Below are 133,086 nucleotides of genomic sequence, written 5' to 3' on the forward strand. Positions count from 1 at the left end.
AAGGTCTGTTGGGCCGGATTGGAGCATCTTGCAGGCCAGTTTTGGCCCATGAGCCTTATGTTTGACACCCAACAGCTAAACTGTGTTTATTGGTGAAAGCGAACATCTCACTCAGAATTACTTTAACTTTATCATCTTTTAGTGAGGTTTATTTTAATGTTTTCATTTGTTTTCTTGTTGTTTCTAATTGTATGCCTTTATCTAATAGTTCATCAGTTTCTTGTGAAGCACTTTTAACAGAGATTGTTCTAAATGCAGCTTGACTGATTAACAAGAAACTGTATGTTGAATTTAAATGTAAGTAAACTTGTCATTTAGGGTCTGGTAGTCGTGACTATTTTGAGATAAAGTGTAGTTTTTAATTAAATTAGAAAGAAGTGTATGCACACCTCCCTAAATGCGATTGTGGATGACCTTGTGACCTTAAACTGGCCAAGAGACCCGAATAAAAGCAAGGCACGTTTGCACACATCTAATCCTGCGCAGCACAGCAGAGTCCCGTGTGGAAAACCTGGAGGCTTGGCTGCAAAAGTAACGTGAGCACCAACAGTACTGATGAAAACAGTTACTTTTTCACAATATAAACTGTATTTAAAGCTTTAGTTTAAAAAAAACCCAAAACTTTACGCCTATTTTTAATGATAAAAAAAATGTCGATTTTTTTTTCACTGAGAAAATTACATGCTCTTCTTTTTAAAATCAGATTTTTCAGTATTTCGTTGAAATATTTACCTTCCGGGCGTGGAGTAAACTCTCCTCTCCTCTGTCAGCAGGTGAACTTTCTCTGGATCTTTGTTTCTGAGCATAACTGATCACTCCAAAAAAAACACCAAACAAACAAAAAGTACCAAAAAAAAATAACAAAATTAGACGCACTCTAAAGTTTCAAAAAGTCTAAAAATTAACTCAGCTCAAACCAACAAACATGCTAAAAACGTGTTCGTTCTGTTAAAAAGTGTCGCCGGCCCAGCATGAAGGCTGTCTGTCCAGAGAGGGAGTCTCCTGAGGGGGAACCGGGTCCGGGGAGCCGCTGATCATCTTCTGAGGAGGAGACCGGCTGAGGGCAGCCTCATATCCGCTGCCGCTGCCGCTGAGCACCGTGTGCAAACCGGCAAACCCGGGGCGCAGCGCGTGGAGCCATCCATCCCACGGCGCGAGAGGAGAGGGCGTGCACGGGTGGAAAACACACACACACACACACACAGTCAGAGGTCATCAGGAGTGTGTCTGCAAAAGAAAAGTAGATCAAACTGAGTTTGAGGGGGTGAAGATGTTGCGCGCACCACGTGTGTTCAGACGGCTCCCTGCGCCCCCTGCCCTCCTCCTCTTCCTCCTCCTCCTCCTCCTCCTCTTCCTCTCAGCAGCCGGCACTTTGATTACACAATCAAAGCAGGAGGGCCGTGCGCCCTCCACTCACTAATCACCATCACATGATTATTTATCCACAATCACATAAACCGGCACTGATCTTCTTCACCATTCAGGATTTTCCCCCTGATAAATCGCACATTTATAGAGCAGAATTCCCTTAGTAACGATTTCTGTCACTTTAATCAGAAAAAAAACTTGGCTTCTTAAGACGGCATTTTCATTTATATCCTTAAAAAAGTGCAAAAAAGAAAAAAGTAGACAAATAATTCAAAACAATAAACTGGAAAAGGAAATGCTTCTGTGAAAACATATAGTTTTCCTATAGCTACACAATGTTATATATGTAAAAGTATTTTATATTGGGCTTATATATCTTAATTACAGATATAAGTTAATCTTTTTTCTGTGTTCTTTTATTTTTCTTTAAATTGTTTTCTAGAGTTTAGTCCTGATTAGACTGGCAGACAAACATAAACAGACAGATCAGCAGAGACCCCTCAGATCATATAACCAGCAGGTTTGAATCCACTGATTCTAAGTTTGCGTAATTAACTTAAAGTATGAATTCAAAGTTTTTTTTCTTTTGTTCCTTAATTTTCATAAATTATTCATAAAGAACTTCAGTGGTCTTGCCTCTATTTTCTCTTTCATACAAACTGTTGCTTCTAGCAGAAAACAATTTTTTACGTGTTGTTCCTGAACGCACCACAAGATAGCGCCAAAAACCACGTGTTTCAGTGTTTGTATTCTTCCATGTGAGGTTTCCTGTGTAACAGCTGATGTATATCTGAAAAGTACTGGTTTAGCATTCTTCCTCTGCTAATTTTGAATCTTATAACGAAGATGAGAATAAAAACTTGAACAATGTCTAAAATTACGTGTTAAACACTTTAAAACTGCTCAGCTTCTTCATGTTCATGTTACATTTCATGTATCTTCTGCTGCTTACTCATCAAAATAGCATCAAAAGATATATTTCTTTATATTTGGACATTTTTCTAAAGATGTTCATTCGGTTTTATTTAAGTTTGAACAAAGCAGAAAATAAGCTATTGAAACACTAAAGGACTCATCATCTGCAGACATGAACAGAAATCCCATGTCAGTGTTGTGAAGGACAATAAATTGAACTTTTTCCCCTAAAAGAAAATTCTTACAAGAAAGAGTATATTGAATCATGAGCATCTTCAAATTATTTAAATCAGGGGTGTCAAACATAAGGCTCATGGGCCAAAACTGGCCTGCTGGAGGCTCCTTCCAGTCACCAAGGAAATGGAAAATGGACACAATTGCAAAGAAACCATCAAGTTTTTAGCAGTTTTCTTAAGAGTAGTGGACAAAAGTACAATTATAAATGTTATTATTGCACTATTTTACAAGTCTGACCCACTGAAGATGAAAATTGTTCTGCATGTGACCCCTGAACTAAAATGAAGTCTGATTTGGAGAATCGGGTGAACTGAATGGATTTTTTAGATACTGTACTCCCTTTATTGTTAGGAAGATGTAGCTTCTCTTGTAGAAATGGACGAGGAAACCTCTTTCAAAAGAAGATAAAGCCGCTTCTGAAGTTTTGCTCCAGCCTGTTTGTTGTGATCCTGAGAATCATGAAGTCTTTTCTGCTGTTTCATAATCTTTCATTGAGCAAACCGGCTTTCTCAAGAGGACAATGATCTCCCGATCGTCACTCGCCAATTTTCTGGCCTGCAGCTAAAGATTCCTACTCTCTGCTCAATGTGACGTTGCAGCTCACACCAAATCCATCAGCAGTCTCCCGTCCTTTTAGGAAGCAGCTTCACGAACCCGACAGAACCACTGTGACTTCCACAAAGCTTCTTTTTGTTCCTTTTCAGAAACGGTGACGTCTGTTTTTCAGGACGAACTCTACAATCGGAGTCGGTTTGACTCTAAAAATAGTGTGTTTGAGGCTATTTTGGTCTGGCGACGCGGGAGAGCGGCGTGTTCCCGGGCCGGGCCAGAGTCTGGGTGAATGGAGGATCCGCGGGTTGCCAGGGGATGCGGCGAGAGCGGACGGTGGCACGAGGAGGGTTAGTTACACATGGCTGTTCACACTGTTCTCCAGATCCATGATCCTGAATCGGGGCCACTCCAGCGGGTCCATGAGAGCGCCACTTACACCGCGCAGTGTGCGTGTAAGTGTGTACACACGCACGCACAAAGCTCCGCCCCCTCCCCTCTGCATCAAACGCACAAAACAACACTGGAGCCCCAGTGTTTCCAAAGATACACAACCGGCGTCGCCATGGCAACCGCCGGCCTTTCTCCTTCTTCTGGTCCTCTCAGTCGTGTGTGTGCTTGAGTGTTTGTGTGTTTGTGTGTGTGATCAACAACTCCAGACGTCACCCTGCAGTCCAGTGAGTTTAGGTCATTTGGCCGAAGAGTTGGAAGAGCTGGAGGAGGAGGAGGAGGAGGAGGAGGAGGGTGTTTGAGAAAGAGACAACAAGAAAAAGAGTGAGGACACAGCAGGGGGGGCATGAAAGAAGAGAAAGAGAGAGTGAGTTCCTCATAAGTCCCCAGAACTGCCAGAGATCAGACGAGGCTGTGCAGCAGCAGCAGCAGCAGCAGCCGAGCCGAAGACACAGCGGAAAGTGAAGAAGACGCCACGTCGACCATGATGGAGGTGGTCCTCACCAGACTGCGGGACTTCTCCTGCAAGAGCTCCACCTTCGACGACGGCAAAGCGGCCGAGCAGAGCGCGTGCAGGGACCCCCGCAGCAGGAGCGCACACCTGAGGGACGGCCGGCCGGCTGCAGGAGAGGCCCGGAAGCTGGACATCGAGGGCGCTCTGGCCTGGCTGCGCAGGGAGCTGGTAAGACTAACGGACGGCACAACACCACACAGCATCTGTCTCAGCGTGTGATGATGTGGGGAGGGGGTAGTTAAAGTCAGTTCAAGCATTAAGTTTACTTGTGCATCAATTTGTAACCAAAGAAGTTTCACTGAGTCAAAGTGAATAATGTTGAATGAAGCTTTATATTTCCATCCTCCTCCTGCTGCTGACTGGGATTCACAGGACCGATTTCTCAAAAGAACATTAGAAAACAAGCAGAAAGCACACAAATACAGCAGCTCCCAACCATCCAATCACAGAAAAAAACTCCCCAACAAGTCACAGAACCTTCTCAGAAATGCACAGTGACGCAAAAGAAAACTGAAACATGAAGCAATCTGAGAAAAGATCCCATTCTCCACACACCTAAGCTGATTTATGACTATTAAATCTGAATAAAGTTCCAGTAGTGAAAAGAATTTGAACTTAATAAACAAGGGTACAAGTTGTTTTTCATTGTAAAAGAAAACCTAAATCCAGAATTAAACTAAAGACGCTGGAGTGAACAGGACCAATGGAAAAGCTTGCTGAAGAATCGTTCATTATTCTACAAAAACTCTATTCATCAATTAACAGAAGGGAGAAAATAAATCCTGAAAATCAGCCCAAACTATTCAGCAAAGACAACTTAAAAATCATTAAAAGATGTTTTGTTTGTAGCGTGTCAGTTCTTAAACAGACAACCAGCAAATCTCCGCTGGTAAAATGAAAAGAGACAAAACATCCTGAGAGAACATAACAGCCTCCGTACATCTGTTCTCTCTTTCCATGTTCTAAACACGACGGCAGTGTCTGAGCTCTGATCTCTTCTGTGTGGCCCTCAGACAATAGCGGTGTTTTTACAGTGAGTGTCAACACGTTTCACTGCCAGTTGTGCTAAAGGTCAAGTCAGCGCCTCACCGGCAGCACGACCCCGAGCCTCTTTCACGCAGGACGGCCCAGTGAGGCATGTTGTTACACTGTCAGCCCGCTTTTAAAACCCCATTCAGTGTGTGTGTGTGTGTGTGTGTGTGTGTGGAGGGCTCATTGTCGCAGCCTCATATATCACTTGGCATTTGGAGCATTCATCCAGACGGCTCGTCATGGTAACGAGCGTCCTGAGTGCACAGGAGAAGGAAGCGGGCGTCCGCTGAGCTGCAGAGCAGCGAATAAAGACAGGAACCCCGATTCACTGGCAACAGCAGCAACAACAGCGTCTGCTGGCGTTCAGGTTGAGGATCACTTCTGTCTTGACCCTTCAGTTCGAATCCAGAGAGAACAAAGCAGCAGCAGAGCATGATGATTCCTCCACCGTACAGGTCTGAGTGAGTGAAGCTCGACCTGAGTGAGCAGACCTCCACGAACTTAACTCATAACGGGTGAAAAAAGCAGCGCTGGGCGAGTTAGTGCACTGCTCTTCATCACTAAAGTGATTTTATTCGTCTGTGCTTTGTTTCAAACATGATGAGTCATATGAAACTAAGCACAAAACGTCCTCGGGAAAAGCTGGACACGCGTACGTTTATCAGTTTATTTTAGAGAGCGTGGTAACGTACGTATGTCCACACGCATGAACCACACACACTGAAAATCCATTTTGAAATGTGTCTGCCTTTAAAATGAAGGGGAAACAGGAGAACGATTATCCACAAAGACCAGTCTGAGGTCTGCAGCCTGAACAATATCCAGATGGGCTGTGCTTTTGGATTTTTTTTTTTTTTTTTTCTTAGCTTACTGAGGATTTTGAATTGAGACTTTGGAATCAACTTGGTTGTGAAAAAGACATTAGATTTATCTGTTTGACATTTTTGATTCATTTTTGTTTCAACTAAAAAGAAATATGTAAATAAAAGTAGAAATCTGATTTAAATTATGCTGATTTTTTTTTGTTTTTGTTTTATAAGTTCATACAATACTCAGATTACAAAAACCTTAGGTCAAATTTCTCAATTGTAAAAATGACTCCAATAATGATTTAATTAAATTTTGTTTTTGTTTTTTTTGGGGGGGGGGTTTTGTGGGGTGCTGGAGCAGGGCAAAGTGACTCAGAGAGACGCACACGTTAACACTTGAGGGCAATTTAGAATCACTGACTGATTTCAAATGGATGATTTCTACGCAAAAAAAGCCCCAAACTGGACTCAAACTAGGGACATCTCACTGTCAGCATGCAAAATTAAACTGACGGCGAGCTAAAAACCTCTTCATTTACCCTCAGACGAGTAATCTGCTTGAGTCTCGTATACTCTAATCTACAAGCACGTCTCCATAGTACACTCTTCCTTTCTCTTCTAAAACCTTCAATACAGAAAGTCCAACTGGTGTTTTTTATCCACATAAATCCTCTTAATGCAGATTGCTTTGTGCGTCTCACTGGTGCAGACAGAGGCAGATATTGACAGACCTTTGCATGAGTTCCGCAGTGAAAAGAGCTGGACTTTGGCAGTAATGAGGTGGAGTCCAGCATGTCTCCATCTGTAAAGGAAAAAAAAAAAAAACAGTTCACGTGTCCTCACTCGGTCCCGCAAGTGTCGACAAAAGCAATAAACCGGCACCTTTCAAGGCCGAGCCCAGTCTCAGTCTGCTGCTGTAATTAACGCAGAAAAGAAATGCAGATCGGCCCACAAGGTCTTTTTGTCGGGGACATTCCTCAGTCTCGAGGACAAACTTGGACCCTGAAGCTGCTGGAATTCTGAATATCTTATTTTACAATGAATGCAATTAGAAAGACTCTTGTAAGGAAAATAAAAGAGGGAAGAAGAAGAAGAAGGAGAACTGCAGAAAGAAGCATTTGCATTTGAAAGAGAGTGGCGCTGTAAGAAAAGGGCTTCGGTTTCACACCGAGCTCAACCTGCTCAGTTTAGGCTCAGTTTACAGAAAAGCGCTAAACTTTGGTTTTCACTTGAAGCGTCGTCGTGTAAACAGGGTTTTCATCATCAAAGGTTTTTCAGGAAACATGAGAGAACCTGAGTAAACTTCACTTCCTGTCCCTGCACAGATGGAGATGCGCTCCCAGGACCAGGCCCTGATCCGACAGCTGATGGAGCTGCACTCGGGCATCCAGGAGCTGAAACAGGAGCTGTCTGAGGAGGAGCAGGAGGAGACGGACGAGGAGGAGGGGAGCTGCTGGGACTCTGAAAGCGAGCAGGAGAGCAGCAGTGTGTACTCCAGCTCAGGAGAGGTGGGCTGCTCCCCCTCCTCCTCCTCCTCCTACCTGAGGATGCCTCGGCGTCCTTACGCCAAGAGGAGGGCGTTCTGCAGGAGGAGCTCGGTGCCCTGAACGTCCAACACAAACTCCAGAGGGTCCTCGGTCATCTGCAGTGATCCACTGAGGATATTTCAAGAGCTTATTATACTTCTACTTTTGGGGTGTTTTTAAGTATAGCAAAAAGAAATAGCATTAAATGCCATTTATGTGTAAATAAATACATTTTTAGAGCAACTTAGATTGATAAGACTGTATAGACTGTAAGTCTTTCAGAAATAGATTTGTTCCTGAGTGTCTGTGGAAGACAGAGGCATCATGTTGTAACACCCTATAACGTTTTACAGGAGAAAAAAGTAGGTGTTATTTTCCCAAGTTGAGACTCGGGTTATTTTGTTTCAAGATGAGTCCCATCTGATTTTTGTAATATTATTAGTGTGATCACGCACATGAATCACTACAGAAAAATGGGTCTCATTCAAGAACAATCATGTATATAAACAGCACACACAAACAAATCTTTGCTTCAGATATGCAGATCTTATTAAAGAAAAGAGAAAGTTATCATGAACACTCACACTGAAATATTCATTTCAAGCAGAGCTGTTTAGTTTAAACTTTTCCCCAAGATGACTCTAATTTAATGACCAAGACCTTGACTATGCTTTAAAAATATGACACTTGTGGCCATTCACATCTAATCTGAGAGATTATTTAAACGTGGTGTGAAACAAACATATTGATGAACGATCAGGTTTCTAGCAGCAGCGACAGACTAGAAAGAAGTCAGATACCAGTTAACAGGGGCACCAGTTAATCCATAACACCATGCAACATTTTATTGTCCCTTGTAAATCGAACATAACGTGTAACCTGCAGTATAGAAGCCCGATCACTGGCTTAAGCCAAATTAACTGATTTCACGCTTAAATCGATTTGCTTTTCCGAAGAAAAAAAAAAAAGTCCGAAAAAACGTTTCTGGGGAAAACTTTAGTGTTAAAACAGCTAGCTGATGCTAATGGATATCATAATTTGCGAGACATGTTTAACGTATATAAATACATATTAAACTCCTCTAAATGTAGTCATTGAATATGTATTAATTAATGTGTGACTATGCAGTGATATTATAGCTTACCTTGATTGTTTATGTGTGAGATGGTGCAACAGGTAAAGTGTCCGAAAGTTCCCCCCAGTGAAAAGGTTTTGGGGGGGGGGGGCTGTCTGGCTATATCAACATGATAACAGATTAAAAGAAACAATACAAAAAACACACACACACACACACAAAAAAAACGGTTGGATAAATAAAATATTAAAAGAAATTACATTGCAACTGCTGAAATGTGCCCATTTCCTCTAAAATAATTTATATAATCACCAAAAAAGTATTAAACATTGCAAATTATACATTAATTCTAAGCCATGTGTTGAAGACTAATTAAGTTATGAAGACTGAGTTTTTTTTTAACTCCTGGCTTAGATATAGTACACAAGTAAATATATCACCTGGTGTCATCTGTGTTTTTTGTATATTTCTAAGGCAGTAAATATGAAGTAAAATGTCTGAAATTATTATTTTCGTAACTTCAGCAGAATATTTTCTACTTACTATGTTGCAATGTTTTGAAATGTTTTTTGCTTCTATGAGGAATCTACACAGAATTAATATACTGATGACTATTTTTTGATTAACTTTCAGCAGTGTAGTTTGAACACATTTTTTTTACCAACAAAACACTGTGAAGGTTTGGTTGGGTGATAATTGACCTTCTAATTTCTATTTACAGATAAATTCATCAAAGCCTTTCTATATTGAATGAATTCTAAATCATTGAATGCTAAACAGTAAAATAAAAACTCTGGAGATCTCTTGTAGAGTTGTTTACAATAAGTAGTGAGCAAGCATTGCAGAGTATTAATGATTATATGGATTAAATGTATTTTACTCGTTATGTAGACTCTAAACCTCACAAGTGAAACAATCCTGCTGTTCTGTGTGTGTGTGTGTGTGTGTGTGTGTGTGTGTGCGTGCACAAGAGTCATGTTTTTGAGAAATATTTCAAGCTAATCTAATTTACAGCTTTCATAGCTACAAAATATCGTTCCATCACAGTCTTGATAAGAAACTAGGGTTTTTAGAAACACTGAACTTCCTTTCAGCTGATCTCTGTGTTGAAAGTTTAAATTAGTCCTTGTGTTGAATTTATTCTTGTTCTCATTCTGGCTCTGAATTTTCAAGGCTTCGACGTGTTTTCGTGGTTGATTGATGAATTTAATGCATCATGATGAAAAGGGAAGGAAAAACGAGGAAATGCTTTCTTGACTGAGAGACTGCCTATGCCAGAGGTGTCAGACATAAGGCCCATGGGCCAAAACCGGCCTCCAAGAGGCTCTAATCCGGCCCATACCACCAAACAAATCAAAAAAATTTAAAAGAAAACATTAACTTTTTTTCTTCGCAAATCTGTGAAACTGGGCTGCATGTGGCCTCTGAACTGAAACGTGTTTGACACCCCTGACTTATGCGTCCTCATAACCCTAACCTGTCAATAATCTCTGATCTGTGATCAATTCTTAAAACTGAGTGACTGGAATGGATCAATTTGTTGTATCTTCAGTAGCACGATTCAAAGTGTGACTTTTTACTTGTTACGAAACGCCTTTGGCCTTAAAATGTTCCTGATCATGTGTAGTGAGAGAATAAGTTCGTACCTGTAAATAGTGATGATCTGGTGTGTGTAGAGAGAGAGAACTGTGAGATGACTAACTGTCTCTGAACCTGTAGCTGTATTTACAACAGGTGCTGTGCGGCAGTGGTTGGTACAGCATGCCAGCTCAATAAAGACACAAACAGAATCACAGAGTCTGACCTTTATTTTTCTCTTCACTTCATCTTTACATTCATATTGATTTCGATGCGACAGTTTTCTTGAGCACAACTCGGCATAAGTGCAAATAACCAAACCGATCAAACCAATGTCTTCACTCTTTTCTCTCCATCTATCCATGAACTTTACATGCAACTGGAGTCTATTTTACTTTTTCCTCTAACTATAATGACTTATCAGGAAGCAGTGAGCCATTTTCACAATTTATACAATTCATCCTTCTCCATGTGCGCAAGAACCTCCACCTCTCACTTCTGAGTCCTCCACAGCGGGGTGGGGGTGGGTGGAGGGGTTGCTACTGCTGGTCTTCCCCTTCCACCTCCACATATCCAAAGCTCTCCCTCCGCAGTCTTTGGATCTCTGTGTTGAGCCCCAGCAGCGTCTGAGCCAGCTGGAGGTCCTGCGAGCGCATTTCCAGCTGCGTGGCGACAATGAAAGGGCGGAATTAGCATGATCAAGCTGTACTGAGCACACTTCACTGGACAGACACACAAGCAAGCACCGATCCCCTCCAACTTTTCTTCCAATCTGAGAGTTGGCAAAAACAAAACAAAACAAAACAAAACCAATGGCGGTATTGAAATCACAGCTTCTTGGAGACAGAAGAAGAACAGCAGAACCATGTGACCTCTGTCAGGAGCGGCTCGTCTTACCAGCTCAGACCTCAGCCAGGTTATTGCCCCGTCGATCTGCGCTCGCCGCAGCTCCTCGTTTGCCTGGAAGCTCCTCCCGATGCTGAGCGGCCGCACAGCGGAGCCGGCGTCCTGCGGGTCTTCCCTGGACTCGCCCGCTGCCCTGAAGGCGTGGATCAGCTTGTTCTTGATGTTCTCCAGGACCATGGTGGACAGGGTGTCCTCGGTGTGGCTGTCTCGGTCCATGCTGGGGGGAGGCAGGTGAAGCGTGGCCCTCCCAGCAGCTCCTCTGGAGATCCTCCCTGATGTCCTCTTTCTGTTCCTCTTATCTCTCTGCTGGGTCTCGAACCAGAGTCCTTCCCTCTGGAGCTTCGAGCTCCTGCTGCACAGGTTTCTGCTCTTCTCTGAGCTCCAGTCTCCACTTTGCCCGGCTGGTGTTGAACTGGCCTGTTTTGTCATTGTTACTATGGAGAAACACCTCCTCCTCCTCCTCCTCCTCCTCCATGCCCACCTCCCTCCTCCTCCTCTTTTCGGTAACCCTAATAAGAATGGTGGAAGATCTCGGACAAAGACTATTGTTGCCTCCAAAGAGAATTGAAAAGACCCTCCAACAAGCGCTGCCACCGCTCCCTCCTCCCCCTCTGCGTTTCCCAGTAAATCCTGCCCCCATGCAACTCGCAGGGTGAGAAATGTGCCTCCCGTTTGTGGAACCTCCGCATGTTCGGCACAACACACTCGATCCCACAGAGTCCCGAGTGGACTTTTCCGCAGTGCCTCTCCGTAAATAAGACCTGCTTGTCAGCTTAGCCGACGGACAGGTTGGGCGAGGAGCAGACACAGCCTCAGTGTTGGCCGATTCACAGGCACAAAAGGCCATCCGACGGTGAAATATAACCAGCCCCTTTGTGCCCACGTTAAGTCTCTTCCCCCGTGGGGGACTGTGGGATGGGTTCTTGGCAGCAGCGGGCAGTTTTTTCTCTCTCCTGACTTCTGTATAAAGATGAGACAGGGGTCCAGTGTGTTCGCCTGGCTGACTTATGGGGCGGCGGTGAGAATTGAGAGGCCGCAGTGTGGAGGCGAAGTGAGATCCAGGCGAGGCTTTCAAGAGTGCAGCTCCGTCCCGAGGTCATTCTTCTCTTCCAGGAAGAAGGATGATCTTTTTCACTGCGATGTTATAGAAGGAAAGAGAAGCAGTGGTTTGTATATGGATGCTTTGCTGAAGATTTGGGGAATCTAAGTATAGTGTGTGTGTGTGTGTGTGTGTGTGTGTGTGTGTGTGTGTGTGTGTGTGTGTGTGTGTGTGTGTGTGTGTGTGTGTGTGTGTGTGTGTGTCACCTGACCTGAATTCAAGATAATTAAATGACACTTGATGCCTCTCCTGTGTGGAAAAGTAAAATACAACAGAAAATGTCTTTCCTGTCAACTCTTTCTGGACAGAAAACAAAAGTGGCTGCAGCTGAGCTCAAAGTGTGTCCACATGAAGAGAATGTGAATGTATGATTCCCATCTTCCAACTCTCCATACCCAGATATGTCCCCATTACATGATCCTGGCTGCGTTTTCATGAAGTTTCAAATATAATCACATCACGTTTTGCGTTAAAAATGTGAAAAAAATTTGAAACTGATGTGAATTTACACGGAAACAGAAGAGATGCTAAAAAAACGATGCAGTTAGCAGCCAGGCCATTAGTGGGTGCTGTTGCTTCATTTCTGTAATGAAACAAACAAAAAAAAAAAAAACGCTGCAGATAACAATCCTTTATAAACACTAATGATGGGAGAACAGGACATTCCTCTGGATAGACGAGCAAGTTGGACTGTTATTACAGTGACTGTCAACTCTAAAACTACCAAGTCTACCAAGAATCGGAACTGGGACCAGGACCAGGACCAGGATAAACATTGCTCTGATTCTCCATCTACTGAGCATGTGCAGAACAGGTATTTATTTTGGCTGTGAAGCACGCAGCAGCATTTTTCCCTCCGTTTCCACTGGGTGGCGTTTTCAGTGGCTCTGAGCTCCGTCCTCATGTAAACACACACACAAAACACAACCATCCATCAAATTCTGCAGGTGAAATAGCTGATTTTCTGATGTCTGAGCTTTTTTTTTTTCTCATATCAGATTTTCAGATGTGCTTTAAAATATCCATAAAATGTAAGTGCATCTCCAACTGCATGCCAACAGTGAAAGGAAAGTTTGCATGTTCTCCCAGTGTGTGTGTGTGTGTGTGTGTGTGTGTGTGTGTGTGTGTGTGTGTGTGTGTGTGTGGGACCCATAAAGGCCTCTTGATGTCCACAACTGTATTAAAATGAAGCCCAGACAAGTTGTCCTCCAAATTGAGCAGTAAATAAAGAATTCTGATTTTGAACTCAGTCATAGGGCAAACTGCAAAACACTGATGGATGGTGTGTGTGCGTGTGTGTGTGTGAGAGAGAGAGAGCAGATTCTCTTGTCAGGGCTCATAAGACGTGAGCTATGACTCCATTTGTGCGGGGGTCTGTGGAGCGTGAGAAGAGCTCGGGGGGATTGGAGCCGTCACTCCTGAAGGTCAAGGAAGCAGGGCGACACTTGACAATGACTCCAACAAACAAGCTGTCCGACACACTGCCTGATGAGAATCAGGTAAACATGAAGGAAGCAGTCTGTATGATCAGACATTTCCACACTCTGCGCTCTGGCTGGTTAATAGTTAGAGGACTTTCTAGAGTGTGGAAGGATGAAAATGTTAGACCCCAAATCAAGAGGGCCTCACGACCCTCCCATAAACCTGAGGCGGTTTATTGGTTAAGCTTTAACAGTTGTTTTTGTTCAAAGGATAAGTTCACATTTTTCCCACTCAGGTTATTAAGACACGCATCAGAAGCATAAAAGTAAGCAATATTGCAGATTTTCTCTCTGGATTTGTTCATTCAGAACATCAAAATACTACTTAAATTACTTATTTGAATAATTCAAAAGTTTCATTGAAAACAACTTTAAAATACAGTCAAAATCATTGCTGGTAATTTTTTTTTAGCACACTTTTCTCGATATATTTCTGTAGTTCTTTAAAGTTTCTGTTCAAGAAGTGCAGATTAGTGGGAGTTATTTCAGTTAACAGCTGCCTCTGCTGCCCCCTGGTGGCTCCATCAGCGCTGTGCAGCAAACTGCAACAAACATCCTGCAGAATTAGGAAAAACTTCTATCAGATGATTCATGGATTGATTTATTTTAAATGATTTTTTTCCCAGCAGAATTTCAAAATAAATAAGATGTAGATCAGTTTTATGTGGTGTTGTGAAAATGTAAGTCACGACTGACTGAGATCAAAGGTGAAGCTAGGGTTTAGGCTTGAAGCTTGTTTTACGAGTCGCTGATTTGAAGGATTAAAATCTGCAAAGCAGGAACAGAACCTAAACATCTTCATTTCCTTTTACTTAAAAGATATTTCCATTCTTTGATTCCATGACTTGGTTTACACAGAATAACTGTATCGGTGTTCTGAGGGTTATCTGTACGTGTGTGAGTTCTGTGGGAGAGACGCGAAGACAAAGAGGACAGAGGACAGAGGACAGGTGGGTTGTTTTAGTCAAGGTTTAATCTCCCGGACCGTCTGGTTTTACACGTCTGTGTTCGAGTCCATCAGAAGGCTGGCCAGTCGGGACCTCCGTCAATTGTTTTAGTGTCACATGAGCCTCGAGATAACAAAGTGTAGCTTGAACAGACAGGTGAGCAGGAAATGACGAGCGCCTTCCTCCTCCTCCTCCTCCTCCTCCTCCTCTCTGAACGCATGTGAACGACAAAGCAGCAAAGACCTCAAAAGAATCACACGAGATGAGAGTCGCTCCGCCTGGAAGGAGCTCAGTCTGTGAATAAGATGCACCGTTTGTGCTACATCGATTTTTTTTTCTTTTTACTTTTAAACATCTTTGGAGCATATTCCTCTCCGGGTATTTTGAAGACTTTGAGCTTCACACAGTTTACACACATCAAGATGAACGTCTGACACCGACACACAGCGACGAGGGGATCTTCAGCTCATCCTCACATCAAATCACATTAGCAGGGACAGGTTTTTCTTCTCTCTCTGGTGACATTTATTTCAACTTTGTGGGGAGAGGATTAATTAACTCAGGCTCCTTTTCTTTTCTTTTTTTTTTTTAAACAAAAGAAGTTACAAAAAACTTGACGAGGCCAACGCTCGCATCTCGTCCTCTCTACGCTCCACGGCTGGTCTTCCAGTCAGAAACACGTAAAAACAGCATTTACAATATTCATATATACAAATATATAATGTGAACACGCGCTCAGACACACACACAATCAAAACAAACAAAAAAAAAAAAAAAAACCAGGAAGTGTTTTAATATTCACACGGCGGGGGGGCGGGGACACCGTTCAGTTCACCTGCGAATGCCTTGTGTTCTTTTCATCTTTCACTTCTCAATATGAAATCCCGCTGCTTCATGGGGATCAGCCTCCTCGGACTGTGGGGACCCCGGTTCGACTCCTAAGCCTGCAGTGCAGGTTGTGATCGCTTTAAAGACAGGACAGTTTCTGCTGTTCCAGAGCTTCTTCTGTAAAACACACACTGTTCACACAGAAAACTACCAAACTGGCCAGATGATCCAGGTTAGTAACACAGAGAGAACCAACGAGGACAGAAGTGGTTAACACCGGCACACACTCACGCCAACGTCACAGTGCAATGGCAGTTTGTTCTTATTTTTTCCTTTTCTTTTTTTTTTTTTAAGACAAATGTATAGAAAAATGCATCCCGCGGTCTGTGTGGCGCTCTGGGAGAACATTTCACCAGGGGGAACTGTAAACGGGGGCTTCTTCGCGCAGACGTCCCGCCCGGTCGGTCCGCTAATCTTTGGCCTTTTTTGGAGAAAGCTTCACCTGCTACGGCGGCCCGTTCGAACCCCGCCGGGTCTCAGACAGAACATTCCTCTGCGCCTCATTCAGACCGGCAGGAAGCTTTCACACAGCTCACACAGCTCATCGCCACCACGTAATACTGTCTCACTCCCAACTGGAGACTGTGTACCTGCAGGGGTGTGTGTGTGTGTGTGTGTGTGTGTGTGTGTGGGGGGGGGGGGGGGGGGGGGGGGGGGGGGCGTTCCGGCGTGACGGACTCGCCGATTCACGCTGCCCCCCGCTTCGGGGGGGGGGGCAAAATAAAGTCGAGGGGCAGAGATTTCAGACTGATATCATGATGAGGAGGAGGAGTAAACAAATTCTGCTGTTATTAACTGTTTTGGGATCAAAGCTCTGCTCTCTTACAGGTGAGCGTGTGTGTGTGTGTGTGTGTGTGTTTGTACGTACATGTGCGTCGAGTTAAGTTTGTGTTTTTGCGCTCCCTTCTCCCAGTCAATCATTCACTCTCATTCACTCATCCATCCACAGATCCATCACACGCTCAGCAGCCAGAAGAAGAAGAAGATGGCCACGAACAGGAACAGCGAGTCCTGCCAGTTGTTATTGCCGTTGTTGAGGTTCCCGTTGCCGTGGTGATCACCTGCATACTGATCTGAGGGCAGAGCGGAAGGAGGAAAAAAAACGCCGTTACACTCGGCTTCGCCCCTCACTGAAGCCCCGATTAAATGACAAGACCCTTTTCAAGAGAAAACACAAACCGTCCGCTGCATTCTGGGTGTCGGAGTTACTGAAAACGCAACTTTTTCAAGACGCTCCAACTCCATGTAAACGGGGGAAAACGCAACTTTGTGAAACGCTGCTACTGTGCACGTGCGCCACAACTACAGTAAATGTGAAAACGGCATTGCTTTTAGCATTTTTGCAGAATTGTCAGGAAATATATCATAAACAGGAAAGTCTCACAATTAAAAGCATAGGCTCCAGGGTTGCTTAAAAAAAGAAATGAAAGCAGTGAATAGAAAAAAGTGAGTGAAAAACTCCTTTCACGTATAGATCCGGGGGTCTTGTTGGACTACAACGGTCCTCTAAAAGTAGATTATCAGAGGAAAATGTGAAGAATGTTAAATGCTGTGCTGGAGTGGATGATTACTGGTTCTTGTTAAATAGGAAAATAAAGGTATTAAAGTTCAAGCTCTACATAAACTGATAGTGGAAACCACTTTTGATTCTACTTTAAAGATCCTTGAAAAAAAATCTGGAAATGAACCCTCTAAAGAGGCTGTTAAAGATCAATGCACAAATACTTGAAGAATGTTAAAAAGGCCTTCAGAAAGTCTGTTAAGACCCCCAAAAGAACTGCTGAGGGACTCTGAAGGGCCTTTAAAAAAAATTTTTGTGTGGCCCTTTTAGGAAATCATGAAGAAATGTGGAAGTTATTTTAAAACACCACTGAAATACGTCTTAATAGACCTCAAGAACCCCTTAAAGACCTTCTAAAGAACCCTTAACATATAGTAAAAGAGTCCTTAAAGGACACCTGTAGACCCTTGAAAGGACTCTTTATAGGGATGTCCCGATACAACTTTTTCACTTCCGATACGATACCGATATTGCAACCTTGAGTTTTGGCCGATACCGATATTGGTCCGATACGATATCAGCGCGAATCATACATACTTTCATTACTTATTTTGTAGTGTGGAATGTTGGAAAAGACTTGATCAAGTGATGTTACACAGAGAACAATAGTCAACAGTAGCTGTGAGAAAAACTGACCCATTTATTATTAACCGATTGGCTACAAAAATTTTAACCTTCAACATAATACCTGCAGTGCTCTACAGTTGAATAAAATTAAAAAATAAATAAATTAGAAGACGCTTAAAATAACCTAAATAACTCCAATAAAAACAAATTATACTTTTAAAGTGCAAACAATTCAAGTCCACTTCAGTTAGTTTTTACTGTCAGAAGTGCTGGAGCGGAAAATGGACAGCTTAACGGAGCGCTTGTATTGGTGATTTTAGATGCAATCCGATGAAATCCGATACTCGTTTTTTGGCTGATAACGGACCGATATCTGATATCAATATCGGACCGGGACACCCCTAACTCTTTATCCCTCAAAGGTTGCCTACACTTCTCTGACAGACCTGTATAAGATGCTTTACAAACCAAAAGACACACTCAGGGCCTGAAAGGCCCGTGAAGCTCATCAGGTCGGTTTGGAGTGTGTGAGCCTGAACACTGCCGCAGGCGGCGTCTCACCTGCTCTGTGAAACGGGTCGTTGGTGTTAAAGACTGTCGTGAAGAAGCCGAAGGGGAAAGCACCGATGCCAAAAGACATGTGAAAGCCTGCGTCCCCGAAACCCTGAAACATCTGAAGACACACACACACACACACACAAGAAAAAAATGTGAGGTTATAAAAACAAGGTAGAGGAGTTTGAATGAAGTCTGTGAATATGAAGAGACCCACCCCTCCTCTGCTCTCAGGCTCTGTTCTCTGTCCCTGAGGCCGAGGGGGAGTTTTCAACCTGAACACAAGAAGCACACATGAAGGTGTGACACACACACACACACAGACACACAGACACACAGAGAAATGGCGGTATGCAGCCTCATACCGGGGGTCCTCCTGGCTGGAGCTCCCTCTGCCGTACAGCGGGATGACCTTCTCTCTGCTGATGCCCGCTTTGCACACGGGACACTGCTGCCGGCTGGGCCGAGTCTCCAGCCACTGAGAGGAGCAGAGGTCAGGGTTAGGGTTTTCAGTTTTCAAAACTGACAATGTTAGTTAGTTAATCATTTAGTTCAGGCAATGACATTGCAGGTTACATAAAACACAAATGTCATAACAACAGTAACTGAAAAAAGGAACAATGTATATTTACATACCAAAAAAAACTCAGAACAAAAATAGTGCCTGAAAAGGAGTGGGAAGAAGGAAAAACTATAGCGCTTCCCCTGTTCAAAAAGTTCCATTTGCTGTGCAAACGGACCTCTAAAACATTACAAAACTTTTGCATTTTCACTTGGGAACGTTGTGCAAAGTGGGCTTGTGAACAATATAAAGCTCTGAGAGTGATTATGTAGTGAGAAGCAGAGAAAGCTGCTGTCAACAGAGGCATTAAGTACATTAGCGCCTTTAAGCTGCATTAAATCAGGTTACGTCACAGCCTTACGCTTAAGATAAACACACGCCACGCCATGCCACGCCACACACACCTGTTCAGAATCCAGACAAATACGGGTTTTAATAAAACTACCTGAAAGACTTGACATGATTTTATTAAAACCCAGACGATGGTTTGTGGCCCTGGACCGCAGGATGGAAACTCGGCTTCAAAGATAAGTAAATGTGTCATGTTTGTTCACCACAAACTGAACAGAAAGGGCACCAAAGCCAGTTTACAGAGTTTACAGTTTTCAGTTCAGGCGACACGTAAAGAATAATTTCATCTTCAGTGGGCCGGACCAGCAAAATAATGCCATGATCACCTTTAAATTTAAACTTTGAAGTGTTTATTTTTCATGCTGCAGAGTATATGTGATGAAAATTTCTATTTTCAGAGAAATGTTCAAAACCACTTCTCCTATAGCTGTACTGAGAGTGTGTGTGTGTGTGTGTGTGTGTGTGTGTGTGTGTGTGTTATAATTAGAATTGCTAATCCATTTTCAGCTGGAGCTTGCCGACATGGCGGCCTGCTCTTTCACTTTCAGTCTGATTCACGGACACGCCCACAGCCTCCGACAGCTGCTACGTTCCTTCTTTAAATCTGAAATCTTTGAGATCACACCGTTTACATGATCACTGAATAAACCTCGGTGGATCCTTCCCACGATGCTTTGAGACGTGAGCACATGATGAGGCCTGCTCGTATTTAGGCTGGATTTGTGAGCTCCACTTAATAAGCTTGTTTTTAATTTTTTAAAACTGAAACTCTGAAGACACATTTTTCTCAGTTTGCTGCCGTCATTTTTCTCGAAGCTTCATGTGCGTCTATTGGAATTTATTAGTTTTAACAAGATGATTGCATTTTATTTCATTAGTTTTAGCATCTAAAAGCCAAAGAAACTCCAAGCAGCTCAACACAAAGCTCCAAACAGGCTTTAAATCCCCCGAGAGTCTGGATCCTTGCTTGGGTCTGGGTGATTTTTGACGTCACTTCAATTATAATTTCCACTCCGACCCTCATTCGCACAAAGAGCGTGACCTGGGGAGGGGGTCAGCTGAGACGAAAGAGAGAGGAAATACTCACTTGATGAAGGCAGGGCCAGCTGCGGACAAACACAGAGAGACAAAAAGATTAATTTACATTCTCACAATAGCTCTTTTCTTCAGAAAATGTCAGCTGCCCGCTTCGATAACAGCAACATTCCTGCAGCCCATTCATCCTCCACATGTGGAGAAAGAAGAGATGTGCCGCCCGGATAAATGTTCAGGTTGTTCTGAGGCACCTGCGGCTCTCGCGCCGAGTCGGGGAAGGGAGCTGCTGAGGATGAAGATGATGGTTAAAGTGGATCTTCGTCACTGTAGTTCCTATTAATCGGCTCCATCTGTCCAGAGCAGAGTTCTGGCTGAGAGGCCGGGTGACCTGCTGCTGCATGCTGGGACTTCCACTCATTTGCATGGTGCTTCCAGTAAAAACGCATATTTTCATACGTCAGTCCGCGGCTCTGCTTTCCGCTTTCACATTATTTCTGCACACTTCAGATTCCTCGTGAGATAAACAGCAAGTGAAACACTTGGATCGTGCAGAGGAACAGGCAGGGCTTGTTTCTGACAGTCAAAGCCACGTGAACACACACTGAATAACCAGCAAAAGCACTAGAAAGCATGACGTAAACACACACACACACACACACACAGTTCACAGCCCGGCTCAGTGTGTACAGCAGCTGTGAAAAACATTCCTGCAGATGCAATCTGCTGAATGAAAGGTTTATGGAACCCACCCAGCGCTCATCAGACATGTGAGCGCACGCTCGGCCGAGCTGAGCAGTCACAGCCTCGTCTCTGGAAAGTGGCAGCGGGGCGTGACCACGGAGTGCATCCCCCTCACTGTTACACACACACACACACACACACACACACACACACACACACACACACACTTCAGGATGTGACGGCTGAGAGTCGATTCGTATCGTCAGATAACAAGTTGGAGGAAAACCACAAGCTCATAGTTCACCTTTAACCAGCTCTTCGCACACTGATCGGTGAACATGAAGCAGGACGATTCAAAATGTTTAACCATCTTCAACTCATCTGACAGAAATGTGTTTTCTATGTCTTCAAACTACATCTTTTTCAGAACGTTGCAGTGTAAATGTGAAACTTTTCTGAAATGAAAACTCAGAAACAATGTGGAGCCAAGTGAGCCTGAGTCCAAGAACCGAATGAGACCAGAGATGAGAGAATCTCGCCGTCTGTAGACGTACCAAGAAATTTATTCCTACATTCCTGGATATTAAAGCCTTATCTGAATTTCTACCTCACACCTCCACCCTCCTGAAGCGGACTCTCTGGAGGACCGAGGAGCCGCTGCTTGCTCATTAACCTCAAAGTATTAACGGCGACATTCAGGTTTTGTCTGCACGGGCAGGATCTCTTCAGTCCTCAGAGCGGCGTCTTCCGTTCGCTCCGACTTTCAAACTCCAACCCGAGAACGTGAAGGTCGAACAGCGACGGCGAGACGGAACATGTGCCGCAGCTCCGGCCGTCACGTGGAACAGGAACAGTCCATACGATCAAACTTCACAAGAGAGCCAGCGCTCTCCTTCTGTTTATTAACTTTCAGTCAAACTGATTCCAGATCAGCTCCTGTAATAAAGTCAGTGTATTCTCATATGAAAACAATGTACCTTCACAGTCCTCAGAGACCGTTGTCTTTTCTAATCAGCGTTGTTTAAACGCAGCCAGACTGTAATTTTGCTGTGGAATTGCAGCAGGTGAGCTGACGTCAGTGCGGCTCATGCTTACCGACTGTTTCATCAGCGCACGGCTTCAGAGAGCGGCGTGGGGCCGCACGTAACACGGCAACAACGTTACATCAGCGGTACAGTACACTGGAGCCTCACAGCCGCGCCGCACGTTTCCCTACTGTACTGAACGGATGAAGCCAGGGCAGAGTTAGTAAAACAACGAAAGGAACGTGGCTGCATCGTTCACCGGTGCGTTTGGAGCTGCAGTTTGAACCACTGCAGTACACGGCGGTGGGAAAACTCTGGGATCCCGTTTACACGAAAACGCTTCAAGTGAAAAAGTTTGGGCGTCGAGGTTGTCTTGCAGAATATTTCATATGTGAAGAATTTGCCTAGTTTGAATTAAACTCGGGGGGGGGATTCATTTTAGGTTCTTTTAACATAATGTACAAAGTGAAAACACGGTTTTCAGAAAAGTTTTGCGTTTTACACAACGATGTTCATTTATACAGAAATGGTGAAAAGCATATTGTTTTCACGTTAAGCCACAAGCAGAGGCAAAACGTAAAGCAATGGTGAGTACATATATACATTCACATGGACAGATAACCAAGTTAAATTGCTCTTCCGGGTGACTGCCAACTCTAAAACTACCAAATCCCAGAAGAATCTGGACTGGGAGTCATGAAGCTCTGGAGGAAAACATTGTTCTTACCGTCCGTCTACTGAGCGTGTTCCTCCGTTTACTCATGCTGTCGTGTAAACAGAGCCAATCTTTAAAGCTTGAAAAAGATGAACAAGACTGTGAACCTGACAGAGGGTCAGACATGGAGTCTGTCTGTGTTTCAGGAAGAGACACAGGGATTTTATCAGGTCTGTATCCACAGGCAATCGCAGATGTTTGGAGCAAACAACAAATAAATCCTTCATAAACCGTCTTAAAGTTCAAGAGTTCTGCGAAGATGTTTGGGATGAAATGGGAGCTCACCAAATTGATTTTCCTTCTGCTTTTCAGGAGGACAAGGCATCCCTTCTTTGCAGGATTGGTTTCGTCCTTGCACAGTGCTGTACAGTCGTTTTCACACAGTCTCATCAACCCGAACCCCCTCAGTAGGTGGCGGTTCAGTGTGAACATGTTTAATCAGCACAGGGAGCAGGATCAACCTTCCACAGCTGGTATCAGGTCGGACCCGGCAAGTGTGAACACAGCTCCACCACATCTTCAAATAACGTGTGCTAGAGCTTGTCATGGAAACAAGACGGCTAACAAGCAGAGGAGGGAGAGAATTTTGCTGTTAAATCAGCAAAAAATTGTGCTGAAGTGACAAGAAGCACAGAGAGGGAGTTTCAGTGGATCTGCGGGGTGGGGAGGGGTTTGTGAGCAGGTTACAGGAGGCTGCGACCTGACCCTTGTTTACCTGGCTGCGGTGTGCGCAGCAAGGAGAAGGGATCCATCAACGGGAAATCTGTCAACAGACTGAGCCAGCTCAGGTCTGGATGTGATCTGCTGGTCTCCGTAGGTAAAAAAGACTTGCTGTTGGCTTCTTTTGTTCACCAGCCTCACAGGGTTGCTTCACTGCTACTCACGCAAAGCATTGAAGAAGAGATCATATCAGACACGACACTGCAGACATCTGTCCACCTTTAGATTGCATAAACACAGATCAACGTCAGTGGAAAGCAGACAGCTGGAGGAGATGAACTTCCTCCTGCGTGTGCAAGAATCACTGTTATGACTTTTACTACTGACCACAATGCCTTTAAGGCTGACCCCAATCCTCCCCTCACTTGGCCCTAATCTTACATTAGCCTCTCTCGCAGGGCTTCAGTCAACACTCATGAGTCATGAATGACACACACACACACACACACGTTACTGAGCATGTGTGTACTCTCCGCACAGACTGCCTGGAAGGTCGAGGGTTGTGTAAGTCTTTATCAAGTTGACAGTGAGGCGAGGGACATGAAATCCCAGCTGTTGGCCTGCAGTTGTTTTCATTGGGAGATAAAGTCGCCAGACACGCTCCGTCACCGATCGTACTTTGTATCAGTGACTTATCAGCCGGCAGTTTGCACAACTGAAAGCACGAAATGAAAAATATTAAAACATGAGAGCGGCCTTCACTGCTTTGTCTTCAGCTTCAGTCTGTACATGATAAACATTTGTTCAAATTCTGTATGCTTTGCTCAAAGACACTTCAGCACACAGCCAGAGGGAGACACGCGGTCAAAACCAATAACCTTGTGAACAGCAACCAGCTCTACCTACTCAGTGGGTGTGGTTGATGCAGAACAGCAAGCATACCTCCCAACCTCTGCTTTGCATTATCTCTCTGCACATATTAGGTTTACACTCGAGCGAATAAGTCTTGATGCAGCAGCGGATCTCCAGGGAGCAGAAGACGCCTTCCTCCAACCTCTGAGAGGGGACACGTGTCCATGATGGATTATGGACCGCAAAGCGGAATAAATTCATTCATGATGAGAGTCTATCCACACACCTGATACCTTAACCTACTAACCAGTAGCTATTATTAGCAGCAGGTCTGAGCATCAGGCTGAACAGTTCAGGGTTGGATCACTGCTTCAGTGTTAACCTGACAGGATGCCAATGATCACCAGGGACCGGGAACACTGGTTAATGTGTCACAGAGTCCCCGTGCATGTGCGTGAGGGCTTTAACTTTGACCTCTGACCTACGCCAGATCAGATATGACCCCACTCCGGAGCTGATCACAGGGCTGGGCTTCACAGCAGGTGTTCCAGACCCTGATTGATCCGGCTCTGCTGCAACACTGCCATGCTGGACGGTGTGAGACGGTTAAAGAGGCGTGATCCGCCGTTTACGGTAAGGCGAGGCCGCACACGGACACACCGCACCGCCGGGCTGCACGGAAACAAATAAACAGCTCTGCACGTCTGATCGGCCCCCCCACCTCCTCCACCCCCCCCCCCCCCCCCCCCTCCACCGACCCGACCCGCCCCGTCTCTCTCTTACCAGAACAAGTGGCCGCACATACTGATGACAGCGTCCCGGGCGGTGTCCAGGCAGATGTTGCACTCGAAGGTGGCCCGGTCCCGGTCGTTCTCCCCGCCGCCACTGCCGCCCGGCCCGTCGCGGTCGTTGCTGCTCTCCCCGGCCGGGAATCCTCCTCGGCTGGCCGGCCCGCCGTCACTCGAGGACCGGGGATCCGCGGCCGCCATCGCGGTGTTTTGTTTGTGGGAAGGAAGGATAACGCACTCAGCGGGCCAACCCGACCCGAGCTAAAGTCAGCTGTCAGTCCGCTTAAACGGCTGCAGCCTCCGAGCGAGAGTCCGACCAAGCGTCCTGACTTCACCTGATAGAGGGTTTCCGTTTCCGGGCAAAACACGCAGCCGGAGCCGGGGGCGGGGCGGGAAGCGGAGCCCCGCCCACAACACAGAACCAACTGGAAGAAAACCATGATATGATATGATATGATATGATATGATATGATATGAATTAAGATTATGTGCGTGACAATGTATGATTTTAAAAGTATATCTTTACAAGAAAAATATTTCAACATATTAGTACCTAAGACTATGAAATAACTGTAAAATATGTTTATGATTCTTTATTTCCACCCCAAAGCCCATTTGTAAATCCGAATAAAAAATAATGATACAATAAAAAAAAGTAGATTTAGATGTCGCCAAAACAAAAAAAAAAATTCACCTTGAAGAACATCAATAAAGAAATCCATATAGGTTTAGATATATTTATTTGTAGACTTGGTTTCTGGATTTTATCGACAAATTAATTTAATATTTTTATGTGCAATATTTTATTTCATTGGTGATGTTTAAATGAACAAATGACTAAGTAGAACTAGAACTCCTGCTAAATAGTGTCTGCTATGTTTTGTAGTCACTGTAAAGCCTGTTTGTGTTGACACTCAATAATATTACTCAATAAATTTTGTCCTGCCTCATTTGATGTTTAACTTTGTTTTTAAAAGTTTTCTGTGTGGAGCAATGCTTTAAAATGATTTTTCTCGGCATTTGTGAAATGTTCTATTCGATTCTCTTCTAAATAACAACAAAATACTGACATGTTTTTTTTTTTACTTCGTAAACAAATGATGAAGAAGTCATACCAAGTTTAGAAGTGCCTATTTCATCAAACTGGAAATATATATATATATATATATATATATATATATATATATATATATATATATATATATATATATATATATATATATATATATATATATATATATATATATATATATATATAAAGAAAATTGTTTACCCTGTTGAACACTCGGAACTCTTTCCGTCCTTGTGTTTCCGCCCGGACCCATGACAAGTATGCACAACGAACTCACTCTGTCCCCACGCTGAAACTTATTTATTGACAGGGAATATTTAGACTTTTTGTTACCAGAAGTAATGTTTTAAGAGATTGCTGGTACTTCGTGGGGACTTATCGCGAATAACTTATTAACCTAAACGAGCCAACATGAAGATAAAAGACAGAAACAAGCCAAGAAGACGATCAGCTTCTACAAATACAACTTCAGCTTCAGGGAGCCTTATCAGATCCTGCTCGACGGAACTTTTTGTCAGGCAGCGCTGAAAAACAAGATCCAGATCAAAGAGCAGATGCCCAAATATCTGATGGGGGAGGTGCAGCTCTGCACCACCAGGTAATAACATCCACCTCATCGGTCTCCTCCAGGTATCATGGCTTCATTTAATTCACCGGCTGCTGTCTGTCCACAGCTGTGCTCTGAAGGAGCTGGAGACGCTCGGGAAGGAGCTGTACGGAGCCAAAATCATCCTGCAGAGGTTTCAGGTCAGGAGGTGTCCCCACCTGAAGAGCCCTGTCCCGGCTTCAGAGTGTCTGCTGTCCATGCTGGAGGAAAACAACCCACACCACTACTTTGTGGCTACGCAGGTAAACACTCACATCAAACCCTGCATCCAGACTCCCCTCAAACCTAAGGATTAATTAAAACAGATTAATTTAACTTAGCATTTATGTCCATATGTAAACATTAAACATGGAGGATCCAACAGGTTCCATTTGTAAATCGGTGTGATTTAGATTAGACACATTTGAGTTGTTGGCACACATGAACAGTGATTGGATGTGAGTAAACATACCATTGGTGTTTCCAGGACCACCCCCTGACCACCGGCCTGAAAGCGATCCCGGGCGTCCCCCTGTTCTACATCATCCTCAACACCATCGTGCTGGACAAGCCCAGCCAGGCGTCCCTGGACCACGTCCAGGCCGTGCAGCTGGGAGAGCTGGTCAGCCCGGCCCAGCAGCGGAGCATCTGCAGCCTGAAGGAGGAGCAGGGCATCGGGCAGAAGGACGGCGAGCAGCGCAAGAAGAGGAAGAGGAAACAGAGCAACCCCAACCCGCTGAGCTGCCTCAAGAAGAAGAAGAAGAAAGGGGTGCCGACGCCGCCGCTGAAGAAGCCGGAGGAGGGGGCGAAAAGGAAGAGGAGTCGACACAAGAAGCGGAGAACAGAGGGAGGAGACATGGAGGCTGCTCCTGCAGCTACAAGCACATGATGCTGCAGGCACAGAGACTAACTGTATAATGTCTGAAGATGTAAAATACACCAGTCCGACACAGCTGGCTGAAATCCTGCAATTTTTCAGATGAAATGCTCATTTCCTCTCAACAGGAGCCACAAAGAGCAGTGTGGCCATAATGTTTTGGCTGATGAGCATGTCCTTGTGCAGACTAGCTGGTCTATGTGACAATAAAAGAAACATTTCTTACACGTTTTTTAAATACAAGTATTTATTTTTTTTTAAAAATGAAAAGCAAGACAGTGACACTCTTCTGAGACGCATCAACATTTCTTCAGACTCCATTTACTTTGGATTTCATACAAAATAAAAAAAAAGCAGGTTTACAGGCACATGGTTTAAATACACGCTGCACTCGGACGATGGAGACTTTTTATGGAAGCAGACATAAAATGTTCTCTGAAGAAGCACGTGGAGGTCGTGTCCTAGATCATGACATTTAATTCAGTCCTAAAGCCTCAACGATAAACAATCTGATCGGTTTCCATTAGGATATCAATAACAGCAGCTATTAAATACAAATCTGTAGTTGTTGCACATTATTTTACGACAAGTCACTGTTGGAGCACAAACTACTGAATACTCTTCGTTATCAGGACATAGCATCACTGTATGTCGCTCTGTTGTATCTAAATGTTCAAGAATATACAAAAAAAAAAACTACAGTGAAAATCTGAATCCAGAGCCCTCGAGTTATTCTGTGGCGACTACTGGGGAATTGCACTCTTATGAACTATTTCATACCAGCATGCAGGACAGCAGGATACTTTCAGTCACCTACAGGTTGAGCTAGAATATGTCCCAGTTCTTTACAGACTAATGCCAGTTTGTTATTGCAGCGTTTGTCTCTTGTCAGCTTCCTACATCATGCTCTAGAAGAGAGTGCTTCATGCAAACTGCCTGAAATATCTCGGATTAGTGTACAATATTACCATATTAAAAAAAAAAAAATCCAGCTTGGACTTATTTGGAGTTCCGATTTGAGACATGATTATTTTTCATGGAAGAAGATGCGAGCGCAGCGCTTGCAAGGACAATATTTCCTTTTTTCTTTAAAGTGCTGCAATACAGTCATATTCATTTAACTGCTGGCTGAGTTCACAACTCACACCTGTGCAAAACTCTTTTAAACAAACTGGGTGCAGTGCATGCTCCGTGCGGTGGAGGCGAACGACCACGGATGAGCTGACGGAGTGAAGTATCCACCACTGTAAACACATCTTTCACCTCTTCACTTTGGTAACACTGACAGTGAGAGACGGCAGCTCCAAACAACGAGACGCACAGGCGGCCAAGTCTAAACACTGACCTGCAGCCCGGGTCCGCACGCCGATTGGTTTCTGAGCCTTTTCTTTAGTGAATCCAAACAGCACGTGTACTCCACCACCTGAAACACACACTCATACACTGGTGCAGTGTTGCAGCTTTTTCCAGCCAGAAACCAAAGGCTGTGTGGACACAGGCTTTTAGACATAAGGTGCATTGATTTTTCTATAAATATAAAAGCAGAAATAATAAAAGGAGGATTTAATAAGTAAGTAAATAAATAAATAAGGCTGCAATAGGCGGGAGCACGAGGGAAGAACAGTGGGCTGTTGGTCCTGTCACCACCTGTCTGTGATCAGAGCCTTAGACCTCTGGAGAAACAGACATTTCATACCAAAATAACAAATTACAACAAATGAATCAATATAAAAGTGTATTTTGTTTGGAGTTGCGATCCTCCTTTACTAAATCAAGGAGTTAATCTCTTGTGAATGGACCTTTTTCCTCGTAACGCTGCCTGAAACGAAAACACCACGGAATGGAAGTGAGTGTCAAAATGAGCCGGCGGCGCAGAGCCTCTCCTCTCAGATGATGTGGAAGCGCGGCCCGGCCGTGGCCACGATGTCGCTGTACGGCTCCTCCTGGACCAGCTCCACCGCCTGCTGCTTCTTCAGCACCAGGAAGCTGTAGAACTTGGCGGCCGCCTGCTTTCGGTTGTTGTTCCTGCAGAGGTCGAGCAGGCTGACCGACTGGGCGCCCGTTTTCGCCATCACCCTCTGCGGGCGGGACAGAGGGCGTCAGGACAGGGCGCTCTGGCGGCTCGTGGAGGGTTTTCATTTGAACACGGTGGAGGAGATACTGGTTTTTTTCCAGTGATAACATTAATTACTGCATGCTGTGTCTCACTCCTTCACAGTTATCAGTTATATAAGAAGTTGTAAAACATCAAATTCTCCAACAACAGCCATAAACGTCAACATGGAAACTCATTTTAAAGCGATAAATAATCAATTTGAACAAACTTGGTGAGTTTAAACTCGACTTCAGTACCTGGAGGCCATGAAGCATCTGCTGCGTTCGCTTGTTCCACCTCCTCTCCTCCTGGTCCTGATCTCCTCCCTGCACCTCCTCCTCCTGACGCAAACACGCACAGTAACGCACAAACACGCAGTTACACACAAACACTGTCAAGTCCTGAGCGGCCGCCAAAAGGAGACAGGTTCTTTTTAAATATTTACTTGGATTTGGCCTTCGTGAAGAAATGGTTTAGTGAAGAAATAACATTTGACTTCATACAGCTGTTTCAGGAATGCATGTACTCTGACTGTGTGTGTGTGTGTGTGTGTGTGTCTGAAATTTATCTGTGAAGGAAATCCAGAGGAACCGGTACTAAACATCACTGGAAGAGGCTGAACATGTGGATGCTGTGTGATGGGCGCTCCTCACCTCTTCATCGGAGTCATCGTCGCTCTTCTTCTTGTCCTTGTCTGCCAGCAGGTCCAGCTCGATCAGCTGGCTGATGTTGGCGGTACTCTCCTCCGGAGGCAGATCCACGCTGGCCGTCTCCAGCTGCTGGGACGCCGCCGAGACCTCAGACTCCTGCTGCTGCAGCTGCTCCAAGGCTCCCATCTGCAGGGCGGGAGGTCAGAGGTCACGGCGAGGCGAGGCGAGGCAGGGGGAGCGAGCGGCTGTACTCACGGGCAGCGCCGGCTCCGTGTCCTGCGCTTTGCGCTTCAAGCTCCTCTGGGAGGACGGCGGTGGCATGGCGGCCTCGTCCAGCGTGGTTCTGCTCCCCTCCACCGCGGAGGTCTGCAGGACGCTGGCCTCCTCCATGATGGTCTGGTCTGGAGGACAACACGGGTGATTTCTACCATCGAAGTGCCATCTCCTTTTTTCCCTGACTGTTTTTCTTCTCTCTTGTTAAATTTGTTGAGTTCAGTTTTCAATCAAAACTTTGCAAAAATAATCAGTCAAGAGTAAAACCCTTCAACTCAGAGCCGATTCCTCTCTATCTGTTTCATGTGAATCTCCACTCAGATCCTTTTCTCACCCATGATGTCTCTCTGCTGGTGTCCGGCGGTTTCCTCTCTGGGAACCTCCGGGTTCTCCAGGTCCTTCAGGAACTCGTCCAGACTGTCGGCCTCGCCGCCCTTCCTCCTCTTCCTCAGCTCGTCGGGAACCAGCGGCGTGAGGCACCTGGTGAACATCTGTACCGGCGACAGGTGAGGGAGTGAAGCGAGCAGAAGAGACCGAGTGGAACCGCACGGGCTAAAAAAACTGACCTTCAGCAGCCGGGCGTTCCACAGAGGCTGAGCCGGCAGCGAGAAGAGCTTCTCCACGCCGCCCGTCTCCTTCCACATCATCAGCTTCTTGGTGGGCGGAGCCAGGTCCAGCGTGGTGACGATGTCCGAGTAGTCGGAGAGCTGCGCCCGGATGGTCTTACTGTCCAGCTCCTTCACGCTGTCCACGATCAGCTTCCTCTTCCGCTTGGCCTTGGTTTCCTTCACTGCACCGAGGACGACAGCATCAGGAACCACGGTTCTGATGTTCTATTTCTGATATATTTTGTTCTGCTTCAGATTTTTTACTCCATTACATTTTTAAATCATGAAGGTTTGACTCGAAAACCAGTAAAATTAACAGACGTTTGTCCTGAAGTTCAGACTAACATGAAAACAGAAAGAGGACGGCGGCTGCGTTACCCGTGATGTCGATGGGCTCCAGGGCGAACGTCTCCTCCTCGTTGTGAACCAGGTTGGTCTGCTCCGCCTGGTCGGCCATGGTGGGCAGAGGCTCCGTCGGGCCGGAGTCCGGGCTGTCCGGGGCTCCGGCTGACGGCGATCCATCAGAAACATTCAGAACGTCATTCACAGCGGTTCCACCAGGCTTTTCTGCACGACCAGGACACGCTAACCTGAGAGCGCATCGAAGTCGTCCTCGTCGTCGCCGTGATCCTGAGGCATCATGACGCTCTCCGGGATGGCGGGAGGGTCGTCGAAGATGCCGCCTCCGTCCTCGTTGCTCAGCAGCTTGTCCACTGCAGTGGGATTGAAATGCCTCGATTCGTTTCCTGAGTTGTGGAGAAGTGCGTGCAGTGCCCCACGCTGCCAGATCTTACCCAGCATCCCCCCCTCGTTGCTCTCCATGGGGTTGTCCCCGAAGTCGTCCTTGTACTGGTCGTCGTACTCCAGGTGGTTGGACTTGTCGGCCATCTGGTTGGCCCCGCCCTCCGCCTCCAGCAGCAGGTTGGAGGCCGACGCTCCCATGATCTCCACCTCGAAGGCGCTCTCCTCCCGCATCATCTCCCGGTCGTCCATCCCAAAGTCAGCTGCAGCAGAAAAACAGCAGGACTGTAGACTGTAGGCGTGTGACAGCTGGTTGACAGGGTCATTCAAATTGCTTCAAAGCTAAAGAGAGCGAGAAATGAAGGCGTTTACCGAAGTCGTTGTCCTGCAGCAGGTTGAGGTTTCCCACCTCCTCCCTCATGGTGATCTCCTCCACTCGGCTCTGGTTCAGGTTGAACTGCTGAGCCACGTCGATGTCGCTGCGCCACACACACCAAAGCACAACAGCAGCTCAATCACAAGCGCCTTGAACCTTAACTGGAAGTCCTTCTGTGAGACTGGTGCAGTTCTTTGTAGAAGTCACTTGTGTTTAACCTTTTCAGTAGTTTTAAAGATAAAAATGGGTAAAACATGCATTTAGAGAGCAAGCAGGGGCGAGAATGTGAAAAAAATATTATAAAACTGCATCTAATCGTGCAGTGAAGTGCTTCAAAGCCTGAAAAAAAAATGCATTTCCTTGCTGTAACTTCTCCCTCAGGAATAAAGTAGACTCACTCTAAGTCTGGAAGCGGCTGGTCGAAGTCGTGGAACTCCTCCGGCAGGGTGATGGCGTTGTACGCCGCCTCCCGGTTCTCCTCCGGGAGATCCACCACACCTGAAACAACGTTCAGACGGAGCGTGAGCCTCTTCCTCTTCACTGACTCCTCTGAACAGTTTCAGGGAATCTAAAGACCGATGGGGGTTCTCTGACCTGGTCGAAACGCCATCTTGATCTTGATGAAGGCCTCGTTACAGTCTGCCAGCAGGTACTTGGCCTTCCTGTGGTAGATCCTCACCACGCCCAGCAGGAGGTGACCCGACGTTCGTAAAGCCATTTTCACCTAAAAAAAAAAAAAATAATAAAATCAAAAATAACTAGTGCCGTTAAATAAACCTGTAGTACTTCACATCAACTATACATCAATCAATAACTGATCTATTACTGCTGATAAATTAAGCGGAATTACTGTGACAAAGTAATGCACATGATAATAAAAAAAAAATGCAAATATCATTTAAAGCTTCGCATTAAAGTTTAATGAGTAAAAGTGAAATTCAAAGATGAGGTTTTAAACTGTAAAAAATATCTGTAAAACTGCAAGTTTTGTGAAATTAAAACCAAATAAAGACAACATTTTCTACATTTTAAGTTGAATTGTCAGGCTGATCTTATCAGGGCGCTTTAGAACAAGATGGTACATAGATTTTCTTAAGAGAGAGATCAAGTGTAACAACTGGATTCACATGATAAAACTTTATTACTGAATAAAAATTACTTCATTACTGAATCTAAAAAAAAACTGTCCTAAAAACTTGTAGTTATTTTATTAAGTGTGACAGGTGACAGTTAAATACCAAAACATCCTCATGTTAGGATCCCACGTACAATCTAACAAAAAGATTCTCGATAAACTCCTTTAAAGTGGTGTCTGTAAATGACCTTGGGTGAGATGATGCTCTCCACGCTGCTCTCCAGATTGCACTCGAACACGTGTGCTTTGGTCAGCTTCTTGTCCCAGTGGGCCGCCAGCCAGATTTTGGCCAGCGGCCCTCGTTTGCTGAGGACAAAGTGGGCATAAAACATTGTCTCAGCACCTCCTCACCACCGGGGAAAGGGGGAGGGGGAGGCGTCGAGCCTGGAGGAGAGAAGAAAACAGGACAATGACAGAAACACCAATTTGAAATCAGCACTCAGGTAGAATAAAGGAAGGAGCTGGAAGGGGATTGGCTAATGGGAAGACTGTGGTGAGGCAGACAGACCACAGGTGGAACTACTGACATATAGAAAACAAACCAAGGAGGGATATGGACAGAACACGGATGGAAGACGGACAACACACCGACAGGGAAAAGGGCTGGAACCTGACAATCAAAACCGTCTTGCAGACCTGTCCACCGATCTGGCAGCTATATGTGTGGCTGCAAACAGGGAAGGTGCACTATGCATCCACTGGCTCCCAGTCTTGCTCAAGGACACTTCAACTCATGGATAGAGGAAGATGGAAAATCCAACATGCAGCCTTCTGATTCTATCTACTGAGCCACATCCAAGAAAGAACATGCAAACTGCACACAGAGGTCCTGACTAATTTGCTGCTAACGCATCACAATTACAGTGATTTGTTTAATTAATGCAAACATTGACACACATGACATCATCTTATTGTGATTGTATTAACTGGTGTCTGTATGTCTGCTTATTTATACGTGTGAAGGTGAGGTGTTAATATGAGCATTTCATATATATATATATATATATATATATATATATATATATATATATATATATATATATATATATATATATATATATACATAAGGTGTTTCTTATCTCTTATCTCTCTGTTGACCCTGTGCTCGTCGCGTGCATCGTCTCTAAACGGAAACGAGTCGTTTGCCATGGCAACAGAACGTGGAGGGCTCGTTCGCTTTAGCGCGGTTTTTTCCAGGACACGAGCGGAGCGTCACGCTCGCGCCGCAGTGAGCAGCAGCAGCTCAGCCTCACATGAAGCCGCGGACAGGTGACGGTAGCTAACGTTTAGCTGCTGTCATTCCCTCTGAAAAAAACCCGCCTGTCCGCGCGTTTCGGTCCCACCGAGCGTCGCCTTCACCTGGGCCGCGAGTGACTCACCGCCGTGCCGCCCTCTGGGCTCCTCTGCCGGCGTCGCCGCAGCTGCTGCTCGGTGTTTTTCCTCCTCTTCCTCTTTCCCACTAAAACAAACAAGATGGCGTCCTCCCTCCCTCCTGTCCTCTCCTCTCCTCTCCTCTCTCTCTCTGTGATGCTCCACTTTAGCCACATCCTAAAATCCACTTCCCATGACCCCACATTCTGGTCCCTGATCCATTCAACTCTGCCTCAGATGATCTAAAAGAGCCCCAAACAACTTGGATAAGAGAGAAAACTATTCAAATGGGTAAAAGAGACAAAACCAACTGAAATGTCAAAAACATGGAGAGTAAAGGCAACAAAAACTGAATGAGGAAAATCAGCTGTAAAATTAAATGGCAAGCAAAACAGCTGGAACTAAAAGTGTGGAACATTTTTAACTTTTCAATGCATCAGTCAAGTACACTGCAATTTTATAGACACTTTACAATTTAGTTTGCAGATGTCTGGTCTAGTTAATGCCAAAAAAACTAGAGGGAATCTGAAAAGCAGGAAAAAGCTTGGAGCAGACCAGACATGGGGCCACTTCAGTTCAATACTGTACCTCAGACTAAATCTCACACAGGAGGTTCAACAGATAGGAGTCAGACACAGATGCTGCTTCAATCAATTTATTTGGTCTCTGCTGTCCAGTAACACCAGAACAAATTCAGTAGGAAATAGTAGAAAATGAAGCAAACAAAACTATTTACAATTTCTCAGTATAATCAACATTTTAAGATCATAAAAATATTTACTTATTTATAAAATAACCTTTTTTTTACAAGCAATATCTAAAAAATAGATGTAAGAAGTTCTTTGTTCCAGTTTAACAAATCAGACGCTTCACGGCGCCTTAAAAACAAAAACCATAAATCTAGTGATGTGTGGAGCTCGTGTCCACATCTGAACTCGGAACAGTCTTCAGTGAATGAAACAACTTCCAAATCAAAAACTGGACTTCATGAAAGTTCGCATTCGCTGGAAGTAATACTACTTATATACACACGCATGTTCGAACAATTACCGAGTGCAACAAGAGAAAATGAGTTCGGTAAACATTAAAGGAGCGTTTAAGAAGTTAAAACAACGTATGTGCGACAGTGTTTGTGTGGGAGAAGCTGCTCAGTTGTTCCTCTTGCGCTGTTTTGGAGACTCGTTGGATTTGTTGAGGATCTTGCGGAGGCTTTTGGACATCAAGTACGGCTTCTGTTGGGATCCATCGTTCCGCTCCAGGTCCTCCACTGTGAGAACAGTGGTCAAACACTGAGTTCAATGTACAAAGAGTCGTAAACTGAATCCTGAAATGATAAAAAAAAAATCTACTTACAGAAGCAGAGGAAGAGTGTGTCCACGCACATACTGTACACGCTGAAGAATGCATGGGCTATCAAGTAGCTTCCAATCACCACGACCTGCAACACAGTGGAGTAAAGAGTTAAGGTGAAGTCTGCGTTCATGAAGACGACGGCTGGTCAGTAACTCACGATGATTGGCATCCAGTAGTAGTTGAGGGATTCGGAACTGAAGTTGCTGTCCGGTAAATGAATTCGGCCCGAGAAGAAAAAGAAGGACAGAACACCTGGAAAAAAGACGGAGAGTTCAACGTCTCACGATTCAAGATTCGACTGAGGCAGATTTTATAAAGATGGATGGATAGCGGAAAGGTCTTGTGACTGCTGTACGGATCTGCAGCAGCGACGTACGTACCGACTCCTCCGACCACCAGGAGCTTCCCGAAGAAAAGCAGCAGGTCCGTCACCTTATCCAGCACCACGACCCTGAGACCACACCACATTCCCAGACTGGAACAAACACACCGGTACCAGCGACTGTCACAAGACAAACTTCACAACAAACCTGATGGCGTTCCTCAGCAGCAGCATGAACGCCTTTTTAGCCGAGACACAGAAGTTTTTCCCGTAGATGGCAATCTGTCAAGAAAACAAAGGCAAGTTGTTGAAAGAAAATCAATGGAGTGTTACTAAAAATCTGGCATATTTTAGAGATGGTAAAATATTTGAGAAGTAATGGTTATTTAGGTGCTCCCTCCTGGCTGGTTTTAAGAGCCAGTATAAGGCATGGCTGATTAATAATTAAATGTGTGACCATTGAGAAACTTTAAAAACAGTGACTCTAACTACCGGCAATGGATGACAGGCTGCCCGGTCAGCACTTTATTGAAAATTTTACTTTAACTTAAACTTTCCATTCCAATAATGAAAGGCTAATATTAACTATTTCTACAATAACACTGGTGGTACATCGTGTTCAGTAAAATTCTGCAATGACTTGTTGTGCTGACTCCTCTAAAGAAGATTAATCGGACGGCTGGTGGAAAGATTCTGTGCTCACCATGATGTAGGCGTTCCTGTTGAGAAATTTAACAAACTTCTCCAGACACCAGAAGCAGCACTTCAGGCAGCACATGATGAAACGTGCCACTGCATTCTGGGAGGCTGAGGATGAGGAGGAGAGCAGCCAGCGTCAGTTTCCCATCATTTGTTTTTTGACATCACCTTTTCAGCAGTTCTCTGAGATTTAAACTTTGTTGAGACAAAATGCGTCTTCGTTATACTGTGAAATCAGTCACTGTGGGGTATTTCAGTCTGTGTCGTAATCCTCTCGTGATCCACCAGCCTTACATTTCGTTTTGTGGTCAATGTACTCCAGAATAACTCTCACAATCTGCACCAGCGTCAGGATCAAAGCGCCAAAGGCCAAAGAACCCACGTGGTACCTAAAGCAGAGAACAAACACAATGCTTCACAAGTTAACAGGAAAAGTCAATAATGGAGGCCTGTCTACCAGTTGATTAAGCTCCATGAACTACCATGCACAGATCTAATGCGCCCTCTGGGGGGCTGAGTGGGAACTGCACTCGGACACAACATCCTGTGATCCAAAGGTTTAGAAGGCCTTCACAACTACAACATGTCAAACACAAATATTATCTTCACGATGACAGTCGATCAATTAGGTAGTGAATAAGACCTCAGTCTCCAGGTTTAAGTGGTCAGAGCACTTTAGATTTTCCTTTTTAAACCTCTGTGACACAAACTGATAAACTGACAGACGCTTAGAAACCAACCTCAGAGTGCGCAAGAAGGCCGCACACACGGGGAACATGGGGATGTCCTGAGGTTTTCTGAAGGCCCAGTAGTAGGAGGCGAAGGCCCCCGCCAGCGTACACTGACCCAGAGCTATGACGAAGTTGGCACACCAGAGAAAAGCTATGGCGTTGAAGATCTGCAGGTTGAAGAGGCTCCTCTGGAGGAGACCCTCGTCGTTGTATTTGATGAAGATGCAGCTGGCAGAAGGGCAGTTGGGATACGCGTCCGCACTGAAGTTCTGAGAGGAGGTGAAAGGAGGATGGATGTGAGGAGCAGAGGTGAGATGACGGCGAATGACAAACTGTTCAGGCGGGTGTCGGGAATCTTACAATATGGTGGAAAAGTGAGAGAGATGCTTTAGTCATTTATATAAAGAGAGAGAACTGCGTTGGAAAAAAGATGCTGAGGATGTTGCTGCTAGGCAAAATGAGAGGATGAAGGTCAAGGGTCAAGACGTTGATGGATGGAGTGAGGGAGGACAGAGGAGATCAGAAGAAGAGCCACTGTGGCAACATCACAACTGAAGAACACACTTCTGCTGTAATGGCTGGAAGTCCAGCTGACACTACAGATTGCAGAATTTAAACACAACTAACCTGGGGGTCACAGGTCACCGTGCCGTTGATACCCTGACAGCTGCTCATAGTTGAGTTGAGAGCAACCACTTTGTAGACGGGGTCGCCTGAAGTGGCCAAATATCTGCATGACACCAGCTTAAAGAAAAGAGCCGACACTCCGGAGGATTTGAATAGTAAAATCTTTGTCATGTAAACGCACACACACACACACACACACACACACACACACACACACACACACACACACACACACACACACACACACACACACACACACACACACACGCACGCGCACACATAAAAGTAAAGGATACAAAGCAGTGGTGCCCCAGTAAGCAACACAGACCAGCAGGAGAACGAAGGTGATCAGAGGGAACGCGAGCGCAGACATCATGTAGCTGATCGTTCTGCAGGACATCAACACACAGCAGGAGGTTAGACTCAGGCTGAAACTTGTCTTCTCGCCCATTTACAAAGCAACCTGAAAACATTTCCACATCTCTATAGCGTTAGATCATCCTAATATGAGAAGGAAATAACCAAGTGAATCCGTTGAAGCGCTCAGTCTGACATGATGTGAAAACTCAGAGTTTAACGGTGCGACAGGACTCACTTGCTGGCCTCCTGGATGAGGGCGATGGCGATGAGGATTCTGGTCCGCAGAAATATGAGGGTCAAAAGAAGAATCGCCTCCACCACAGATATGATGATCACTGATGAGCAGAGTGAGGGAGAGAGGCTTTTCAGATTTATCTTTCTGCTGGTAATTGTCATCAGAACGGGAAAAGAAAAGGTGTTTTTTGAACTACTGCTTTCCAACGGTAAATCATGTCATCATTCTTTTCTCAAGGTATTCTGGGATCACCTCTTGAACTCATCATTCCTTATTCAACGACGCCAGTGTCAGATGTTTAAAAGCTCAGTTAGCTTTTGGAAGCGTCAAAAGTAATGAATCCAACTCACGGATGGCCAGCCAGGTCTCCTGGACTTCCAGATAAACGCTGAAGTTGGTGGTGAAACCAATGTCATTGATGGAGGCAGAGAGATTTTTGAAGTTATCGTACTCCCAATAGCAGTGCCATATCCCTGCAGAGAAAATGAAAATGAGGACACTCCAACAGCACAGAGCAAGGGATGCATTTTACAGCATGTTTCCACATTATAACCTCTGGGTGTCGCAAGAGGACGACTTTCAGCCACAACACCGCCGCACACAGAAACATATCTGAGCGTTTACCGTAGGCCCCGGCAGCCAGGACTCCGAAGATGAGCACCCACACCATGACAGGAGCGGTGAACCTCAGCAGCAGCAGGAACAGCAGACTGACCACCATGGCGATCAGCAGACAGCTGGGAAGGAGAGAGGCGGACCGAGTGAGGTTACAACATGTTCAATACAGCAAGGAGAACTAAACTCAGCCACCTGGAACAAAACCTTCCTCCTTGTGTTTCCTATGGATTACATTTTAGTACTGGGTTTATTATTGTTTGTTATGGACTTCATCATCGATAAAAGACAAGATGGATATTTTTTTGGTCCGACGTACAAGCACCAAGCACCAAGACAGACAACATTATCCCCCCAAAAAACCCCTAAACTAAAAGTTCATTGTTTTCCATCCCAGCCACTCATGTTTTAGATGACCTAACATTTGATTGAGGTGTGCTGGAGCAGGGATTAAAACATCAGACACAAAGGATGAGGATTAAAAACTTGAAGACCATTCAAACTTTATATTAGTGATAAAGCAGCTACAATGAAAAAGAAAGGTGGACTGTTTCAACATCTTTACAGCATGAAAGCTGGAGACACCTCACTGGGAGTCTTTGTTCTATATTTATTACTTTATGATGAGAAGAGTCATACCAGACGGCTTCAGGAGTCACAGTGGCTCACTTAATGTGAGCATTTCAGGCATAAGCATAAAATGCTTTAACAAAACAATAAAATATCTTTAAATTCATCCTGAAGCTCATTGTTAACCATTGTAGGGACTTTAAAACAGGCATAAAGACAATAAGACCTTTGTTTGATATGGCATGTACAGTCGCACTGTCTTTTTCCAGTCCTTTCACACTGTGAAGAGCTGTATGGTGTGTGTGTCAGCAGGTGGCAGTGTGCACTGTGGCACGGATCAGTAACTCACATGAGGATCCACGGCCATGACGACGCAAAATCCTCAAAGATTCGAACGCCGATCTCCTTGGCATTGAATCCATTCACAAGGTCCCTGGTGAAGACAAGCGAGGCCTGGCAGTGTTAATGTCTGCTCTCCTTTTTAAAATGTGAAACTGAGACATAGCAACTAGTTGGAAGCGTCCTTAAAGCAAAGGCGATAGTGATCAGTGGGTTTTCTACTGATTCAACATTATTGTGAAAGCTTTACAATATCTGTCTCACACACATACACACACAAACACACACACACAAACAGGGAGCAGTTTGAGGTTCAGTGTCTTGCTCAAGGACTCTTTGACACGTGGACGAGGAGATCTACAAGTTCAAGCCTCTAACTAAAACTCATGTAACGAGAAGACAAGTTGAAACAAATGAAATTCTCCATTTTTGTGATAATCATCAAAACAAGTACAGTTTGAAACATTATTCGATGCAATTTCTTCTCCGTTACAGAAGTGTAAGACACAAACAGATCCGCTGCTAAAACTAACCCCAGGCGATCAGCGTAGAGACCAAGACAGTGCTGTGAGCTCTAAGACATGGAAGGCCGCTGTGAATGTTCAAGCCCGTCACTACGGCTACCACCAGCTGCTGCACTACTGCCCAAAACTCACACATTCACCGACCTTGTACTGATGATGAGGAGAGAGAAGAAACGTGAGCGTTATTTCAGGGGAGCAGTTGTGGGAGACGTCTAAAATTAGAGCGTTGGATTTGTTTTTCAGTGCCGACGACACTGATACGAGGAACCTGCTTCTTACCCAGTCCCATTCCTGATGATGCTGATGGTGTCGTTGACTGAAGCAGGGAGGCCAGGGATATTAGAGAAGGACGGAGGGATATTCTCCAGTTGTTTGAAATCAGGCAAGCATCTCCCCAGCACTGACAGGATGGAACAGAGTAAAGATGAATTATCAATTATTTTATGCATTTTTAATTACAACACTCAGTAGCAATCCAAGTAACTGCAGCTAAAATGTGTGTTTTCTCACCAGGGGCACTGGGGACGTAGAAGGCAGGACAGAGCTCCTTATCCAAAATCTCTGGCACTCCCTGAAAACAGCATTACTTCATGAAGTTGGGAGAACATGAAAAACTTGTAACAATGCAAATTATCCTCTGCCATAGCTTACCATGCCAGGATTGTCCAGATCTATAGATGGTACACACAGTTCTTGTTTGAAAACTGCACTTGGCTGCATACCAGGGAAATACAGCGCAGCCCCAAACTCAGAAGGACATCGTTCCACACACACCTAAGGGCAACAAAGGTCGATTCATGTGGGAAGACAGTCATTCACACAATAAATGATCAATTACGAACTCCAGCAGCTTTCTTTACCTGTGTGGTTGGACACTGAATACCATTCAAAGCGGTTGCTATGACATTAACGGACGTGGCACATTTGAGAATGTCAAAGTAGAACAAGTACGGCCGATCTCTGAAAAATAAAATGAACAAGACTCACATATTGGACAATCTCACTTTTCAAAAAAAATATGAAATTAAAATAATGAGTTGTGATTACTTGTTCGCTCCAATGCCACAGAACCACCCAGTTGAATTTTTGGGATAAAGAACATGCCTGGGATCTCCATAAAGCCAGGCTGACAGAGCAGAAGCAAACACACATTAAAAACATAAATAAAACCCACTGACGTCACATACTGTATTTAGTCGGTGTTGCTTTTGCAGCTACACAAAGTATTTCTATATCAGGTTTAGCTTCCAGTTAAAACTAAAACTGCATTTACCGTGTTGTGTTTTCATTGTGAGGATCTGTGTCAGCCCGTTTTTCAACTAGATGTACTTTGAAGAATAAGTACACACTATGAAGGGAGCAGTGATTGTACGACCCAAATTCAACAGACCTGATTCCCATTAATGAGCCGTTATCAACACAGTCATTTGGAGCAGGAAGTCATTTACAACACACAGGGCAGGGGTAACTCCAGGACAAGTACACAGTACTCGTAAAGTAAAGTTTCATTTTATCAGACGCACCACGAGAGCTCACAGCTATATACACTCAGTTTTTTTCCTTTTATTTTTTAATAAACTACTCTTTTTGTATTATCTTCATAAACAACCGAGAGCCAGTGAATTCATTGACTGTCATCACTGTTTGTCAAGTATTAAGCCCGGACGCTTCAGTATCCTAAGACTAAGTGAGATAAAGTGCTGGAGAACATGAAAGGATGGATGGATGGGTCATTTTGTTTCTATCAGTAGTGGAACAGATTTCTCAATCTACCATCTTGGATTGCAGCACAGCCCAGGCCTGACCTTAAACTACTTGCTGTGCAGGAAATACAACCGGGATTATTCAGAAGACTCTTGCCACTGACACACACAAAGTGACTGAATAACCAAATATGCTCCCAGAGTTTCCCCTACATACACTTTACTTGGGCGGGCCGCCCAAGTACATTGACACCCGCCCAAGCAGATTAATGAAGAAAAAAAAAAAAAAAACGCGCGGTCTGTCTCTCACACTGGGTGTCAGGCTCGCGCACCCCCGTGTACTCTGATCTCTGGACACATAGCATGGAAGCATGCTAGTTTAGCCGCTACCGGCTACAGGCTAACAGCCTGCAGGCTGCAGATTAATGCTGGTCGACCGTCCCGGACAGTAAAACTTATAATCAGCTCGATTGGCTGATTTTTCCTGCAGAAGCTCCTCGTGCTGTTTTATTGAGCAAGCTGTATGTTCTGGTGTTGTGTTTGTTTATATGACGCTGCGTGTGCAGCTCCGAGTCCTGCTCCGTGTCTTCTTCTCTATTTTGGAGTTGCTGTGTCAGAGTGACAGCGCCATCTGAAGGCCTAGCGGATGAACTACATCGTTTTGAGTCCTTGTTATGTTGCGTGGGTGTAGACAGGACCGGCTGTAGGCATAGGCGAACTAGACGGCCGCCTAGGGCGCCATGTCCCGAGGGGGGCGCCGCGGTCGTACAAGGGGCGCCACGACGCTCTGTGTTCCGTGTGCCCCGCTGTGCAGCGGTCCGAGGCACTGCGCTCCTCGTCGTAGGCGCTGCCCGGCACTGATCGGTATTGTTCGGCCCTAATCTTGATAAATGTAATAGCATTTCAAGAAAATTGACCCCATTTAATGAGAAATAAAGTAATAATAATGTTTGCACCACCTGAGCCCACAGTAAGCTGTCATAAATTTAATCCAGTACAATAAAAAGCTGTGATTAAATGCCCCCCCCAAGTAGATAATTATTGTCCATGTATCGTTATCGAGGTGAACTGCTTAATATTATCGTGATATTGATTTGAGGCTATATCGCCCAGCTCTAGTAAGTGATTTAAACCATAATGCATAAGAGCACAATGTGAATAATTTCAGTTAATTTTCTTGTGCTCTTTTGCATTATGGTTATGCAAGTTTTTTTTCTCTTTTAGATCAAAACTGAACTGAGGAACAGGCTGCAAGGGGAGCATCTTGCTGCATGCATGCGCATCAGCATAAATGGACCTGACCCCCGATCCTTTCCGTACCGAAAGGCATTGGAGATCTTTTATACTAAACCAAGAAAAATGCTCTGACACAAACTGTCAGCTTTGCAACTAGCTTTGCAAGTGGCTTTAAATGGCTATTTTTCCTTCATTTTTTTTTTTTTATTTCGCTTTTCTTTTTGGTTCTGTTTATGTTAAAGCAGGCTTAAGATGTATCTAGAATAAATAATACATGGTTCATAAACCAGTTTGACTAGGTTATTGTGAATGCACTTATCAAAGACCGCAACGTCCTCCTACACCGCCCGGCCCACCACCACAAGTAAATTCTCAACCTAGGGGAAACACTGTGCTCCATTAACTCCAGCAAGGCAAAGTGTCTGAGTTTGATCAGAGGGCAGTGAAAACCTGCTGACTGGATGCTCACTGGGAATCAGCTGTTCACAGTTTAACACAATTGAAAAAAAAAAGTATTTAATGTCTTTTTACAGCATCCAATGAAAGTTTTATTGGCCTGAAGACACAAAAGGTGGGCAGTGTCAGTCTACATAAAACTGATGAAATGTAATCTAGTTTTACATTAACCTTAAGAGAACATTGCACTGTGAAGGTTAAAAGCAGGGGAAAACATGGTGACAAATGACATGATGATTATGATGCTTCAAAAACCCCTTTAAGTGTGGTGTGTCTTACCTACAGCTCCAACTGCTAAGTAGCCAAGGATCACAATAATGAACAGGATACAGCAGATTATATCAGTGCAACCTCTGTGAAAAAAAGAGACCATAAGATGATGGTGAAAATACCATCGATCAACACAAAGATTGACAAAGAGCATCAGAAATCTGACAGCTGGACAGAAGATTCACCTTTTCTTTATTGGTCCATTGAAGCTCGGGTCGAACTCAGCCGGTTTTCCTGGGAAAAAAAAAAACAGCCAAGTTAAGTTTTTTTCCTACAAGCACCTGATATCAACATGTGACTATTTAATCCACCATTTTTCTTTTTGGACTGAGGACAGACGACAAGTTGGAACAACTTCCTGTTTAGCCTGTTAACTTCAGCATTCATGTCTTTTGTGTAACAGTTTGAAATAAAAAAAAAAGTGCTCTACATTTAAGCATTGGGGTGTTTGGGAGCACAACGTGGTTTAATTAGACAGTTCCTGAACTGGGTAACAGCATAAAATGCATGTCCCAAAAAAACACGGTGGTGCTGCTTCCCAGCAAGCACAAGAAGTCCTCTTGTACTCTCTTCTTGGAGTTAATGAATGACTAGATGAGGAAAACCTTTCGTGTGAGAGAGGTTAACAGTTTTTATAATTCACCTGACAACAGAATCAGTATAAGAGAGGGACTGTCCTACAGGGAAGCAGACATGTATTTCTGTTTCCTGGAACAAACTGAAAAGCTGCCCATAAACAACAAACACTGAGTCCATGTCTGTCCTTCACTGTACACAAGAAGCAGCTTTCTGAACTGAACAACAGTTCAGCAAAGACAGAAGGATCAAAGCTGAGGACCTGCACTCGGGTGAGCAGCTCAGGTTTATTTTAATAGAATTTGAATGCAGAGTGACGTTTTCGTATGCTGGAGAGTCAACACATTTGCATTATTTCATCAAGAAGAATAGCAATCTGAGAAGCTGTTGGATGACACCCAAAGTGGGTTTGCTGCGGTTTAATCCGAGTTTGACTGGACGAAGCATCCTCCCACCACCCCCTCTAATTTCTTTCCTTTATGTGCTTGGAGTACGATCATGGTGTGACAAAGAGTTGGTCCATCTGTCATCTCAGTAGGATACAAATGTTAAAACAGGATACATGACGTTAACAGCAACTATTTACTCTTCTGAAACTCCAGCCAAGTCCAAGATGCAATGTGGCAAACACACATATTGAAAAAACGAACGACAGCCTGAAGGCACACATTCAGAGCAGTGTGAGAATGAACTGCTGGATCACACAACACACAAAGCATGAGCGTTCAGTTTCCAATCTCCATTTATTCAAATATAGGTTGGTACAGACTGAGTGGACTTTGACAGGAGAATTTTTACTTGAATATGTTCTTAACAACAGTTCACTAACTTGGAAATGAGAGCAATTCAAGCAACATAAGAAAAACCCTGAAATACTTCTCTACCAGTGTGTGTACCTGTGTCAGTGTTTGTCTGAGAAGTGCACTTTGACCTTCTATACAGGTAATATGTATCAAATCCCTGCTTTTGACAATGCAAATAATTTAATGGATACTTTGACTAGTTTTTGAAGAGCACGTTGTTCTTTCATTTCAGTATTTCAACAACAGCAAATGTAATTTACCTATCTTTTGTAGCTGTCACATATTTTTGTAGTTTCCAAAAGAGCACTTTATACTTTCATAGGACATTCAAACAACAGTAACACAATAACACGTGTTACTGAATACAATTCAGGCACACAAACATTAGTTGTACCTATATACAGATTCTTACGACATTTCCCCCCTCTGCCAATCTCTCACATTAAACTTTATTTAGTATTTTGTGTAACACTGAAATATCAAGGATTGCAACGATGAAACCATCTAAGAAAAATAATTGTGAATGTTGGGAGAGAACGGTGAATGAAGTTTGAAACCTCTCTACCCAAAGACACTTTCACAGGGCCTCATAATGCCGTATGAGTGTCATATTTCATCTGTGCTAGGACACTGTTTTGTTTATAGAGTAAATGACAATACAGGAAAGGAGTCATTGTGACTGTGCGACATGCTTTAAGGCCCTTTAAAAACTGCTGAAATATAATGAAACTTGTTAAGACACCACAGTACAAAGGTCACCTCCTAACTCTGCTTGAAGAAGCAGGTGAGTGATTTTTCTTGTCTGTGATCAGCAGAGTAACCCAGACAAAGAGAATGAGATGATTTCAACTTTAAAACAGACTTTAGGGTTTGTGGATAAAATTGCTCAATTCACTCAGTGTACAAAGATAAAAGACAACCCAGTTAATTGGTAACCTTCAAAGTAATAAAAAACCAGTGGTCAGGTGAGATAAGATAAGAGGGGAAAGGGCAGACTCATTAAAATGTGTAATCAATGTGTGTCAAATTGTTGTGTGATTGCTCCCTGCTATTACAATGAAACATTTCAGCTGTTTAACAAACAAAAACCCTCTTATAGAAACACATAAGAAACTTTTGTTTCCAACACTTTGTCCAGTGAGAACATTTAAATCAGCAGCAAGAAGTCGCTCGACATCTCATATTACTGCGGATCAACCAGGAAGTCTCATCAACAGTGAAAAGAATTTCTACTTCCTCATGAACAATGCAGAGTTGATCTCTTACCAGAAGATATGAAAGTGCTTTCAGAGAAGAACATAATTTCACTGACAGATTTTGTTGTTTCATTAGTTTCTGGTTGATCTGAGTTGCCTGTGACAGCTTCATCCAGGGTCTCTTTAGGCCTCTTAAGTGGCATTAATGTGGTGTTTACCAGCAGGGAGGGTTTGTTAAACCTCCCGGACTGTCAATAGACATGTGACTACACCCCTCAGTGGGACCAGGAGGATGCAGGAGACCAACACACGCAGGTCCAACAACATTCCTTTTTGCTGCAGCAACATGTCATTTATTGTTAAGATGCTCAGAACCTGTTTTATATCTATTTTATGTTTGCTTTTTCATCTTTTTAATTCTGTCATTTTCTGACTTTTGTGTTTAATGATCTGAAACATAACTTGTATGCTATTTTAATGTTTCAAGTCATTTTATTCCCAAATTATTCAGCTGCCTTTATCTAAATGGTGCTGTATGAATAAAATTCCTTTGCCTGTTTTATTTTAAGTCACTTTAATGTCAAATACATTTTGTTCATAAACACTATGTCTGATTCACCAAAGACAGTATAGATAATAATAAAAGGCAAACAAATAATCTGTGTTCAACTGCAGAAAGGCACTCTTTAGATTGTCCCGTTGTCTTTAAAAGTGTGACGTGATATTATATAACACTGAAGTATTCATCATGAGTCTATGTTTCATTTGTCACTACAGTTATGTTGCAGGTTATACTATCCACTTTCAAAGTTTAACAATCCCAAGACAAAATTTTAAAATACCGTTTGGACCATGAACCTAACTTTTACTAGTGTGTTTATATGCAGTTATGGGTGTAACATTCCGTTTTACTGCATGTTCATGTAATAAACGAGTACAGCATAAAGGCTTATTGCACTTTACTGTAAGAAACCTGATTGTACTCATAATGTTCAAATGTATTTGATCCTGAGGAGGATCATTACTCCACTAATTTGATTCCAAGTGAATATTGCTTCAAACATTTATCGAGCCAAGGTTGGAGGTTGAAGCTCAAGTAGTTTTAATGTGCAAGTTCTGATTAACAGCTAAATTTGACACCAGGCTCCAGTTTTTATTTCTTCAAGTTGATCATCTGATGTATTTGATCTCTATTCTGTAGTAAATTTATATTAACCAACTTTCATGATGTTTTCGATGAAAAGTAAAGTTAAATTCCTTCATTTGCAGTGGACAGTCTTTAATTAATCCTTTTTTTGACTGCAGGAAGATGTAAAAAGATGTGAAATCTTCTCTGTGACCATGTTTCTCTCTTCAGGCTCATGGAGCCAAAAGTCTGATCAAGTGATTTCAGTATGCTTCTTACAACTTTACCCACAAATTTAGCAATAAAGAGAACTACTTTTTTTCTGAATACTAATCATACTAAACAATAAATAAACTAGAATCAGCAACAATTTTTATGTTTTCAATGTAATTTTCACAAGTTGCAGTGTCATCATGGAATAGTTTTTAACACCTTGGATCTGAGGTGCCAAATATGAGGCTTTTGGGCCAAAAAAGGCCTTGTTTATGCAAGAACTTTTTTTCGTTAAATGAAAAACTTTCATTGTGTTTTAGGTGTGTTATAACATATCGCTCTCTGCTTTATTGTGTGTGTGGTTTCATCACAAAAACAAGCAACAGCACCCACGAGTACCACAGGAAAACTACATAATCTTTAGAAGTTCAGTTGTTGACTTGTAAACAGACACTGTTTTCAAAGTGTTGCTGTGTAAGCGAGAAACATTTCAGAAACAAACAAAAGTGCAAAATAAAATGCATTTTCACACAAGCAGTATTACGAAAATCTACATGTTTAAGCTTTTCAAAGCTTAAACCTAAGCTTTTCAAAAAGTTCCATCTTAGGACGGAGCTATTTTCAAAAAGCTGCATTTTCAGAGGCTCCGAGCACCATTGTCGCGTGAACACCCGTTGACACCCAAAACTAGCAAACATTTTCCGTTTTCCCTTAAAAACCTTGTTCTGTAAATGCGGCCCTGGGTATATGATAACATGGTGTTATTCTTCTGATGGGTGGATCAACACTTAAAAAAATGTAGTGCAAATTCTGCTGACCGCAAGTAAAAATGAAGTGGCTTAAAACTTCTAAATTTATTATAATGACTGGCCGGACTTATATGAATTATGCGATTATAAAGACTGCTTAATCCGAAGGTCCAAAAGGACAGAATAAAAATGGACAGTATGTGAAACCTTCTTCATTTGAATGTAAAATATAGAGTGAATTCTAAATCGACCTGCTTAAAAGTGATCTTTTGTTTTTGTTTTTTTACTTCTCGATTTTCCAGTCAGTTTCCCGCGTCTTTTCTACATCGTCCATATTAATGATGATTTAAAAAAAAAGATTTAGAGCCTCAATTCTAAATTAAAATAACAAAATTTACCAAATTTCTAGCAATTATCACCTTTAGTTAAAAACAACCCGCACTTTTAGGTGTTTGAGGGGCATTAATTCGATGTTATTAAAGTTTTTAATTGCTACTTGGGGTAACTAACGGTCGATGTTAGCTCACCATACTTGGTGTCCGGATTTTCCTCCTCTTCTTGTTTGCCTCCACACATTTTTTTTTTCTTCCCCGCGTCAACCTCCGCAGGTGTGCTTCCCGCCGCGTGGAGGACCTCTTTCCCGGTTCACGGTGCCGTCTGGGGCTCACTAGCAGCGGCTGGGGTGGTCTCCGGACGTCCTCCGTCCCGTCCGGACCGACTCGGTAACTAAGTGAGGAGGAAATCTTTTCTCTCCGCCAGGCACTTGTTACTAGGCAGTGACGTCACGGCGCTACGTGGATGCGCACCTGCGCGTGTCATCGGTGCGGGTTCATGAGGAAGAGGTGCCACACCTCTGCGGAAGAGGATCGGGGCCACGGAGAAGCACTTTAAACTCACAATTCTCTCTCACACACACCGTGTCACATATTTCAGTGGCATGTTTGTGTACAGCGAAAGGAAACCAGAGAATCTGCATAAATCAGAGAACATGCCTGCATTGGAATTTTCTCTAGTTTCCTTATGGAGTCCAGAAATGTGTTCATGGATGAAAAAAAAAAATGTTTCTGTGATGAAAATAACCTTTTATAATTCTAGTGGTGCCCAAGAGGATAGAGAAGCTGACTGGGGACTGGAAGTTTGGAAGTTATAATCTCACAGAGAACAAGTTATCACTGTGAGCATGACCTTTGACCCTACCAGCTCCCTGGAGTTCTGCAATGCGATCCTATAAGAAAGTGGGTACATATAGAAAAAGGAATCTCCTCAAGGGGATTAAGAAAGTAAGACTGGTCAGTTTTTGTTTACTGATTGTAAGGAATGACTAATTCCATAATCAGTTTTGATCACAAACTTTTTTCAAAGTTAAATTCACTTTTACTTTGTTTTGTGTACAACAGTCTAATATTAACTGTATTCTGATTTTATCATATATAACACAAAACTGGCTTATTTTTCATCTACAAAACCAAAAAAAAAACATTCTTTATTTCTTCATGGCAAGTTTAATTAATCTAATTTTTAGGGATTTCTTCCACAGCATCTTCACAAACAATCCCATATCACTCCTTCATAATATTTTTTTAATATGAGGGAACATATCTAAAATATTTACAACTCTCCCATCCATGATAGAAAATAGAATTAGCATTTGAGGAACGATTGAAACTTTTTTATATCAAAACCAAAAGGAAGTTTGACCAATTACACCAAAAGATAGGGAATTTATTGCTGTGAAAAAACAGGAACCAGCCTCCCTCTCGAACCGGAGCCTAATTATAGTAACGTTCATGGACTGTGACCAGGTATAGATCTCAATCTCTTCTGAGATGTAAACTAAAAGTTGAGCAGTCCATGATAATTCAGTGTGTCACCCTTAAACAGACTAGATAAACCAAGATAAGCGCTTCGCAGGAAAATTTGATCCACTTATTTCACCTCGTCATGATGAAAAGCACCCCAAACTGTTTTAAGCCAGGAGTTAAATCTGCATTTCTAAAGTACTCATGTCAGTATATACAGAACGCTCATGTTTTGACACTGCATTCACAAGTGCTTATCTTACTAATAACAGGATAATAGCCTGCTACAAAAACAGGTACTGCAACATTTACAATACCACTGAGTTACCAGTACAACCAGTTCTACTGTCAACTGTAAATCTCTCTTCCTGTAATTAACCCATTTATGGAAATAACACAATCACTGACAGAGTGAGGCCCCATTGATTTAACTCTCTTATAGGAGTGAGGCTTTCTTTCTACCTGCTCTGAATGCCATCTGCTGATGAACAGCTACAATAGAACACTAAACTAGACTACTGCACACAAAGAAAAACACGTTGAATAAACCTCTAAATGTAATCATGGATTTGACTCCAGAAAAGATCTCATATCAAACTCGTAATTCAATGAGCACCAGAAGCCACACATCAACTCATGAGTTATTTTATTACACTACATGTGAGAACAAAGAAATATGTATAAAAAAATAAAGAAGATGAAGCTAAAACCATCATCCAATAACGACACTATCCTTCAAGTCCTTTTGTGTTTGAGTCCTGCACCGGCTGAGGGCAGACTCTTTACGTTTCTTGGCACAACAGAAAAGTGTAAAATGGATATATGTAAGACTGGTACACGATGGCACGCTGCTAATGCACACAGTTTATGCGTAAAGGCATAAGAATATGGTGAGATACAGTAATATTACTGTATGAGGACAATCACAAGACCACCCCACACCCAGAAAACTGTTAAGGCTCATGTCCTCTACCAGACTGGAAATGATAAAGTAACTAATCCGCTGGCAGTTTTTGGGAATATAGATGACGTCTCAGGTAAACAAAAAAAAAAAAAAAAATCAGCACCTTCCATGAGTAACTGAACTATATCCCCTTCTTGTCGCCTTGACTTCCTGTTTGCTAGTGTGTGCATGTGAAGCTGAGGGGGCTGAGCCTTTCAAGAGTTTCCCAGCATGGGCATCCCGCAGTCAGCTCCCGAGTCAGGGAAGGCCTCCAGGCGAGCCAGCCTGCTCTGCTCCAGGGCGATGGCCTCCGCCGAATGCTTGCATTTCTCTGATCCGCACTGACAGGTGAAATACTTGCTCTTTATGTCCCAAAACCGGTCTCCATAGTCGAACCTGCCAACAGGAAGGAGATGAGATGAGTCTTGACACAAACCACAGGTTCATCTCAATAATTTCAATATTTGATTTGAGCATAGGTGCATTGCATTCACAAAGTTATCTTTAGGATTATTGTGACTGAAGTGTCAAAGCGTGAAGCTGCTGATGGCCTCACCCCAGCTCCTGCCCGCTCAGGATGTCTCGGGAGCTGAAGAAGGCGATGCGGGGGAACCGCAGGTCCTGATGCAGCATGAACACGCGCACTGGGATGAGATTCGGGTCGCACAGGTGGTTGATGAAGCGGCTGATGTTGCCGTAGTAACGGGCGTCGATGCAGTACACCTCTCCGTCCTACAGAGAAAGCGAAAGAGCGTTCAGACGAACCGTGCGCGGCAGAGAGAGGTGAAGGCTGGAGGGCACTGAAATCACGAGCCGTCCTGGCTTCAGGTTGAGTGAGTGTGTTTTATTATCGTATCTCTTTTTCACCTTGTTGTCCAAGTCAAACAGGTAGGAGTCGTCTTCTCTAACATCTGCCTCCGCATCAGAGATCAGCTCTCCAACATACCTGCGGAGAAAAGGAAGGGAGGCGTTCGCTTCAAAGTGTTGACGCGAGCCGAACGTGTGGCGGCGGATGGGTTATTTTCTCACTCGCAGATGAAGCTCCCCTGAGGGATGTCCTGCAGAGCGCGGACTCCCCAGCCCATCTTCTCTGTCCTGTAGAGCTGCAGACGAACCCTGAGGGGGACACATGGGATGTAATGGCAAGTCAAAAACATCTCTGTCACTGCTTTTCTCTCCAAGTCTCTAACTTCTTCTCTGCAGCTCAGATCATTTAGCTTCTGCACAATGAAGACACCGCAGAGCATAAATCAGTCAACAATGAAAGAAGATGTAGACGATATAACTAACGGAACTTAATATTTCAGAACAAAAACAGAGAAACACATAGTGATAAACAAACAGTGATAAATTACAAAATGTCTGATTGCTGCAAGAAAAACCAATAAAAACAATTGAGCGCTGCGTGTGTGACATTTGTAATGACTGATTACGTACTTGATGCCTGCCTGGACGACCCGGTTCTTGCACGATCGATAACAAGAACACGCCATGTTGCACTCGAATATTAGTGGAGGCTCAATTTTGTTGAATTCCTGAAGCAGCCGCTGATCCTGAAATCACAAAAACAAGATGAGGGTAACTTCGTCTCTCAGAGGTTCAGTTAATTCCGGTCTCTGGCTTCACTGATCCTGTGAAAGAAACGGGGTTTCTGAGTTTTACCTTGTCATACCAGCAGCGGATGCTGAGCTGTCCACACAGACAGTTACTGGAGGAGCAGTCGTCCGTGCAGCTGCAGTGCTGAAGACAAGAAGAACACAAGGAATATCTCAAATCGCTCTTTTTCCCCCCAAAAAAAGCTTTCTTTGTGTGAGAAGTGAAGTCACGTTGCGTTTACCTGTAAGTGTGTGATATTTCTGTCGATGTTCATCGCTGAAGTTTCACAGTTCTCTGAAACGTATTTGTAGTCGGAGGGACAGCCCTCGTCGTCCACGGCGTTCACGCAGGGAATTGGCACGTTCTCGTAACCCTGAGCAATGTCACTGAAACAACACGGCGTTTCATCAGGAAGAGAAAAGAAAGCGTTATACGTTTAATACAGCAAACAACTATTCAAGCAACCAGAGCAATTATATTGACCTCCATAGAGGCCCTGGTTATAAATGTTTTCGCTGCTCTTCGGCTTTCTGGCATTCGTGTAAGACAACAAACGCACCTGCAGATGATTCTCTCTGTCCGGAGCATGCGGTTGGTTATTCCCCTTCGCAGCTTCCTGTTGATCTGAAGTGACACCCACACCGGCGTGTCGGCCCGGGCCAGGGAGAGCGGCGTGTCTCCCTCCCTGTTCATGATGTCTATGTCTGCACCTCTGGACAAAAACAGCCTGCAGAGAGAAAGACAGCGGGGCTCAAGGCGTGCTGACACTCATCGGGATGTGTCGTGGTCTGGCTGTGACTGCAGCTGAAGAGAACGGAAGTTACGCTTGTAATTAGAAGAGGATGCAATAAATGGAGGGTAAACCGATTTTAATAAGCAACACTGTGATTTAAAGCCAACCTGCTTGATGCACAGAAAAGGAAAGGCTTTTATTTTCAGGCTTTTCCCGCCGTGTATATTTGAGTGTTTTGAGTCGATTGGGGCTGCAGGTGACTGGTGCTGGATTATTTTTTGTATTGGGGCCATAAAAACAGAAGACAAATAAGGACTGGTCATAAAGCTGGGAATAGAGAAATATCATCACTTCCTCAAATACAGCGGTGGAGCGACATCATGATATGAATTTAATGGGGCTGCCGTGTCCGACGTCGACTCACGTGACGCACTCCAGGTAGCCCTCCCTGGCGGCGATGTGCAGCGGCGTGTCTCCGTGTACGTTGACCGAGGCGAGGGAGCAGCCGGCGTTCAGCACCAGCTCGGCGATGTCCACATTACCGGCGTACGCCGCCCAGTGGAGACACACGTTCAGCTCCTGACGGGGACAAAGAAATGACGCTCAGAAAACTGTGAGCAACCTGCTGCTTTGAATCAATGATCATTAGTGACAAGAAAATATTAATTTGACAGTTGAGAAATTAACATTAAGCTGCGACACTAAAAATGGCTCATCTATTACATTTAACTGAATAAATCAAAAACAAAGATTTTTGTGTTTTCAACACTTGCAAGATAATTAAAAAAAAAAAAAAAAAAAACGGCAAAGACTTGAATGTCTCAGCTCATGTGTAATGAATCAAATGGACATTAGCTTATTGACCCCGTGGTTCTTCACTGACCTTGTCGTTGATTGTGACATCGGCTCCTCGGTTCAGCAGCGATTTGATCACGTCTACGTGTTTATGCTCCGCGGCCCAGATGATCGGCGTCCAGCCACCGCTGTCCTGTAACGCAGCGAAAGAAAGACTTCAAATTCAAGTTCACCGTCAGCTACGTCCTTCCACAGACACACAGGATGATCGATCACTGAACCAGCTGGAGGTCTTCATTCACATCCCAACGAAGCATTTTCATCTCTTTACACACAATAATGCAAAATAAAAACATGAGGTTTTTATTTGTTGTTCTTCATCTAAAGCACTTATGAAAGTGAAAATATGTTTTCATTTTTTTGTTGTGTTGGTTGAAAGCGAATTTAACATTCTGTGTAAAAAAATGTCCTGCTCTTTTCTTCCTGTATCCTGGTGTCAAACGTCTAATCACTAAAAGGTGTTGTTCACTCTGCATCCTCTCACATCAGCAGCATCACGTTTCTGCTCCGAAAACCAGACAGCGCCATCTGCTGTTTGTATCGCAATACTTTTTTTTTTTTTTTTTTTCATTCATCGATTTCATTCCTCACACGTTTGTATTGTTTTTAACCCTTATATGAGCCTTTACTGTCACTCTGTTGTGATTAGCTTCATCTCTCTGGGACCATCAGTTTGTACAACGATGGCTGAACTGCTAGTCGAAACCAAGGGAAAAAAATCTCCAGGTAGCAGCTGGAGAAATGTCACCTCCTCCTTTACCTGCGCGTTGACGTCAACCTGACCCGTCTCCAGCAGCATGTTGACGGTTTCCAGGTTCCCGAGTTTGGCTGCATGGTGGAGGCCCGTGTATCCATCCTCCTCCTGACCAACGACAGCAGCATTAACACCGACTAGTCCACTTCGCACTGTGGAAGAGGTCGCGTCTCAGTTCTGGAGCTGAAAGACATTTACCGTGTGATAGACGCAGGCGCCGTTCTGGATCAGGTAGCGAGCCACCTCGATGTGATTATTGATGATGGCTTCCAGCAGGGGAGTCCTCATGTCCTTGTCCTGGGCGTCGACCTGAGCACCGGCCTGCCGGACAGGAGACCAGTTTCTCCATCAGGTGAGTGAAAAAACATCGTTCTGGTAACTTTGGCACTAAAAAAAAACTCTTCCCTCGCGGGCTTATTTCTGAAGTTTATGAGAAGTTGACACAATTCTGAATAAAAATGATTGTGAAGTAACCGTTCCAATCCTGCTTCAATCAAGCTTCTGAAGTGTTTTTGTCTGATAATGTTTAATTAAAGGTAACTTCATTACCACAGTAATCCATTCTCTATAAACTAAATGTATAATTTAATCCGATAGAAGTGAAGATTTGAGATGCTGACCTTGGTAAAAAAAAAAACAAACAAAAAAAAAAAAAGACTTTCAATTCCACATCAATCCAGGGACAGAAGGAGGATTTTTAGATGAGGAATTCAGGGAAAATTTATACACAGATGTTCATTTTAAATAACATTACAATAAAATTAATTCTGTCTAAGTTGATCTGGAAAAGAAGTAATCGTAAATCATAAAAGTATAACTTTTGATTTTTTCTTAATTTACAGGAATGTGTTTAAGTGAAATTAACTTTATTTTATTGTTTATACAACTGACAACCTTTTGTTCCAATAAGTTTCTCTTCTTGAAAACTGTCATAAAGTGGAAAATAAAACGCGTCTCTTGATAGCAACAGCGTAGCTGCACACCCAGTGCAATCACCTTTTTCCGCTGTGGGTTAACCATTTTTCCTGGCTCAGCAACTAACAGTAAAGACGAGTCAATGATTTTATTTAAAACGTTTATTCTTTATTTGCAGTACGTCATCACATTTCTACTCCTAAGTTACTAACAGTCATGAACCCAATGAGCTGCACCTTTTTACAGGCGCCTCTCTTGGTCAAGACTAAACCGGATGTCACTGTGGTAATAATCCAACTTGCTCGTCTGTCCATACGAATGTTCATGATTATATAGTGCATTGTTCTCTAATGTGTGCGTGTGTGTTTCAAAAAACAACCAGCAGCGCCTACTAGTGGCTCAACATGCTAACTCCTTGGTTTTCAGTGTTTCTGCTATTTCCATGTAAACGGGCGTCATTTCAAAACTTTATTTTGAAAATGCAAAAACCACGTGTTTTCAGTGTGCGTGAAAGTCTCACCTGCACCAGCATGTAGCAGACTTCCAGCAGACCTCTCTGAGCCGCAGCGTGAAGAGCCGACCGCCTGTTCTGGGAGTCGGGCTGGTACGTGGGATCGATGCCCTCCACTGTGACACACACGCAAACACACACACTCCAGAATCTGTTTACATGGATTCTCTGCTTTTAAGCCATGACAGGAAAATCAGATCCACTGCAGCCAAGACTCCTCATTAAAAGGTGCTTCTGTAAAGACTCGCGGTTCAAAGATTCTTTGGCACTCACTGAGCATGAGCAGCACTCGCTGCACCTCTCCTTGCTTTGCAGCCGGGTAAAGCTGGCGAGGGTGGAACCTCAGCTTCTTCCTCCTGAAAAGGAAAGAGCAATGACCACATATGATCAGAAGTAGATCATGTTTTCCAAAGGTATGTGATTTAATTAAGCACAGAAATTTTTCAGAAAGGCAGATGGACATCGTTTTGCTGCCTGGATTTGCTTCAATTTGTCATTTAGCTGTTCACTGGCAGGACGTCTTGTCTCGTGAGGCTCTTTGACATTAAATAATGCACTTCTGAGACTTTAATCCCACCAGAGTGACCATATAATGAGGCCAGAAGTGGAAAAGAAAGCACAGTTCTTACCTGATAATAAAAACAGATACTCATGTAAATGACAACCTGGCTGTCCAGCTGAGCCAACAAAAAGTATTTTGATTCTCCAACTCTGGCCATCTCAGCATTTCGTAACTTTCTCTACCTGCTGTATGAATAAATTATAATTCCATGAAGTGATCTGCCTGTCGGTGCCCCACCTCTCGGTGTCCTGTGTGAGGATGGCTTTCTGCAGCGCCGCTCTGCTGGGCCCGGGCGGGAGCGCACTGGCGCTGACGGGCTTCCCGTTGGGCATGCAGAGAGACGGACCCACGCTGTCCACTCCCTCTTCCGTGGGGGGGGCGGCGGTTGGGGTGGCCGCCGAAGCCACCGGCTGCTGAGGCTGCTGCTGCTGCTCCAGCGCCACCAAACCCTGGCTGCGCATCCGAGCGCTGGAGCCGCCAAGAAAAGCTCAAATCAAACCATTTCATACTGAACATATTCATCTGAAAGGTGCTGCTGACCCAGCAGCTTTAAGAAGACATGATTTTAAGGTTCAGCCTCTAGTGCTTGGTAATTAAACGGCATTGAGGTTCCCTTATAGAGGAAATGTTTCGTCCCAGTAGATCTGTGGATCTCTTCTTCAGATCAGTTTCTTACACTTTCAAATCGCTCAGCGCTCACCTGACGGGCCGTTCGGGCATCGTGCCGTCCTTGGCGGCCCCCGTGGAGGCTGTGAGCGAGAGTGCGGTGGGGGCGGACGGGGGCAGCGACGGGGTGGTGGTGGAGGAGGCGGACATGGTGACCACGGTGGTGGCGGCGGCCGTGGCCGAGCTGAAGGAGGGGATGGTGACCTCCTGGGCCTCGGAGGCGTCCTCGCCGCAGTGGGGGCAGAACAGCATGCCGCCGCCGTTGGCCCGGCTGCGCCCGCCGCCCAGCACCGTCACGCAGCCGCGGTGGAAACGGTGAGCGATGCGCTGGTCCGGGCAGCACTCCAGAAACGTTCCCTGGAAGCGGGGAGGAAAAGGTGGAGCTGAACAACAAAACCTCAGAAACTGAAGAAAAGTTTGAACAGTTTCAAACTTCTTCAACACAGTGTCATCAGGGTTGGTTTAAAAAAAGGCTTTCAGGGTCTTCAGGACTCCTGCAGCAGCTCCTGTTCTGACTGGAGCACATCGCACCAGCATCAATTTTAAGACACTTTGGCTCGCCTACAAAATATTAAATAGCATTTTCATCTGGCTGATCTCTTTAAGGCCGATGTTCCTGCTCGAGCTTTACGCTCTCAGGGTACTTTCTGTTCTTTTTAAAAGCCCAAGAGGCTAAAAAAGCTCATTTCGAGCTCCAGTTTCATGAAACCTGCCTGCAGAGCTCTGACCTGAACTGTTCGGAGTTTAAAGATAAACTGAGGATCCACCTGTCCACTGTGTCATTTCAGTCTAACCGTTTACTTTGACACCGTTTATCTTTTCAACTGCTTATACATGTGTGAAGCATTACGTTTGCATTTGGGCAGTGACAAGTTACCTTATTGCTGAAACACTTACTGCGAGGCAGAAGTATCCACAGCCCGGACAGCAGTGGTGTTTGACCATATGTGAGCGGTGGACTTCACAGAGCACCATGAGGGGCACTCGACTGGACGGCCGCATGGTTTCTCCTTTCACTGTGCGGTTGGTGCAGGCCCGCAGCTTTAAGGCACCAAAAGAGGGAGACAGAGGGCATGTTAGGAGTTGAGAAGAATCCTTTACATGTCTGACAGTGTTTCTGTTGCACCAACTAAATTTCTACAGTTTAAAACAGTCATAAGTCACTTATTTGTCAAAAATAATAATAAAAAAATGTGATTGATCATGCTTTACTTGAGTATTTTTATTAAATCTGCATCTAATAGAACTTAGACAGTGTCATTACTAAGCCCCGCCCCTCCCACATCATTTATGAGGCTTTAAATCGACATAAACGTAAAGCTGCAACAATAACAAGAACCTCATGCAAGTCAGTGGGATTTCAGTTTGATCAGCTCTGCTAACGCCAGAGGCAGAGGAACTTACCTCTCCGTTGATGCTCTCCGTGGCCATGCACTGCCTGCTGACCCTGATCCCGCTGCTGTCCACCCGGGGAGCCTCCATCCTGCAGCTGCACAGAGGGAGCTCCTCCAGCCGCTCCGTGTCTCCGGCGTCGCTGCCCTCTGCGGAGGACAGAAACGCAAGAGGCTCATTTTCATCCAGGGACGCCGTCACTGACCGCAAAATGTCGAAATCTTAACTCTGAGCCAAGCTTATGCACACAGCAGAGGTTCAAAGTTAAATATAAATACATATATCATTTTTTGACAAGTTCTGTAATTTTTTCAAATGAAAAATTGAAAACTGAAGTGAATTTTTTTAGAAATTATTTTAATCTACTAGTTTTATTATTGTGTCTATTATTCATCCTGAAATCAAAAGTGCGATGAGATGACAGGATAAAAAAAAAAAATCCTATTTTATGAAATAATCTGACATCTGTCATGCTATCAATTATATAAATGTTAATATTATCTAGAGTAAAAAAAAAAAACAAATTTTAAATTTCAAAAAATTATTATTATTATTTTTTTAAAAAAACCTCCATGATGTGTCATTTGGCTTACCACACAGTAAAAACCTTCTCATTGTGGTGACATAACACACACGTTAAGGCATCGTGTTGATCTGAAACCTACCACCGTGCGGTGAAAGCGTCAGACTGTCAGCAGCAGCGATGTCCAGAGCGCCCAGAGGAACCTCTGTATAGTCTACAGTCCTTCCTGCAGAGGTCAAACCACCAGAAACAAAATCAAACACGATGCAGAAACTAAAGCTTCTAGAAGACACAGATACTTTATCACCAGGTTTTTCTTCCTCTATGATGCTCAGATCATGAAAATCTTCGTGTAGAAACGTGTTTTTAATTTTCATTTTCTGGCTGCTAATCGGATTATATATGTTCTTGAACTCCTCTGACAGTTTTAACCATTTACAACCCTAAAGTTGCCGAACCCTGGGCCTGTCTCATGATAGCCTGATCCAGATTATCGATGATATCAACAATCTACTGACTGCAGATCAATACTGTTCTCACAGAAAGCAAACCACAAACATCACGAGGAAGAGAGCAAAGAAACAGGTCAGTATTAAGGAAAACACAACTGAAAGTAGTAAAAATAGACAAGATGGAAACAGATGGCACAAATAATGCCTTTTTACTGCTTCTATCACATTTAGAAGAATTATTGATATGAGGCGAACATAATATTGTGATCAGCATTTGATTTGAAAGAAAGTTAGAATCGAGGGTGGATTGGCCATCAAGGGTACCAGGAGTTACCTGATGGGTTGAAGGGAGAAAAAAAAAAACAAAACAAAAAAAACCCAACACTTTCATTGCAGTAGTTAATGTTTCCCACACATTAAATCCACTCTAATAAACAGAATTCTGACCTGCCATGTTTAAATTTTATGATTTTGCTGCTGTGCTCTAAATGTTCCTAACGGTTATAAATAAATATGTTCATAGACTCATTAACATCTCGGAGTGTGGCAATGTGCGTGCACGAGTTCGTGCGTGGGAGGGAGGGAGGGAGGGGATATGCAGAACAGCTCCTGTGTCCCAGTAAAGCTCTCTGATTAGCAACGCCCCTCACAGCAGTGTGTTTGTGCCTTCAGATTTACTCGTTTTTTTGCCCTTTCCCATTTGTCAACAGAAATTTGGGGATTTATTCATCTGATTTGTGATTTTGATTAATTAATCATGAGTAATCTCATTTCTTTCCTTTCTAAAATTCTGTCATTTTGGATGTTCCTCCTTCAAACCACTGGCAGTAAATACAGGTTCCAGTCTGCCTCAGTGCCAACTTTCCATATGTGGACATGAGTCCCGCTGGAGCTCTTTGTGGTTTATCTGGTACTCTGAGTGACATGAGAGCCTGATTTTAGGCTTCTGTCACACCTTCATCAGAAAAAGGAGATCCTTGTCCGGTCATCATGTGACTGTTGAATTAAGAGTGAAAGGGGAAGGAAGGCTGCAGCTAACTGAAGTTGAATAATTTGCCAGATGTTAAAAAGAAACACTAAAGCAGTTTCTCAACTGTGGCACGCAAAACAGCTCCCTCTAGTGGTATAAAGTGGAAAGGTAACATGATATAAAACTTCCATTAGCATCATCGGTCTTTTAATAATGACAAACTGCAGTTTTTGGCATTGTCCTGTCTTTGTTTTTGTAAGACAGTCACCTAAACTGATCTGAATCATCCACAGAACCTCTTCAGCTGCTATAATGCTGCGATGTGGCTGAGGCTGGCAGAAAATCAACAATCATGTGAATGTGAACAGTCCAGAGCCACTCGGACCGCAGGACGGGAATCTTCTTGTCACCTGGCAGTATGAAATGTGACTGACCTCCCACCAGCTCCACCACTCCAGCTGTGTTTCTGTCTTTGTCCTGATCCGACTCGTCGCTCTCCTTCCTCCTCTGGACGGCTCTCTGTGTTTCAGACTCTGAACTCTACAATGGAACACAGAATAACACAGAATAATAATGTTGTATCTTTATCACATAAACAGATGACATGGTGTTGAAATTATGAGCTTATCTGAAAATGCTGTGGAGTTTTTGGAGAAATCATTTTGTACTTTCAAAGCACTTTCTCTTTATTATGCATGTTCCAGTTGCCTGCTTCTGCGTTCGGGTGCTGAGACACCGAGCATTTCCACAGCGAGCGCCTTCATTTGGCCCCAAAGGGAATCTAAAGACTGCTCTCACTTCTGACCATGTGGACCAAAATTCACTTTCACCGCTATTTTTTTCTGTTCCTGTTTTGAAAAGCACAACCACTGGCGGAGCGTCACGTTTCCATGACAACCAGGTTTGAGTCTCAGCAGCATTCACCGTCTAACATTTTGCTGTATTCGGCACAGATTCGCAGAGAGCATTTATTTCAGGAAACTAATAAGGGAAGAAATGTTTTTTACACACTCCCTAATCATCAGGTATGAGAAAAGTAAATAACTGTGAACCATTTATTGTTCAGCAACATCTGCAGGCTCGTAATGATTATCTCACAGGTTGACAACAACACGGAGCATGAAATGAATGCAGGTGAGAAACATGAAGCTCAAAGGATCCAAAGACTCACTCACATGGTCTGACATGTTCACTGACCCCTCTGTATCTTTGGCCCTCCGCCTCACTTCTCCGCCATTTTCCAACTACGGAACAAAAGAGAGACGTTTAACGGACATCCGAGCGGTCACGTTAAAAAGATACGAATCAGAGCATCGCACCTTTTTCAAAGTGTGAATTTTCTCGACCGCTTCCTCCTCGGACTTTTTCACGAAGTTGTGCTTCACCGTCATTCTCTCAGTCAGGGACTCCGCCTTTCTGCAGAACAACTGCTCATCCTGAAAATCAAGACAGTGGAAATGTCACACAAAACCACAAAACGAGCTCAAACTTGACTATAAATAAAGATAACTTAAAAAAAAAAAAAAAAAGTTTAAAGAAAAACTAGTTTAAAGTACCAGAAACTATCAAGACACCCAGAACAGCCTATACACTTCCCTTTTACTTAACATTCAACACTGGGCCACGATTAAAATCTTCATGACATTACAGCATTGCCAACATCCAAACTGCTGCAGGACAAACATTTCACTGACATCTTTTGAAATCAAAACACAACAACGACCTCCTTTTCCATAATACTGGAGCACTGAGTATGAATTCCACACATGTAAAAAAAGTCCTCTTCTTACCACAGTTATATTGTCCAGAGAGTTTTCAGGTTTCTCTGGTGAACTGTTCAATAAATGACCCAGTTTCCTTCTTTTCGCAGCTGTTGGAAAATTGATAATGCATTAAAAACTGGAGTAGCATCAGTTTGCAAATACAACAGGCAGCCAAACTATTTTTTGCTGAATTTTATTTATTTATTCTATGAACAAAGTTAGAAAAGTGTGTTTCACAGAGCTACTAACCTGTTTCAGAGTCAGACGACAGGCTGATGGTGGAGCCCGAGGGCGTCACAGATCCAGCAGGTGCTTCAACGTGACTCAACTGTGAAGCAGAAATAATCACGGCAGTGTTGTCACATGTTTCTTTTCTCGAATAAAGAGCTTTGGTGGTCATTTACACCATGTGGAAGAAACTTTTCTCTTACTAAATCTTATGACTTTTTTTTTTTTTTTGACTTTCATCCAATATTGTCTTTCCTTAAGCTACCATTCCCTTACATACTTTGATCTGACATGGAGAACTTACAGATGTCTACCACACTTCAAAGAATGACATGCAGTTGTGATTCTCCCCGAGCCGAATAAATGGAAAAACAGAACATGAGATATTAAGTAATATACAGTGCCTTGCAAAAGTATTCAACCCGCCTGGACATTTTTCCTGTTTTGTAACCCCACAGCCTGGAATTAAAATGGATTGTTTAAGGCTTTGCATCATTTAATTTACAGAACACGCCCACAACTTTGAAGACCAGATGTTTTTCAGTGTGAAGCAAACATCAAATGAGACAAAATAACAGAAAACATTATTGTGCATAAGTATTCACCCCCCCCAATGTCAGTACTTTGTAAAGCCACCTTTTGCGACGATCAGAGCTCTAAGTCGTTTTTGATAAGTCTTTACAAGTTCGTTCAGCAGTTTTCAAGGGAAACTGCTCCAGCTCCTTCAGGTTTGATGGTTTGCGCTTATGAACAGCAATCTTTAAGTCTGACCGCAGATTCTCAATTGGATTGAGGTCTGGACTTTGACTGGGCCATTCCAACACATTTACATTTTTCTCCTTAAGCCACTCAAGTGTTGCTTTAGCAGTATGCTTGGGATTATTGTCCTGCTGGAAGGTGAATTTCCGTCTTCCGTCACTGACAGATTGACAGAGGTTTTGCTCAAGAATATTTCTGTATTTAGCACCATCCATCCTTCCCTGGACTCGGACCAGGTTCCCAGTGCCTGCTGCTGAAAAACATCCCCACAGCATGATGCTGCCACCACCATGCTTCACGGTGGGGATGGTGTTCTTGGGGTGATGGGATGTGTTGGGTGTGCACCAGACATACCGTTTTCCTTGATGGACAAAAAGCTCAATTTTAGTCTCATCTGACCAGAGCACCTTTCTCCGCACATTTTGACAATCTCCCACGTGCCTTCTTATTTTTAGCAGAAAGTAATGGCTTTCTTCTGACCACCCTTCCATAAAGACCAGCTCTGTGGAGTGTACGGTTGATTGTGGTCCTATGGACAGATACTCCAGGCTCTGCTGTGGAACTCTGCAGCTCCTCCGGGGTTACCTTCGGTCTCTGGGCTGCCTCTCTGATTAATGCCCTCCTTTCCCGGTCTGTCAGTTTTGGTGGGCGGCCCTCTCTTGGCAGGTTTGTTGTGGTGCCATGTTCTTTCCATTTGATGATGATGGATTTTATGGTGCTCCTGGGGATCTTCAAAGATTTAGATTTTTTTTTATAACCTAACCCAGACTTGTACTTCTCAACAACCTTGTCTCTGACTTGTTTGGAGAGTTCTTTGGTCTTCATAGTGGTGTTTGGTTACCGGCTCCTCTTCATTAGATGTTGCAGCCTCTGAGACCTTTCAGAAGAGGTGAATATATACTGATAGATCATGTGACACTTAGATTGGACACAGGTGAGCTTTGTTTCACTAATAGTGCGACTTCTGAAGGTAATTGGTTGAACCAGAGCATTTTAGGGCCTTCATAACAAAGGGGGTGAATACATATGCACATGGCAATTTTCAGTTTTTTATTTTTAAAATTTCGTTTTTGTATTTATATTTCTCATTTCACCTCAAAACTTGGACTATTTTGTGCAGATCCATCAAATAAAATTCTGATTTGAAAAAAAATATTCAAATTAGAGGTTGCAATGTAACAAATTAGGTATAAGGTCAAGGCGGGGTGAATACTTTTGCAAGGCACTGTACATAAAAAAAAAAATATGTACATATAAATTTAATGTGAAGTTCTTCACAAATAAAATGTATTATTGTTAAATTTCTTCTTCTTTCAAACACCATGACCTCCTGGGTTACCTGGCCTATCGGGGGCCTGTTCATGGTCTTGCGGGCCCGGTGGATCTTGGGTGGAGCAGGGGACACAGATGGAGAAGGGGAAGCAGTGGCAGATGAAGATGTTGAGGATGAAGGAACAGGTGGCAGGACGGATTTACTACTGCCCGGCCCAGAAACGCTCATCTTTGCCCGGCCAGGAGACAAGGTTGAAGACGTAGAGGGCAAGGCGATCAACGAGGAGAAGGACGTAGACGAAAGGGACTTTGCTGCATGTCCTTCAGGATGTGAAAAGAAGCATTTCAACACTCGTTGACACCACATTTCTATTGACAAATGAAATATGACTCTCAAAAAAGGTATGTGTTTAAGCTAATATTAATTGCAATTTGCTGAAAATGCACTTTAAAGTTTTCTTTTCTTTGCAACTGTGATGATTTATTGTGTGAAATATTTACCTTCTGTCTAACACCCTGGGGAAAAAGCACAGCAAGTCTCACCTGCAGCAGGTTTGTTTGGTGAGGACGAGGCAGAAGGACATTTCTGTCCACCGTCTTCAGCTCTGGACTCATCTTTCCTGGGCTGCTGTGATGACAATGCTGAGGACATGATTCCTATGGACTCACTTCTGCTGGCAACAGCGGGCGACATGGTGGAGGCTGCATTACCTGGCAAACATTGAGCTGTGAACGACTTTTTAAAACTACTGAAAATCAGGAATCACACGGCATCACCTACAGACTTACCGTCTTTTAGCTGACTTGGTCCTGCGATGCATTCTGCCGGTGTGTCTGACTCATCTTTTACTTTATTCTGCTCGCAGAAACACAAAAAGAGCATACAGTGATGTGAAGCAGTATACACACACACACTTTTTCACACAGGGCCAGGCAGATTTGGATTTTTTTCACTCTCAATAATAGAGACTTTCTTTTAAAAACTGCATCCTGTGTTTTCTTATGCTGTCTGTGTTTTATATTCAAATTTGATTGATGATCTGGAAAAAAATATTAAATCAGCAAGGGGGCAAACACTTTCTCACATCCCTGTACGTCCACCATCTAAAAAAAAAAAGGACAGATACTCAAAAAAATAGGAATTAACAGCTTTAAAACTAACATTTATACATTACCGATAATGTCACAATATGTGTGGCTGTTGGTATGTGGTATGTTGAACCAGTGGTAATTAGTGTCACATGACAAGAAGATCTGAAATACACACCTCTTGGAAGGTTTTGTGATAATATTCATTAAAAATATTTTGTCCTGTATATACTTTTCACCCAGCAACCTTGTAGGAACTGCCATCTGACTGACTTTACAACTAGTTAATCAATAAACTGTGTCATGACACATAAGATGTTTACCACCATGTGTCACAGTTTAAACCCTATCCTAGTCACATATAACCCTAATACATTACGTATAATGAGTAGGAATATTTCTATCAACAAACAGTGCGCATATTTTTCAACTGACAGAAAGACCCAAACTGCTGTCCAGTCCCATCTGGACAGCAAGGACTACTACCTTGCCAAGCTCCAGTTTTTTTCAGAACAGAATTGCACAACTGGCTTTTCATAGCTTCATTAGGAGTAATGTAGATGACATGACATGCATGAAAGACTACTGGATTACAGTTGAGGTGACATTAACATGCAGCCTTGTTCTTCATTTATAGCCCCTGTAAACCCATCAGCCTGTTTTCCCAATTGACACCAACAAGAACTACACATGATCAAAACAACAGGCATGCTTGAAGCTGTAACTTCATCAAGAAAATTGAAGAAAGCAATTGTGAAAAAGGAAATTACAAGTGCATCTATTTTGACTTTGCTGAGAAATACAGGATGTTTTTGTTGGGCCTTTTGTATGTTTTTGTTTCAGCTCTGGTTTTGGTTATAAGTGTCTCTGTATTGGTAATATTTATGTAAACTGATCGAATCGTTTGTGTCATCTGTGAGTGCCATGTATTGGAAGTTTAACTTTCTGGACTCCAGGAAGAATAACTGTCATGACTGTGGTAACTAAAGGAGATCCTGAAACAATACAGAATATATACTCAAAACAAACTGCTCTGCCAATGGCACCTCTTCCCTGTTGTTACTGAAAATGACGCCAGGTATCGATCAGTTCATTCACAGCAATGAGCAGAAACCACCCACCAGACAAGAGTCCACAAAACACGATGATCTGAATCAACATTTCACTAAATCATAGCCTAAATCTCCGCTTTTCAGACAAGAAAATGACACTCTGTGACTCAGAATTAGCTTTAAACCAAGTCCAATTTACTGTTACAAAACACACATCCTTTAAAATATAGAGAAATTGCTATACGAGTGATATAAATGTTCAAATAATAGAAACGATTATCAACAGCATTAGAACAAATATCCAGTTAACATAAAACTACTGTAGGCTAACGGTGCTAGCAGTGTAGCATAGCCTGCAAAACAGACCTGTTAAACCCCATTTAAAGGGACATTCGTAACGTGGCAGACAGCGGCTCCACCGCTGTGGTTTTGCTAAGGACAGCTACTCATTTACATGCGAATAAGTCAAAGCAAATTCCACTACGGTGCAGTTTTGGACTACAGTGGATGTGCTACCTTTGTCGTTGCCTCGGATGCCGACATGTTTCCCAGTGAACGTCGACGCAAGCCAGCGTGCTTGCGTCACGCCACGTCGCGGTAGCCCCGCCCCTACCGCCCTCTCGTGTCCATTGATTTGAAAATCAGCGATCACAAATCAGCGCAAATTTCGCTCGTAACGAGAGATCGAGGGGGCGAGGAGAGCGAGGGAGGGAGCTGGCTCCGGTTTGTTTCCTCCTTGCGAGACGTGGATCCTCCGAGAAAAAGACGGAGGCCGTGAAGTAAACAGACACCGAGGTTTCGGCGCTGCCGGGGGCTGAAGGAATGAGACCGGACTGCGGGTCAAGTGGCGTCACCTCCCTCCACGGCTGCTGCAACACACCGGATCTGTTTCCCAGGAGAACCTCTCAGCATTGACGGAGGAGAAGCAAAGGTAAGGGAGTTTGATCTACCGGGGGGATTCTTTAAAAGAAAGCGAACTGTTGCTAGCCCCTTTACTCGTTTCTCTCCTTTAGCTAACTAGCGGTGAGTTGGTCGCTCACGTTAGCTAGCTGGACAGGAAGGGAAAGAGGAAACAGTCCTGGTCGAAGTTGAAAACGCATCTCTGTAAGCCACATTTTCTTTGATCCAGTGCAGCGTTTCTCTCGCGCAAACATGCTAGCTAACTATAAACCTAGCGTTCCACAACCCTTTACTTCAACGTGCATGCATCTTATGGATAGACTGCCGAAATGTCAAGCTTCTTTAACTGTTTATTTATGCACACACTTGCTGCAAACAATGGAAAATTTCAAAGCGCTTAAAGTACAGACCATTCCAATTGAAAGGTAAAAGACGCAGAGTTGCATTTTACCTCGTCCTCAAATTGGCCATACATGGACACAGAGAGACCGAAAACATACAGATTTTCGAAAACCACCTAAATCCTGCACGCATGAAACGGAGGAACCGGTTACACACGTGAAAACAGGCAGCAAACAGCTCAGAAACCTGTCTAAATGATCAGTGAGAGAGGCACAACAGTCACAGCTGCTAACCTGAACAACCAGAGGGGACAGGTTTTTGACCTAAAATGGTGACCAGACCATTGATGTATTACATTCATGACACGGGAAAAATAATCGAAATGAATGTCTTTGTATTAGAATAGTTAATATATGACACAACAAGATCAATGAGTAACAGAATGGCGACAAAGGAATGCAAAATAAATGAGGCTGCAAAATAAATGAGGCTGAAACGGTTTATGTAAAGGAAAAACAAAACTACTGACTAGTAACACAAGCTGACCTTAACAAGACATAACATAGTTGCAGTTACATATATGTATATGTTTGTGTGTATATATAATTAAATTAAAAAAAAAAAAGCCATTGTAGTACAAAGTAGTACAGAAAATTTCCAAAACAAAAATTGAGAGATTAGAGGATGGTACAGATGGGAGACAAGGGATGAAGATTAGTGAGCCTGTGATCTTGGCACCATCAGAGTCAGTTGAGAAAAAAAAATAGGAAAATATCTGACATAAGACTTTTGCCAAATCAAACACACAGGTCACGATCTGATGAGAGCTACTGGAAGGCAATAATCGTGCTCTTGGAAGTCGGGAGGTGTTACCGTCCTAAAGTGACACTGAGAGCTGGTAACACTGCAGAGCAGCATGAAAGCCTAACGGTCTGCCTCCAGTTCTACTTTTGGAAAGTTGAAGGCCTTCCAGAACGAACTGTTCTGCCGAGATGATGTGGTACAATCAGCACTTTAAGATATCACAGGGCTCAGGAACTTACTAAGTTAATGTGATGATAAATTATACCGTTGAGTTCACAGGGAGCGGTTGCAAAATGTAGTATAGTTTCTTTGAAAGCAGCTGCCAGTGTCTTTCCTTCAGCATCTTGAATCTACTAAAGGCTTTCTGGAAAGTTTTTTGGAACACCTCAGATAAAGGAATTTCAATAATCCAGTTATGGAAATAAGTTAGTGGCATATTTTTAGCTTCAGTTTGAAACAGGGTGTTCCTGATTTCACTGATAATAAACCAGTGAAAGAAAACAGTCCTGCTGTCCGGCTTCACGAGCCAAACGAGTAACACCAGTGACACAAAGAACTGCAGAACACGACGCTGTATTGCCAAAGACCTAAGAGCAGAGGCACAAAAACACTCTTGAACTAAAGTACAATAAAATGTAAAAACAAAGGACCAACATTGGATTTTATGACAAATTAATAGTCAAACAATCTTCCAAGTATGACATGAAAAATGCAAAACGAACACAAATAGGCCACATATGCAGGACCTATTCTGGACACTTTGATGATACAAAACAAGCGACATTGCACAATAAATTCACCTCGAAGGACACAAACTGATCGGAAAGTTTGTCTACCTCATGTATTGTGTAATTCAAGGCGCCGGACGTGTTCTCAGTTGACTCTGGGTAAAAACAGGCTTTTCCCACCGGCCCAGTCAGCAGTCAGCAGTCCATCACAGTTCAGACAGACATCAAACCTCACACACTTGCATCCAAGTTTGAGAGTCCTCAATTGACCCCAAACCCAGAATAGTGATATTAAAAACGTGCATACACGGGTGTAACAAAATTGTTCCATGTACTTCTGTGCAATTTGTCAGTTATAACACACCGTAGGATTTGATTTATGTCTGAGGAGAAGCTCTGAGCTTTATATTGGACTATAAATATCCAGAAATAGACTCTGCCGCTCAGTGCTGTAAGGAACATTAAATTCTGAGTACGTGTGACTTCAGAAAGGAGCTTATATTATCTTTGATCCCAGGTGGCTGTGCTTCAAGCCAGGCAGGCGTGAGTTATCGCCTCAGACATTCAGTGAGGTCTTCACGTGTCTGTTTGCATCCATCTGTCTTCAGTAGCACTCTATCCAGTTCAAGGTCACACAGGGTGGTAATGACAGCAGACAATCCCAGCTGACTGTGGCTGGAGGCAGGATAAACACACACACACACCATTAAATCACCATTTATGCAGGAAATGTTCTTTCAGCAATTAGCATCATGCCCAAATTATTTGGATTGTGAAAAGAAACTGAAGCATCCAAAAAAACAAAAGCCGTCATGCACGTAAACTCAACACAGAAAGGTTCCTGAGGGCAAACAGGAATTTTTAATCAGATGAAGTCTTCAGATTCCTGATAATGTCCCTGCGCAGGCAACATGGAGATGGTGTTTTTCCGGTTACCGGGCCACGGCGACAAGACCCTGAAAAGCATGAATTCTCTGAGGTCCCGTCAACACTTCTGCGACGTCACCATCGTGGCCAGCAACTACCAGACGTTCAGGGGGCACAAGGTGGTGCTGGCCGCCTGCTCGCCGTTCCTCAGAGACCAGTTCCTCCTCAACCCCTCGGCGAAGCTTCAGGTAGGCGTAACGCCCTGCACAGGCTCGGACTGCGGCTGTTGTCTTTAAAGCTGTTCTGACGGCAGCGTCTTGTCCGACCTGGCGGCCCAGGTGTCCATGCTGTACAGCTCCACCGTGGTGTGTGACCTGCTGCAGTCCTGCTACACCGGAATCCTGCAGTTCAGGCTGGAGGAGATCGTCAGCTACCTGACTGCTGCCAGCTACCTGCAGATGGATCACATCGTGGAGCGCTGCAGAGGAGCGCTGGAGAAGTACGTGCAGCTGAAGAATCCCACCGAGCCCAAGGTCAGTCTGGCAGAAAGCGTCACTCTCTGCCGTTCACGGCATAACGGAGTCTCGTGTTTATCATTTACCGTTTGGGATCGAAATCCTTAGTGTACAAAGATTTAGTTTTTAATTTGTCTTTTTTTTTTTTTTTGTTAGTTTTTTTCATTGTATTTATTTGCCATATTGGTGCAAATTTAAGAATATACTGTTTATAATTCTGCTCATAGTTGTAAAAAATATTCTCACAGATGAAGATGTTTTGAGGAAAACATTCTTTTTATTTTTCCAAAATAAAGGCATAAAAAACATGACATTAGATCAGATATTTACAACCCTCTGCCCAGGTATTAAACAGGCACTGGAATTGTGTGTGTTGCTTGGTAAAAAGTGAATTAAAGCCACAGAGATAAACGAAAAGAGCGAAAGCAGTGCTTTCAGAATGTTCACTTGAGAATATAAACGTTGAAATCTGATAAGTTGAACAGATGTGTCTAGAAAATGTCCATTGTACACCAAACATCATTAAATCTCAGTTTCACATTGTTGTTGCACCACATTGAGTTTGTCAGCTTGTTTCAGGTCATGTTGTGGTTTCTAATTGTTGGTGGAAGCAGTGATTTGTGGGTCGTTGTGGTTTCTCCTTCCTCCTCAAGGCCCTGAGGAATAAATCTGACAGCGGCAGTTAAAACTCAGCTGCTGCGTTGAGTGTCGGCGCTTTCCGGCCTGAAGTGTGTTTAGTTGTGTCCCGTGTCTCCCCGCCTGCGCAGCTCATGAGCTGGACGGTGTCTGTCCCTGAGGATGCTGCGTGCTTTCCTCCTGCGCCGATGTGGATAAATATATCCGTGAAATGGATCCCGGTGATCCTCTGAGCGGGTGTGAGTGGTTCCTGGGAACGTGAGGTGCTGACATTGGACTCTGGTCTTCTTCAAATGGCTGATGAGACGCAGACGCCTCTGTATGTTTCCACGGTTTTTACTTCAGTTTTGGCCCGGCGTGGAGGAAGAGAAACTGAGCTCTCATTCCACTTCAGTTCTCGCTGTTTGACGGGGGCTGCGATTTTTCATTCCGCATATATTTGGACCAATTTGATACTCACACTTTATGCACTTTCAGTCGTTTTCAAACTCTTTCTCCTGTTTTGTCCTGAAGATGACGGTGGAAGAAAGCCAGGGCCAGCCTGTGATCGTCAGCTCGGTTGTGCCGGCTGTGGCCAGCCAGTCGTCGCCGGCGAGCCCGCACAGCCCCGTGCCGCCTTCAGGGGAGGAGAACAGCGGCGATGCGTCTGCTCAGGACAGCACTCAGCACCAGGATGGCAGTCCTGTCCTGGATGATTCCTGCATCAAGGTATCTCGGTGCCGTCAACCCAAAAACTTTTGTTATCAACAGAATCGTTTAAGTCATTAAATTGTGACTCATATCTTTTCCAGGTTGCGTCAGATGAGGAGGAGGAGTCCAGGCAGGAGGCGTACAACATGTTCCGGGTGTACATCTCCGATGAGGAGCAGAACAACCGGGATGAAGAGGAGGGAGGATCTTCTTCCGAGAGACGTCTGGACGCCGATTTCCCGGAGACGGACGGAGTGGTGATCGCAGGGGAACCCGGCGAATACGACCTGAACCCGGCGGAGGAGCAGCTGGCCTCGGAGCTGCTCCCGGCCGAGGATCTCCGTGCCTTCAGGCGCAGACTGGGCGAGTCGAAAAGTACCCGGGGCAGGGGCAAAAGCAGGGGGCGGGGCTTCAAACGCAGGAAGTTTTCCTCGTCCCGGGAGAAGCGATCCTCTGAGTTGACTCACCAGGATCTGTGGTTCTTGTCGAACCCCCAGCTGGCCGCCGGCTTCGGGCTGGACTACAGCCTGGACGGGCTGAAGGCGGCGAGCAGCTTCATGAACGTCGAGCTGCCGCCGCTGGACTTCGGCGTGGGCGACGAGAAGGCGGCGGCCAACAGCCTGAGCCAGTTCTCCCTGGAGGAGTCGAGCTGCGGCGAGGGCGGCTCGGGGCTCGCCGGCGTGGGAGCGAGCGAGGGAGGGGACGAGTCGGTGGCGGTGGTGGGCTCCACGTCCAGCGTGGTGGGCCCGGTCATCTGCGAGCACTGCGGCGTCACCTTCCCCTCGGCGCACTCGCTGGCCGTCCACTCGCGCTCCACCCACCTGCTGTACTCCTGCCCCTGCTGCGGCAAACACTTCCACCACGCCAGCAACCTCACCAGGCACATGGCGGTGCACCGGGGCGCCGGCAAGACGCACCAGTGCCCCCTCTGCTACAAGACCTTCACGCAGAAATCCACCCTGATAGACCACATGAACCTGCACAGCGGCGAGCGGCCGCACCGCTGCGCCTACTGCCACGCCCGCTTCGCCCACAGGCCCGCGCTGCGGCGCCACCTGAAGGAGCAGCACGGCAAGACCACGGGGCAGAACTCCCTCCACGAGCAGGAGGAGCGGGAGCGGGCGGGGGCCGAGGTGGCCATGCAGATGCAGGAGGACGAGCAGGAGTGCCTGGTTACCGAACAGGCGTCGTAGGCCGAAGGATCCCGGCGGCGGAAACCTGTCCGCGACGTGCAGAACCTGTGGAACTCGCAGGTTTGGTGAAAACACTGACGTTCTGGTTTTTTTAGGCCTTAGAAAAGGGAGACTCTGAGTTTTGTGTTTGCTTTTTCCGTCTCCGCTGAAATCTTAGCAGTTTTATATCCTGAACAGGATTTGCTCTCAGATAGAACAACATCTCGGCGTCTGCTGCTACAACTTCAGTCGCTGCTGGACCATTTTGGGATGTACATGGTTCTCTAGGATTCAAACCAAAAATAGCTCCTGGTGAGAGAAAAATAGAATAGAAATGAACCACTGTTTGTCTTTATCCCGTTCTGTTTTTAACTCAAGTTTTTTACAGTGTAACATTGAAGTTAAATTCACTCTATTTAGTTTGAGTAATTTTCTAAAGCTGGATTAAACACTGGCTGTGCAGCGGCAGAGCTGCCGATGCTCCCGGCTCACTGCTGCGAGTTGATCTGGAAGCGTTTCTGTGATTTTTTTTTTTTTTTGTCCTCGCAGTGAAACACACATGTTTGAGGTTACGCAGTGTGATGGGCTGGTGAAAAGTCCAGGGTGAGTTTAATGAAAAAGAATTTGGTCAAGCCATGTTTCCACAGTACGGGATGAAAAAGCAGACCCAGACAGAGTACAGTGGAGCTGTAGGCACGAGGCAGGGCTGTGATCGGCCGCGCATCCACAGCTGTAGTTTGTGGGAAAACCCGAATCGTACTGTACTGTACCGGCGCAACACACACTGCGCAGTGGAAACCGGGCCTTAGTTTAGTTTTAATAGTTCAGTCAGTGTTATCTTTGTTACAGAAGTGAAAGAAAGTAGTTAAATTGAATTAATGATGTTTTATTACGGTCAATCGTGCAACTGGTCTGAAGCCGAAGAACCTCCAGCCTGAGTCGACGGGTGAAGTTCCTGATTGGTGTTTAATCTGAGAAGCACCCAGAATCTGATTCACGACACACTGGAAGGAAAAATGATCTGCAGGAGAGAAAACACTTTTTCAGAGCAGGTATTTCTGCTTTCAGTTCAGATAAATGACAAACCAGAGGGGGAAGTCCTCCAGGAAGGAGTGTCTAATTCCTCCCTGTGTTCCAGCTGACAGATGACCGGTGCTCCGCTTGCATTGGAAATTAGAAAGTAGGATTACTTTCTTAGTTTTACTTGTACTTGCTGCGGTGGAGTTTGAGGAGCAGTGAGTGGAGAGCCGCCGTGCCGCTCGCAGAAGCGTTCCAGGGCCGACGACCCTCGGAGGAACCCTGGAAGTGACGCAGACTCAGCTTCTGACGGCCACGAAAACAATCCTGACATGCTTCAGACCGGAGAATTCCACACGCTTCAGGCTGAGAGGGAGTAACATGCGGACGCTTAAACCAAAGCAGATCAACAGCCATCCGGTTGTGTTTGTGCTTTTATAACTGACAGTGACGTGTTGAAATAACTTTTGTAATTTCAAATGAGCTTATTGTAAAGTGTTCTTTGCAGAAGATGACCACGGTTGAATAACGGTTTAAGAGTCTAAGAATAAAACACTGAAAAGTTTCATGACCTGTGTCCACTGTGTGACTGGTTATTTATGACAGGTGGTGGAATGATAAACGTTTATTGATCCCACAGCTCTGATTTATTTGGCTTCAAAAAGTCCTCAAATTGTACCATTTAACCGTTTTTATTTGACATATTGAGTATGTAAGACTTAGTACACATGTTCAAATAAAATGAGTATTTATAGAGAGTAATGTTCAAACAGCAACATTTGGAGACTTCACAGTGTACCACTGTGGATCTTTAGGTTATACACACTTTAGTATTTGTTTTAGTTTTGTTTTAAACGAATTTTAAGAAGCTCTTTCTAGTTGTTTATAAATAATGACACTAATAAATTCATTACCTCATAACTTCAGAATATTTGAGGCCATATTTATCACACTTCCACTTTTAGTTTGCGTTTTATTATCAAAATAAAAAAACAAAACTCAATGATAATTCAGCTGTTTGGGACACAGATCAGAGTCGGTTCACTGGAGCTGATGCAGGATCAACAGTTTTTATTGAGCTCAGAAAAACGAATCATGTCGTCAACACAAATACACAACGTAAAGCGTCCCGCATCACAAACTGCTCATTAAAAATAAAGAGAAATGAAAAAAAACAAAAGAAGAGAGTCGCTGAGGATCACAGGAAGTCCTCGCTGTACACCACCTGGTTCCTCTTGTCCCGGTAGGAGCCCTTGGTGCTGTTCTGCACCGCTGTGGGAGGAGAGCAGAGGTTAGGCCCTGGCCTGGCGTCCCGATCGCCGTCTGAGTGGACGCTTTACCCAGAGAGGCCCACACGGATTTGCCGGTGGCGGCGTCCAGCATGGGCTGCTTCCTGGCGATGCTGACTTTGATGTGAACGTCTCCCACCGTGCTGCCGTTGAGCTGAGGAGACAGACCTCACGTTAAATATTCACTTCGGCTTGAGCTCCGAGAGGAGAAATGTCCATGATGAGAATAATAATCCCACGTTCCACAGCTGAGAACACTTTGAGCTCCATCAGCTGTGAATCAAAATGATGTGAGAACCATTTACTGACAGGTTCAAACAGCAGCATCATGACCTTCCGCCACAAGCCACTAAGGGGCGCTCACGCACCACCACTCATTTCAGCTTCATTGCTGAGATTCAAGTCAAACTCATCTAATTCTGGGAAAACATGAAACTCCAAGTGGGCTGGAACAGTTAAAACATATTTTAATGATCTATAAATGATCAATACTCCAAATGTTTTCCCCTGGTTGATGTGCCATGAAAACAACACTGTTTCCTGCTTTTATTTTCAAAATTGAAACCAAACACGACCCCGGTTTGTCTTTTTTCCCCCACTCTTTTTTTGTCGATACCTGCACAAAGATGTGAAACCGTCTTTCTCTCTTCAGGTTCATGTTGTTAAACGTCTCATAACTTCTGCTGCTGCCTGTTTTTACAAACTCACCCTCACTTCAGGCTCATGCTGCTTGTAGCTTCAGATAAAATGGTAAAAAAAAAAAAAAAAAAAGTATGCAGGAAAGACAATTCTGACACCACAACTTGAATTTACAGATAGTTAAACTTTTCAATTTTTTTTTATCATTTTAAATATGAATTCATCTTGCTTGTGTATTTTCTGTACAGACACAGTGAACGGATCTACAATAATAATGGGGAAGGATAAAAAGGAAAACAATGTTAGTTCCTTGATATAGTCAACCTCTTTGTTGTTTTGAATTTGAAATTACTTCCAATAAAATAATTAATATATAGTCAACTTATGGCGATCTAACATGAGCTTTCTCTATTTAAAACATAATAAAAAGTTCGAGCACCACCACTTTACTTCAAATTGCCATTATTTTTTGTGTTTTGGGAACATTGTGTCTATGTTCAAAACCAACCTCAGCCACAGCCGCGTCTGCAGACTCCATCTTTTCGAAGGTGATGAAGGCACAGCTGCGAACAGAAGCGGGAGAGTCAGGAGCGGCGTTACAGACGCTGCGGGACGCCGTGTGAGCGCCGTTCGCTTCTGGAGGTCTCATACTTGCGTGGGTTGTCCATGGAGAGGTCGATGATGTTCCCGTGCTGGGAGAAGGCGGAGCGCAGGCTGTCCTCCACCAGCCCCGAGCCGTAAACGTAGACCGTGTTCCCCTTTCGGACGCCTCTGCGCTCCGGGTACGAGTCCGACCCTGAGGGCAGCAAGAGAGAGGCGGAGTTTTACTCTCAGTACCCGCCGTGCACGCTCATTAAAGACCGGCTGGATCCTCCACGGTGCGTGGTTACTGTGATCAGAGCTTTAAGTACTCACGTCTGAAGGGTCCATCTCTGTCCCGGTCTCGGTCCCGGTCTCGCTCTCTGCTGCGGTCCCGGTCTCTTTCACGTTCTCGGTCCCGGTCTCTGTCTCTTCCTCTTTCCCGATCCCGGTCCCGGTCTCTGTCCCGGTCCCTGTCCCGATCCCGATCGCGATCCCTCTCCCGGTCTCGGTCTCTCTCCCGGTCCCGGTCTCTGTCCCGCTCCCTGTCCAGGTCCCGGTCCCGGTCCCGGTCTCGGTCTCTCTCCATGTCGCGGCTTGATGACATGCCGCCTCCATCATCCTCGTCCCGGTACCGATCGCTGGAGCTGACAAAGCTGAGCGGAACAAACCGTGTGAGACGAACGAGCAGATCTGGACCATTCTGGTCTTCTTTCTCCTAGTGGGTTTTGGACTTTACCTCTCATATAAAGATTTCCTTTGGGCTCTCTTTCCAGACTAGAAGAAGCACAAAAATGAAGTCACACAAATTTGCTTAGATTTATATTGATCCAAAAAGCCTTAAATTGTATCATTTTATACAAACACAGCTTGTTTTAACACTTATTAAAAGAACACAGATGAGGACTGGACATGAGTCAAGAAATTAAAAAACATTTTCATAAAGAAAAGTTTGATTCTTTTCTCTCCTCTGTTGAAAGTGATTCACAGCAACAGTTGATCACTGTTTGTGATTCTGCAGCAAAAATACTGAATACTTTAATATTCCAGAAACCAACATGAATTCAGAGGAAACATAAAAACATCCAAAAAGAGAAGCAGCAGAGAGACGATGTTAAAAAACCTCAGGTTGGTCTTCGTCTGTAGAAACACTCCTCTGGAATGGTAAGAAAGCAGGAACTGGGCCTTTTTCTGGGTCCTGTGCCAGCAAACAAACACATCAATCAATAGAATTAGAGGAAAGAAAACTGTCAAAGAAATATGAGACTTCATGATTTTGTTTAATTCAGTAGGATTAAACAAGAGGAAAGATCCACAGAAACACCAAAGTAATTGTGTTCTTCATCCTTTGTTAATATAATTCTGTGGCCTGCATACTAAAACACGTCACCTTCAGTTTGATTTCCAGCATTCGAGAGCGCTTAAAACCGGAATTCTTGTTCTCAGATTTGATGGCACTGATGGCGCCCGATTTGATGAGCATCTTAGCTTGTTCTGTTGCTGTGGCGGTGTCAACAACCGGCTGATCTGACAGAGCTGCGACAGAGAAGATGTGGTGTTAAAACAGTAATATGCACTGATGATCAGGAAAATGCAAAGCATTTAGTTTCCACTATGAAATGACTGATGGTGCGTTAAGACCAATCTTTACCAATGTGTTGTAAACATCTTTTTTCATCTCTTTCTGAAAATTTTGGTGAGCTTCCATGACTGTATGTATGCAGCCTGACAGCAGTTTGCAGATGACAGAGTGAGTTCTTAAAGTTAGAAAAACAAGAAAGACATTTGACATAACTTGACACATGCTCTGGGTGCTAAGTGAACACAAAATGTCTCTGAGTCTTGGGAAAAAAAGCCAAAAAATCAAATACACTGACTTCGTTTCAAGCCACTCTGGTTCGTCTGATTTGTTGAACTCTGCTTCTTCAAAGCGAGCAGCGCCTTTTTCTGTAAGGAAAATTCAAAACACATGAGAGACACTATCAATCCAGTGTTTTCCTGTGAGGTTACACTCACATCTCAGGGCTGGAAATATATTTCACAAATCCAAACATCAGAACAGAATTATACTATCCCAAAAAAATCTGCAGAAATCAGGTGACAGAGTAATTTTTTTTTTTTTTTTTTTTGTGACAGAACTGCATTTCTCAGTTACTGGCATCTTTCTTTGTGACACTAATGAAAATATCTGAAGCTTGAATTAGCTAAACACAACCAGAGAAACAGCTGAAGGAACACAAAATCAACAACAACAAAGCAACATTATTGTCTCTGCTGAATATTAAAAACATTGTTTGTTTTTGCCTTCTCAAGGACGATAATAATAATTATCCACAGCAACATTCAATTAAAAACAGAATTGAATTTTTAAAAAGTAAACAACACAAATGTACATTAATATAAAAAAGAGATTCAATGCATTTCCCAAGGGATCAAAAAAGTATCTCAAAATCTTTTGATGATAAGAAGTCATTTAAAATGCAAGAATAAAACACAAGTAATGGAAACTTGCTCTAGAATATTGTAAAAGCAGCAGGCAGTCATTAAATGAAAACTTGAGCACTGTGATTTGTCTTTACAGATTTTGTTTGCTATAAAATTATCAATAAAACAAATCCTGCAAAAATGTTGTACCAGACCAGATGTATCCACAAAGACAAGGAGCGGTCACTTTCCAAGGATGAAAATAGGCGAGGTAATGTCTTTTCATGTACAGAGTAAACATAACTTGCACGATCATAACTGTAAAAACAATCAGTGTCATGTATCCTCCCTCTTTTGATGAGGATCACCAAGTACCTTTTTCTTGAGTTTGGCATATTTCTTCTGCAGTGCCTCCTCTTCCTCTGTCAGTGAGCTAGGAAACACCACCATGATGCCAGCACTGCAACACAGACAACAGCAGCTTGTAGTAAGTGCAGGTTGAATTATGCATTGCTTTATTTAATCACTCTAAACATTGAGTGCGCGGTCTCTTAACGCTGCAGCTAGCACGTTAGCTAATTAATCTTTTTACACCAAAAGACAAAGCAATTTTGAGGCTCAATAAAATGCAAATGTGGTTCAACTTCTTGGCACCTAGCTGAATTGTTCAAAACAAGTGTTTCAAAAGACTTCTGACGATATGTATTTAATTGTTTTTAAAATTCACTCACCGGAGGTACAAACGGCAACACAGGCGCGTGAATATGACGTAACAGCCGCGAACGCTGTTTTCTAAATAATTATTTAAAAAAATATTTTTCTGTTATGACATTTAAATTAATGACATTTATATTAAAATTTAGATTAAATCATTCCATATCAATAACAAAAATATTAGAAGTGCTTTTTTTTTCCCAGCGAGTTTCGTTTCTCTTCTAGCTTGTTGGTAGCTACTTCCGGTTGTCACTGTCAACAACTTCCGTTCTGACAGTGGCAACTTCTCCGGCAACTTTAAAGCTTGTAAAGCTTTCTTTTGTTAGAAAGGGGCCATGGAAAGAATTCGTAAGTGACATTTGATAGCAAAGCATCTTTGTGACTAGTTGTATCTCATCGACATGAGTTTGATTGTCCTGACCCGGCTCTCTGTGGTGATGTGGCTAACAGAGCAGCAGCTCCATTAGGAAAGCCTCAAGCTCTGAGATTTACTGTTTTAACCGTATCTCTTCAGTGTGTCTTTTCTGTGAGCAATCGATTATATGACATGCTCATGTCGGACTAAGGCTGAAGGCTAGTGTTTAAATGGTTACACCCTGCATGAATGTGCCTCATTTAATTGTGTTGTTTCTGTGCATTCATGCGCTTTGTGTTGTTTCTGTGCAGATGTGCCCCCTGTGGGCCCCGCAGACCTGCCCCTGTCCCTGCTGGAGATGGGATGCTCCGGCAGGTTTGAGCTCATCACACATCCACTGCCCGGCCAGCCTTTACCTCCACAGAGCACTGTGAGTACAGGCTCAGTGTGACCTAAAGTTTGTATTAATGCTAAAGAAGAAGTATACATAAAATGTAAAACAGTAGCTGCAGTGACTCTCTCTTCTAGTGAGGTTCACCACGCCAGCACTGTGCAGCCTCTGACCTATAACCCTTTCCATCCACCCTTGAAAGGGTCACAATTCAAACTTGTATATATTAAAGTATTCATTCTGTGATTTCTTTGCACAGCTCCCACATGGTCTCCCTCCCACCAGCCTGAACCTGGAGACTGAAGTGGAGAAGCAGTTCTTGAGAGACCCTGCCTGGCTTCCAATCCACAGCACAGACTTTGCCTTCAAGAAGTTTCTAAAGTATGTTGTTCCATTGCAGGGAGTAAAGTCTGCTAATCGTCCTTCATGGCCTGTTTCAGGGGACAGTGCAGTGTCACTATAAAGGTTTCCATGTTGGAGTGTTGCTGTGATCATGAGATTCGCCAGATCTGTATGGAGCAACATAATTACTTTATATGTTTATATGTTATTCTAATGTGAGAATAATAAATCCTTTTTATCGAATGAGGAATCAAATTTGGATTTTATGATCTGTAAAAGAAAGAACACCTTTAAAAAAAAGTGAAACTGTAGGAAAACATCGGACTCTTCAGTGAATTTGTAGTTTGTGGAGATATTCTGTTATTTACCGTGTTTTTATCCTCATCAGGGTGACTCATCGTAACACAAACGCCGACTCTCTGCTGAACTGCACCCCGTCTCCGCTTCATTCTAGCCTCTCTGTTGTCAGAGATCCAACCACCGGGATGCTGCTCGACTTCACAGAGGTAATACTATGACGATTTTCCCTTTTAACCCCTTAATTTCTTATCCTGTTTCTGCTGACAGGATTTGATGTGCAGTCTTCTCATAACCATAATGGAAACTGGAGCCTGATTCAGCCGCCTGGGTCTTTCCCTTCATTTGATCCATGTCTAGGTGCTCCTGGAGAACACTGACCTCTCAGCCAAGAACTCGCTGTCACTGCAGCGGCAGCCTGGACCTCCGTCAGAGAGCCTCAGAGGAAGCAATACCAACTACCCCTTTCTCCCCGGTATCAATGAATGATTCAAAGCCGTTTTAAAGCTGTGTCCAGATGTTTGCTGCTCCTGTGTTTTCACCACCTGTCAATGTACTTGTGCTGATTTTCACAGGAGGAATGGAAGAACTGACTCTGGACCAAATCAAGGTGAAGTCCGAGCTGGAGGAGGATATAGACTTTGAAAACGGTATTTATTATTTGCATTTGAAATGTGAAACATGTCAGAAATTGTGTTTTCATGTTAACATTTTGTCTTTTCTTTCTTTTTTCTTTCCCCCTCTCATAGATTTACTGAAAGTCCCTCCTGGATTTAAAGCTGGGATGGACTTCACTGACAAAGGTTAGATGTCACACTACCTCATAAAAAAATAACAAGACAAACATATTGGAAAAGCAAACAAAAAGATTTCTAGCTAAGAAACCCAAGCAAGACAAAACACATTTATAAATGAAAATAACAAAATCCAAAAATTAGGGAGCAATCCAGCTGAAGAAAGAGAGCAACAACATATGACCAAGAAAACTGTGCAACAAGATCTTTTGATGTTTTGTTTAGCATATTTAAAATATAAATAAGTTATAACTGTGTTTTAACTGTGTCTGTTAAAGAGGCCAGAGTAACAAAGCCAGAGGTGAACCTCATGTCTCTGCTGGACACACTGGAGGACATCAGCGACTTACAGCCGGAGGCAGAAGAGAAGGAGGACGGAACAAGAGAAGAAGCTCCAAAACTGCCCAGAACAAACAGTCTGGAAGATCTGGGCATTCAGGTAAGAAGATGATTAATTACATCTTTGTTGCAAATGTATAGAACATTAAGAAAAGCTTCAGGGCTTAGACATGTGCAGTATTTTTGGTTTGTATTGAGTTTTTTAGAGTCATGGCTCTGCAGACCAGCTTCACGTTAATCCAGTTCTCTCCCTCTGTCCTCAGGACGCCGCGTCTCCTTCGTCTCAGCCGCAGAAATCAAAAGACCAGCAGTCAAAGTCAAAAGAAAGCCCAGAGGCCACCAAGAAATGGGCCATACCCGTGGACATCACGTCACCCTGCCAGGATTTCCATAAACGGATCCCCAACCCGGCTTTCAAGGTGGGAACTGTGGAATCGTCCAGGCACCCCGGGCCGCGGCGTCCAGTCCGTTTCCTGTCCGTTAATCTGTGTTTGCGTGACAAAGCGGCTCTCTTCTCCGCCCCGCTCTGCTGCAGTGGCCGTTCGAGCTGGACGTCTTCCAGAAACAGGCTGTGCTGCGGCTCGAGGCTCACGACTCCGTGTTTGTCGCCGCTCACACCTCAGCGGGAAAAACCGTGGTGGCCGAGTACGCCATCGCTCTGTCCCAGAAGCACATGACCAGGTGAGTATCTGCTGCTCTTAATCACTCCTGGCTTCCTTCTGTATCAAATGACATCTTCCTGCTTTTACTACACAAAACAAGTCGCTAAAAATGTTCTGCAGTTTGAGTATTTTTGTGGGGGTTTTTTTCCAACAGGACGATCTACACGTCTCCGATCAAAGCTCTGTCCAATCAGAAGTTCAGAGACTTTAAAAACACGTTTGGGGACGTCGGGCTCCTGACAGGCGACGTCCAGCTGAGTCCTGAATCCTCCTGCCTCATCATGACCACAGAGATCCTCAGGTACAACAGAGACTCTTCATTCTACTGCAGCAGCCACATGTTTTCTCAGCATTTCTGAAAGAAAGATGATCACTTCTGTTCAACTCATCATTTGATTCTTTGACTCTTTGTAAAATAGAATATTGTTTTCTTTTCCGATCGGTTCTCTCTGCGCTTCCTCTCACAGGTCGATGCTGTACAACGGCTCGGAGGTCATCAGAGACCTGGAGTGGGTGATTTTCGATGAGGTTCACTACATCAACGACGCCGAGGTCGGGGAGCGTCCTCCAGATGAAGGCAGACACTGTGGTTGAGTTTTTCCCATCTCATGTGTCTCGGTCGCTGTTTCCCTCAGAGAGGAGTCGTGTGGGAGGAGGTTTTGATTATGCTTCCCGATCACGTCAGCATCATCCTGCTCAGCGCCACGGTGCCCAACGCGCTGGAGTTCAGTGAATGGATCGGGTAAAGCAGACAAACATTGCATCAACCCTATTTTATTCAAACTGTTAAAAGTGAACGTTCATCAGCCCCTTTTTTAAAATCCCACAGCCGCATAAAGAAGAGGCACATATATGTGATCAGCACGATGAAGAGGCCGGTGCCGCTGGAGCATTACCTCTACACTGGAAACAGCACCAAGACTCAGAAAGAGATGTTTCTGCTGGTGGACGCGTCTGGAACCTTCCTCACTAAAGGGTACAGCTTCGTCCGTGTTGATCTTCACGAGATGGTTCACGATCCGATCAGGTTCACAGCAAGATGTCCGTTTGCCCCGCCCAGGTACTACGCAGCCGTCGACGCCAAGAAGGAGCGAACCAGCAAACACGCCCAGTCCTTTGGCACGAAAAGCACTTCTCACAACACCACGGCCAGTCAGGTGACTCGTCCTCAGCCTCCCCGCCGACCTGCGCCTCTCAGACGCCGCCTCCGGCGATCCGCCGCCTCATCTCTCCCGTGTTCCCCGCAGGACCGAGCGGTGTGGCTCACCCTCCTGCACTTCCTGTCCCAGCGGCAGCAGACGCCGGTGGTGGCCTTCACCTTCTCCCGGACGCGCTGCGACGAGAACGCCCGCTCGCTGGACTCCATGGACCTGACCTCCTCTGTGGAGAAGGCGGAGATTCACTCCTTCTTCCAGAAGAGCCTGAGCCGCCTGCGAGGCGGAGACCGGCAGCTGCCTCAGGTAGCGAGCAGCCGCACGGCCCAGGGTTCACTTCCTGAAGCTGACAGACGCTCAGAATTTCAACTTCTGCATGAAAATGTCATTATAGCCCAGCATCAGGTCCTTCAGAGAGAGAAGCGTGAGCCGTAGTGTTTTTATGAAAAACTAACAATTAGTCAGCAAAAACATCAAATCAGTCTTCCAGTGTTATTTTCATTCATGTGTAGTTTCCCCCATTTACACCCTCAAACCGAACAGACTGTATTCAGATTTCTGCAGGAATTTCAACTTCAGTGAGTCTTGATTCTGCCATCAGCTGATCGCTTCTCTTTCCTCGGACCACTTTTGATAAATCCTGATGTCTGACAGAACGGGAACGCCCCACAATGCTGAGATTTCCAAGATGCTCTGACCCAGTCGTCGTCAGACTCACTTCAGTCCTCACACTGGCTCGTTTTTCTTCTCATAAAACATCAAATTAGAGGGCAGAATGTTGACGGGCTGCCTGATATATTCCACCCACTAACCGCTGCCATGATAAAGAGATAATCGGTGTGTTTTACCCACTTACGGTTGGTTCAGGTACTTGCGTCGACCGGTGTGATGGCTGATGGGGAATCTGATAACAGCGGCCTGTTTTTGTTGAAATGGTCAGATTTTGCTCATGAGAGACCTGCTGAAGCGAGGCATCGCCGTCCATCACAGCGGCATCCTGCCCATCCTGAAGGAGGTCATCGAGATGCTTTTCTCACGGGGCCTCGTGAAGGTGACGTTTGGCCTCATTTTATTCATATATTTAAAAAGATCAGAAGCTTTCTGAGGAAAGGGCTGAATAAATTGAGTAAATGTTCACTCCTGTTTGCACGATCTTGTAATGATTACATTTCAAGTCCAAATTTGACTGTCAGTTTTTAAACAAATGTTTTAAATTGTGGTGCTGTTTGAAGACATTGCAGGTTCCTCCTCTTCCTCCTGCAGGTGCTGTTTGCCACCGAGACGTTCGCGATGGGCGTGAACATGCCGGCCAGGACGGTGGTTTTCGACAGCATCAGGAAGCACGACGGGACCGGCTTCAGAAACCTGCTGCCAGGTCCGATCCTCTCCGTCCAGCATCCGTTCTCCTCCTTCAGCTCTGAGGCCGAGCCAGAGTCCAGGGACAGACGGCATCGCCCTCATTCTCTCTCTTTTTATCCCAGGGGAGTATATTCAGATGGCGGGCCGGGCGGGCCGCAGAGGGCTGGACGCCACGGGCACGGTCATCATCCTGTGCAAGGCGGGCGTGCACGAGATGGCAGATCTGCACGTCATGATGCTGGTGAGGCTCTCCGTGCTTAAAACCGTCCACGCGGGTTTATATATCGTCTGGTATGAAGTCTCCTGGTAACCGACTCTTCCTCCTGTTTATCTTGGATGTGATTCAAGGAAGGTGTCGCACGCCGAATTATTCATTTAACATTTAATGATACAGCTGAGTGGGCTGTTTTAACTCCATCTCCCTCTGTGCTTCTGGTTCCAGTGAGGCCTTCAACACAAATACTCTCTTTTCATCCTTTTTTTTTTTTTCTTTTCTCTGATGGGACGTTTAGCCTTTCAATGCAGGAAAAATCCAAACCTCCTCGTCTACAGATGGTGTCAAATTATTTCAGGCATCAACAGAGCTGATGACCACAGGTGGAAAGTGGTCCTCCAGTACGACTGCCGTCACATGTGTGTTTGTAGTAAACACACTCTTCAGAGTATCCATTTCTTATTAACTTCTGGATGTATTTACTCCTGTTTTTAATGTTTTTGGCTGTAAACATGCAGATCAAATGGTTTGAATAATCTAAAATGTGGAAGTACTCAACTGTGACTTTGTACATTACTTGGTTAAAACTGTGTTCAAGATTGAGGGAATTCATAAAGAGAACAGCAGTAATATACTCGAGATTCACCGAGAGTACATATGAGCCACATCAGAGGGAAATCAAACCACAGGATGGTTTCTAGGTTCATCACTGACAGTGAATTAGAGATGCGCGGATGGCTCATTTTTCCATCCGCAACCGCTTCTTAAAATCTCTATCCGCCTGCACGAAAGATTTTTTATCAATTTTCAAAACCGAACCCGCCCGCCATCCGCAGAATAGTGTTTTGGCTATTAAAATGTTGCTTTTTTTATTTGAGTGCTTCAACCGCAACCCACCCGAATGTCATTAAAATCTTAATTTTTCGACACGTCATCCGCCCGATCCGCGGTTATCCGCGGGCTCCGCGGGTGCAACCGCAATCCGCGCATCTCTGCAGTGAATACATGAATACATATGTTTAGTTTCTGTCAAATTTCTAGAAAAATCCTTGTGATTTGTGGTGGATTAGCTTTTTGCAAATAACACATCAGGTTGGAAAACGGTATTTAATAGTTGAACACAAACTATTTTTTTGTTTCCAGTGAAAAATTCATCTCAATCATTGAACATGTTTGGCCTCAAATAGTGTGACATTTCCAATTCTCACTATTCCAAATGTATATAAGGGTCAGAAATCTAAAAACACACAGAAGAAAAGTGCAGTCTGATAACGGTGTGAGTAAACGGAAGTGACTGAGCCTTGCTCCTGTTGTTCGTCTCAGGGTAAACCCACCGTCCTGCAGTCTCAGTTCAGACTGACCTACACCATGATCCTGAACCTGCTGCGAGTCGAGGCGCTGCGAGTGACCGACATGATGAGGCGGAGCTTCTCCGAGAGCCACAGGGACACTCAGGTGAGCCGCCTCTCGTTCCGTCCTCACTCTCCATCCCGCGTTTCCCCTGAAGTCACGATGGATGAGCGGTGGTCTCCTCCTCTCTGCAGGCCACCGAGAAGAGGATCAACCAGCTGAAGCAGGCGCGCTCGTCTCTCCCCGTCCTGGACACGGAGGGTCAGCTGTCCGACCTGCTGCCGTACTACCACACCGTGACGGAGCTGCGCACCACCATGGACACCCTTCAGGTTCGCTGGCGCGTGCACGAGCACGTGCACAAGCCTCAGTGGGCCTGGCGTTGACCTCCGTTGTGATGTTTCTGTCGCAGCGGGCCATCCTGGAGTCTGTGAACGGGCTGAAAGCTCTGTCTGTGGGCCGAGTCGTCGTGGTCAACAACAAGCAGCACCTCAACGCTTTAGGAGTCATCCTGCAGGTACCAGGGGGTTTTTACCCATCAGCACAGCCATGCACTGGACTTCAATCACCTGCTTTAATCCTGGATTATCGCCTTCATGGCTGGGCTGTTGGTGGGATCGGTTTCGTGTTGTGTGAATGTAAATCTGAAGTAGTATGGATGTTGTAAACACACTGAGGGATTAAACATATTTTTAGATGTTTTCCTTCCCAGTTCCCTCTCCAGATTAGCTTTTGACAGGTAAACACTCGTCTGTTTACTGGCAGCTTGAAGGAGGAGGAGGAGGAGGTGAAGCTTCTGCTTCACAAGTTCAACAACTTAAGCTGCAGTCGCTTCAGTTTGAGATGTGAGGTTATGCGGAGCCTTTTCAGCCTGGTCTGGCTTGTAAACGGATTCTAAATAAAGTATCAGAGTCCTGTTATAATTTCAGCTCATCTATGAAAATAGTTTCTCCTGTTTTTTTTTCCTTCTCTCTCTTGACCTCTCCCTCCGTTTTCTGTCTGTTCCAGGTGTCCAGCGACTCTGTGAATCGCACCTTCACAGCTCTTGTTATCTGTGAGAAAGGCAACGAGGAAGGAGAGGAGCAAGGCGCCGACCACATGAGTTTCCCTCACCTGTACAACACGGCGCTCTTCATCCCTGAAGGTGTCGGCGCCTGTTTCCCTCAAACCTTCATCGCGTTGTGTTCAGTGTCTTCAGGCTCTCGGTGGAAAACCCTTTTCTGCTGCTCCGTCTCGTCCTCCAGGTCCCTGCAGCCACACGGTGAAGAAGCTGAAGCTCCAGGACATCTCGGCCATCACGGTGAAAACCCTCAAGGTCATTCCGGACCGGATCATCGACAACTACAACAAGAGGCAGCAGCCGCGCTTCAAGTGTGTGAACGTCGCCGTCGGGCGCCGCGCCACGCCGCGCCGACCGCCTGCGTTCTCCAGCCTCACGCTCCTGTCACCTCACCTCGTCCTCAGGCACGACCCTCCCGGCCAAGCCATCTCCACGGCAACGCAGGAGCTGCTGCGACTGGCCGAGGCCAACCCCGGCGGCCTGGCCTCGCTCGACCCCGTCAACGACCTCCAGCTGAAGAGCGTGGACGTGGTGGAGAGCTGGATGAGGATCCACGCGCTGCGGGACAGTCTGAAGGAGTTCAACTGCATCCACTCGCCCACGTTCGCAGAGCAGGTGTGTGTCTGTGTCTGTGTGTGTGTGTGTATTGTCTAACCGATGTGTCTCACAGACTTCTCTCCTCTGTTTGTTAATAGAGCGAACACGTTGCTCTGATGCAGCAGAAATCTGCAGATAATTCACTTGATAATCTAACACAACACACTGATTTAGTCATTTTAGCCTCTGTAACAGTTGAATTTCTTCTTTATGTATTTTTTTAGCCTCTCATTCACATACCAGATGTGAAATCCAGCAGTGTGTTTTTCACTTTTTTGCAGAAGCGTCATGATGTGTTTGTACTGGTTACAGGACTTTAGTGAGATTTGAAGATTTCTGTGTAAAATCAGTGCATCTGTTCTTCTTCACCGTCAAATTAACTTCATATCTTATGTTTTAAATGTATCCCACAGTGTTTGCTGATAAAAACATCCGTCCACGCAGCTGATCAGCATCACAGCCTCTCTTTTCCCATCACACCTTCCTTCTCATCTCTTCCCCTAATTTTCTTTAATTTCACAGTAATAATACTCGTGTTGTCCGCAGCGTCTCTCCAGCAGATCAGATGTGAGACGCTCAGCTGTTTCTGTAATCGCTGGAGCTGCAGCTCACCGCCGTCTCTCCGGCAGCGTGTGTGTTATTGGAGCCATCTCACACACGCGCCGGCGCTCTCATTACTCTGCGTGATAAGGAGCTCTGCAGCCTCTTATCGGCCTACATTCACAGCCGCCGTGTGTCTTTATTCCACGTGGTGGGGATTAGAAATCGATGCTTGACGATGCGAGCTCGTCTCGTGCCGCTGCAGCGCTCTTTGTTTTGTTTTTTGTTGGGTTTTTTTCTTGGTGACTCTGAAATGGAGCCAGGCGCCGCAGCTCTGCCGCCGCACGCTGAAAATGAAGAAACCTGTGTGTGTTTCAGTTTGCTCGGGTTCAGGAGAGGATGAAGGTGGAGGAGGAGCTGGAGCAGCTCATGTTCCTGGTGTCGGATCAGTCTCTGACGCTGCTGCCCGAGTACCACCAGAGGATCAAGGTTTGAATCCCAGCTGCTTCTGCTTTTTTCAGCAGGAAAACTCATATTGAAGAGTCTTTAGTTGGAATTCTATAATCACTGAAGAAATGAATGATATTTACAGGTCTTTACTCATAACTAAATGCTCTATTTCTCGTGATGTTGGTATAGAGCTACAAAATTACAGACCAGTTAGGCAACCTCGTGTCTTAAAAACAATGGACAAATATCACAAATAGTCAACTACTTACAGTCCTTCAGCAGTTATATATATGTATAGTACTTAAATTCTCTAAATAGGCTTTAATCTCCCCTAAAAGACAACTTCTCTAATGAATATCAGCACTTCCACTGGGTCTCTGTCTTCAAGCACAGTTTTTCCACATTTTTAAAAATATTTTTAAGATAATCAAATCTTGAACTGGAGATACTAATCCTTAGCAAAGAGGAAGAACTTCATGTTGATATACATGGAGCTAGTTTTTCGCTAATAGTTTAGTGTTTGCTTTAGGTTAATTTAGTTAGGTTAACTTTTCTCCTCTCATCCAGAAATCTTCATTAGTTTTAGTGACGGCCTGATGAAGCTTTCAATGTTTTCAAAGACTTTTAAGAGAAGAATCTGTTCTACATTTGTTTTCTGTAATAACGCCTGTTTGAGAGTTTAACACTTTATAGTCACCGATTACCTCAGCCTCATGTTTTGGGACACGTGTGTGTGTGTGTGTGTGTGTGTGTGTGTGTGTGTGTGTGTGTGTGTGTGTGTGTGTGTGTGTGTGTGTGTGTGTGTGTGTGTGTGTGTGTGTGCATGTGTGCAGAGCTGTGTGATGATGATGCATGAGATTGAGGCGTGTGGGAGGAACGATGCGTCTGAAACACCTCCGCTCTGAGAGGATGTTAAAACATAAAAATAATCTGAGGCTCAACAGGAAGCGTTTCTGACTAAACACGATCCAGACTAAACTAGTCGAGACTCCGTAACATCAACCACGTAAAGAAAAGAGGGCTGGAGATGCAGAGATATCTGAGATGAATGGTTGACTGTAAGCTGAGTGAAGACCCCCCCCCCCAGGTGCTCCAGTCCCTCCAGTACGTGGACGGCAGCGGGGCGGTGCAGCTGAAGGGCCGGGTGGCCTGTCAGATCAGCAGCCACGAGCTGCTGCTCACCGAGCTGCTGTTCGAGAACGTCCTGAGCCCGCTGGCCCCCGAGGAGAGCGCCGCCCTGCTGTCCTGCCTGGTCTTCACCCAGAACACCCAGGTGGAGCCGCACATCACCAACACGCTGCAGGAGGTGAGCGCCGACAGTCACACACTCTCTCCTTCGCTCTGTGTGTGTGTGTTTGGAGCTGCTCGGACATGAAAGTGCTTTGTGAGTGCTGAATTAGTGATGATCTGAGTCGCTCTGGCTGCGACCTTCTGCACCGCGAAGAGAAGAAACTCCACGCTGCAGTTTGTGAGACAGATTTTTCTGAACGTGGATGACAGTTACACGACCGGTCACTCCTCAGGACTAAGAGTGTGTGAGTGTGTATGAGACAGTTTTTATTATATCCTCTCACCAGTCTCTCTCTCCTCCTCCTCCTCCTCCTCCTCCTCCTCCTCCTCCTCAGGGCATTGACCGTGTGCTCTCGGTTGCGAAGCGTATTGGCGAGCTCCAGATGGATTGTGGGATCCCGCAGACAGCTGAGGAGTTTGTCGGCCAGTTCAAGTTTGGCCTGACGGAGGTGGTGTACTGCTGGGCCAGAGGCATGGTGAGGGTTACCTGTGATACTTCTGTTTTCTATTGATTTATTCATTTTGAGTAAATGACAGATCGTTGCAAAGAAGTCAAAGTCAGGAGATATCAGCATTTCTTCACTCCTGTCTTCATGCCAAATGGCGCAAATGTCAGTGAAGATCTCCTCCTGCGGGAAACCTGAGGCGGACTTCCTCAGAGAAACTGACTTGGCGTCCCGCTTCCCCGCAGCCGTTCGCCGAGATCGCCCAGCTGACGGACGTCCAGGAGGGCACGGTGGTCCGCTGCATCCAGCGGCTGGACGAGGTGCTGAAGGAGGTGCGGCAGGCCGCCCGCATCGTGGGAGACTCCGTGCTGGGGAGCAAGATGGAGAAGGCCTCGCTCGCCATCCGCAGGGACATCGTCTTCACCGCCTCGCTCTACACCCACTGAGGCGAGGTGGCGGAGGAGGAGGATGTGAGAGCGAGCCCAAGTGCCTGCAGCCAAGTGCGAAAGGTGTGAGCGCGATGGAGATGCATGGAGGAGGTGGAGACGGCGTGCATGATGAGTGCCTACAGAAACATGTTGATGTTTACATGAACAATCTCAAATGTGAAGGAGGGACTGATTTTTAACCTACAGACCAAATGTCAGACAGCAGGGACCGACATGAAACCGGGATTGTAATTTATTGTACAGTAATAAAAAAAAAAAAAAGAAAAAACGTTCTCTGTGTTGTTTGTTTGCATCCTTCAGAGCTCGTTTGACTTTCTGACCTCCTGATTTCTGCTATTTATGCAAAGCAGTTCAATTGTATTTATCAATCTAAAAAGACAGGCATAAACAGAGATGGTAATATGAGGCTAAAATAATCTAAATACTGTTCATATGAGAGAAAATTCTATTTTCTAATTCTAAATTCTAAGTGTAAGTTGAAGATGTTCATGGAGAAATCCTCTGATCAGGACTGTATTTAATGTTTCACAAAACCCAGGAATCTGACTCCGGTGTCTCTGTTCTTTAAGAACAGAATAAAAAAAGGTTAATGAAGGTGAAAATGTGGACATCTTAAGATCGTGTTGTGTAAAAGGACGTTCTGGGCCACATTCAGGAGTGAGTTTATGCCAACATATAGAAGAGAGCTCTGTAATGTGAATAGTTCCTCTCAGCAGCGTCGCTCCCTCGTTAGGATTACTGCACATGCTTCTCGTCAAGTCATTGAGCTTTAATCAGCTCTGGTAGTTCATCATATTTCATGTAGTTAGTTGTATTTAGTTTCTTCTGTCCACATCCTGCCATGCTCCTAACTAGTCATGTTTTATGTTTCTGTACGGTTTACAATCTCACCTGGCATTTCTGTGTGGAGCCTGCATGTTCTACCTGAGCGTGGATGTTTTCCAGTGACTCCGCTTTGCTCCTGCAGGTTGATTTGTGACTGTAAGTAGCCTGAAGGTCTGAGCATGAGTGTGTGTGTCTGTCTGAGTTGGGTAGAAGATGAATCAATCAATCAATCAATTTATTTTTGTCTAGCCCAGTATCACAACAACAGTTTCCTCAGAGGGCTTCAAGATGTTACATTGATTGGTAAAAATAAAAACAGTGAATAAGCATAATATTAATATGTCAAATTCACAGTAACGAGACAAAACGAAGCAACCACCGCCTTAGACCCTCACATCCGGCAAGAAAAAACTCCAAAAACCCAGTGGGAAAAGAAGAAATCTTGGGGAGAACCACAGTATGGAGGGATCCCTCTCCCAGGGACGGACAGCTTTGGCAACAGCTGGCATGAGACAATAAAAAGTAAAGCCTAGGACTATGTTGAGTTGACTATGTTGAATGGATGCATGTCTCTTGTTTCTTTTGGCTCGGTCTTTCATGTGCCTCACCCATGTGGTCATTGACTCTTTCCACCTATATCCAGCTCAGCCCTGTCTCCTGGTGTGTGTATTAACTCTGTCATGTGTCGTGGTTCATCTGTGAGGTTAAAAAGTCGTGAAAAGCCAGAACCCACCTCGTGATCATGGACTCAACACCTGAGTCTCATATTAAGACAAAGAATTTGACCTGAATTATGAAGCAAGACTAAAAGGCTGATGTCTCAGCAGGATTTGGAGACATTCAAAATGTAATGAAAGTACATGTAACAGGACAGTAGTGGCCTCCAGGTTAGAGAAGCAGACTTGGAATTTGAAGCCTGCAGGTTTGAGTTGGTCAGTGAGCGCGACCTCTGACCCCTGACTCCTATTGCTGCCTCCAGCTCTGCGGCGCCCATTACTCCTGGGCGTGTTTTTTATCTTAACATGTACATCACGGACTTAAGAGAACCATCATCATGATATAATGACCCACAGGTTTCTGTTCTGTTCTGGTCTGATGGAACTTACAGATGTTTAATAACCAATACTTTAAAAATGACCAGATATCTGCCAATATGCATCTATGATTATTCACATATAGGGAGCATCTCTAAGCAAATGAATCAGCTGACATGCATTTGGTCCTATAATCTAACTGACTGTTGTAATAACTTTAATCCTTTTAACTGTCAGAGATATGTCATTATTAGGAGAGACAGCTACATCCTGTTTATTCAAGGTCATCCACTATATCGCTTTTCAATACTGCAAAAAAACCACAAAAAAAACTTTTTATTTCCAAAAAATGCATCCTCATTTATGCATTTTACATTTTAAAATGTTTTTAAAGCAACTTGTAGTAACCAATACTGTTGCAGCTTCATATGAAAATATTTTTAAAGATATGGACTCAAACGTTTTATTGCACCATTTGGGAAGTTATTGGCTTTATTAAACCCAGAGTGTTCAATAGGATTAAGTAATTGATCATTGTGCGTCGTTTGTGGTGTGTTGTGTTGCACAAAACCAGAAAATGTCAGAAACATCACGTGAGGACAAGAATCTCGAGAGGAAGAGGAGGAGGAGGGGTGGGGGACGAGGGCAAACAGAAGAGGTGGTGAAATGTCACGCGAAGGGGAGAGATCCGTGTCACTGCTGTGATGGGATGTTCCAGCCTGGTGCCCGCGCGCTCCCCCAGTCCGGGCTGTCGCTTTAAGACAACCACAGCTTTGTGTCTCATTAATTCAATGTACGGCGACGCGTTAGTGGAGAAACCTCATTAGACCGGAGCAGCGGAGGAGACCTGCCCGCCGCCGCGCCGCAACTTCACATCCCTCATCACAGGAGAAAAACAGAAAAAGAAAAATAGGTGGGTGTCTTTTTCAGAAGATGAAGACGTCCTGAGGATGGGTTGCGCACGCTTGGAATAAAAAAAAAAAAAAAAAAAAACTCTGCACCACCGCGCGCACGAGAGCAGCGATTTTCATCACCGGCTGGAGCAGAAATAGATCCGATCAGAGAAGATCTGGAGGCATGTCGGCAGAAAAACACGGTGAGCTCCGCAGATCTCTCCTTCTTCTCCCTGCTCCTGCCTGGTCCACGGATCGTGTCCCCCCCGTCTCTCCCTCTCCCTCTCTTTTTCTCTCTCTCTCTCCTCCATCAGTCTCAATCTGCATGTTTCATTCCCAGCTGCGCCCTTGTCAACATCTTCATCTGCACCGCGCTGCTTGCGGGAGGGAAGGAGGACGCGGCGCGGCGCGGCGCTGTGCGGGGCGCGCACCGCAGGGCCGCGGTCTGTCTCCGCGGAGAGTTCAGAATCACACTTTCTTACCTCTCATTTTCTGGGACCTCAGATTCCACCATTTCCCTCAGTGGATGGAGGTATCTCTGAGAACTTTCTCTTTAATCTGAGGAACTCATCCAGCCCTCTGTTTTCCTCCATATGTGTCATTATCACCATTACGCACGGGCCTACGTGCATCTCTCCTGACTGTGCCCATGATGTGGGTGTCCTTTGCGCGTGCACGTCTTTTCTCGCGCCTGTTTGACACCTAATCCTCAACCTCTCTCCCCCACTTAAAGCTATTTCAGCTCGTTTCTCCTTGTTTCCGCGGTCTGTGTGGAGATTAAAGATGGAGCTCAAACTCTTCCCGAGCTGCAGCTGCACAGAGAAAAATAATTAGGAGATGAAAGGAGATGAGATAAAGCTGAAAATGACACCTGATTTTCATCCCTTGGAGCAGACTGTGGAGCAGGCTGTGGACCAGACTGCAGTTTGGGCTCCAGAACACAGCCGCTGTCTGCTGCTTTAATCAACTCGGCGATGGCTGAGCATCAGTGTCCACTGATGCCAGGAAAAAGAACACAGTGGAGTAATTTATGAGGACGTGACTGCAGAAACAAAAGCTCCCAAGGATGGCTCGTGCTGTGACAGTGACACATATCAGCACCTGAATGCAGACATTAGTGGTTGCTGTGTTCTACCCTTGACCACAAGCAGACGTTCTCCTTCACAGGAATCTTGCCTGATTGTCTAACAGCCTTTGCAGAACAGATAATACCATGAAGTGGGGTGCATTGGACTCAGGAGTGCAGGTCTGTGTGTGCAGCCTGAAGCTGGAGCACCAATCATTACTGTCATCGGTTACTGAGCTTTTTCCAGCAGCTGCAGGTCAAAATGTCTCCTGGTGTGCAGTCGGCGCTCTGCAGGGTCCGTTCACCAATTTCTCTGATCTGCGATCATGTGCATTAATAGCTGTGAACATTTTCAGTTATTAAGACAACACACACGCCAGTTTAGTTCAAATGAGGTACAAAATGTTTGCAAATTTTTCAGAAATTGTACGGATAATGCTTGTAATGTTTTTAATCTTCTTATTTTTAATTCTTATTTCCTGTTTTCTTTGCTTCCATTCTGCATTTTCTGCTACATTGTCTCACCGTGGCTCAGACACGCTCTATAAATAAATTGAGTTGCTTTGCCTCATATAGACTGGAAGACATGCAGACACACACAGAGCTACAGTATGGAGACACAAAGAGAGAGATACATCGATACACAGGGAGATAGATTCAGAGAGATGTAGACATATGGATACACTGATGCACAATACTCTTCGTCGTAAATCTGATTTGGTTCACGATCAAACATTCACACACACTATATATGAATGCACAAGCAAAAAAAGAGATTGAGCAGTCACCAGGATCTATCTGGAATTTCATCCTGCAGCCCAAACCTTCATAATTTTATTTTAATAAGAGAGTTTCATTTTGTACCAGTGATGACTAAATTTGAACATTTGAGCATTTCCTGAAATGTGCACACCCATACACTCAGATTAAATCCTTCTTTCCTGATTCCACAAAACAACGTGACTGCATGTCAACGGCACGTTTCACCAAATAGACAAATTAAACATCAGCAAATACGAACTCTGTGATAAATGCAGAATGAGAGCAAAGAGAAGAGGAAACATGAATTAAAACACCAAAGACAGGAGCATGAAATGAATCATTTGAAAACAATAGTAAATGAGTGAAAGATTCAGAGCAGAATTAAGTGAATAATGAAGAGAAGCAACAAACTGAATCTTCGATCTGAAAGCTTAAAAAGTGACAAACTAACATTTTCAAATTAAATAAATGAATCAACAGAACAAGGTATCAACAGAACGAAGTATTTTCTGAGCAGGATTGTTTTTTCTTTTACATTTTTGAGAGTGAATCTTAATAAAAAGATTTAATTTTAGGGTAAATGTAATTATTAGTTTATTTCAATCATACATCAATCTGATCTTGGTCTTCTAAACTTTACTTCCTGGTTGAATATCAAATGTTTGAATTTTTTGCTCCATAGCGTCACTGTCTTTATTGTGTTTGTAGACTGTGAAGAGAGGTGAGGGTTCTTCCTCTGCTTCTTAAAAACAAATGAAAGAGAGAAAAACCATGATGGCCGTGGCTGCTTCTTACACATCATGTCTGCATCTCCTGCAGGATTTTGCAGGAAGGTTTTTGTTTTATTTTTTGTGACAGAGATTTTTTTTTTTTTAATTTCTAGAAGAAGATAACTTGATTTCTGACTCAGTGTGGCTTAAAGTGAATGCAGCGCCTCCCGTTATCTGTTTTTAATCAGGATCCATTCCAGACGCCGCCTTTTTCTGCTCAGATTTTGGATGAAGTTGCGTCCTTCTTCTGCCAGGCGTCTCACCATGTCGTGACCTTTGGAAGGTGTCCCTCCGCTTGTCCTCTTCCTCCTCGTCCTCTTCGTCCTCCTCTCCTCTCCCCTCTGTCTGTTTCTGGTCCACTTCCTGCTTGTGACAGAGTTGGGGACTGTTACGTAAAGCCGGTCCCCGAGCGCAAGTCGTCATCCCTCATCACTCAGCCGCTCCGCTCGCCTCCTGCTCTCCCTCTTCTGTCCCATCAGATCCCCCCTCCCTCGCTCTCCCTCTCTTTCTCTTCCTTCTCCTCCTCCATCCATCTCCATTTTTTTGCCTTTCTTCCTCCTCATGTCCCTGTCACGGCAGATTACCTCCCCGCCGTGGGAACGCGACGCCCCATCAGTCATTTTGGGTGTTAAACAAACACAAAGGGAGCAAAAAGATGATCAGAGGCCCGGAAAGCGGGCGGACGCTTCGGGTCCAGGTTCTCCTCAGGTGAAATGTCACAGATGCTAATTAACATCGCTGTGGAGGAGTCAAAAACGCATTTTCGCTCTGCTCCGTCGGGGAGAAAATGTCCATCACTGTCATCATTAGACGGCGCAGGTTGGAAAATATCAGGCTGTGTGGAGGTTTTTGAAAAAGCACTGAGGAGCTGCTGATTGTTTCTCCTTCTGCAGTAGAGTTCTTCCTCTGATCTGTCTATTCACGATCTCTCCCTGGAGGGTTTTCTGTGTGGAGTTTGCATGTTTTCCCTGTGCGTGCATGGGTTTTTTCCCCACTTCTTTCGCTTCCAAAAACATTATTTGGTTATTTGGTGACACCAACGTGGAGGTGAACGTACGTGGATCTGTCTCCTGGTTCGCAGGTGGCGGTTATCGCTCTCAAAGTGAGGAAACTCGTTGAGGCTGAGTTTCCATGTTCTCCCTGCTCTCGTGTGGGTTTTCACCGGTCTCTCATGACTGTCTCTCCGCCCTGCTCATGTTTCCTCCTCCTCCTCTTCTCTCAGGGCTCGATGACTCCGGACGTCAGGCCATGCAGCCTCCTCCGTACCTCCCTGCCCCACAGGACCCCAACGTGCCCCAGCAGCACCCCGGCATGACCCCCGCGCCGGGCACTCAGCCCAACTACCCTCCTCCGCCGCCGCCCCCGGGCTCAGAGGGGTACCTCCAGGAAACCCAGTTCCACTGCGGCCCGCTGGGGCCCCCCGGGGCCCCGCAGGGCTACACCGTGCAGACCCAGGGCCCCGGCGGCACCATGCCTCCCCCGCCCGTGGGGTACCTCCACCCGGGATACCCGCTTCAGCTGCAGCCCTGCACCGCCTACGTGCCCGTCTACCCCATGGCTTCGGTGAGCTCTCACATGTTTTTACTGACCTGACTTCAGAACAAACTTCAATAAAACTGTAGACACAAGACAAAAATGGAAAAAGAGGGCTTTAAAGAGTCAACTCAGTTTGATTATTTGAATATATGAGATGAGGAGAAGTGTATTCCTCAAAATGAATGGATTCCTCAAAAAGAGACGCTTTACTTCAGTTCATGTTCTTCGCCATCGCTGTTCTCTTATCTCAGCCTTCCAGAGAAAAGCTTCATTGTGTAGTTGTAATTCATGTTTCATTAGTCTGCTCTCTGGAACCTGATGTGAATTCAGTGGAAATTCCCTAATGAAACGATGTCTCCGTTTCTCTGCAGTCATTAAATATCCACTGCGCAGAACTTTAAGGGCAAATCATCAGGAAAACTACAAATTGCTGTCAGTGCTTTTGATTCTGTTTAGGATTTAAATAAAAGTACTGACCTGCTTCAATAAAGCAGGATACTTGTGTAAGTATGTTTAGAATAAAACTATTCAATGAAATTCACAAATTTTTTGATGAAGTTTTTAACTATTTGGATTTGGAATCAGTTTGAAGTCAGATATTTTCTCCTCTTTACTTTCTTTAAACTGGCTCCTCAGTGTTTTTAACCTTGGTGAGGAAGATTACAGTGAAAGGGTCGGTGGAGGAATCAGGTTCAATTAATAATGACTGAATGTCAAGACTTCATGTTTTCAGTGGAATTTGTAGTGTTTTAGATCAGGTCCGTCCAAGTGTTCCTTCTTTTTCATTTTGAGGATGATTTAGTGGTGCAGTGGTCAGCACTTTCGCCTCACATGGTGAGATTATCTTGTTTGAGTCCAGACTTTGAGGGCTGTCTGTGAAGAGCAGGAAAAAAAATGACAAGATGGTTTTAATTAAGGATCAATTTGTGTTTTTAAACCATCAGTACGTATTTGTTCCCTTCACACTAATCATTTCCAATAGTTTCTTGTTTTCCTGCATATTTGCTTTACCCTGAACTCACATCAAGGAGAAGCAGCAGAAACTGACTGTGAGTCATCAGAAAAAAAAAAAATCAAAGTGCATCTGTGCATCACCGGAGCTGTAATTTCATGCGTGTAGGACCGAGGTGTGGAGGAAAAATATGATCAAGAGCGTAATCTGCATTGCAGCGCGCTCATTTCACGGGCTGGCTGCAGTCTCAGGAATCAATCAGAAGATTTTTAGACACTTTGGAGCAGACGTCTGGATCAGAGGCTCAGGTTTCAGCGTGCACGGCTCATCCACAGACACCGGCACTGGGCTTCATCTCTGAATCACTTGCAGCTGATTAAAAAGAAAGAAAACAGTTGTGGCTGCGGTTTCATTTAGAGGAGCTTCAGCAGTCACGATGCTGTCTGATGTCTCCGCTGGAGGATGGAGGCTTGTGCTGGTTACAGCCACAGGATGCGAGTGACGGCCAGGAAGTCACGTCTCAGCTCGGCAAGGTGGTCTTGGAGAAAAATTCTAACATGATAAAAACTGCCCAGTTAGCTTTGAAGGCGAATCCTCAGGGAGCCTCTGAAGTCTCGTCTGAGCTGAACGACTCCCAGATATTAAGAAAAGTCCTGTGAAACAATGCGAATGCAGTCAAAATGCAAACACAGTCCCTGAGTGTGACACCTGTAACGGAACGGGGCGTCCCGCCGCTGCGCTCGTCCTCGCTCGGCCTGTTTCCGTGTCTCCTGAGTGGGAAATGCTGCTCTCCCGTTTAAAAACGTCTCTCCTCTCTCTGCCTCTTCCCCCTCTCTCCTCAGGGGCAGCCCTACATGCCGGCTGGAGGAACTCACCCGGGGATCCCGCCCGGACAGATTCACCCCATGCAAATGCCCCCCAGCATCACCCTGATGGACCGCCGGCCGCCGCACGACTACCTGCCCATCGCCGTGCTCACCACCGTCTGCTGCTTCTGGCCCACGGGCATCATCGCCATCATCAAAGCCGTGCAGGTTAATGCTGCTGCTGCTGCTGTGTCGTGTCTGTTTTATCTCTTTTATCACTCTGGGTTTTCCTTTTTCCCCTGCTGGTTTCATTTAGAGATGAGGTTAGTCCTACCTCAGCTGGTTCAACATGATTATACGCTCTTTGTTACTGTTACATTTGATTTAGTTTATAAATTACATAAAGAGCAATAACATGAAGGGAAAAGAGGACGAGAGGATTGAGTCAAAGCTTTGGTCTTCATTTTAGTTTTTCTTCAACACCAGTCCTGCACCATGATGATAATCGTCAATGAAGTCAAATATGGTTCCAGTTTTTTAGTTGAACTTCAAAAAGAAACTTTTTTTCCCTGCACATAAATCTAATTCAAGGCTTAGTTTTCCCTTGGTTCATTTCATTTCTGAGGCCGCTGATGGTGCACACAGATGACGTGCAGGAGAGCGTTGTTATAATGCTTCATGTTAAAGTATGGCAGTGAGTCAGTGGAAAGAATCAAGCTGCATCAAACTTAAACCAAAGTTCATAAACTCTACGTCAAACAGCGTCAGCTAATGCATTTATAAACCTGTCAAAGTCACAGTTTGTAGAATCTTGTAGAATCATGTTCAGTGTCTGTGCTCGTGAGCATTTTCTCCTTTTTCCCTGATTTTTTGGACTCCACCTTCATAAAAATTCCATTTCACTTCTGCTTTTGAGCCTTTGCGGGCGCACCATAACAGGAGAGATAGTCTTATACATATCAGGCATCTGAAAAGTTTTCATTAATTCTCTTTGTAGTGCTGCGGGTGTTTTCCCTTTATCGTTTCATTGTTTTCTTTTTGACGGGCTGTCAGTGGAAAAGCCTCGGTGGGGAGATTCGTGCCTGTGAACGCACACGCGGGCCGCCCTGCTCCGTGTGGCTGTTAGGAAAGATCGTTCATCCCTGATGACTTATGTCAAAACAGGATGTGACAGATCTGTTTTCATGCCAGTGTGGACTAATAAACATCACAACTGTCTGAATTTACCCGCTGTTTGTCGCTGGCATGCAGTGAAAAAAACAGCCTTTAAGAAGTTGCTGCTGTTGTTGTGATGCAGCGTCATGGCAGACCGGACTTCCGTTTAATTGATGTCTCGGTTCACTGCGTTGAATTGCTGAGTAACATGTAGGTTATCTGAGGTGTGTGTGTGTGTGTGTGTGTGTAGCATGTAGAGGTTGGGTCTGGTGGCTCGCATGATGCCCGTTGTTTATCTGCGTGGAGGCAGACTGCGCTGACCACCACCACTCCACAGACCGCGTTACGTAACGGCACCATTGTCAGTGCAACGGGACAGAATGGATTTTCCCCCCCGGGCCTGCTCAGCTGGCTGTGAGCTGAACTGAGCTGACAGTGCCTGGACCCACCGGTCCGAGCTGTGTGCGTTGTTAAAGTGTGTTAATGCCGTGCGGAGTGGCCTCTTTCTGCACATTCAGCCCGCGCTGCAGTGAAATCGATCCATTCATGGCGTTTCTCTGCTGCTCCCACTCGCCCATCTTCCCCTTACATAACATATATTGTAATTTCTCTCTCTCTCTCTCTCTCTCTCTCTCTCTCTGTCTCTCCCACACCAACCCCTTCCGTCCTGCTCCTCTTAGGTGCGCACGGCGATAGCCAGAGGCGACATGGTGACGGCGGAGATAGCTTCCCGCGAGGCGCGCAACTTCTCCTTCATCAGCCTGGCGGTGGGCATCGCCTCCATCGTGCTGTGCACCATCCTCACCGTGGTCGTCATCATCGCCTCGCAGCACCACGACGACGACTGGGAGCCCTAACTCCGCCACTCGCCTCCCGACGGGACGCCCGGCAAATATTAGCTACTGCAAAACCACTCTGGAGGAAACAGGAAGCGCTGAAAATGCACCCAAATGGTTTTCTTGCTTGCTCTATTCGTCATCTATTCTACACACACACACACACACACACACATGAACACACTGATCTGACCCGACCTGTTTCCATCAAACACAACCCAACAAAAAAACAATCACAGCTGACGATCAAAAGCGAAACGCAGGCAGCTGTGAAACAAGAGGCCAGTGTTGCTGTTTGCGTTTAGTACTCACACTCAGATCCGAGCTGCAGGAGGGAAACAAAGCTCCTCGCATTAACAATTCACTCCGCTCTTATTAATTCATTCGGCCTTCGCTGATGTAGTTAGACGAGAGGGTAGGTCAGAACATCCCAGCATCCCCGGAGGACCCCTGAAATTTCAGACGACGCAATCAAAAAGTGCTTATTTAGCTTAGTGAAAATGCACCTTTTAGTCTTTGGGGTGTGAACATCCACACGTTTTCTCCTCGTTCCAACAGCGCCGACCCGCAGAGCTGCGTCTCTGCTGCTTAGGAAACTGATTTCGGGTGATGGCGACACATTTCCGACTCACCAAATGGAAGCTGGACTGTCAAACATAACCAAACAGAGTATTTATTCACACCTGTGGGGACACTGTATCCGGATACAGAACGTATGAATTTCATGTGTTAATTTATTTGCAGTGTGTTATTTATTACTTTGATCAGTATCTACCCAGACATTGCTATAATTTCCAGGATATCACTAGTTTACTGCCACTGTCTGACACTTTGAACTGGCCTGAATTTGATATCTTATGAAGACGATATTGCACTTTGTAGTAACCAGATGATACAGCTGCCTACAGTCACAGTTCTTTTAGTGCATGATGAATATGAATCCAAGCTGATGGGCTTTTAGTGGGAAACGTAGCTTTGTCTCCCAGCTGTCTGTGGGAATATTTCCTGAAATCTCTCTCAGTCTGTGCTGCAGTATTTTCTTAAAGTGTGAACCAAGCTACTGTCAAAACATGAAAACGAGACAAGTTAGATGATAAATATTTCAATATTAGGTTTGCGAATACTGTTTCTAGAGACGTATTAGCCTTTTATTGTGTTGCACATCCTTCAGACGCTGTTTATGAAACTTTAGTGCGACCGTAGACGTATGAGGCAGCAGAACCCTGCATGTCATCCTCCGTTTGTTTCCACGTGTCCTAAATATTAAGCCTGGATGTGCGGCGGCGGAGGCGGTGGTGTGGTTTCCATAACGTAGCGTAGCTCTGTTGTTTATAGGAGATGACCAGGCTGTGAGGCTGCAGCTTGATCCTGAGCTTTCGGGAGTTATGAAGTGAATGTTTCCAATAGGAGGAAGAGAGAGAAAATATTAAGAATAAATAATAATAATGGTGATAATGTCTTAACTGTTTTGTAGCACTTTCAGCTCCACGCCCTCTGGTTAATCCCCTCCATTTCGTCTTTCTCCGATCCACGGTGGATGAGTTATTGGACCTATTAACATATCTCTTCTGCTCCTTCTATTCTCTTCTGGTCCCTACAGTCTCAATATTTTTCAAAGACTATAAAGAGAGGTTACAATCGATGGAAATTATATGTTTGTTGACAATGAGCACAAATAGAGATCATAGGTTTATACAAAATATATAGTTATTATTATATATGCATAATATTTAAGACACTGACGCACATTTGAGCCCATATTTATCAAACCCAGGAAAAGTTTTACCCTCAGTTTTAAAACCTCTATCAGCAATTTTCACTTTATACCATAAATACTGTGCATCCATTTAGAAAATGAGGATGAGAAAGACACTAATTATTTGGCTGAAAAACATCTGCATGCACAAATTTATCGATACTGAACGTACCAAGAAGCCTGTTCGAAGACACGTTTAGTGATTGTTTGATGTACTTTTTTTTCCATCAACCAACATTCTCTCCAAAAGTGATGCTGCAGTTCACTTATCAGCACTTTGTCACTGTCATTATAAACTTTGGTCTTTCATTTATTGAACATGTTTCTGGTTGTTAGTGAGGTGCTAATAGGTGGATTTATTATTATTATTATTATTGTTATTATGTGAAGAAACTCTGCTCAGCCAAACTAATAATTTACACACAGACACTAAGGAAATTTGTGTTTGGTGGGTTATTTCTTTGTTGCAAAAATGTTTCTTGGCCATGAATTTCATATGGTTAGAAAGCTGGTTTACTTTCCTTTGAAAATGTTGCCGTGTTTGTCAGGGACATGCATTTGTAGGATGAGCAGCAGGGATAATGTGGATTGCTCCAAGCAAGAAAATAAAAAAGCCAAATATTCTCCACTAATGCCAAACAACACAGAAATCATCCACCAAACCCTCAGCTCCTGACGTTTAGCCGGCGGTGTCAGTCCGGTATTTATCGATCAGATATCTTTTTTAATCTACCTCTTTACATGAAAGCTCGATATAACAACAATTCAATCCCCGACACCTTCAAGCTGCTCGGCTCGCCTGGGGAACTTTCCCTGTGTGATAAATAAAGGGCCCAGATGTGACGCGGACACAGTGGAGCTCGGTGTTGACGGTGTAAATGAAGCACAGAAGGCTCTGGCAGTGCGTCTGCTGTATAGAGTGACTCCCAGCATATCTATAGTTTCTCTGGCTAGGCTGCGTCTCCCCGTGTGCTCGTTCTGACCGGACCGCAGCTGACTCCTGCCTCTTCGGTTTTCTTTCCACTCTTCCTTTCCTTCGGCGTGTTTCTCAGCTTGTAAATGCGACGGGTTGCTTGTTCCAAGAGCCGAGCGATTTTCCTGTGTACGTGTGGTTCTTCTTGGGGTTTATTATGCTATAATTATATTCATGGCTGTGTTGCGCGCACACACACACACACACACACACTGGTTGTTTCTGACTTCAGTTGTTTGAGTAATGAATAAAGGAATCGTTTTGGGGATGTGAACAGCACATGGGTGAAGGCGGCGCCTCCTTCTTCTGGTCTGTGTTTTTTTGTTTCACCTCTCCATCCTCCCAGTCTCTGTGGCATCTCCTCTCTCCCTCATCACTGAGGCTATTTATAGTTGCCCTGGTTTTCTCCCTCTTCGTCTCTTTTTCCTCTCCCCATCAGAACACGAGCTACAGCATCGCTCGCTATCTTGTGTTCGATCAGAGGAGGATTTGCAGATCGTTTGTTTCACTGCTGCAGATTTATCTCATTATGCAAACATACGGACTCGCATCCTATTTATGTCTTCCTTCAAATATTTTGACAGGAGGGGATTTTTTTTTTTTTTCTCGGTGTGCGCGCATTGATGAAGATGATGCATCCTGATAACTTCCATGAACCATTGACATTTTTTTCTTCCGTCAGCCCATCGTCATGGTGACAATGACGACTGTTAGAAGATGGATTTCCAGATTAGTGAACACATAAGAATGGCCGGCGTCCCGTAGGTTCTCATCAAATCTTGTCTCTACCAAACTTCACGCTGTAGCTAGATTTATTCACATTTGTGGTCAATAAGTCACATTTTTCTGTTTTTAAAACGTAGAACAGAAACAATCAAACCTTTCAGATGCACGATGACAAAGCTGCTTGCTAATGTTAAATGAATCATTTTGTCTCATTAAGATTCAGTGATTTAAAGGCAACGTGGCCATTATTCAAATTTGTGACAGGGCTAACAAAAGCACTCACATTATTTCAACTGGATACTGGAGAAATTAATGGTAAAATTATATCAAGTCAACATCCAAGGAAAGAGAAACATTACAAGTTATGAAAGTACAAAAATAAAAAAAAATTGGTTAAATATAAATCATCTCAAGCTCTCAGTTAAAACATAAATACTGTTAATGTGTTTGTCATTGTCTCTATATCAGGGAATGGATTCAGGGAATTCAACCTGTATTACAGTTATAAGTGAGAAACTAGATTATTTTTTAATTCAAGAAGCAGGAAATAACCTAAAGAGCTAATCATAATGAAAATCTATGATATTTACTTTAAAAATGTCTGTTGTAACAGGAAGTATTGATATATTTTTTAAAATCTTTTCACTATCTGGGAAACAGCAAAATTTAAAAACATTTATTAGGGAGCTAAAAGCCATTTTAAAGCAGATGAAACTGATATCCAGCCTCTCATATTGTTCCTGACACTCTGCATTTAATAACATGCTTAATATTGGCTAATTTAATAAAGCGTGAGCAGAGGGGAGGTTGCAGGAGGAAGGTGGGAGTGCAGCCAGCCTGTGTGTACAGATCACAGATGGTCATTTAGCCTCCTGAAGCGACCCAGCGTCTCAGAGATCGTTTAACCGGGCCTCACGCTGCACGCCTCTCTCCTCCGTCACGCAGGCCCCCGGATCCCCCCGGGTCGGCCGCCTCGCTGTGTGTGTTTGTGTCGCCCCGCTGCTCCGTCGCTACAGCCTGTCATCTCCGCCGCGGCCTCAGGACCGATGTGTGAGGGCTGCTGATAACTCAGGATGCTGCCAGGAAAACACCTGTGAGCGCACACAAAGCCTGCTGGTGTGAAAACAAAAGAGCCTCAAGCAGGAGGCTGGAGGTGGGGATTCATACGTCAGAGAAAATTCACTTTCTTCACGCACGGTGCGTCTGCAACAAATCACCTATCAACCCTCTAAGATGAACTTTAAATACATTAATGCTTATTTTATCTTATCATATCTTATCAAATCTTGATGTCTGTTAAACTGGTTGAAAATATTCAGAAACCACAGTTAAATGTTCGACAACACCTTGAGTTTAATAGAAAAATCTGTCGTGTACAGTGAAGTCTAGGCTTAAAAAAAAATGGGAATTTTTCAAGTGAAAACCATTTTTCCTCAAGTAAACAAGCAAAAGAACAGCATGGGAGTGGAATATACAGCATATCAGATCACCACAATCTGTGTTTATTTACAATGTGGGAATAATTTAGACATGAGGAAGCAGAGACTGTGTTTGTGGCGGTTGTGTGTACAGGAGTATAAATATTGTTCGACAGCAGCTGGACCTGTGTCGTCAGTTTGGCAACGTGCAAATGAGCAAACACGCAGGTGGTGCAAACGCTCGGCGAGGTCGAGGAGCAGCAGTCCAATGGCCGAAGACACAAAAATCCAGAGTTTTAGCCTCGAATCAAGGACTCTGTTGAGTCTGAGGACCCACAGAGAGCCGTGAAGTCCCAGCGGCCCTCACTTCCTGGTCTGCAGCTGAGTCACTGGAGGATCTTCTTCTTGAGGTACTGGCAGAGGCAGAGCGGCGCGGTGGAGCAGTGGTTCCCCTGGAGGGGCAGATGGTGGTGTGACTGTCCGGGCAGCCTCTCCGACACCAGCAGCTTCACGTACGCTGCGCTGTAGGTCATCAGAAGCTGGAACGCTCTTTCCTGAAGAGACGGGACAGCCAGACACACAGTCACACACGTGAACCCCATTTTCATTAAAACAATACATGTAAAGCTGTTTAAAAAAAAAAAATTAAACAGTATTTCACCAGCATTGATTTGTAAACCTCTTGTATATTCAAAAGTTTGTTTATTTTGAGTATAGCAATGCTTTTTCTTTAATAAAGTCACTTTTTTTCTTATTCCCTAACCTGCAATTTGAGCACATTTATGAAAAGAGAAGTTTGAATTAAGTAAACAAGTCTAAATTACACAAGAAACGTCAAAAGCTTCAACAATGAGTGTGTATTTTCTGGATTGCAACAGGCTGAGATGAGTGACAGTTGTTCTATATTTGTCTTTTGGAAAGTTAAGAGAGCTAAACTGCTCCATCTATGAGTTTTTGAGTAAATCACATTTATAGGTATTAAATAATGTGAGAAAACAAACTAAATGACACGGGAAACGACATATTTTCAGGTATTCATCAATGTGACAGAATAAAATGTTTCATTAACTAATTGTAGCCTCATGCCACCACCAAAGAAAAAAATAAAACAGCAGTAAATTTACATTCTTTAATGGTTAATGGAAAGTAAACATTAGCTTTTACACACAAAAGCAGGGGAAAAAAAATCCAAATCTACCCAAAATAATCTTTTAATTCTGTATAAACAGAACCAAACGATGGAAGATTAGCACTTGGAGAGGCTTGTGGAATAAAACAACAGCAGCACTAACAGGATCCACGCAGTAATGCAGGAATAGCAATATGCTGTTAATGAGTTTGTATGCTTGAGTGGCTGTGTATATCTGAGTGTGTGTGTGTGTCTGTGTAATGTGAAGTCCTGAGAGCACCAGAAGTGATTAAACTCTTACAACAGCACATCCTGCGCATGAGTCACGGCACTAAAACGGGATGTGGATGACTGGCTGACAAAACACTGGCTGTGTTTGAAGTTAATGGTGTCTCTAAATGGCCTGGAGGTGTGAATGGGAGTGTGTGTGCCGTTTAACCTGTGACGCACTAATGGACCTGTCCAGGTTCTGTCTTTGCCGTCGCACACAGTCAGCTGGGATCAGCCCCCCTGCAACCCTGAGCTGAATAAAGAATTATTTAAATGCGGTACATTTTATGAATGTCATCTCAAGAGTCCTCCAGCTCTCATCTCCTTTTTTTCTACTGCTCAATGCTCTATTTGTACGTTAAAATAGAGCGAATACTTTTGTAGAGGTGCTTTTTTACCTTTGTATTGGGATGAGGATACACACAGATGTGTAAATTAAAGAGAACAAGGCTGCTGTGTCTCACCTGAGCAGGTAAAGTCACATCAGGGACGAGGCTGTAGCTGGTGGTGACTTCGGAGTTCCCCCGCTGGCTGGACGTGGTACTGCAGCCTGCGTCCTGGTTTCTCAGCAGGGGTCTCTGTTCCTCCTCGCCGCCCTCCTCCTGCTCCTCCTGCTCCTCCTGCTGCTCCTGCGGCTCCTCCTGTCCACCGACCTCACTCACCAGGACCAGGTGTGACATTTTCTTCTTCATTTTTTTCTGGTGAAAGCAAGAAGACGCTCATTTCAAACTTGCCCACGCTGCGATAACCGAAGCAGTGGTGTGGGAGGCCAGACATGAGGGCGGGAGAAAAATCAGTGATGCAGCAGGATAACAAGCAGCGCGACAGATGTACCGGACGCTCTCACCTGGATGTCGGACGAGGTGAAGCTCTGCTCCTCTAAAGTTTCAGTCAGCGCCCTCAAACACTGCGACATGTCCCAATAAACAAAGTACAACTGCACAAACACACACACAGAGGGAGAGAGGAACACTCGAGTGTGAGTGGCTTGGATGTTATCACATTTCCTCCAACATATTTTTTTTGCCTCAACACTTTCCTTTTTATTCTGCTCAGTCCTTTGTGATTGAATGGATTTGATTTCCATGATTTCCTTCACTGCTCGGCTCTTTTGTTAAGCTCTTTTGTGAAATTCTTATCTTTCTCTTTTCAGTCCAGCCATGTGGGTTTATTTTTAGTTGAGGAGTCCGTAACACAGAACAGAAAATCAGAATGTATGGCAAAAGATTTTTGGAGGCCAACCTTCATGCTTCCAGTGCAGTTCTGCACCCAGTCGGCCACTCCCACCAGCAGCTTGTGTTTCGCCATCCTCTCGTTCACCTGGACTAACCGCACATCTAAATTCAGGTTGATCTGACACGGAAAGAGTTTGAGAGTCCAATCAGGTCACGTCGGAAACTCTACCCATACTTAAATGTGCCACATGCAATATATTAAGCTTCAAGTTGACATATTCAGGTTTTCTACCAATAAATAGATTTGTTCTGAAATGTTTTGACATTTTTATCCTTCAAGACTCCTCTAATCAGGACTTCAGGGAGTGGAAAGAACCAGTAACTCAAAAAATGAGTAACACTAAGATGAAATCATGTCCACCTAATAAAAATATTTAAAAAGCAACTGTTAATCAAAATAGAAAGAGCGAAAGACATTGTCTTAAGGAAATTATTCTCTTCACTTTAACAGCCTGACTTCAGCCTGACTGCCTCACCTCCTTGTTGCTGCGGTGGAGGATGAAGATGATGGCGGAGGTGAGGAAGATGGAGACGAGGCTGACGGACAGACAGAGGACCCAGTAGTCACTGACGGCGATGTAGAGGTGGAGGGTGGAGAAGACGGCGCACCACACCACCATATACAGCACCTGATGGAGAACCAGACACCGGGTTTCTTCATCTCAATGTAAAATACAGAGCAGCATGAGCACGAGTAGCAAAACGCAACATAACTGTCAGGAAATTATCATACTGTGCAGAAAAATGACTGTAAGGCTTATTGGCATTTTACAACACAACTTTTACAAGAAAAGTGTGATTTCTTTACTTTTTCGATTGTGGGAGAAGAAACGCGCAACAATAAATCAAACCAGCAGGAACAACCAGCTGGAGCTGAAACAATCTAGCCCTTTGTTGGTTAGTAGATTGGAAGGAAAATTAACTGAAAACTTTGTTAGTTGATCATAATTTCAATAAAACTTCGTGCACAGTCAAACAAGATTCAATTCCTGTGTGATTGATAAGATTTTCATTATGCGTCTGTCATGTATCAACGTAAAGCCAATGTTCCAGAGGATCTGCAGCTGAACTTTGCAAAGTCGAGGTGCTGTTATTAAGCACACACAAACATAAATAAAAGTATATATTAGAGTCAGCAGTAGACAATAAAAGCATCATGTTTTTACAGTGTGAAGCTCTTTGCATGAGAAGTGCTTAAAAAAAATTTCATCAAATGTCGACTTAAATTAGGATAGTTCAAAGTTATTTTTTTCTCAAATGCTCATCTCATCTGTGTGAAAAACACTGAGAACCAGATCTACCTGAAGCACACCACAAACAATCACATGTAAACAGGCTCTAAAGCACACATCTGAAAACTCCTCTTCACATGTGGAGCCAGTGACTCTCGGTGTTGTTCTTAGGAAATCAACCACAAATGTATGAAAACTGGAAGTGGCACCAACATGTGGTTTAACGCAGGATTTTAGTGAATAAGAATATTAGTTTATTAAGAAACTAATATTCAAGCTTCTCAGAGGAATATCTCTCAAAAAAAGATAATATAAAGGAAGATTAATTGAATGCAGAATGTGCTACTCCTCCCCAGAGGTCCAGAGTGTTCTGAGAGCTCAGAAAGGTGAGTGAGACGAATCAGGAAACTGCTGAACGAAGTGAAACTAAAATGAAATGCAGTGAATCTGCACACAGGGCAAACGCACCGGAGCCATGATGAAGTGAAAGATGGCCGAGTTGAAAACCATGTATCTCCTGACGGCCGGGACCTCCAGAGCCGCCCTCAGGGGAGCCTCCATGTCCGCCACGGGAATCTAACGTGCACAGACAGCACAGGGGCATCAGCAGTCTGGGAACACGGACTGAAACGCAGCTCGGCGGTTCAGAATGCGGCGGTACCAACCTGAAAGCCGTCTCGCTCCAGTACGGTGCGGCACAGAGACAGATCGAAGGTCGGGTTGAACATGGACCGACTCGGCATGGCCAGAACGCACTGACCTGAGGGGTCAGAGAGACGGCAGTCAGTGACGAGGCTACTGCTGCAAACGTGAGGAAAAGGAGCCAGGAACGTACGGTGAAGACAGGAAATAAAAACAAAAATGAGCTGGTCTGGATGTCAGTGAAGCGAGATTGTAACTGGAGGTTTTGTGCTTCAGACTCCACCGCTGAGAGGTCAACGGCGAGGGGTCACAGTTAAAGGGTCACTACTGAGAGGACACCACTGAGGGGTCCTCAGCTGCTCAAGCTGAGGATGTATGGGTTAAAACTTGTGCTATATCTTAAAAACAGCCAAAGCATTAAACTGAACTGATAAAATGATAAAATGGACAAATCCTTAGAGAACTTAGCGTCAATATACATTAAGGTCAATAATCATGAATATCTAAGATAGTGAAAAAAGCTTCTTTTTTTTTAACCACTCAACTGGAAAAGATACAGCTGAAAGAGTTTCAGGAGAGCAAATGAACCCTCATGAAATGATGCTGCTTGAACCGATGACACTCGGTCAACACATTTCTTTCCTCACTCGCGGGGCTACTGAGTTTTAACAACACTCCATCAAAGGGGTTATTAAATAATATCAAATCAAGCTCTTCTTTTCCACCTTTATTGAATTCAGGCTTGAAGGTAAACACTGACTGTCACGTACACTCATACAGACAGTAAAATAATCAATGATCCTGATCAGACTTCATGGATTTCACCACATCTTCCTCTTTGTGGTGAAAAGGTGAAAAAAAACAAAAAAAACAAAACACTATTCACTACTACTGGAGGGTCTCTTGACCCAGGGGAGTTTCCAGAGATTTCTAGAGTCTCGTTTAGGCTCTCGTTCATGGTTTATTGTTCTTGTTGATGTTTTAATGCTTCAGAGGTTCATGTTTTGGACTTCATCTCCTCCTGTCGGCTTTGTGGAATGCAAAAGCTTTTATCTGGTTACCATTCAACCAGCTGGCTGTGTTGCTGCTGCTGCTGTCCGGCTCAGCTTTAGTCTGTCTGCTCTGAACATCCACCCCAGTGTCCTCCTCCGTCGGGTGGTGAGCTTCGGGGTCGTCCTCCATCGTCTCAGTGGTCGTCACGTCCTACGGCTGGAGAACAGCACAGAATCAACACCGCCGCTCTGACGACAGTGAAACGCTCGCTCGCTTACAACATTTCACACGTTTCCCCTCCGTCATGTGACAGCAGAGTCTTCCTTTATTTTGCAGTTGCACTAGGAAAGGCCGATTCACAGAACTGAAAGTGTGGGATGAGGAGTCCGACACGCAATGTGACAGGAAAATTACACATCTGCTTATTCACTGGTGAAACTGTTGGGTAAGAAGAACAACTACCTCCGACTCACTTCTGCTAAATTAACACGTAAGTAAGAAAGACACAACAGCAGTAAAAATCATTTAAGGCATGTGAAACAGCTTCAAAATGGATATTAAAAAAATAATAACGAAGCTGGAACCTCACCAAATAAACAATATTTCAGCATTTATTAAACTTATTTCCTGGATTTTAATTGAATTTGCTGGGTGCTGTTATAATAAATAAATGATAAACCTCCATCTGAAATGTACAAATATGCATTTTAAACAGGCAGTGAATGTATAAAGGGTTAAAATATTCAGTCAAAAGTCATGAACTGTGGAAGTGGTCAACAACTAACAAAACTTGCTGAAACACCAGTGATCTGGGGTGATAAGGTAAAAAAGGAACTGATGAAAAAAAAGCAAAAAGTCAGCAATAAATTAAAGCTTGAGTTCTCAAACTAACACTAACTAGACTGCCAATTTATTTGAAAATACTCCAACTAATGACTTAAAAATCACAATCTATTGGATTCAGCCCTTAACCAAATCTTAGTGTTGGATGAATTCAGCTTGAGAAAACTAAAAATCACAAGTGATTAAAGTGGTATAAATTATTTAAGGTGATTATTAAACAATCTAAAAGCTAATGGCTCCAGATAAATTTGTGCTGATGTGTTTAATAGCTGCTACATCAGTGGAAGCAACACTGTACATAAAAAAAGCTCTGACTCTATATATTTAATACATAAAATACTGGACTCTTTAACTAGTTGTAGATTAAAAAACAAACTGTTACAGTTATCTAACTGTACAGAATTAAAGATTAAAAGTTGAAGGAACTACAAATATGAGCTCTACTAATGGATAAATTACTGAAAATTAGAGGATCGACTATCCAACGCAATGAGATGATATGATGAACAGTGTTTCTCTTCACAAGAGCACTTTGATCGTGAGCTTTCCTGACCCGGCTGTGGGACTTTAATCAGACAGAAAAAAGGTCGTGAAGCTCAGGGAGCCGTCACGCTCCACAAAGCAGAAGCACTCATGCCAAATGTCCCTCAGACTGCCGGCCACAGTCCTTATCTCTGACAGCCATTCACTGGTGACTTGAAATGTGAGAAAACACGCAGGAAACCAGATTACTTCTGCTCCCAGGGTCTCTGCAGTGTCTGAGCACAAAGGGCAGGACAAATGGGCCGTAATCTCTTAATGGGGAGATTAAGTTTTGAGGAATCGACTTAAGGGAATTTACATTTTGATGAGTTGTATCTGTATTTCTTTGACTATAACCCGTTCTGAAGTACATGCCTTATCGAGGCAGTGTGGGTGTCTGCTGACAGAGGATAAGGACCGTGTTAAGCGGTGACACTGTACCTTAAAAGCAACCCTCTTCAGCACACCTACGATCCCTTCAGCATTTTGCCAGATCCGGTATAAATTACTCAAACAGCTCTCTTCAGGCCTGTTTCTCATGCAGGCTGCTTCTGACGGAGGCACATTTCAACACTGACGTGTGAAAACTCCGCTTCGTGGTCCTCCTTTGACTAACCTCTGTCTCTCTTTACACCTCGGCCTCCTTCCTGAGTTATTTCCTTTATTTCTCACTGCCTTGCTTGTTAATAATGCGTGCAGTAGAGAAATTGACCACTGAGTGGAGGAGAGAAACTTACAGGACTGTATAACTGTGGTTTTTTTTGTCAGTTTCACTCCTGCACAGAGGAACTTATCAGTAAAAGCACAGCTCAACGTGTTATCTGAACACTGCATCTCTACATATCCGCTGGTGCACTGTGCTGACATTAATTTTGAACATAAATAAGACCTTTAGATGCTTCTTTTCCTCCATAAAATGATATTTCTACACTGTAAGATATAAAAAGCTGAGAGAGCCACCTTCTTGTTATGGAAATATGTGTAAATATTCAGAAAAAATAAGGTATAAAGCACTATTTTCTGAATAAAACTTCATTAATATGTTATGTTTATCTTTGTGGTGATTCTACATGTGACAGTCACTGAACTCTCGGCAACTAAACACACATCAGTGACGGGAAATAGTTTTTAGATGACTAACAAACATCCTACCTACGCATCAGATGAAAGTCCATCATATCGCCCAGATGTGTCACCGCTGGATTTCCTCCTCGCTCTTTTTTGTGGCCTTTGTTCCTTCGCTCCGTTTGTACTTCCATCAGGAGCAGGCGCTGATGACTTTCAGAATTCACATTTTGAAGTGAAGTTGCCTCTGAGCCTCACCGCTTCCCCCTTCTCTCTCTCTCTCTCTCTCTCTCTCTCTCTCTCTCTCTCTCTCTCTCCCTCTCTCTCGCTCTCTCTCATAGCTTGTGACTCAGATCAGGTCGGCCCCATGACTACAGGAATGTGGTTTGTGGTTCTCAGACAGCACAGCATAAGAAACATGGCCAGACGCTTGAGTTCACACATGTTTTAAGCACAGAGACACAACGCTGTGCACAGCTTTAATGCATGAGGAACAAAAGGCTGCAAAAAAAAAAAAGATATTATAAAATAACTCGTCAACCAAGGGGCAAAAAGCAGGTAACACAGCACAGAAGATGTTGTAAAGATGATACACAATAGCAGTCAGAACAGTGTTGAACTCAAAGTGGCCATAAGTGATGTGTAATAATTTGTGTTTATAATTAATAGGATGCAAAGTAACTGAACAGAAGAGAAATCTGTTTTTAGTGTGGCTTCCCTCTGAACCGAAAGTAGCATTGATTCCTCAATCTTGCAGACGCTTCTGTGAAGAACCTCTGAAGAAAGACTGTTTCAAAAGACTCATTTGAGAGCATGTAAATCCAAACAGACTCCATGATGCTGAGATCAGCACTGCGTAATGACAGTACGTGCAAATTCATCTTTACATCCAATCACAGAACTTCTATGAGTGGACTTATTAGACTCTGCTGTGAAGGGATTCAAAAATGAGAGTGAACAAAAGAAGAAGAAAAAAACTACTGAGACTTCACAAAATAAAAAAAAAACAACAACCATCAAACCAACACATTAAACAGATATAAAATTACCAACCTTTTTTTCCATTATGATTGTTCCTATTTGGATGGTGGAATCAACAAATAATATAGTGTTTATGAGATTTTAGTTCTGTATTCTTCTTTGAATTAACACAGGTAAATTAATACCAGGGTCAATATGACTTCAGGATACACAGGAGTCTGACTGTTTTTTGGGGAAGGGGAGGAAGGGGACTGCAGTGCGTCTGTAAACTGTTACACTTCAAGTGATGAAGTCCAGGGACCCTGCTAACCCTCATTCCAGGGTCCATGCAAACATGTTTGCTTTGTGAACAGTAAAGTACACTGCAGCATTACTACAATCAAAACAAACCTCGAGAATAACGGTAGAACGCGAGGAAAAGCCTTTGAATAGATGACACATTTCTTCTTTAGTTTCATCTTATTTTAGTAATGGAACAGCATGCAGGAATGGTGTGAATCCATTAGCATAAAACAGAACAGATACCACCCAGGAGGGAATAATGATAATTAGGCGAGACAACCACTTGTGTAGCTTTTTAGAAAGAAACGAGAATAAAAGCAAAATTCTTACTTTAATTGTGTTTTATCTTCTGTTTTGGTCGTCGTTGCTGACATTAGCGTCCAGGTCTTTCCTAATCTTTTACTCCTGCACGGACCTGCGTGGACCATGACGCTGGCGTTTGAGGTATGCTGCCCCGGTGTGGATAAAAGTAGGAACTACATTTCATTTGATCACATTTTACCAAGAGTACCTGCGCTTTAAGTGAGGATGCACCCCCCCCTCTGGACTAATGGTGCGTGAATAAATGTGAAACAATTAAGAGCTAAACTGACATTATTCACATTACAGATCCATTAGCTTTTATGATCTAGAAAATTATTCATTGGACTAAATAGAGAGTTGTACTATATGACAAGATCGATTGATTGTTTGCAGTTGTGTGTATATTTTTTAATAAGTTTTGTGTATATGTAAGCATAGTTTATCCTTTTGTGGAATCTAGTTATGTCAATTTAACAGAAAAAATTAACTAATAAAGGCACCTTGTTCTATAAGTGAGAAAAACACAAACTGTTTTTTATTATTTGTTGATTTAAACAAATGTCTACAAGTCAAACAGATTTTATATTAGACATTTGATATTATAATCATTTTATAATGTAAAAAGTAGGCCCACCAGATGGAAATTAATATAATAGCATATGATGTTGAAAACTTAAAATTACCTTCCATAAGCCACAAACCCTCTGAGAGAACAAACAGACATAAAGATATAAACAACAATACTGAAAAAAATACATTGAATATTATGGCATTAATAAAAGTTAAAAAGTAATAAAAAGTTCAAATAAAACTGGAAGCAGCAAATACAGTCAAAGGAGTGTATATGAATTAAGAAATAATGGAGTGACTGGTATCTACAGTTCAATTAAAAGAAGAAGAAAAGGGAGAAAAAATTAGACATGTACGAGACATATGGTCCTTCTAAAAATGAAAGAAATTTACATTATTGTGTTTTTTTTTATGAAAAAATATGCATATAATGCATCCATGCTGTTCTGATCTGATACTTACACTGCTTTTGTTATCTTGGAAATGTATTCGTAGTATATTGTAGAACAGTTGTTAGTTTGTTAAACTGACATAATCACATTCCACACAACGGGTCATGGAATTTTCTTCTGTACTGACTGGCAGAACAGATTTATCACCAAAATTCAAAGTTTCCTTTTTGACTGGTGGGCCTCAACACTCCCAAGCTTCTGATTGGCTCATGCTTACATGCTGTCATCAGATTAAAGGTCTACCTTGAAATGATTTACATCTTTCTGAATGCTGCCTCTACTTAATCCTGTCAGTGCTATAGATATCTTATAATAACTATATGCACACAGGTTTGCTCTGTGCTTTGCTGCTCTTTGGTACTGATTGAGTTGCGCTGGATCTCCTCTTCACATTCATTTCACCAAATTCACACGGGTCTCTGCTGTCCCAGAGTCGTCAATGTGAGGATTGTTGCCTGAAAATCACACTTTGTGCCTGAATTTCAGCCAGTCTGTTACTCCCTCTGGTAAGCTCCACTGGAGCTGTTGCACATAAGATGTATTTATTAAGCCTCCTTCACGTCTTTAGGTTGGATGTACCAATGCTTACATACAGAGAGGACCATGACTCCTGTGGTTCAGCCTCAATCTGATCCAGAGTCTGACCCAGAAGCAGAGGCTTCTACAGAAATTCAAATTCAAACAGTGTATAGTGAGCTCTATGAGTTACTATATTCTTCCAGTGTTGGAGCCAATTAAGAAAGCAAATTTAATTTCTGTATTTGATATATATTTAAGTTATGGTCAAGGAAATTAAGAATTGTTTGTTTTGTAGATAATTTAGTCTGTGTCTCTCCTCCTCCCAGTCAGGCCCTCCTCCCTGCAATCAGGATAAAAGCGCAGGTGTGAGGGGTTCTGGGGAGGTGTGGAATTGTGGAAGGAGGAAGGAGAGAAACAGTTTTTCAACCGCAGAAAGCGCAGACAGTAGACAACGTAGAAAGATTTGATTTGTTTTGTTATATTTTGATTTGAGTCAACCACAGAGATCATTTTGGTTTGTTTAATAAATCTGGAACTTTGAGTTTAAGAAATATCTCCGCGAGTGCTTATTGGAATCTGCGAGTCGAGACCTCCTCCTCAAAAGGTGATTCCTTGTTTGTTTGGGACACTGGACCTTGGGACAAAAGAATCGCCGCAACATCCAGTCTATGGAGAATGTTGTCAGAGGACTGTTCCTAGCTTCAACTAGCTTGTAAAGTTGAGGCTAATAATATTTGTTATCACTGCTGACAAAACAGACCTTAAATTTTGTGAAATTTTGAGGAGAAATGTTTACCATTACAGCTGTATGTTATTTATTGTTAACATTGTAATGTAATCACATACTGTAATCAATGAATAGTCCATTTTTAAAATTGGAGGTCGTGTTCTTTCTCTCCATGTCCACATGTTACAAATAACTTTTTTACCCACAACAGTGTGTGGAATGACTTCCAGATATGGTTTGACTTTCCATGACATATTTGGAAAATTAAAAAAAAAAAAACAACAAACAAACTATATAAAAGAAAATTGGTCTCGGTCTTGGCTGTAGAACAACTTCCATTCAGTTCTTTGTATTAGCTTCGCCACAGCGGGTTAGCATGTAGTGTTGTGACTTTTGTGATGTTCTAAACACCAACCTCAGGATTTGACTATGACAGGATGAAAAAAAAAAAAAAAAAAATTGGAGCTGGACTCCTGGTTTTTCTGCACCACGGAGCTCATGCGCCATCTCGTGGCAAGACTTGGTATTACAAGCGTTTGCAAGATGTTTGCAAATGAAGTTTTTTTTTTCCCCTTCACAAATACAAACCTTTTTTGCAACAATCCTGATTTCAAAACCATGCACCCATATTGGGCCATTTAACTTAGCTGTGCTCATCACATACGATGACGGATTGTTATCCGTGCATTGTTATACTATAGTGTATAGTCTGTAAATCTGTTATTGAACTCCCCTGTGTCTCATGCATTCTGTTTTCTTGCCAATATCTGGCTTCACACCCTTTCTGCATGTTATCCCCTCCCTAAAAAGACAAAGCTAAAGACGTAATAAGTGATCTATTTAAATACAACAACAACAAAAAATGTTCACATGTTCTGTGGTGTTGACATTTTTTTTTAACGTTCCACTTTTTTTCTCGATGTCAGGTCCATTTTCTTTGTAGTAACGCTACAGTGTCCTTTAGTGTTCACAAAACACATACATGAACCCTGGAATGGTCCCAAGAGTCCTCAGACTTCAATTGATGTGTAAAAGTTTACAGCCACACTGGCCCCGAAATACAGTCAGATTCCTTAGATCTGTGTATCCTTAAGTCAAATTGATCCTGATAACACTGATAAAATATTCATATACCTGTCCTACAAAGCGTTAATAAAAAAAAAGACTGAATTAAAATGTCATAAACACTATTATAATATGTACATTCCATCAATACATGAGTAATCAACATAGAAATAAGATATCAGATTGATTTGATTGTTTCAGCTGTTTTTTTTACTTGGCTGTTCATTGATTTTGTTTGATGGTTATCTTTGAACTTTGAGTAGTCTGAATCGTTTTGTTTTAACTCATTCTTATTTTTGAATCGTCAAGAGTCCCTTCCCGGTGGAGAACAATAATTCGATAATTGAGTGTATTTTTTGTATCTTTAAGTGTTTTTTTTTTATATGATTTGACATGTATTTGACCAATTAGTACTCTTTAAATGAATTTTAATTTTGTAGACTCTAAAAAGACGTGTTGTTCTGGAAGTCGTCACTGGTCACGTGACCTCTGTCAGACGGTCATATGACTTTCCGAGCCACAAAGCTTCTGCTTCGTGATGTGAACGAGTTGAGAGGAGCTCTTCCGTGTTTTTATTCGGACTCTTTGTTTTACTTTCTCTCCTTTTTTATTTTTTTATTTTTTATTTTTTTTTAAACCTTGTCGTCTTTGGAGTCAAGGGAACCTTTCAGGCTCGAACATGGGAACCGGAGTCCGTGTTTCTGTGCTCTGCGCGCTGCTGTCCGCCGTGTTGTGTCCCGGTGTGTGTGTCCAGACCAGTTTACAGGTACTCGGAACAGAACTATGCGAATGGATGCAGCAGCTGAGCGAGATTTTGCACACTTGATTTCTGTAAAGTTTGAACATTTCTTTAACTTTTAACTCGTTTTAATCTTCCTGGTCAGCAATGAAAGCATTGTAATGTGTCTAAAGTTCACAGACAGGTGTGACCTGCTCGTGTTTGTGTAGTTTTGTTGTCCAGGTTTGGTGTGTCCGTCGCCTCAGTCGTTACCTGCAGAAAGGAGGATCACCTGACTGCAACCTGACTCCTGCTGCACTCTGGTCCTTCCCAAACCAGATCGACTTCCCTCAGCCAGCCTGTCTTATCTCCTCTTCCCTGTCTGTGTCAGCTCGACCCCCTGGTGTACCAGGAGCAGCTGCTGTGGGTGGGAGGAGCCCAGGGCCACGTCAACACCTTCAGGATCCCACTGCTCAGCTTCACCCCTAAAGGGAGCCTGCTGGCCTTCGCAGAGGGCAGGAAGGCCTCAGCCAGTGATGTTGGGGCAAAGTTCATCGCAGTGCGACGATCCACTGACAAAGGCAGGGACCAGCTGATGCAGACACTAACACATTCATAAAATAAAGCCAGCACGCAAAAATATTGGGTTAGGTCATTGCATATTTTACACAATGCAGATTTTAGCTCTAATTTCAGAGTGTTTACATCTAAATCAGTTGTGGGAATCGGCACTTTTCTCCTTCTGTGCCTTTTTTTGAAATCATCATCCAACTCTCGTGATTCATATAAACTGAAAAGCTGTAAATATAAAATGACTCCGATTATAAGACAACTTCCCTCACTTACAATGCTCACATTCAGTTTTTCAGACGAAACCTTGTTCCTTAGATTTGTGTTTTTTTCCGAAATAGAGATAATAAAACACATGCAATACAAACAGCTATTGATACCAGTGGTAATACAAAACACACACACACACACACACACACACACACACACACACACACACACACACACACACACACACACACACACTCATTTGAGTAACTGACAGTTTCAGGGCCACAGACAATCAAATCTGGTCTTGATTGTAACACATTCGACTGAAAGCATATGAGCCTTGTTGTTCTAGTTCAAATAGGAAAGAGCATTATTTAAAGGGACACTTCAACATTTTGGCAAATTGGCCCATTTAGCGCAATTCTTCAGTCATTTCGAACAGCATACTTACTTTTTTTTATGAGGGCGAGCTGTTGTTTATTCAGAGGTGAGTCGGGGAAGGTTTTCGGGACGGACACCGCACATTCACCACGCTGTGAAATATTAATGCAAAATTACGAGATTGAGTTGTTTAAGCGAAGATTGCTAAGACAGAACTACTTAATAAGCATGGCGTCTGGGCGTAGTGATTTCAAAAGAAAAAGTAGTTCCCAGTATTTGCCTCAGTGTCGTAACGCTACAATATTATTTGTTGGTGTTCCACAGCGTAGTGAATGTGCGGATTATAACGTGTCCACCAGAGTGTTTTGGGGTTGTCGGATTTTGTATTTGATGAGTTTGACGAGGGGAACCAAAAACACCACTCACTTCCATTGTGTCCGTCCTGACTCACCTCTGAATAAACAACAGCTCGCCCTCACAAAAAAAAGTAAGTATGCTGTTCGAAATGACTAAGGAATTGCGCTAAATGAGCCAATTTGCCAAAATGTTGAAGTATCCCTTTAACACTGTAGATCTATTTACACAAAAGTTGTTGAATTTTATGAATAATCATGAATTAATTTTCAACATTTTGCCATTTTTCAAAATGCTTTGTGCTGCAGATTTTAATGAATTGCTGAAAAACCATCTCCTTTCTGTGATGAGCATATATTCTTTCACTTTGATCACATCTCGAAATGCATAAACTGATTTGACTTTGTGCTTTATTAGACTCTCACAAATCTGCAGGAGTATCTAAAATTCTGCCTGCCACGTGATCCGCATGCAAGACCCTGATCTTGGATTAGTTTTTTTAATGATTATTATGACTGAGTGTAGAGACCAGATCCTGTCACCAGGGACAGGACAGGAATAAAAAGGTCACAGAGTCCAGTGTGGAGAAGGTGACAGGTTTTACAAGTCCGCCTTCTTCTGCGGCCCCTCCAGGAGTCAGCTGGTCCAAGACCACCTTTATCGTGGACGACGGGACCCAGGCGAACGGCCTGAACCTGGGCTCTGTGGTGGTGGACGAGGAGATGGGCTTTGTCATTCTGATCTACTCCATCTGCTTCTACGACTACCAGTGTGAGCCGCCCAGCACCATGATGGTGAAGAGCATAGACGATGGCGTCACCTGGAGCGTGCCCAAAAACCTTTCTGAGCATCTCGGAGTCAAGAGTTTCTGTCCCGGGCCGGGATTGGGCATCCAGGTGAGAGCGAGAGACGGAATATTGACGTGTGAGGAGACCCAGATGATCCATTAAACCAGGAGGAGCCAACATGGTGCATAAACATGTTTTGAAGTCTTTAACCAGAACAAGCAGAACTAGAATTTGGCACTCAGGCCCTGTCCACACGGAGCCAAGCCCAGACAAATCCGCACAAATGTTTGTACTAAGTCACCCATCGTCCACACGGAGCCAGCGTCACATGGCTCTGAAAACAGCAAAGTTTGAAGCCGGGTCCCAGAGTGGAAAAATCTGAAGACGCGCCTGAGACGTCTCTGCTGTTACGCCTTTGCCGCATATATTTATTGAGAGGATTGCGTCATCACCCCGCCTCTACAACAGGACGCATGCGCGGAAGTCCGACAGAACCACAACAACAATGGCGCTCTACAGTATCGTGTACGTGCTTCAGACACTCACTTCGCTTTTATGGCTATTGATGCAGAATCTCCGTCTGCTACACCACCACCGTGAGCAGCAAGAGTTGCTGGAGAACTGCGCACACCATGTCCTCCTTGAACAACCTCGTAAAAGGAGCAGAACGTGAATGCAGCGCTGCGCACTACCCAACTATTATTGCACTGCAGCGCCGCCAGTGGGCTTGGCATATGTATTACAGTGTTTACATGCGTCTTCAGTTCACTAATGTGGACGCTTTTTTTTTTTTTTTTTTTTTTTGCTGACTCCGTCTTTACGCAACTCGTTTTGTAAAATATGACCGTTTTGGCTCCGTGTGGACAGGGCCTCAGACAGCGCAGACCTCCGCCACAGCTCAAATCAGTCACCAACAACAATAAGAACACCATATATAATAAAAAAAAAAACATTTTATTTCTCCCCAACACAAACAATGTATGAGACAAAGCTGTTTGTTGCATGTTTGTATCTCAATATGTTGCCTCACGGTGACTGACACTCCGGAATCCCCCTATTTTTGTGTGTTCTGGATCCTGGTATCCGGAATACTTACGTGATCTGGATCAGCAGCTGATGATATCTCTTAGAGTCATTGAATAACTTACACTGTAATTTTTTGCTGAGCTCCCTTGTCATTTATTGTCGAGTTATGCCCAACTACCGTATTTTCCGCACTATAAGGCTCACTGGATTAATAGGTGCACAGTCATTGAATGGCTTTTATTAAAAAAATGTTCATATATGGGGCACACCGCATTTTAAGGCACATATAGGATGTATAGAATAGTATGAACGAAATACATATTGGCGATCTAGGTGGTTACATTCTTGGTTGAAATGTGTGAGTAAAGCGACATATCAAAGCGAGTTTGACTGAGGATCGCTCCTCTTCACGGATATGCAGCTCAGAGCACGGCCACGACTGGTCTCGCTTGATCACCGGGGTCCAGCCAGCTGCGGAGGCCTTGTGGCCTCCTGATATGAGTGAAGTCCCCCACCGACAGCTCAGCCGCAGCCGGCCAGCCGCTCCCGGCGTCCCGGCGGGGGTTTATAGTTGCCACAGCCCCAATCCAAGTCGGCCCTGACCTCACCGGTCCCAAGCCAAGTCGGCCCCTGATCAACTCGACCCTGACGGCCCCGACGGCCCCGACTCCGGATCAACTCAGCCCTCGACCAACTCGGTCCCAAGTAACTGAAAAAAAATTACTGGTAAATTTGTCTGGTGCGCCGCTGCTGTTGCCTCGTAAACCAGACCCGCCCACTCCTCATCCGCGTTTGGATTTTGGAGATGGGCTGAGTCTGGGTAGGAGCCCATAGAAGGGGATTTCACTCGGTCGTGAAATGACAGAGCCAATCAGCGTTGCCGCTTTTTGTTTTTCAAATTTTTTTGGCGAGTTCCGGTGGCTAGACCGGAAGTGACGCTATTGCTGCGCGTAGCGGAGATTCAGGACTTCAACTTTAACCATCGTCTGAAAGCTACAATAAGTAAAGTTATAGCCAAAATACCAAGCATTACAACAATCAAGCAAGAGCAAGAGTCTGCGCTCGGTGAGTTTCTAATAGGAAAAGACGTTTTCGCATGTCTTTGCATGTAAGGAAGCTAGAGCTAATGAGCTAATGCTAACCCTTAGAGAAGCTAATGCATTTTGATGACGTATTTGTTTTGAAGCGCTTGATTGGCTGAAGTGCGCTGTCAGTCAGAGGTGTAACTGACCCCCCTGCAAGAAGTTTCCATGGGCTCCTATCCGGACTAAGCCCAGCTACAAATCCAAATGTGGATGAGGAGTGGGCGGGTGTGGTTTACGAGGCGATCGCCGCTGTGGAACCGCGATGAATCACACACAAGCCTGTCAATCAAAAAAGTGAAGGAATAGCGCAACAACCAACGAAAACAAGCATTGTTGTCACGCGAGTCTGGGGTCGAGTTGATCGGGGCCGACTTGGCTTGGGGCCGTGGCAACTATAAACCCCACGTCGGGCGGCTGTGCAGCCGCGCCCCGCGCTCCCCGGTTGGAAGACTGGAGGACAGTTGTGTGATTATGGTGACTGACAGGTTAGAGGCGGATAATGTGCCTGAAGCTTCATGTTTGCCGTTCTGTTTGAACTGGCTAGCTTAGCTAAAAGTGAGCAGGGGTTGTTGGCTCATGTGATCAGGTTGATTACCGTAATTCCCACAAAAAAGGCGCATCGAATTATAAGGCGCTCTGTTGGGTTTTTAGAAAATTACAGGTTTTTACGTGCGCTTAATAGTGCGGAAAATACGGCATGTCAAAGACTGCCCTATCTTTCAATGATAAAGGATCCTTTAAAAAAATTCATCACCAAAATTTAATGGATTCTAAGTTAGCCCAAGGGCCACCTTTCCACAAAGTTTCTTTGCACTCTGTCCATAACTTTTCCCGTAATGTTGCTAACAGACCAAGCAACCAACCAACCAACCAACCGACAAACCAACCAACAAACTAACAAACCGAAGTGATTACATAACCTCCTTGACTGAGGTAATCATTTGAAACATTAATTAGTCAGGTAAAGAAGTTGACATTAATGTTATGGAGAACCTTGTGAAGTAGTTGATTAAAGAAAGGTCGTTGATCCCTGCTTTAAAACTATAGAAACACATTAAATCAAAGTCAGTTCACTGTTATGGTGTGTTTTTCCAATTCATTGGAATTTTTGTCATCGTTTAAAGGTAGAAAACGCTTTAAAAGCCAGAGATTGAGTCAGAGATTGAATCCTGCTGGTGTGAAAGCTAGCTGGGTGAACTACGTTGGGTTGACTCGCTGTATCGACCCCTGTAAAATAAAGCAGCGATAAGTAGTTGAAAACATTTTTTATTTCGTACAGACCTGTGGCTATGTTTCCCCTCCAATCATGGCATCAGACTAAAGTATGAGTTTAGCTGTAACTAATACTTGTGTCATTCAGATCACACACTCAGGTGAGCGTCGGTCCTCGTGCACATGCAGTCCCCATCCCCATACTTTGCAGAGATTCTGAATTTATTATAGTTAAAGATATTCCAATTTCCAACTTAAAATAAAGATAGTGTTGTAACAGTGCTTATCAAAGTGATTATCAACTTTATTTGATTCAATGTAAGAATTAAATCATATCACGTAATATAATTTGGAGCCGTGGCAGCCGTTGGGACATGTCAGTGTGTTTTTTAAACATAAACCACAATCCCCGACCTGATTCCTGCTGAACCTGCTCCTGAATTTTGAAGTAGTATTTTCTGTCTTTACTGCAAAGCTTTTTTTTTTTTGGCCCGGTTGAAGGAGCTCTGTCAATCCATTTCATTCACATGGCTGGCAGGGTCATTATATAATGAAAGCGGAAGCTGGGATTGTGCAAATTAGCTGCTTATCCTCCCCTGTTGTCCGATCAGCCGCGATGAGCCATTATGTCTGTGGGCAGCCCTGCCACTTTTTATAGATCTGAACCATCTGTGGGATTTCAGCAGATCCAGAACTATTAATGAAAATGAAATTTAATGGACGGATTTCCTAAGACGCTTGTGTTGATTTTAGTATTATGTGTACTTTTGAACCCTATTTTACTGCCTTTTTTGTCAGAAATCATGATAGAAACGAGATTTTTAGTTTCACTTTTATGCAATACATTTTCCCATTTTTTTTTTTTTTTTTAATTAAACAAGAAAAAAAACACTGTAGTTGTCATCTTTCTGTGTGGATTGCAAATGTGTTTGTCTTTTCTGCACTGCAGAAGCGTATTGAGCCAAAGAAAGGGAGGCTGATCGTCTGCGGGCACGGGACGATCGCGGGTGACGGCGTTTTCTGCATCTACAGCGACGACCACGGAGAGAAGTGGGAAAACGGTGCGGCGCTGAAAAGCATCCCCTACAACCAGAACAAGAGAGCGCTGGACTTCAGCCCTGATGAGTGTCAGGTGTGTTTGCTGCCGCACGACGGTCACGTTCATCACATTACTACAAATAGTGGGTGAAGTTTTTATTTCTGCATCACTGGATAGAAGCAGTTACTTCAAAATAAGATAATTTGTGGCACATGAGGATCTTTTGGAGCATTTAATATTGAGAGTGGTTGCTTCCGCTCAGCCGCTGTCTCCTTTGTGCTTGTGCCCCTGCAGCCTATGGAGATGTTGGACGGCAGCATCGTCATCAACGTGCGGAACCAGAACCGGTACCACTGCCGGTGTCGCATCGTGGTGCGCAGCCTCGACGCCGGCGAGACCCTGCCCGTGGACAACCTTTACTTTGACTACACGCTGGTGGACCCCGTGGTGGCGGCCGGAGCCCTGCAGAAGGAGGGAGTGCTCTACTTCACCAACCCCTCCAGCGAGGAACACCGTAAGAACGCACACACGAGGAACCGACACCAATGCATAGTACGAACCCCCCACTGGTCAGAGGGTGGGGGGGGGTGAGGCGGCGGCGGCGAACGTCTGCTAGCAGCCCGACGAAGCCTTTCTTCCAGTGAAACAACCACACAGCATCCTGTACGTCACCATGACAGAGCCGAAGTCTTCTGCTGGCATTTCTGCACAGGAAGAAAAAGAAAGAAGAGGAGAAGAAAAGTGTGGTTGTGGTCTGGAGTTTGGTTGCAGCACCAGCGTGACGCTGATCATTTCCTGCTGATGTTCACGGTTTGGTTGAGAGCTGCAGGTTGTAGCTGCAGTCAGACTGTGAGATGCATAGAATTACAGGACAGTTGGCAGGACAGTAACAGCTACTATCTGAGCAATTTAAGAACCTCCGTTTGTGGGTCGTGATGAACAGCATCGCCAGCCTAGTTTTGCTGTACGCGGACCTGTTTTCAGGACTGGTGGCTGATCAGGGTGGATGGATGGATGGTTGGGTTTGGATTTGGATTGGATTTAGGCTGATCAGCTTGATACTTGAATAGTTCTTAAGGTCCAACACCCTCTTAAAGACACACAAAGAATACAGAGGAGATTCAAAGAGTGTGACGATATTATATTCCTGTATGTGGAAAAAGAAAATCCCCAAAACACACATTTCTTTATTTAGAAACAAAGGTAAACCTGGGAAACTGCCTGGGGCTTTACTTTTAAAGGCTTCCACAAATTTATATTTTTTTAATTTTAAATTTTTTTTTTTTACTTGTAACAGCTTGGTATGGTCATATACATATACTCATTTTCTGGACCACTGTGTCTTTTCTTCAGTTGTAGGGGATCAGTTTGGGTATTTATAGACAAAGTACTATTCAAAAAAAGCGTTTTCAAACCATTCCATCAGTTGTACGTGAATCTATCTCTGGTCTTCTGAAGTGTCGTTCACACCGATGGTTGGAAAAAGGAAGAGAGTGAAAATCCAGATTATTTTCAGAGGTAAAGAAATTAGTATCAGAGGGTCCAAGGAGAAAGGCTCTGGAACCTTTGATGCCTTTATTTGTAACATGAAAGTTAGAACAAGAGGAGAAAAGCAGAGCATTTATATATGAGTTTGGAAAACCGTCTCCAGTAGAGTGTTCACTGCTAAAAGTTACAGGAACTGATTTAATTCGTTTGTGTGCAGCTGACTTTGAGAAAAGAGTGACATATCAGGCAAAATAGTGATTATATCGGTGGAACCTGAGAAGTCAGCTTGAATCCAAAGACAGACCGAGCTCATTTTCACAACTCTCCCCCAAGACTGGGCGGTCAGGGCGACCCGTCGGAGCCACGAAGGAATAAATACAGCAGGTTAAAATGACCCGGAAATGTCCCTTGAGCTGTGGAAACTTCACTTCCTTTCTCCCCCACAGGAGTCAACCTGACGTTACGATGGTCACTGACGGACGGCAAGTCTTGGGAGAACAAGGCGCTTCAGATTTGGCCCGGGCCGAGCGGCTACTCGTGCATCACGACGCTGAACAGCGGCTCTGCAGAAGACCGGAAGTACATATTCGTCATCTATGAAAAGGGCAAGAAGGATTATTTCGAGACCATCTCGTTCGCCAAGATCCACCTGTATGGTGGGAAGGTGTGAGTGAGAGGTGAGCAGCTGATGAATGCATTCAATGAATTTTAGTGTATTTATGGTTTTGATTTAATCCATTTTGTCTCCCAGACTCAAACCATAAAGGGAAAAGTAGACAAGCTGTCGACGCCAACGACTTTCTCAGGATGAAAAAAAAAAAAAAAAAAAAAGATTAGAGCTAATTTAACAATTTTCGAGGATTACAGTTGAGTCATGAGTGTGCCGCACTCTGTTTTGCTGAAAAAGTCTTCAATTTATCATAATCAGTCTTTGCCAAATAACAGCTCATCATGTTAGATTCCTCACTGGCAAACAATAAAAATTAGGAAAGATTATATATATATATATATATATATATATATATATATATATATATATATATATATATATATGTGTGTGTGTGTGTGTGTGTGTGTGTGTGTATATATATATATATATATACAAACATATGTTTAAAAAAGCATTTTACGAACCAAATACACAAGTTTCTAGCTGCTGTACTGACATGTGAATATTCTCTTTTTCTTTTCTTTCTTTTTTTATTTTATAATGATGAAATCCTAAATGACTAATTTTAAGCACCTCTGCCATAGATTATCTTTAAGAAATGGCCCGACAGATGCTCTGTTTACTGCAATAATCTCATTTTATACTGAAGTGGCCTACTTCAAAATCATGCACTAGCCTGAGCTTGTAATTATAATTGAGTTGTTTTATTATTGTTTTTTTTATTTAATTCATTGTCACTGTTTTTCTGCCTTTAGTGGAAATGCAAGTGGATTACAAATTCATGCTGATTTATGCCTGCATAAAAACAAAGTGTGAAAGTTATACTGTTAAGAAGATGCAGCTGAATGTGTCCCGAGTGGTTTGAGAGAAACAACTGTTGTAGTTCAGTTCAGAAAAGAGAAATTCATTTGCAGCCTCCCAGTGTGCACTCATTGCACAACTCAATAAATAATTAATGCAATCTGTCGTTGATCCATCTGAAAAGGAAAGAGTTTAAACTTTGTTGATGTTCTGGTCTTTCACAAACAGCCCATTACTCTAGCAGCTAAAGGACAATCTTAAAGGCTTTCTATAGAACAATGGTTAAAATGGTGTCGCAGACATTAAAACAATTTAACTTCTGCATCAGGTGAATTCTTCATTTCCCCCAATTTGACAATCAGCTCTGTGTTTTTGTCAAATTCAAACTCAAACAGTGCCTGGATGGTTGTAGGACTCAACAACTTCAACCTTTTGATTGTGAATGATGTGTTCTCCTGGTTCATCCTTGTTCTGCCTAAAATCAGTGATTGTGTCTTTGTTTGTTTGTTTGTTTTTGTACTTTTAAATTAAAAAAATTTGTCTTGCACCATTGCACAAATGCAGGAGAGTCCTGACCGTGATCCGAGTCTTGTCTCTGAAGAAGACTCAGGAGGTCGGTGCCGTCAGAAAACCTGACAGTAGAACTGCCTTCCTGTGATGTTCTGCAGCTGTCTGTGTACAAAATGAAAAGCGAAGGTGACAGGACACAACGCTGAGGTGGATTCTGTTTGTTCACAAGTCTAAAAGCAACACTGAAAACTGAGCAGGTAATTTAAAATATGCAGCAAAGTGGTCCATGTGAGGCTGCATCTTCATAAAAACACAACAAGCCTTGGCATCGTCGACACCCTTTCCATGACCGCTGATGGAAGACCAGAGTTTTAATTTGAATTCATGTGTGTTTTGGAATGTTAGTGAGTGGCAGAAATTCATTTTATTTATTTATTTTTTAAT

The 133,086-nt window shown here is 43.9% G+C and overlaps 11 protein-coding genes across 17 annotated transcripts; 5 read left to right on the forward strand and 6 right to left on the reverse strand.

The window, feature by feature from the left end:
* Positions 1-14,987: 14,987 nt before the first annotated feature.
* Positions 14,988-25,072, reverse strand: rnf5 (ring finger protein 5). Its single transcript, XM_030121160.1, has 6 exons — positions 24,722-25,072; positions 20,058-20,076; positions 18,423-18,535; positions 18,275-18,332; positions 18,064-18,175; positions 14,988-16,447 (listed from the first exon to the last, which is right to left on the reverse strand). The coding sequence occupies exons 1-6, from the start codon at positions 24,925-24,927 to the stop codon at positions 16,329-16,331; spliced, it is 627 nt and encodes a 208-aa protein (XP_029977020.1). The 5' UTR covers positions 24,928-25,072; the 3' UTR covers positions 14,988-16,328.
* A 977-nt stretch (positions 25,073-26,049) lies between these two features.
* On the forward strand, positions 26,050-27,494 carry utp23 (UTP23 small subunit processome component). The gene is made up of 4 exons (XM_030121010.1): positions 26,050-26,078; positions 26,205-26,396; positions 26,473-26,647; positions 26,872-27,494. The coding sequence occupies exons 1-4, from the start codon at positions 26,050-26,052 to the stop codon at positions 27,271-27,273; spliced, it is 798 nt and encodes a 265-aa protein (XP_029976870.1). The 3' UTR covers positions 27,274-27,494.
* Positions 27,495-27,552: 58 nt separating this feature from the next.
* Positions 27,553-34,629, reverse strand: rad21b (RAD21 cohesin complex component b). Its single transcript, XM_030120971.1, has 14 exons — positions 34,519-34,629; positions 33,328-33,523; positions 32,599-32,728; positions 32,403-32,502; positions 32,001-32,107; positions 31,682-31,891; positions 31,478-31,600; positions 31,266-31,394; positions 30,846-31,069; positions 30,614-30,770; positions 30,262-30,407; positions 30,010-30,192; positions 29,614-29,697; positions 27,553-29,339 (listed from the first exon to the last, which is right to left on the reverse strand). Exons 2-14 carry the CDS (start codon positions 33,469-33,471, stop codon positions 29,148-29,150), a joined length of 1,929 nt encoding a protein of 642 aa, XP_029976831.1. The 5' UTR covers positions 33,472-33,523; positions 34,519-34,629; the 3' UTR covers positions 27,553-29,147.
* A 520-nt stretch (positions 34,630-35,149) lies between these two features.
* slc44a4 (solute carrier family 44 member 4) lies at positions 35,150-49,956 on the reverse strand. 2 transcript variants are annotated; one of them, XM_030120497.1, is made up of 23 exons: positions 49,741-49,956; positions 44,736-44,784; positions 44,560-44,633; positions 41,933-42,011; positions 41,746-41,845; positions 41,537-41,659; positions 41,396-41,456; positions 41,165-41,285; positions 41,030-41,035; positions 40,372-40,455; positions 39,462-39,574; positions 39,188-39,310; positions 38,838-38,937; positions 38,539-38,631; positions 38,243-38,345; positions 37,625-37,884; positions 37,179-37,273; positions 36,889-36,992; positions 36,394-36,467; positions 36,244-36,314; positions 36,021-36,115; positions 35,864-35,948; positions 35,150-35,777 (listed from the first exon to the last, which is right to left on the reverse strand). In XM_030120497.1, exons 1-23 carry the CDS (start codon positions 49,787-49,789, stop codon positions 35,659-35,661), a joined length of 2,181 nt encoding a protein of 726 aa, XP_029976357.1. In that variant the 5' UTR covers positions 49,790-49,956; the 3' UTR covers positions 35,150-35,658. The 2 variants fall into 2 exon arrangements, with proteins under 2 accessions (XP_029976357.1, XP_029976358.1); XM_030120498.1 differs by lacking the exon at positions 41,030-41,035.
* A 1,679-nt stretch (positions 49,957-51,635) lies between these two features.
* ehmt2 (euchromatic histone-lysine N-methyltransferase 2) lies at positions 51,636-68,598 on the reverse strand. 2 transcript variants are annotated; one of them, XM_030120496.1, is made up of 28 exons: positions 68,564-68,598; positions 66,696-66,762; positions 66,450-66,608; positions 65,974-66,227; positions 63,897-63,975; positions 63,675-63,754; positions 63,204-63,320; positions 63,060-63,128; positions 62,319-62,424; positions 60,605-60,688; positions 59,952-60,088; positions 59,445-59,588; positions 58,582-58,904; positions 58,119-58,349; positions 57,593-57,675; positions 57,329-57,435; positions 56,092-56,214; positions 55,900-56,001; positions 55,168-55,272; positions 54,709-54,863; positions 54,111-54,278; positions 53,793-53,937; positions 53,618-53,695; positions 53,393-53,508; positions 52,985-53,071; positions 52,823-52,901; positions 52,512-52,687; positions 51,636-52,351 (listed from the first exon to the last, which is right to left on the reverse strand). In XM_030120496.1, exons 1-28 carry the CDS (start codon positions 68,588-68,590, stop codon positions 52,171-52,173), a joined length of 3,582 nt encoding a protein of 1,193 aa, XP_029976356.1. In that variant the 5' UTR covers positions 68,591-68,598; the 3' UTR covers positions 51,636-52,170. The 2 variants fall into 2 exon arrangements, with proteins under 2 accessions (XP_029976356.1, XP_029976355.1); XM_030120495.1 differs by having other exon boundaries at positions 66,450-66,617; positions 68,564-68,591.
* Positions 63,348-81,424, reverse strand: nelfe (negative elongation factor complex member E). 3 transcript variants are annotated; one of them, XM_030120504.1, is made up of 12 exons: positions 81,381-81,424; positions 81,025-81,109; positions 80,103-80,172; positions 79,616-79,761; positions 79,349-79,423; positions 78,965-79,002; positions 78,562-78,881; positions 78,298-78,442; positions 78,155-78,209; positions 77,059-77,161; positions 76,896-76,990; positions 63,348-63,363 (listed from the first exon to the last, which is right to left on the reverse strand). In XM_030120504.1, exons 2-11 carry the CDS (start codon positions 81,097-81,099, stop codon positions 76,917-76,919), a joined length of 1,101 nt encoding a protein of 366 aa, XP_029976364.1. In that variant the 5' UTR covers positions 81,100-81,109; positions 81,381-81,424; the 3' UTR covers positions 63,348-63,363; positions 76,896-76,916. The 3 variants fall into 3 exon arrangements, with proteins under 3 accessions (XP_029976364.1, XP_029976363.1, XP_029976365.1); XM_030120503.1 differs by lacking the exon at positions 63,348-63,363 and having other exon boundaries at positions 76,775-76,990; XM_030120505.1 differs by lacking the exon at positions 63,348-63,363 and having other exon boundaries at positions 76,775-76,990; positions 81,377-81,401.
* LOC115409354 (zinc finger and BTB domain-containing protein 12) lies at positions 68,679-76,287 on the forward strand. Its single transcript, XM_030120500.1, has 5 exons — positions 68,679-68,978; positions 71,728-71,936; positions 72,027-72,221; positions 73,353-73,547; positions 73,631-76,287. The coding sequence occupies exons 2-5, from the start codon at positions 71,733-71,735 to the stop codon at positions 74,720-74,722; spliced, it is 1,686 nt and encodes a 561-aa protein (XP_029976360.1). The 5' UTR covers positions 68,679-68,978; positions 71,728-71,732; the 3' UTR covers positions 74,723-76,287.
* A 178-nt stretch (positions 81,425-81,602) lies between the features above and the next one.
* Positions 81,603-93,698, forward strand: skic2 (SKI2 subunit of superkiller complex). Its single transcript, XM_030120494.1, has 29 exons — positions 81,603-81,711; positions 82,030-82,148; positions 82,369-82,490; positions 82,840-82,957; positions 83,109-83,223; positions 83,324-83,398; positions 83,498-83,551; positions 83,821-83,981; positions 84,145-84,300; positions 84,417-84,562; positions 84,698-84,844; positions 85,011-85,095; positions 85,179-85,285; positions 85,373-85,519; positions 85,604-85,700; positions 85,791-86,003; positions 86,638-86,748; positions 86,961-87,072; positions 87,179-87,297; positions 88,594-88,725; positions 88,815-88,952; positions 89,033-89,137; positions 89,629-89,764; positions 89,865-89,991; positions 90,085-90,295; positions 91,196-91,306; positions 92,355-92,573; positions 92,893-93,033; positions 93,249-93,698. Exons 1-29 carry the CDS (start codon positions 81,699-81,701, stop codon positions 93,447-93,449), a joined length of 3,738 nt encoding a protein of 1,245 aa, XP_029976354.1. The 5' UTR covers positions 81,603-81,698; the 3' UTR covers positions 93,450-93,698.
* A 2,595-nt stretch (positions 93,699-96,293) lies between these two features.
* Positions 96,294-104,139, forward strand: prrt1 (proline-rich transmembrane protein 1). Its single transcript, XM_030120508.1, has 4 exons — positions 96,294-96,407; positions 100,025-100,365; positions 102,133-102,324; positions 103,932-104,139. The coding sequence occupies exons 1-4, from the start codon at positions 96,389-96,391 to the stop codon at positions 104,106-104,108; spliced, it is 729 nt and encodes a 242-aa protein (XP_029976368.1). The 5' UTR covers positions 96,294-96,388; the 3' UTR covers positions 104,109-104,139.
* Positions 104,140-108,875: 4,736 nt separating this feature from the next.
* tmem268 (transmembrane protein 268) lies at positions 108,876-117,157 on the reverse strand. Of its 2 annotated transcripts, none has more exons than XM_030120507.1 (9): positions 116,983-117,157; positions 114,530-114,677; positions 113,492-113,586; positions 113,295-113,402; positions 112,071-112,223; positions 111,602-111,712; positions 111,207-111,296; positions 110,824-111,057; positions 108,876-109,514 (listed from the first exon to the last, which is right to left on the reverse strand). In XM_030120507.1, the coding sequence occupies exons 2-9, from the start codon at positions 114,648-114,650 to the stop codon at positions 109,347-109,349; spliced, it is 1,080 nt and encodes a 359-aa protein (XP_029976367.1). In that variant the 5' UTR covers positions 114,651-114,677; positions 116,983-117,157; the 3' UTR covers positions 108,876-109,346. The 2 variants fall into 2 exon arrangements, with proteins under 2 accessions (XP_029976367.1, XP_029976366.1); XM_030120506.1 differs by having other exon boundaries at positions 116,979-117,157.
* A 5,166-nt stretch (positions 117,158-122,323) lies between these two features.
* On the forward strand, positions 122,324-131,603 carry neu1 (neuraminidase 1). Of its 2 annotated transcripts, XM_030120502.1 has the most exons (7): positions 122,324-122,556; positions 122,900-123,089; positions 124,657-124,919; positions 129,084-129,266; positions 129,468-129,687; positions 131,108-131,338; positions 131,413-131,603. In XM_030120502.1, the coding sequence occupies exons 1-6, from the start codon at positions 122,470-122,472 to the stop codon at positions 131,329-131,331; spliced, it is 1,167 nt and encodes a 388-aa protein (XP_029976362.1). In that variant the 5' UTR covers positions 122,324-122,469; the 3' UTR covers positions 131,332-131,338; positions 131,413-131,603. The 2 variants fall into 2 exon arrangements, with proteins under 2 accessions (XP_029976362.1, XP_029976361.1); XM_030120501.1 differs by having other exon boundaries at positions 122,326-122,556; positions 131,108-131,594.
* The last annotated feature ends 1,483 nt before the right edge of the window (positions 131,604-133,086 follow it).

The sequence above is a fragment of the Salarias fasciatus genome, chromosome 22 (assembly GCF_902148845.1).
Source record: "Salarias fasciatus chromosome 22, fSalaFa1.1, whole genome shotgun sequence".
Classification (NCBI taxonomy): Eukaryota; Metazoa; Chordata; class Actinopteri; order Blenniiformes; family Blenniidae; genus Salarias; species Salarias fasciatus.

What these genes read in the sequence shown, in the direction of transcription:
- nelfe (XM_030120504.1), bottom strand. Translation starts at nt 81,099, where the DNA reads ATGGTGGTGTTTCCTAGCTCACTGACAGAGGAAGAGGAGGCACTGCAG. An exon ending in AGGAAATCTTTATATGAGAG is followed by an intron (nt 78,882 to 78,964) that starts GTAAAGTCCAAA and finishes TGTTCCGCTCAG; the next exon opens with CTTTGTCAGCTCCAGCGATC. An exon ending in CAGACGCGGCTGTGGCTGAG is followed by an intron (nt 77,162 to 78,154) that starts GTTGGTTTTGAA and finishes CTGTCTCCTCAG; the next exon opens with CTCAACGGCAGCACGGTGGG.
- utp23 (XM_030121010.1), top strand. Translation starts at nt 26,050, where the DNA reads ATGACAAGTATGCACAACGAACTCACTCT. An exon ending in ATGCACAACGAACTCACTCT is followed by an intron (nt 26,079 to 26,204) that starts GTCCCCACGCTG and finishes AACCTAAACGAG; the next exon opens with CCAACATGAAGATAAAAGAC. An exon ending in ACTACTTTGTGGCTACGCAG is followed by an intron (nt 26,648 to 26,871) that starts GTAAACACTCAC and finishes TGGTGTTTCCAG; the next exon opens with GACCACCCCCTGACCACCGG.
- tmem268 (XM_030120507.1), bottom strand. Translation starts at nt 114,650, where the DNA reads ATGGAGGACGACCCCGAAGCTCACCACCCGACGGAGGAGGACACTGGG. An exon ending in TCACCTCGTCCGACATCCAG is followed by an intron (nt 111,058 to 111,206) that starts GTGAGAGCGTCC and finishes TGCTTTCACCAG; the next exon opens with AAAAAAATGAAGAAGAAAAT. An exon ending in ATGTGACTTTACCTGCTCAG is followed by an intron (nt 109,515 to 110,823) that starts GTGAGACACAGC and finishes CCGTCTCTTCAG; the next exon opens with GAAAGAGCGTTCCAGCTTCT.
- prrt1 (XM_030120508.1), top strand. An exon ending in CCGTCTACCCCATGGCTTCG is followed by an intron (nt 100,366 to 102,132) that starts GTGAGCTCTCAC and finishes CTCTCTCCTCAG; the next exon opens with GGGCAGCCCTACATGCCGGC. An exon ending in CCATCATCAAAGCCGTGCAG is followed by an intron (nt 102,325 to 103,931) that starts GTTAATGCTGCT and finishes TGCTCCTCTTAG; the next exon opens with GTGCGCACGGCGATAGCCAG.
- rad21b (XM_030120971.1), bottom strand. Translation starts at nt 33,471, where the DNA reads ATGTTTTATGCCCACTTTGTCCTCAGCAAACGAGGGCCGCTGGCCAAA. An exon ending in GGAGCCCATCGACATCACGG is followed by an intron (nt 31,070 to 31,265) that starts GTAACGCAGCCG and finishes TCCTCGGTGCAG; the next exon opens with TGAAGGAAACCAAGGCCAAG. An exon ending in AGATGCTTCATGGCCTCCAG is followed by an intron (nt 29,340 to 29,613) that starts GTACTGAAGTCG and finishes TCCCGCCCGCAG; the next exon opens with AGGGTGATGGCGAAAACGGG.
- rnf5 (XM_030121160.1), bottom strand. Translation starts at nt 24,927, where the DNA reads ATGGCGGCCGCGGATCCCCGGTCCTCGAGTGACGGCGGGCCGGCCAGC. An exon ending in TCCAGCCAGGAGGACCCCCG is followed by an intron (nt 18,333 to 18,422) that starts GTATGAGGCTGC and finishes TCTTGTGTTCAG; the next exon opens with GTTGAAAACTCCCCCTCGGC. An exon ending in CGACCCGTTTCACAGAGCAG is followed by an intron (nt 16,448 to 18,063) that starts GTGAGACGCCGC and finishes CTCTGCCCTCAG; the next exon opens with ATCAGTATGCAGGTGATCAC.
- neu1 (XM_030120502.1), top strand. Translation starts at nt 122,470, where the DNA reads ATGGGAACCGGAGTCCGTGTTTCTGTGCTCTGCGCGCTGCTGTCCGCC. An exon ending in GTGTCCAGACCAGTTTACAG is followed by an intron (nt 122,557 to 122,899) that starts GTACTCGGAACA and finishes TGTCTGTGTCAG; the next exon opens with CTCGACCCCCTGGTGTACCA. An exon ending in TCAGCCCTGATGAGTGTCAG is followed by an intron (nt 129,267 to 129,467) that starts GTGTGTTTGCTG and finishes GTGCCCCTGCAG; the next exon opens with CCTATGGAGATGTTGGACGG.
- slc44a4 (XM_030120497.1), bottom strand. Translation starts at nt 49,789, where the DNA reads ATGTGTGGAGGCAAACAAGAAGAGGAGGAAAATCCGGACACCAAGTAT. An exon ending in ATCTGGACAATCCTGGCATG is followed by an intron (nt 41,457 to 41,536) that starts GTAAGCTATGGC and finishes TGCTGTTTTCAG; the next exon opens with GGAGTGCCAGAGATTTTGGA. An exon ending in TACTGGGGCACCACTGCTTT is followed by an intron (nt 38,346 to 38,538) that starts GTATCCTTTACT and finishes GGTGTCATGCAG; the next exon opens with ATATTTGGCCACTTCAGGCG.
- LOC115409354 (XM_030120500.1), top strand. Translation starts at nt 71,733, where the DNA reads ATGGAGATGGTGTTTTTCCGGTTACCGGGCCACGGCGACAAGACCCTG. An exon ending in ACCCCTCGGCGAAGCTTCAG is followed by an intron (nt 71,937 to 72,026) that starts GTAGGCGTAACG and finishes CTGGCGGCCCAG; the next exon opens with GTGTCCATGCTGTACAGCTC. An exon ending in AGAATCCCACCGAGCCCAAG is followed by an intron (nt 72,222 to 73,352) that starts GTCAGTCTGGCA and finishes TTTGTCCTGAAG; the next exon opens with ATGACGGTGGAAGAAAGCCA.
- ehmt2 (XM_030120495.1), bottom strand. Translation starts at nt 68,590, where the DNA reads ATGTCGGCATCCGAGGCAACGACAAAG. An exon ending in GTCGTCTGACTCTGAAACAG is followed by an intron (nt 63,755 to 63,896) that starts GTTAGTAGCTCT and finishes ATTTTCCAACAG; the next exon opens with CTGCGAAAAGAAGGAAACTG. An exon ending in CGGAGAGCATCAACGGAGAG is followed by an intron (nt 59,589 to 59,951) that starts GTAAGTTCCTCT and finishes GGTGCCTTAAAG; the next exon opens with CTGCGGGCCTGCACCAACCG.
- skic2 (XM_030120494.1), top strand. An exon ending in CAACTACCCCTTTCTCCCCG is followed by an intron (nt 83,224 to 83,323) that starts GTATCAATGAAT and finishes TGATTTTCACAG; the next exon opens with GAGGAATGGAAGAACTGACT. An exon ending in CCACCATGGACACCCTTCAG is followed by an intron (nt 88,953 to 89,032) that starts GTTCGCTGGCGC and finishes TTTCTGTCGCAG; the next exon opens with CGGGCCATCCTGGAGTCTGT.